Source organism: Nyctereutes procyonoides, unplaced genomic scaffold (genome assembly GCF_905146905.1).
Source record: "Nyctereutes procyonoides isolate TBG_1078 unplaced genomic scaffold, NYPRO_anot_genome, whole genome shotgun sequence".
Taxonomy (NCBI): domain Eukaryota; kingdom Metazoa; phylum Chordata; class Mammalia; order Carnivora; family Canidae; genus Nyctereutes; species Nyctereutes procyonoides.
In genome coordinates, this window is record NW_026575119.1 from 338210 (window position 1) to 472368 (window position 134159).

The 134159-nt window shown below is 37.7% G+C and overlaps 2 protein-coding genes, 1 non-coding gene and 1 pseudogene across 3 annotated transcripts; 3 read left to right on the plus strand and 1 right to left on the minus strand.

Annotated features, from left to right (window-relative positions):
* Nucleotides 1-18157: 18157 nt before the first annotated feature.
* On the minus strand, nt 18158-53450 carry LOC129515564 (phosphate carrier protein, mitochondrial-like). Its single transcript, XM_055334488.1, is given in 6 exon segments — nt 18158-18486; nt 18488-18997; nt 19398-19408; nt 22315-22398; nt 42379-42503; nt 53306-53450. Coding segments are annotated over 6 exon segments (1017 nt in total). The 3' UTR covers nt 18158-18344.
* On the plus strand, nt 41943-42011 carry LOC129515606 (U4 spliceosomal RNA; annotated as a pseudogene).
* Nucleotides 53445-98209, plus strand: KIF5B (kinesin family member 5B). Its single transcript, XM_055334520.1, has 26 exons — nt 53445-54034; nt 60578-60665; nt 68853-68926; nt 69841-69945; nt 70433-70481; nt 71257-71312; nt 71414-71501; nt 71664-71788; nt 72890-72994; nt 73402-73547; nt 74402-74550; nt 74982-75175; nt 76210-76278; nt 77971-78177; nt 80556-80699; nt 84899-85087; nt 85656-85773; nt 86294-86355; nt 86450-86559; nt 87282-87383; nt 88859-88919; nt 89032-89103; nt 89282-89386; nt 90282-90498; nt 91031-91181; nt 95374-98209. The coding sequence occupies exons 1-25, from the start codon at nt 53909-53911 to the stop codon at nt 91159-91161; spliced, it is 2892 nt and encodes a 963-aa protein (XP_055190495.1). The 5' UTR covers nt 53445-53908; the 3' UTR covers nt 91162-91181; nt 95374-98209.
* Nucleotides 98210-105538: 7329 nt separating this feature from the next.
* On the plus strand, nt 105539-105646 carry LOC129515610 (U6 spliceosomal RNA). The gene has a single exon (XR_008665608.1). It is a non-coding gene; the product is annotated as a U6 spliceosomal RNA (small nuclear RNA).
* The last annotated feature ends 28513 nt before the right edge of the window (nt 105647-134159 follow it).

Consider the following 134159-nt stretch of genomic DNA (forward strand, 5'->3'; position numbering starts at 1 on the left):
TGGTAAGGTGGGGCTGACCCTATGGATAGCACCCTTGAAGTCGAATCTTCACAATGTGAGTTGCATTCTTAATAAAGTATATTTACAAAAGCATGTAATAATTAAATCGACATAAGACAGATTAATAGGAGAAAAACAAATTTAATGTCATATGTATGGGAAACCCACAAAATTTCAAAACTCAGACGTGACCAAAGCAGGCAGCTTTTACACACTTAAACAAAGAAGTGACACATTTGTGAGGAATCAACCAGACAACGACGTTTGTGCTTGGGGAAGTGAATTCGTGAAAAACTAACAAGATTTGTTTACACAGCCTTCTTGGCCCTGAATTCCCTATCTCTGATGACAAGGATGCCTTCTATCCTCCTAGAACAGGGATGGGGCCTTTCACATGGAAGATTTATTTCCTGCTTTTGGGGGGGGGGGCAAATGGGGGTCAGAGTGTCCTTCTTGTACCAGTTGCTTCTTAAGCAGCTTTAACTCCAAATAATCGATATGCCCAAATGGTATATCATGGGGTAGCATATTCTCCTCTCCAGCAGCAAATAAAAGCAAATAGTCAAGGCCTTGGGAAATATAGGAGGTGAGGAATAAGAAGCCAGCATGTGGCCTTGATACAAAATAAAACCATGACAGATGTTGAAATATAAAATAGCTGAGAGGTGAGGATATAAAAGCACATTCTTAAATTCTTCAAGTTTGAGAACTAAGGGACATCACTGAGATTGTGTCTACTAGCAACACAGATTTGAAATGTTAAAAAAAAAATCACACAATTATTTTCTTTACTTGTGCAAATGCCTTGCTGCCTTTTCCACTAAATTGATGAATAGATCTTTGTCTCAAGTGTCTTTGAGTCACAGCCTTTGTCGAGAATCCCTGGGGAATGGAGAGGAGTAGAAGGGGGAAGGAGAGTAAAGTAGTTTAGAAGATAGAATAATTCTTTTTTTTTTTAATTAAGATTTTTTTACTTATTTATTTGAGAGAGCGGAGCAAGAGAGAAAACACAAGTGGGGGAGGGGCAGAAGGAGAGGGGGAAGCAGACTCCCCGCTGAGCAAGGAGCTGAACTTGGGCTCAATCCCAGGACCCTGAGATCATGACCTGAGCCCAAGGCACACTTAACTGACTGAGCCATCCAGATGCCCCAATGAGATTATTAATGAGAGAAAACAATGGTACTGGTTTAGTCGGGATTCTTCTGGTTGGAGTGATAGGTCCCCAACTTACACTAGCTAAAGCAAAAAGGTTATTCAAGGACACTAGGGTATCTTACTGAGTTCAAAAAGAGAAATGATGCTGGGACTCAGGAAGGAGAGATCCAGCCTATGAAAGGCAGCAAGCACCATCTTGCCCTAGTGCATATCTGGGTCCTTCCTTCCCTTACCCAGTCCCTGAATCCCACCTTAATCACAACCTGAATCTTTCAGATTTCTCTCCACTGCCAGCCTTGGCACCTACTAGGGGCTTAAGAAATATGTACCAGGTTAAGTCAAACTATAACATCTGACCCAGAAGTTCAATTCCTCACAAAGTGGACTGCCAAACCTCCCACCCAAATTACCATGACATTGACAAATTTAGGGGTTGCCACAAAGAGTTTTTGACCACATCATTATTTTAAATCAAACAAAGAAGGAGCTATGACTGTTTCCAGATCGTTGAGTGTGATGGTCAAGAAAGAATCCTTGAGAGGTGCCTGGCTGGCTTAGTGGCTAGAACACATGACTCTTGATCTTGTGATTCTAAATTCAAGCTCCACATTGGTATAGGTATTACTAAAAAAATAAATAAATAAAAGGAAGGAAAGGAAGGAAGGAAATTTTTGAGATGTCTTGTGATGCACCTTAGTAAGTTTATTTAAGCAGCACAGGGACTGGACCTGTGGGCAGAAAGGGCTGCCCCTTTGCTGCTTGAAACTGGTGGTTACATGCCTAGTGCTCATGGGGGAGGAGACATGCAGGAAGCATTAGATCATAAATGTCTTCTTCACATTTCTACTCATAAAACTACTTTTGCAAGATTTCTCTGGTATCTTTCAGTTCAATAATCAGTGAGGTATACAGACAGTCATGAGACCCTCTAAGAATGGAGCAACCAGCTCCTATTTGATCCTTATGAAAACTATGCAGGCTCTAAGTCAGCCTGCTGGGCTGAAGGTGAACATTTTTCTACCCCTCATCATAATGACATGAAAATCCATATTTCTAGATGGAAAAAGAAATAAAATGACATTGAGTAGACGCAGTAGTGTTTTGCCTTCTTCTCAAGGTTCTCCATGTTATATATCTAAGCATCAAGTTGTGCCCTTCACAGTTCCATACTGGTCCCCAGCTTGATGACTCCACAGTTTGATCCCAGCTTGATCAAGAGCCACCTCCCTCTTTGTCAGACTTCAAGAGTCTTTTTTTTTTTTTCCTGTCAGTGGGTTTTTAGTAAGAAACAATAAAGTGAGACAATGGACCTCCAGCCTTTGCCTTCAAAATCCCCTTATTATCTGTGCTTTTGAGTTGCTACAAACTTCTGTGTTCTGTCCTCGTCTCTCTCTCTCTGCAACTTTCCACATGCTCCTACCCAGAGAACAGCTTCCCAACAGGATCAGACCTGGCCCCCATAAACTTAAAAGATTAATGAACAAAGACAGTCCTATAGTCTCTCTTCTTCTGAGTCCTGCTCAAGGGCTCTCTGGGCGTGCTACGTTCTGCTTCGAGCTGCAATCACTATTGTTCCCTGTACTGAAGACTGTACTGCAAGCAGAGACCAGTCGTTCCCCACCCAACGCCATTGTACAGCAAGGGCTCCCTTCCCCCCACTCGGTATGCAAGGAGGCCTGTGCTTGGGTACTGCGGGAGTCCATGGCACTGAATGCCTTGCCTCTGTGAAGGTGAAGCCTTCGTGGTGGGAACTAAATTTACCTCTTTGCTCCTGACAACAAATGCCTTCAGCATTCTGTGTTGTTTTATGTCTAACAACTCAAGTTAGATTGCATTTTATCCCTTAAGACAGTACTTTCAATCTGAGGGCGCTCTGAAGGTAGTACACAAGCAGAATATAAACAAACCTGATGTGAAGGAACCTTTATGTTTTAATTTGGTGGAGTGTTGTTTTTTTTTCCAGATTGGTTGAATCACAGTCCTCAGCTATTTAGAAAAGAACAAAAAGGAGCAGTTTCCTGATCCACTTGATAACAAATTCTGGGCCTCCACTCTCTTTCATGGTCCATGGGACTGAATTTAAAAGCCAAAACACTAAATTTAAAAAGAAAAGAATGCATTGAAAAAAGGCAAAGTAAGATTCTATTTTTAAAAAACTGAAACGTGAAAACTTGATTTGAAAGAGATTCCATGTGTAAAGTTGCCTGAGGAAGTTTATCAAATTTTTGTCCTTTGTTTCAAAAAGCTTTGCGAAGAAGCAGTCCGGAATGTGAATTTTGACACCATCATTTTTTGGACTTTGTGTTCTCTTTCATCAACAAGCAATTTTGCTTTCTATGTAGTTATAACTTATTTATAAAGAGAAATTTTATAGAGACCTTTGCTTACCCAGCATAGCTCGAGAGTACTTCACCCTGTATTTCTGGAAACCTCTTGTTTTCTTTTTAAGACCTGCCTAAGAAATCTACATCCATGGATGGGAAAGACTCTAAGCTTAGTGGTGAAAAAAGACCACCGAGGACACAAAACAAGAAAAAGAACTTTCTATTGAAGTGATCATTTCACATCAAAATCATCTTAACTATTTCTAAGGGAATTGTAGTTTAAAAGACATAAAAAGTCACGAGTTGTCTTTATTAACATTTTACCATCTATAAATAGTAGTGAAGTCATTTGTCTATACCTGGTCCAACAATATCAACATAGATAATATTTGCCTTTGTTATCTTCCTAACATATTTTATAAACATTTTTCTCTGGTTGTCCAATTCTTCCAAGAAACCCCCCAACCTTGGTACTTCCTTGGACCTGCTCAAGGTGATCAGAGACTGTGACTTTTATGTTTATTTATGTGCTTCAAATTTGTTTTTTTTTTTTTTTAAGATTTTATTTAGTTATTCATGAGAGACAGAAAGAGAGAGGCAGAGACATAGGCAGAGGGAGAAGCGGGCTCCCAGCTTGGAGCCTGATGTAGGACTCAATCCCAGGATCCCGGGACCACGACCTGAGCCAAAGGCAGGTGCTCAACCACTGAGCTACTCAGGCATCCCTCAAATTTGTTTTATACTGACTTTTTATTTCATGATAAATATATGCTCATTAAAGAAAATATTAGAAAGTACAGACAAGCAAAATAAAAATCACTTGTAAACCCATCCTTTAGATGGGATGATGTGGTAGGCAAGCCTTCCGCTGCGACATGGCAAGGCTGGAAGAAGCAGTGTGGAAGAGGACAGGGTGGCAAGAGGGACTGTTCCATCTCCTCTGGTGGGTGTGGAAACAGCTGTGGATGTGTGCATGTGTGTGAGTGTATGTGTAGGGGGGATGCTTGGTTCCTAGTAAGTTGGGAAATCTGAACACTTGGAGATAGAAAGAACCCTCAAGAAACCGTTACTAGTCTGCCCAGAAGTGGAGTATGTTGGGGTTAAAGCAATCAACTATACAAATGTGACAAGATCATATTTGTGCCCCAAGGGAGAAACAATTATGGTATGTGTGATGGTGCTTGTATAAGTGTGTGTGATTTTTACTGAGGGCAGCACATTAATTGGTGTCCATTGCTGTAGTTCAGAGGACTTCAAGCATGAATGACAGAGCAAAGCAAAGAATATATATATTTTTTTGTAAAATGACTTTTCTGACCTATTTCTGAAGTTATCGAACTATTTTACTGATATGCCGGGGCCAATTCCATCTGTCTTGTAACTGGCTGGATAGAATGAGAAGAAAGGCCCATAAACAGATATGCTGGAGAATTACCAAGAAAAGGAACTCCTAGAGTCAGGTGAGTTCTAAATATTCCCAAAGACAAAAAGCCCCAAAGTCTTTCCAGCCCAACCCCCCACCCTCCACCATATGTCACCGGCCTGGCAGCAATGGCAGCCTCTCCTCAGCCAAAAGGCTTTGTGTTTAGTTTTTCATCTTTAAAAACATTTCAAATGAAAACTTCCAAAGATAAACAGAAGTAGAAAGAACAGTGTAATTAGCTGCCAAGTACTCAGGTCCAAGATTTGTCAGTATTTCATCTAGACCACCATCTGCTCTAAAAATTACTTTGAAACAAATTCCAGACATCACATCATTAGATAGATGGCAGATGGATGATAAATAAATTGATTGATTGATAGATAGATAAATAATAGATCTCAAAAACGAGGTAGTTAGTCTCCTCAGGCTGCCGTACAGGATGCCATGGAGTGGGTCATTTAAACAACAGAAATTATTTTCTCCTCATTCTGGAGGCTGAAAGCCCAAGATTAAGATGCTGGCAGGCTGGTTTTCCAGTGAGACTTTTCTTCCTGACTGGCCAGTAGCTGGCTCCTCACTGTGTACTCACATGACTTTTTCTCTGGTATGCTGCTATGTCTCTTCCTCTTCTTATATAGACACCAGTCCTATTGGGTTAGGACCCCACCCTGTGTCTCATTTCACCTTAATTAGCTCTTTAAATGCTCCATCTCCAGATACGGTCCCACAGAAATTAGGAGTTCAACATTTGGATTTGGTGGTGGAGGGGGGCATAATTCAATCCAAACACAGAGATTTCTTTTAACACAAATAAAGTTCCTGGGGCACCTGACTGGCACAGTCCGTTGAGCCTCCAACTCTTGGTTTTAACTCCAGTCATGATCTCATGGTCATGAGATAGAGCCTTGTGATGGGCTCTCGGCTCTGATCTGAGTCAGCTTGAGATTCTCTCCCTCTCCCCCCACCCCTCCTCTTCATGCTCTCTCTCTCAAAAAAAAAAAAATCTTAAAAAAATAACGTATGGGATGCCTGGGTGGCTCAGGGATTGAGCGTCTGCCTTTAGCTCAGATCATGATCCCAGGGTCCTGGGATCCAGTCTCACATTGGGCTTCCCACGGGGAGCCTGCTTCTTCCTCTGCCTACATCTCTGCCTCTCTCTGTGTGTCTCTCATGAAGAAATAAATAAAATCTTTTTAAAAATAACATAAATACTACCATTGGAGTGCCTAGGTGGCTCAGTCAGTTAAGCATCTGCCTTCGGCTCAGGTTATGATCCCAGGGGTCTGAGATTGAGCCCCAAGTTGGTCTCCCTGCTCAGCGGGGAGACTGCTTCTCCCTCTCCCTCTGCTCCTCCCCCTGCTCCTACTCTCTCTCTCTCTCAAATAAATAAAATATTTAAAACACATACATTCATACATACATACAATATCATTACACACCTAATGTGTAAAATAGTAACAATAATAATCTCTTAAAATAAAATATTCTGTCAAAGTTCAGTTTTTTCCAATTATTCTTATAAATGTTTTTTATAACAGCCCCAAGGTTTCATCTTATTGATGAAAGTTTGTGGGAACATACTGTTTTTAATCTTTAAAAATCCATCAATAAGCAATTTATTAAACACTTATTATGTATTCACCATTGAGAAGCTAAATGCCCATGTCAGGGAACAATAAGTAACGAGGTCAAGTAGTTACATGGGGCCAAACTACAAAATATATTGAAAAGCATTTAAAAAAAAAAAAGCATAACAAAGTTTAAACTCGATTCAGTTAAAAATCGATAACCTTTAAAGATTTTTGAGCTTTGAGGTGACAGGATGAACTTCAGTATTTCCAGTGAATGACTACATGACAGTGACAATTTCCTTTATCTCTCATAATAACTGCTTCCTAGATTGGTTGAAAGATCGAGTAAAATAATGAATGTTTTATACAAACCTAGCTTGTGATGATAAATGTATAAAGATTATATTTAGTTTGTAGAAATTTGTCATTATAGTCAATGATTAGAAAACAGATATTCTGCAAAGCAAGACTGTAAGTATATAACTATATTTTAATACTCAATCAAAGATTTTAATTAAAAGTTTTTAAATGATAAAATAACCATATGAATAATATAAACAAGATCATCCTTGATGGCCAAGAGACATAGAATGAAAGAAATTAAATTTAAAGATATAGAAAATAAAATTTTCTAGATATGCATTTAAATTTTTTCATTGTAGGGATCCCTGGGTGGCGCAGCGGTTTGGCGCCAGTCTTTGGCCCAGGGCACGATCCTGGAGACCCGGGATCGAATCCCACGTCAGGCTCCCAGTGCATGGAGCCTGCTTCTCCCTCTGCCTGTGTCTCTGCCTCTCTCTCTCTCTCTCTCTGTGACTGTCATAAAAAAAAAAAATTTTTTTTCATTGTATAAGTCTTAAACATTTTTGTAGGAGCTAAATTCATATACAGACAAATGCTATATAAAGGAAATTTAACTCTAGTTATTTTTAGCTAAATGCATTATAAAATAAACCTAAGACCTCATTATAGGCCACATTTTTGCAAAGATATAAAAACTGAGCTATGTTGGCAGAGATGCATGTGATAGAGTTTTGAAACACTTGTAATCTATGAGTCAGTACCCCTGGAATGTTGGAGGAGAAAGAATGGCAGTAATCAATCCAAGAGGACACAAAGGCATGTGCTCTATGAGCTGTTCCAAGTCTATTTTAGCAAGTGCACATGTTTCCAAAACGAAAGATACTCTCCAAATGGTCAAATGGCATCTGGATCATATAAGTGGTTTTTGTTGTTGTTGTTGTTGTTGTTTGTTTTTCTTTATTTTTCTTTCTTTCTCTTTCTTTTTTTTTCTTTTGTCTTTTAAAATCATTTCAAGTCCAACAAGATTCTCCAAAATATTTAGTAAAAGGAATAATTTTCAAAATTTAGGAAGGGCTTTAAGGAAAAGGCTCTACCGGGACCAGAGTTTATCATTAAAATATTATCATTATTTGTTTTTAGTATTGTTAAATGAAGATATCCCATAAAGGCACATAATTCTGTTACTAAAAAGCAGAAAAATAGCACATTTTGGGCTATTTTTGAACTTTGTGCAAGACTATGTTTTGTTTGCTGATTTGCTAAAATAATTCACAAAACTCAATGGCAGCTATACTTAGGGCTAAAATTTATGACAGCAAAGTATACTGAGCAAAAGCAGAAAAAAATGGATGTGCATCAGTGGAGTCCTGAGAGGTTCAATACAGGCTTTTGATGTCCTTAACCATCTAAGAGCATACAGGAGCACTTTCTCTGGCAGATTTATAGGTGGAATGTCTCTGTCTAGGGAAGTCCATTTGAGTGTCAGAATCCAAGGCCTCTACAGGGGCCAGTCCCATAGGTAAAATCTACTACACAACCAGCCATGGCAACCAAACTCAAAACTCTGACAACAAACACAGATGCACATCATCCCTCTTGAGATTTGGGAGAAACAACCTGATAAACCAGTACAGCATGGTCCATAGCTCCAAATGTATATTACAAAATTATCAATCATTAACATAAAAAAGATTCCAGGGACCACATTGCTAGGTGTTGGCCAAGGATCAATTACATCTTCTTTGGAGACATGGAATGAATAAGCATATAGACCTGCTGTAATAACTCTTTCATCAGTGGTTTTGGTATGAACCAAAGGAAGCAAGCTTGAAAGATAGTGTTACTTCTGAGAGCATGCCTTGTAGCCTCCACCACTCTTCATTTCCCAAAGTTTCTCCTCCAGAAAGACTATCTTCCATATCCTCTTCTGTCCTCATTTCCAAATCCCATATGCCCTTCAAACTCCCAAGGCATCGTTTGATTACCCAGTGACCCATGCCGAGCTGGTAGCCATCATCTGTGCAGTCAGGACCAGGTATGAAATCTGCAGGGCTTAGTGAAAAAATTAAAATACTGGGCCATTTTTTTTCAAAATTTATTTAAAATTTCAAGACGGTGACAGTAAAATTTTAAACCAAAAGAGAACCCTTGCACTGAGGGCCCTGTTGAACTATACAGATTACACATCCATGAAGCCAGTCCTGAGTGCAATGATTATGTTCTGGAGATGTATCTCTTCCAAGAGGCCAAATTACTGATCAAAAGATGACTTGATGATACCCTCTAGGTCCATCCATGTTGTCACAAATGGCAAGATCTCATTCCTTTTTGAGACAGAGAGAAAGGCAAATGTTATATGCTTTCACTTATATGTAGAATCTAAAAAACAAAGCAAGTGAAAACAACAACAACAACAAAAAAAAAAAAAAAAAACACAAACAGCTCATAAATACAGAGAACTGTTCATTGCCAAAGGGGAGGAGGTCAGAGGGATGGGCAAAATAGGTGCAGGAGATTAAGAGGTACATATCTCCAGTTAATAAAATAAATAAGTCACAGAGTTGAAAAGTACACCAGAGGGAAAACAGTCAATAATATAGTAATAATATTGTATGGTGATGGATGGGGAATACACTTATCATGGTGAGCACTGAGTAATCCATAGAATTGTCAAATCAACATGCTGTACACCTGAAACTAATATAATCTATGTCAACTACATTTCATAATTTTTAAAAAATGACTTGATGAACCTCAAGTCAGATGAAGGAAAGCAGCTGTTGCTGAGAAGGTCTTTGTGTCTCAGGAACTCAGCACAGCAGGTTTCCTACTGGTCTGGTGTGTGTGTGACAGCTAAGGGAAGTACACTCACCTTCAAGTCACATCATTCACTCTTGCCCCTCACTGGCAGTGTGACCTTGGAAAGTCACTTAGCCTTCTAGACTATTTCCTTCTCCATGACAATGACACTGAGTTTAAGGGGCAATTGTGAATGTTGAAAGAGATAACAGGGAAAAAGAAAAAGAAAAGAAAAGAAAAGAAAAGAGAGAGAGAGAGAGAGAGAGAGAGAGAGAGAGAGAGAATATCCAGAGAGGCACTTTGTAAACCAAAGTGCTATGCAAATGTTATTTGCCTTCTCTCTGAATAATGCCTTCTCTTCTAGATAAGGAATATTGGTTGTTATTTCCTATTCCCTGGATAGTACGCAAGACACATTGGCAAATACTTTATTTTCCAATCTTTTTTTCCCAGATACTAATGCTTCTTTTATGACAGCATTACAACATAACTTTATATCATGTTTTCCCAAGACATAAAATACAGTTACAGTGAGAGCTGATCTGCCAGGAGACACTGATACACTCATATCATCCAGGTTGAGTATCTTCTGTGAATGGCTAATTTTCTGCACTTTATGTTTTGTTCCAATTAACTTCAAATTCAGAAAGTGTCATTTTCAAAACTTGTCCTAAATTGTCAGTCTGTCAGACTGACCTGCAGCGGCCTATGCCCAGAGTACATTTTGTGCTTAAAAATCTCTCAGCTTCTTAATTACTGTTATGTATAGAGGAAGATCTTGAGACATATTTTGCTAAATGAATGGATTAATTACTAAATTAGGAATGAATGAAGGGAAGAGAAGCTCATGATCTGGAAATGTCAAAGGATTAAATGCTGAAACTTGTTTATGATCGCCAAACGTGATTTCTTTGACAACAGAAATAATTGTTTTCCTAGTTGCCACCTAAAGACTTTCAACACATGGAAATGTGTCCTAGATGGATATAGTACTTGATCCCAGGAAAGACAAGTCCTACTGCGAGCAGCTGCCTGGGCTGGTCTGGACTAGAATGAAGTGAGATGAGCCACAAAACAGCCTATGCACACCAGCCTTCCCTGGATGGGAACAAAGCTCCTGCCTTGGGGTTCTGTGTCTGTTTCAGAGTTGTCAAAGGAGTCATCGTAGAGCCAGATCTGAAGTCTGTGGTACTATTACTTCCTGATTTTCCTCTTTACTCTCCATCTCTGCACTCTTCTTCCCCTAGCATATAGCAAACACACAATCATGGCCATTGCTGATGTCTCTTAGGCCAGATTCAAACCATGAGTCATCTCCAGGACTGTCCCCGTTCCCACGGAACACAGGAGTTGAATTGGAAACTCTTACAAAGATAGCTTGGAACTAAGTCCTTGGCTCTGAAACATTAGACTAGTTTTTGGAAGTGGCTTAAAGGAAAGAAACAAATGACTTTCATTCCAAACTTCTATTTTTTATATGTCTTTGGGTGGGGTGTATGGTAAAAACTCAATTAATGGGCATTGTCAAACGGAGTAGCACTCCCACTCTGGTCAGTTCACACAAATGGAGAGCACAAGTGCAGAATGTGTGATCGCTCAGATAGGTTGCTTTGCCTGGGTATTTGAAGGCTACTCAAGAAATTTCAATAAAAGTAAATTGCTTGCTCTAAAAATGGAAGTGTTAAATTTTTAATGTTATGAAAGAAACAATTGAATGACTCAGAGCCTTCATTTTTAGGATGATTAAGAAACCCAAAATTGTTAAGAAACACTAGCCTTTAAATGAAGCAGAATCCTCTGAGCAAGTTAAAATCTTCGTTGCTTGTGCTCCCAGGCCCCCAAGAAAACAGAGTGAAAATAATTAAAGCACAGTTATTGCAACTTTGGCAGCCCTTATGATTTTGGAGATGATCTTCAGCTTCAGAGAGCTCAGAACGCTTCAGTTATGCACTGGTTTAATTAAATAGAATATTAAGTCAAAATGTGCCACTTTGGAGGGGCTACTGTTTCCTAGGGGTGTATTTAGTGAATAGAGTTTTTAGTAATTAGAATGAGATTTTCCTTCTGGCTGTAAGAAGTGGCTTTTCTCAGCCAGACGATGATGCAAGTTCCTACTATCAGAAAAGGAGAGTATAGTAACATGCTATGCTAAAATGGAAGAATCAGTATGAATTTAGGGTTTAAAAAAGACACATTTTCTAGCACTGACACTATTAACTCTGCTTCCACTGCAACAGCAACAGCAGCACATTTACTCATCACAACTTTTGGTCCCTTATTACTATTCTCTACCCAAAGGAGAAAGGACTCGTGCAGGGTGCCTGCTTCCACATCTTGAGACAAGAAAAATTGGGATGATTTTAGAACATCACATCTTGCCAAAAAGCAAGAATGCTTCTAAGGATTCCAGAAGCAGAGGGGAAAGGGCACGGCAATGTTCTTGAATGGTCTCCTGCTGTAAAATAGAGCTTCAGTGAATAAGAATTGTTATTGGGAATATAATTAGGACAAGTTGGATCTATGAAAGGCCATGAATTTACAATACCCCAAAAGAAATATTGACATAAATCATACAAAAGATAATCGTAGTACATAAACAGGTAGAAGAGGATATGGTTTATTTGTATCGATTTTAATAAATGAAAGCGTGTGTTTCATTTCATTAAATTTATGAATATTTATAAAGTATGGATATATACTTGCTTCTACGTGAGTGAAAACAGGGACGCCTGGGTGGCTCAGTGGTTGAGTGTCTGCCTTTGGCTTAGGTCATCATCCTGGAGTCCTGGGATCAAGTCCCACATTTGACTTCCCACAGGGAGACTGCTTGTCCCTCTGCCTGTGTCTCTGCCTTTCCGGGTCTCTCATGAATAAATAAATAAAATATTCAAAAAACGAAAAACAAACAGCAAAAAAAAAAAAAAAAAAAAAAAAAACCCAGTGAATACAAGCAACTGTGAAAAGTCCCAGAAATTGTGGAGCCTATACAAAGGACAGGAAGGATTACTCATTTATAGCAGTCACAGTAAAAACGGGGAAGAAAGTGGTTTAACATCGAATCATTACAGGTAGTCGTACATAAGATGGAATAAAAAGTTCAACTTTTTTAGTGATAAATGAGCCAAATGTCCTAAAGGAAAGGTAATTACGCCTCTAGGTATCTAAGCCTCTTGATGGTCCTAACTAGTTATAATGAAATACTAAAAAGGAATAAATATGGTTTTAATAATAGTACCAGACGAGTGGATATATCATCACAGAAAAACATGTTACTTAATACTAGCCAAGCAGGACTTTAAAAGTAAACCATTTTGAAGAAAGATACCGAGTTGTAAAACAAAACAAAACAAAAAAACTAAAACACATGCTAAAAATGATCTTGGAAAGTTTTACTAGCAAGTGGAGCTGATAAATGGATCTAGAGTGTCAGCAAGAACCTCTGCCCTGTTGCCCGGGGGCTCAGGTGTGACTCACATCAAGTCCCACGCTCAGACCAAGAATTAATTGACAAGCCTCATCTTATAAATGGTCTGGCCTGGGGAATATTCTTTTGGGTCTGCGAAGATCACTGCAAAATCCTGGGAAAGTGTCCAAATAATGAAATAAAAAACCCTAGAAGGATATTGAAATAAAAAATAGCTATAACCTGAAAACAGTATGAAACCAAGTAAAGGGAAAAAAATGAAGAAATAAGATAGGGCCATTTGTTGATGTCTCAGAAATAATTTCAGTGTGATAATGCATTTTATAATTGTGTGTATGTTTCATCAACTGTTTGAAGGATTCAAATGTTTTTTTAAATCAGCATTAGTAATACATACACCCTTAATTATAGTTTAAAATGTTTAAGAGAATTAATTAAATTGATTTTTTAAACAGATTTATTTATTTATTTTAGAAAGAGGGGGAGAGAGAGAGAGAGAGAGAATGAACAAGGGGAAGGCCCAAGGTAGAGGAAAAGAGAATCTCAAGCACACTCCATGCTGAGCAAGGAGCCTGATGTGGGGCTCCATCTCATAACCCTGAGATCCCGACCTGAGCCGAAACCAAGAGCTGGACATTTACCTGACTGTGCCACCCAGGCACCCCATTTTTAAATGCTCAAAAAATTTAGTTTTAAGTGATACTTAATTAGATATATAAGTTTTTAACAATCTGAGCATTAAGCAAAGTTTAAATAGTTATGAGTATTCCTTCCATGTCCCAAAGCTCCTGGGCATTAAAGAATATAAACATAATGAGAGGGACATGTGGCAGGAGTCACTTAGACTGATGACAATGCTCAGTGGGCAATGGGATGGGGAAGAGGACAAGAGGTCTTCCTTGTGCCACATTTATTACTTCAGCTGGGCTCATGGGTGAAGAGGTGTTTACAACATTATACTCCATACATTCTTCTGTGCTGAAATATTTCATAAAAAGCAAATTTGCAATTGTACTTGAAGGAAGAGAAACTCTCCCTGATAAGAAAGATGGTCTTAATCCAAAATGAATGACTAGAGTGATTCAAATTACACTGAAAAATGTTCACACCTTGTAATCCTAACTCCAAAGGCAGAATTTTACAAGTTCAAAGCTATTTTAAGATATTGTAATAGCTATGTACGGTGACAGATGGTAGCTCCACCTGTGGTGAACCCGGCATAATGTATAAACTTGTCAAGTCACTATGTTGAACACCTGAAACTAATGAAACTGTGTCAACCAGATGCCAAAAAAAAAAAAAAAAGCCATTTTAACAACTGGCCAAGTTGGATAACTACATTGCAATTAGCTATATCATTTGGTTCTAATGGCATTAACCATTACATATACGTTAACCTATTACACATCTTAGATTTTCATGAGTTTGTTTAATATAATTTCCAGAAATTAAGTCACAGTCCTCTGCAGACTCTCTGTGCTTCAAAAACTATATGTATCTGTGGGAAAACATTTGCTGTGCTAACAATGTTTCATTTGCTGGATTAAACAAGCAAGTTACCGATAAGTCATTTTTAACTTTTAAAATTCCAGTATTGTTAATTTCCAGTGTTCTATTAGTTTCAGGTGTACAATATAGTGATTCAACAATTCTACATATTACCCAGTGCTCACATCATGCTAAATGTACTCTTAATTTCTGTTTTCTATTTCACCTGTCCCTCCCGCTCCCTTGTGGCAACCACCAGTTTGTGCTCTATAGTGAAGAGTCTGGTTTTTTGTTTGTCTCCCTTTTTCTTTACGCATTTGTTTTGTTTTGTAAATACCACTATAGTATTTTGTCTTTCTCTGACTGACTTAATTTCACTTAGCATTATACTGTCTAGACCCATCCATGTTGTTGTAGATGGCAAGATTTCATTCTTTTTTATGGCTGAGTAATACTCTATACACCTATTGTTGGACACCTGGAGTGCTTTCATACCTTAGCTATTGTTAACAATGCTGCAATAAACACGGGTTGCTTAGATCTTTTCAAATTAGTGATTTTGCTTTCTTTGGGTAAATACCCAGTAGTGGAATTGCTGGATCCTATGGTAACTCTATTTTGAATTTTCTGAGGATCCTCCATACTGTTTTCCACAATGAATGCACTCACTTCCATTCCTACCAATAGTGCACAGTCCACATCCTCGCTGACACTTCTTGTTTCTTGTGTTTTTTATTCGGGCCATTCTGACAGGTGTGAGGTGCTATCTCATTGTGGTTTTGACTTGCATTTCCCTGATGATATAAGTTGTTTTTATATTAATTTTGGGATGCAATAGCCATCATAGAAAACAAAAATACAGCTACTTCACAGCAATATCCTATTAGTACAATATAATAGATTAACTTTACAAGAGAAGAAAAATATGAAAAATGTAGATCTAGTGACATTCCATACCTTTGCAATGGGCCAAAGCTATCATTTCATAGGCTCAAAATTGTGGTCCACCTGGGTCACTGAGTGGACTATTGTCAGCACCAGGAGTTTTGTTACTAAGAGCCACTTAAAATGGGTTCTTCTATAGTAGCCTTCAGAGGGAAACTCTGTCTAGAAGGCATTGTTGGGGCTCATGTCTGAAAGCACAGAGTCGGAGTCTTTCTTTACTTAAAAAAAAATAAGACTTTATAGAGTTGATATTTAGAGGGCACCTAGGTGACTCATTTGGTTAAATGGACAACTCTTGATTTTGGCTTAGGTCATGATCTCAGGGTCATGGGATGGAGCCTCGCATCTGTGCTCAGCAGGTAGTGTGCCTGAAGATTCTTTCTCTCCCTCTCAGTCTGCCCCTCCCCACCCTGCTCCCAGGCTTGTGCTCTCTCTATTTCTCTCTCTTTAAAATAAATAAATCTTTCTTTAAATTGTTGCTATTTGGTTTAGCATGGATTTCTTTGCATTAATTTTGATTTTTAAAATAGTGCACTAAAATGTATTATTATTTATTTGATTACTGAGTTTTTGTGAATCCCCCTCCATTTATGCCTGAGACAAGTGCCTCACTTTCTCACTCTGGTCTCAGCACTGGTTGCATTTGCTCTTTCTACAATTTGCGTCATTATCCAAAGGGGAATCCTGGGAATATTCCTAGATCCCTCATTCTGAACCACCTCTCACATCTAAACAATTTTCAAACTTCATAGATTCTACTCTCCCTCTCTCTCATTGCTCTTCTGTTCAGCATTCCCACAGTCCTGTTTTGTGTCTCCTCTCTTCCCTCTAAGATGACTGCAAAAGCATCTTAACTAGTCTATTCTAACTAGCCTACCTGTCTTCCTCCGAATCACTGCCAGTACTATCTTTCTAGAAGGCAAATCTGTTCACATCACTCTCCTGCTTCAAAGAGGGACTCCTGGGTAGCTCAGCAGCTGGGCATCTGCCTTTGGCTCAGGATGTGATCCTGGGGACCGGGATCAAGTCCCACATCAGGCTTCTTTTGGATACCCTGCTTCTCCCTCTTCCTGTGTCTCTACCTCTCTCTGTCTGTCTCTCATGAATAAATAAATAATCTTTTTTTTTTTTAAATTAAGCCTTCAAAGATTTCCTCCAGCTTTCAGAACATCCTGAGCTCATTTGCAGACCTTCATAGACTGGCCCCTGCCTTGTTCTGCAGCTCATTTCCTGCCCTAGACTACAAACACTCCCCATGCATCGTGCTGCTGCATGTCACCTGGCATACTGTTTGTACATACTGCTCCTTGTCTCTGGAATGCCCTTACCAACTCTTTATCCAGCTGACTTCCTATGTTTTGAAACTCACCTGAAGAATATTTCCTCTGTGCCTGGGTGGCTTAGTCAGGTAAGTGTCTGCCTGTGGCTCAGGCCATGACCCTGAGGTCCTGGGATTGAGCCCTGCATGGGGCTCCCTGCTCAGTGGGAAGCCTGCTTCTCCCTCTCCCTCTGCCTCTGCTGTTCCCCCTGCTTGTGCTCTCTTTCTCTTGCTCACTCTCTCTCACTCAAATAAATAAATAAAATCTTAAAAAAAGAGAGTATTTCCTCTGGAAAGAATTGGCTGCCAACGTCATTGAATTTATCTACCTAGTTTCTGCATTTCCAAAGTACTTCATATGTCCATTTACCATGTCTTTCATCATGTTATGCTGAATTCATTGATGTACTTGCTGTAATTAGACTGTTAGGTCCTTATGAACAGAAATCATGACTTTTTATCTTTGTTTCCCATCTACTAGCAGAGTGCTGGGTACTCAGGAAATATCTGTTTGAATGAGTAAAAGAATGATATAAAAGACATAATAATGTATGGTATACAGTAGTTAATCAAAGTATTGGTCTTCCTTTTTTTTTTTGTTTTTGTTTTTGTGCTCAACTACCCTAATAATAAGTTTAGAGTTATCATTCTCAATTACCAGATACTTTTCAAGAACTGACACTTAAGAATCTCAAGGCATTTGTTGATGTTATCACAATGGGTTGAAGGCTTTGTTTGAAGGTATTCAACTTAACTGAACAAACTGGGTAATGCAGTGTGCTGGTCCCTGCAAGCTAAAGGTTGGATAAAAAACTATTGCAGATCTCAAAGAGTTTTCAATCAAATATAACCACGTATGACAAATACTCACTTTATGCTACTATAAAGCATACTGCAGCAAAGTACCACAGGGTGCCATCCAGAAACTATGGGAGTCACATAACCTGTACTTGTAGAATCAGTGGAGTGAGATGCTGGGGGAGAGCACACCACACGGAGGGCACAGACATGCAGGCGGGAAGCCACTGAACATTTGCAAGCAGAAAGCAGGCCCAATGGGGGTACATATAAGAGTGGAGGGAGCAAAACCTACAAAAGTGGTTGGGAATATATTGCAGAGGGTCTGGGGTCTGAGGGTTGTTTTTTGTTTGTTTGTTTGTTTTGTTTTTTGTTTTTGTTTTTGTTTTTTGTTTTTTTCCCAGAGTCCACTTTATTGAGTGCTGTAGCATTTACACAGGTCAAGGGAGGCAGGCGATGGGCCATGGCTAAATAGACCCCCTCTCCAGGGTTTCTGCTTGAGAAGAATGAGGACTGGTTGGTTCAGGACGGTGCAAGCCACCCCTTCTCCTCCCCCAAGAGAGGCCCCCTCCCTCCCACAGAGCTACAGCAGCCTGGGCTTTTTTTTTTTTTTTTTTCATTAATAGTTGGGTTTATTTCACCAGTGGGTTTGAAACTCTTGCCTTAGGCAAGAATACTACGGTAATTATACCAGGAATAGACAATTTCCTACACTGTCAAATATATAAAAGTTCCTCTTGCACTTTTCTCAACAGTGATCAACAAGCAATTTCAGTCCACATTTGCTTTGATCAATCTACTGAGTTAACCCAAGCTTCTTCTTCAGAGACTCTGGCATTTCAGGTGGAGGTGGGCGAGGGAGCCTGAAGTAGACCTTCACAGAGTCATAGATGAACCACTGTAGGGCAGTCAGAGTGCCAATCATGATGATATGGGCAGAGTCCCTTCCATACACGTTTAAATCCGAGTCTCTGAAGGACTTGAGAAGCACTGCTACCTTTCTCTTTATTCAACACAGATACCACAGAATCAGCAGGATGAGAAACAATTGCACAGAAGATTCCAGCTATATAACCTGCTACAAATGTTACAACCAGTTGCTCTGCCTTTGAACATTCACTTCCAGGCTTGGGAACCACAAACTTATATAATGCTTCAACAGTACGTTCAAAGCAGGCAAATTTCATCATGGTGTATGGTATCTGTCTCATCCAGAGAGGAGCAACCCCCTTGTAGAATGCTTTTAAGCCTTCTTCCTTATACATTTTGGGAGCTGCATCCCTCAAGGTCTTGGCATAGCCTGGTTGGGTTTGAATTCTAACCTTAGCAGCTTCCATAGGAGCCAGGGCAATGTCAGCAAAGAATTCAGCACTGGCAGAGGCAGCCAAATATAGTGATGTGCACCAGAGATAGGCATTCTCGTCTCCATGTGAGGAATCTGTGCTTGACCTAAGGCAACAAGAAACCACAGAAGGTTTTTGAGCAAGGGAGTGTGATAACCAGAGATTTCCCTAAGACAGGTTGCTCTGGTGGTAGTACTATCATGGATGTTTACTATCTAAAAGGGGTCAAGCCATTGCAAATTACTTCAAAAAAAAAATCTTACAAATACACTGAAAACTGTTCCTCTCATCGAAAGACTAAGTTAATGTGAGAGCTCACACTTTTTTTAAAAAAGGAACTATATACTATACTAAAAGCTTTTAAATTTAGGAATATTTCTTGGGCAACATGTGAGTTTTCTTGAGTTAGAAGGAAAGGTTGATGGAAAACTGTTGCCTCTTGTCTATCGAGCTGGTGACTTTCCATTCCTCCTACCCAGGAACAGTCTGGGGTCTAGAGGCCTTACCAGTCATCCACCTAAATCCAACAGTCAACACAGAAACTGGCTAGAATTTGCCTCTCCTTTTCCGCTTCTACCAAGACCCTAAATGTGGCAATCTCTGGGAAGAGATATGAAGGTGAACCCATTCCTAGAACCCAGAGTCACCGTTTCTGTAGAGCGTGATGTGTTCAAAGTAAAGCACCAGTGCTGTGCACAATATGAAAATACGTGCATATGGGCTTCACCTTAGGAAAATCTGATGTAGAAAACTGTAGAAATCTGAAGACATAGTTAAATAAGGATGTGATTCTTCATCCTTGTTTACCTTTGCATTTAAGACAATTAGATAAATATACAGCTTGCATTTAAGACAATTAGATAAATATACAGCTTTTCTGTATGAACAAATGAGAATGAAAAACTTGGTTTTTCTGTACTTCAGCTGTCTTAAAAATCTCAGGTTACAAAGGATCAGGTGACACAGGGATAAGGAGACACAACAGTAAAAGGAAGAGAGAAAACTGGTCAGAAGCCTTTGAATTATTATTACTCCCAGGAAAAGAACTTCTGGAGCAACAGAGAAGCAGTGTTCAATGATTCTCAAACACCGCTGTAAGTTAGAATCATGAAGAAGTTCTGTGAGGGGCACTTGGCCGGCTCAGTCAGTAGAGGGTGCGACTCTTGGTCTCAACGTTGTGGGTTCGGGCCCCATATTGGGTATAAAGATTGTTTAAAAATAAAATCTTAAAAAAAAAAAAGAAGTTCTGATGAAGATTCCTAACTCTGGGAAGCGAACTGGGGGTGGTGAAAGGGGAGGAGGGCAGGGGATGGGGGTGACTGGGTGGCGGGCACTGAGGGGTCACTTGACGGGATGAGCACTGGGTGTTGTTCTGTATGTTGGCAAATTGAACACCAATAAAAAATAAATTTATTATTAAAAAAAAGAAGTTCTGTAAAAAGTGAGTATTCCTGGGCCCCATCTCTGGAGATTGTTTCCATAGATCTTGTGGAGTGGAGGAGAGGAACCAGTTATCTGCATTAAATACACACACATTGTTTTGATACCAACGTAGTATGGGAACTGCTAAAAAAAAAAAAAACTCATCTCCATGTTTCCCAAATCTCTAAGCACACAGCTGTCTTTTTATATTTGTCTTATTAAAAATATTTGTCTTTTTATATTTGTAGTATTTTCTAATGGGAGTGCTTGCTTCAAACTCTTTATGATTAGAGTAAAATTCTTCCAGATGGTTGAAACTCCAAAATCTTCACATTCTTTCCAATTTTATAATGGGCTGACATAGGCTCATGGAAAATTAAGAGAATAGAAATGAAAATGGAAATAGAAATGCCATTAGGAAGAGTGTCAGTCTAGATGTACTGAGCAGCAGATGCCAAGATGGGATGAAATGTGTGAGGTTTTTATTAAGGAAAATGATGTTGTATGGGAAAGTGGGGAGGGGGCTGAGGAAATCTTGGGATCACTCACTCACCAGACACACAAATCTGACCCTAAGCGAAGAAGAGAGAGAGAATGTTTCAACGAGGCATCTTACACCACTGTATAGTGCAAGGAAGCTTCTACAGAGCTGTCAAGGAGTTCTCAAGGCAAAATAGGTCTAAGTCATTTTAAAAGGATTTAGATTTTATTTATAGATCTTCCTGCCTGTGTGATACACAAAATCTTCCTAGACAAAGACCTTGAGAAATTAGTGGCTTTGAAGTTAATTATATTTCCTAAAGAAAATTTCCAATTAACACTGAGATCTTGCAGTATTTTTTTTAATTAATAATTAAAACCTCACCCCTGGAGAAGGGAGAATTATCATCATTCCATCAGAGATGCTATACCATTCATTCATTACATTAACAGAGCAAACAAGATTCTAGAAATGGCTCCTTAAATACACAATGTTGTGATGTTAAGCGCTTTCCACTCTTCTGGCTATCTAATATCTAGATATTCCTGGATATGTCACGGTTTTTGATTCTCAGATAAATCTAAAAAAGACAGGTAGCATCAATAACAATAATTACTGGTAGCAGTTCCATGGAGTAGATCTGTCTTGTTTCAATTGTTCCATGAGCACCCAGCAACATACTAGGATCTGCCTAAACACTGCCATTTTATAGCTTCTTTTCCTTATATGTCCTCTATTTATCCTCACTGACATGGTGCTTAATGTTTCAGTGTGACGTTTCCAAAGCACTCTATAAAGTGGCTAAATATAACTTGTGTCTAAGAGGAAGGCTTCCCCATAGTAGTCTCTACAAGCAGCCCCCACTTTGTGGTTCCCACGTGCATGAATTTCAGTTACCGTGGTTTAGGTAAGTAACACTAGTTCTCCAGCGACATAATTCAAATTGCAGTTACCATACTTTACAGTGTGGAGCAATCGCATGCAGTGACTACTACCAGGTGTTCAGTCCACAGATCTCTATGCACAAAGCAGATGTGTGATACAACTGGTGGTCATGACACCACTTTGTTCCGAGTCTATCAGTTATCAGTCCTCGCACATCTGTTGTTCAGTTCTTGCACAAACAGCAAAGTATGGAGTTGTGTAATCTTTTCATCTCCCAGCAATCAAACTCATATGTCATTTTACAAAAATGGGCAACAGAGGGGTGCCCGGGTGGCTCAGTCAGTAAGACCACCGACTCTTGATTTCACCTCAGGGTGGTGATCTCAGGGTCATGAGACTGAGGCCTGTGTGGGGCTCCACCCTCAGCGGAGAGTCTGCTTGAGATTCTCTCCCTCTCCCTCTGCACTCTTTCTCCCAGCACACTGCGCACTCTTTATCTCTGTGTCTCAAATAAATAAATAAATCCTTTAAAAAAATGAGTCCTAGAAGGAATTGGCCAACAAAGACGAAAGTGTAACAAAGAAGCAATAAGTGATAAAGCTAAAAGTGAAACTTGGGTCGAGTACATGAGTTACAGAAGAAGAGCTAGCAGCAGGAATGGTGACTGTGTTCTCACGGATGCCTCCAGAGATACAGCCAGAGGACTTCAGTGAGGACAACTAAATGGGGAAAGAGGTCGCGATGAAAAAGATAAAGAGGTCCCAGAGGAAGTGAGGCTAGCAAAAAATTCACAGTAAAGGAATTCACGGAGGCGCTACACCACATTAAAAGCACAAAGCATAAAATGTTACATATTGATTCTAGCTTAGGGATGTGGCAGTTCACCCAGGCTTGCAAGTTCATGACAAGAAGGCAAACACTATCCAAATTATTCTTGATAAATTTTCATAAAGAAATAAAACACTTTAATCTTTAATGTTTCTCATGTGCTAAATGTTAGTTTTACTATTCTTAAATTTTTGTATATTTATTTATTTTTTAAGCAGGCTCTATGCCCAGTGTGGGGCTTGGCCTCACAACCCTGAGATAGAGAGTTGCAGGTTCTACCCACTGAGCCAGCCAGTGCCCCAGTTTTACTGTTTTTTGTTTGTTTGTTTGTTTGTTTGCTATACACATTTTTTTGAAGATTTTATTTATTTATTTGACAGAGAGAGAGCACCAGCAGAGGGAAAGGCAGAGGGAGACAGAGAAGCCGACTCCCCACTGAGCAGGGAGCCCTATGTGTGAAGCTCTATCAGAGGACTCTGGGATCATGACTTGAGCCAAAGGCAGAGCTTAATCAACTGAGCCACCCAGGCACCCCCACCCGGTATACATTTAAAGTGTCAAAATATCAAGTAACAAAAATCACAGAATCTTGTATTCCATTAACGGTTTTCTCTAGTACTAAAACACACTACTTCATTCTATCAATTGCAAACTGTTATTTATTAAGTTTTTATTCAAAGAAGCAACTGTTTAAAAACGTTTCTTGAGAGCAAAATACATCACAAACCATGTTTGACAGAAAACCACAACTGTTTATAGACCCTCAGAAAAGTCACACTTGAATATGTTTACCACACACACCATTGTAAGAGTTACTGCATTATACCAAATTTCCAACTGCTTTTTCCCTAGTAAAGTTTAACATTTATGTTGAATACCACAAATCTGATGTAACCAGGAAGATATTTTCTTTTTCTTTTTTAGAGAGCGAGAGAGCACATGCATGTGTGTGTGTGGGGGGGGGACTAGGAGGGAGAGACAGAGGGAGAGGGAGAGAGAGCATCTCAGGCTGACTCCCCACAGTACAGAGCCCCATGTGGGGCTCAATCTCATGACCCTGAGATCATGATCCCAGTGGAAACCAGGGGTCAGTCATCTAACCTACTGAGCCACCCAGGCAACCAGGAGGATAGTTTCTTAATCAACTAGTTTGGAAGTAGCAACCTTCAAATCTCTGCTCTTTGCTCCATATATTTTCTGTCTTCTGCTGCACCTCCTCTGGAACCCAACTTCCCAAATTCCATTTCTAGCCATGGGTACTCACCGGACCAACATTACTATACCAGCTGTACTGAGGACACCACTGTCCTAGTGAGAGGTACATATCTTTTACATGTGCATACAGATAAACAAATGAATGAATGAAGCTATGAGAAGTTTTTTTTATGATAGAGAATATCCACCTTATTTTTTTTAAAGATTTTATTTATTTATTCATTAGACACACAGAGAGAGGCCGAGAAATAGGCAGAGGGAGAAACAGGCTCCATGGAGGGAGCCCGATGTGGGACTTGATCCCAGGACTCCAGGATCATGACCTGAGCCAAAGGCAGATGCTCATCTGCTGAGCCACCCAGGTGTCCCAAGCTATGAGAAGTTGATTAAGGATTGTGCTTCTGGACTTCAGGATGGGTGAATTAAAGAGTAAATCTTGAGGCTGAAGGTTGGAGGAAGGTGATCAAAAGGTAAGAAAAGGTGAAAGTTATGAGACAAACAAGCACTGGGGACGGAGTGTACGCCATGATACTGTAGCTAATACTGCTGTGTGACATGTAGGAAAGTTCTTAAGAGAGGTGATCCCAAGAATTCCATCACAAGGAGAAAATTTTCCTCCTTTATTCTCTTTATCTTTCTTTTCTTTTTATTATATCTATAGAAGATGGATGCTAGCTGAACCTATTATGGTAATCACTTCACAGTATATGTAAACTGAACCATCATGCTGTATGCCTTAAACTTATAAAGTGATATATACCAATTATTTCTCAATAAAACTTGAAAAAAAATAAAGAGAAAAGCTTTCGGCTGGGCATGACCCTTGTGCTGTCAAAGCGGCCAATCCTTGGCCAGGATGGAATTCCCATGAGGCATCTGGGACAGTGGCCCTGGGGTAAAACCAGAAAGGGGTGCCAGGAATGAGTCAAAGGGAAAACTGAGAATTTGTCTTTCCCAGTCCCTCCTCTAAAGCATGGAATTTTGAATGACATTCAGCAAGGTATGTTACCCAGGGTTGCCAGGGTGTGTGTGGCCATGAAAATGTGTAACCATGTCTATGTCACTGTCCTGATCTCCCACTGTGGACATCACCCACTCCTAGAAAGTGCCCCAAATCTTCCCTTCCTCCTACTTCCCACACAACTTCATACTCTTCTCTGTTCTGGAGGCAGACTGAGAAGTTAACACTTTCAAGGGAATAGTTGGTTACATTTCCATGGCTTGGCAAACTAGAAGAATGGTAATTCTATATACGGAAGTTCCTCTTCTTACAAAGAGATAAATAAAGCCATTTCTTAAGCAGTCCTAAGTGACAACGCACCACTGACTAGTGGCTGGGACAGGGCATAAGTGACATGTTTTCCCCATCAGTCATCTTTATTGGTTTCTAAGATGATTGAAGAGCTGCTGAAACATGGGACATTTGGAGAGACTGCTGGGAAGGGGAGTGAGGAATGTGGGCTGTGGCTTGAAGAGGAGTGAAAGATAAGACCACCAGAGGCTAAAATGTGCTCCTTCAAATTCACAAAGGAAGCCTCAACCCTCCTACCTTGGTATGTGACTGCATTGGAGATAGGGTCTCTAAAGAGGTGATTAAGTTCAAGCGAGGCCATTAGAGTGGTCTCTTAATACAATCTGACTGGTATCCTTATAAGAAGAGAACACTTGGACCCACAGAGAGACACCAGGCATGTGCACAACCAGAGCGAAGACCATGTGAAGATACATGGGGAAAGTGGCCATCTGCAAGCCAAGGAGAGAGGCCTTAGAAGAAACCAGTTCTGCTGACACATTAATCTAGAGCTTCTAATCTCCAGATCATAATAAAATAAATTTCTGTCGTTTAACCCACCCAGTCTATGGTATGTTGTTACAACAGCCCTAGCAAGCTAATACAGGTAGGATGGCGCTATTAAAGGCTTGGTAGACCCTAATTAAAATTAAGATGTACTTGACAATTTTTTTTAAGGGAAGAGCTGTCAAGGTCCCCTTCCAAAAAGGAAAGTCTGAGAGGAATTGTCACAGCCAATGGAAGCCTAAGGAATATAATAATTAGCTGTAAGGTAGTATTTAGACGAGATCCTAGAAAGAAAAAAAGATATTAGGTAGAAACTAAGAAGATCTAAAAAAAAAAAAAGAAAGAAAGAAAGAAAGAAAGAAAGAAAGAAAGAAAGAAAGAAAGAAACTAAGAAGATCTGAATAAAGTGTGGAATTTAGTTAGTAATAATGTATCAATATTGGTTTGTTAATTATAACCAATATACTATAGTAATGATAGACATTAGTAATAGGGAAAAATGGGGGATGGGAGCAGGATACACAAAAATACTTTGTATTAGCTTCACAATTTTTCTGTAAACCTAAAATTTTGAAGTTTAATTTTTGAAAAGGAGTGGGAAGAAATATATAAAATTCTAAGATACTATAATGACAGAAATCTCCATGGTTACCTAGAGGTGGGGATGGAGAGAGCAAATCACCTGCAAAGGAGCAGTTGGCGGGGGTGGGGGGGGTGGGAAGAAACCCTTGTGGTGGAGGTTACAGGATTGCCCACAATGACCAAAATTCATCAAACATTTTGAAAGTGTGAATGTCATTGTATGTAAATGATACCTTCATAAAAGAGAAGACGATAATGGGAAGATGTTGAAAGTCTCTTAAGTTGTTGTGTAAGTGGTTTTGGAAAATCATTTTAGCAGCAGGGTAGAGAATGGTTTGGAGATGAGATCAGCACAGAGACAATTGCAGAAGTCCAAGCAAGAACAGGCCAGAGTTTGAACAAAGAGCTAGTGGGTTGACAGGGGTGATTTCAAACTACACTGGAGAAAGACAATGACAATTTAAATAGCTAGTGCTCACACCCATCATCTCTTTTAATTCCTCCAATCTCTGAGAAGGAGAGGATATTATCCTTGCTTACAGAAAAGAATTGAGTTGGACAAGTTAAGAAAACTCTAGGAGGGGTGCCTGGGTGGTTCTGTCGGTTAAGCATCTGCCTTCGGCTCAGGTTATGATCTCAGGGTCCTGGGATTGAATCCCACATCAGGTTCTTGCTTAGTGGGGAGCCTGCTTCTCCCTCTCCCTCTACCCTCCCTCCCCTTTAACCCTGCCCCCTGCCTCATGCACTCTCTCACTCTCTCTTAAATAAGTATAATCAAGGGATCCCTGGGTGGCGCAGCGGTTTGGCGCCTGCCTTTGGCCCAGGGCTGATCCTGGAGACCCGGGATCGAGTCCCACTTCGGGCTCCCTGCATGGAGCCTGCTTCTCCCTCTGCCTGTGTCTCTTCCTCTCTCTCTCTCTGTGTGACTATCATAAATAAATAAATAAAAATAAAAAAATAAGTACAATCAAGAAAGAAAGAAAGACCATAGGAACCTGGAGAGATGTCACAAATGAGCTACTGGTGGGTACCCTTCTCTTCCTGTTAGAATTCATTCCAATTGGTTTTCATAATAACCATAGAAGTTATTTTGTTTTTAAAGAGTTATTTATTCATGAGAGAGAGAGAGAGAAAGAGAGAGAGAGAACATAGGAGTAGAGGGAGAGAATCTTCAAGCAAACCCCCTGCTGAGCATAGAACCCAGCACGGGGCTCAATCTCATGACCCGTGAGATTATGACCTGAACAGAAACCAAGAGATGGAAGCCCCACCGACAAAGCCTCCCAGGCACCCTGAAGTTATTTTTTTTTTAATAGATGCCACTGTAAGAATGAAACATCTCAAGGGAAGTGGAGTTTATTCTCATTCACATGTGTTGACAAATAAAATGTGTCTGTGCACACACACGATTGAAGTGACCACTTATTATATGGGATGCTTCCTTATCTAAGTATTTGTTTTAAAGCCTGCATCCCACATTAGAAGGTGAAATGTATGTGCTATTTACTATGGTTACTGACAAGTTTAGGAATCAACAAACAACCATTGATTAAAGGTGCTTGGTACTACCTAATGAGGCAGGCATTTTACATGTTATCTCATTGAACCCTCTCAATAGCCCAAAGGGTAAGAATCAGTCTCATTAGACAGAGGAGTAAATTGCAGAGCTTCAGTGACTTACTTGCTCAAGATTCTGCAGCAAGGAAGAGGCTACACCCCATAGGAATTTGAAACCAGAGGTACACGGTCTTGCAAACATGGGCTTTTCCCAGTGATTAAGAGTAGGGAACCACAAAGAACCACATGTGTACCTGGAAAAACCATTAAGCCCTTTGCTTTTGCTACCCTTTCCCTTTCGTCACTCCCCGCACCCCCCCCACACACACACTAAAAAAAAAGAAAGAGAGAAAGAAAGAAGACCCACATACATACTATTTTCAGCCTCCCACCAGATAATAATTATAATTTTACAGAATTTCTTTTAACTAATGAGTTATAAACCAGCAGGCTACCAACTGAGTCTGATTCTCCGATGTGTTTTATTTAGCAAATAATTTTTTAAAAATTGAATTTTTACAGTCTCCACCAGACCCTATGGTCCAAGATCTGGCTGTTTTGTTCATTTATGTTACCAACCTAGTCCCTTGCAAACATCCCTAGAGAGGTTAAATTAAAACTGAAGCCCAGTTAAAATGCTAATATTCCTGGCAGAGGCTAATACTTCCAACTGTCTAAAGTAGTTTGTACCTCATTGTGACTAAGTTTAAAAGCTCTCCTAAGGAGAGATTTTGAAATGGAAAGCTAGAGCATCTAAGTAAGGAAAGCAAAGGAGATATTGGGAGCTGGAAGAATGGGAAATCAGGGGTTTTCCATATTTTTCCCATAATCCTCTATCCACCTCTCAAAGCTTTCCTTTGTCCATTTGCTTGACCTCAAGTAGGAATCCCTAACCAATGATATTCTGCTAGTTAGCATTCACTATTTTGGAAAATTAAATAACCATAAACATTACCCAGGGCAATAATGCTCTGTAGTAATCTATAACTAAGATAGGTCTAATGTTTCAGGCTTGCAAGAGCTCACTTCTTTTTATATCAAAATATGAAGAGTCTGAGCTTCCATCCTGTATGGAAGGCCAGTATTTTTATTAATAATAATTAACTTTTATTGAGTACATTATTATATGCCAGGTACTTTGATTTTAAACAAGAACACATCTTGTTTATATACATCTGCATAAATAATCAATGATTTTCAAGGACAGAAGAAGCAAATCCATATTTAGGAAAGAGACATTATTCTAATGAAATAATAATTTTCAGGGTCATAACTCCCACAGTGAAGACAAGTGTTGGAAATATTAGTGAGAACAGGATTGCTCCTCATTTTCTTTGATCTTTTTTATTATAAAATAGCATCTTTAATAAAATGTCCATCAACCTATTTTTATAAAAGTAGGAGAATAAGAAAAATTGTCTGCTCTCAGAGATGTTTAAATTTTCTCCTCTGACAACATGAAGCTAAATCTTTGAAATTATAAGTATTCCACAGTTTTAAAGACCCAGGGCCCAGATAATTAGGGTGAAGTTATCTGAGCTCCCCTCCTTGGATTGGTCTAGAATTAAGACCCTAGGTTTGAGAGGGGCATAAGCTCCATTTACACTTGGCTAAGCAAGTCTTTGAGGTTCTATCTTTTTCATTTTTCATAGTTTTAATAGGAAATTACTTTAAATATCAAAATTCTTGGGATATACAATTGAGAAATTCAGTTGCAATAACAGTGAAACTATTTTTAAAGCATAGTGTTGTAGGGCAGCCCGGAGGCTTCAGCCCAGGGCCTGATCCTGGAGACCTGGGATTGAGTCCCATGTCAGGCTCCCTGCATGGAGCCTGCTTCTCCCTCTGCCTGTGTCTATGCCTCCCTCCCTCTCTCTCTCTCTCTCTCTCTCACTGTGTGTGTGTGCCTCAAGAATAAATAAATAAAATCTTTTAAAAAATAAAATAAAGCATAGTGTTGTACTTAGGTTTGTACTGATATCTGCAATTTAATTGGAAACATACCAAAAAGAAGATGGAACAATGGAGAGATAGAGTAATGGATATGGTGGATACATGACAAAAAAGTATAGTGAAATGTTAGTGAATGTAAAATCTAGATGATAGTTACACAGGTGTTTGCTACAAAATTTTGACTTTGCTCTAAGTTTAAAATTTTATTTGTATTTTTTAAAACTCTCTGTAAATTTAAAAGCTAAAGATGAAGGAATACACAAATAGGTCAATAGAATCCTTAACCATAGAAAGCCCAGAAACATACCTGTGAGTGTACCAGAATGACAGTAGTAATATACAGCAGGGGGGGAATAATTGATCATTTAATACATAGTACTGGGAAAAGAAGTTGTCCATAAAAAAAAATTTGATTCCTACCTCAGTAAATTCTATAATCTAGTCCTTTCTAGTGAATTAATCTAGTTCTGCTTCTTCTCTCTATTGTAACCCCAGGGCCTGGTTCTTACAGGGTGGTCAACAAATATTTGTTGCATGCATAATATAGGAATGAAGACCTCAGACCTGGAAGATATACTGCAGGTTGTGGGATTCCTGTAAGCTGTGCTGAACCTGGGGTTGGTAGCAGGAACCAGGGAGCTGAGTCCTGAGGCCTATTTGTCATAAGCTGGGCTAAAACACTATCATACTGACTCCTGATTGCAAAAAAGCAAGTTCAAGGATGAGTTCTGAGGTTGTCCTAGACTTCTTCAGTGACTGATAGAGCTCCCTGCAAGACTTGCGAGAACAGGGTACTAGAAGATGGCGGAGGAGTAGGGCTTCTCAACTCACCTGGTCCCACAAACTTACCAAGATAATTTTCAAAACATCCTGAACACCTACAAATTCAACCTGATATTTAAAGAGAAAACAGCCAGAAAAGCTACAGAGAGAAGGGTTTTCACTTCTAGCAAGAATCTTCTAGGGTGAAATTTACTTAGGTTGTTGTTGATATCCTTGACTCAGCCTGCTCATGCAGCCACTCTGCCCTGAGAAAACTGACAAGAAGGAAGAATTCACCACAAAAGAAAGAAACAGAAACAGTACTCTCTGCCAGAGTTACACAATATGGATTACAATTTTATGACACAAAGCCAATACAGAACCACTGGTAGCTGCTGGTGGCTCTGGAAAAAAAGCATAAAGGATTATAGAGGTTTCTTACTGTAGAATTTGGGTATAATCAGGCTGAAATTAAAAATCAATTAAATGATATGCAATCCAAACTGGAGGTCCTAACGACTAGGGTTAAGGAGGTGTAAGAAAGACTGAGCAATATAGAAGACAAGTTGATGGCAAGGAAGGAAGCTGAAGAAAAAAGACAAAAACAATGAAGAGACCACAAGGAAAGGTTACGGGAAATGAATGGTAGCCTCAGAAGGAAAAATTTACGTATAATTGGGGTTCCAGAATATGCCAAGAGGGAGAGAGGGTCAGAAAGTATATTTGAACAAATCATAGCTGAGAACTTTCCTAATTTGGGGGGAGAAACAGGCATTCAGATCCAGGAGATAGAGAGGTCCCCCCCTCAAATCAATAAAAACCATTCAACACCTTGACATTTAATACTGAAACTTGCAAATTTCAAAGATAAAAAGAAAATTCTTAAAGCAGCAAGAGACAAGAGATCCCTAACTTATATGGGGAGAAATATTAGATTAACAGCACACCTCTCCACAGAGACCTGCAGGCCAGAAAGGGCTGACAGGTTATAGTCAGGGTCCTCAATGAGAAGAACATGCACCCAAGAATACTTTATCCAGCAAGGCTCTCATTCAGAATAGAAGGAGAGATAAAGAGCTTCCAAGATAGCCAGAAACTGGAAAAATATGTGGCCAACAAACCAACTCTTGCAAGAAATATTAAGGGGGACCCTATAAAAGAAAGAGGAAGCCCAACAAAAGAATCCACCAAAACAAGGACTGAATAGGTATTACAATGACACTAAATTCATATCTTTCAATAGTTACTCTGAATGTGAATGGGCTAAATGATCCCATCAAAAGACACAGGGTATCAGACTGGATAAAAAAGCAAGACTCGTCTATTTTCTGTCTACAAGAGAGTCATTTTAGATCTAAAGACACCTTCAGCCTGAAAATGAAAGGGCAGAGAACAATTTACCATTCAAATGGTCCTCAAAAGAAAGTTGGGGTGGCAATCCTCATATCAGATAAGTTAAAGTTTATCCCAAAGACTGTAGTAAGAGATGAAGAGGGACACTATATCATACTTAAAGGGTCTATCCAATAAGAGGACCTAACAATCATGAATATTTATGTCCTTAATGTGGGAGCTGTCAAGTATATCAATTATAACCAAAGTAAAGACATACTTAGTAATACACTAATAGTAGGAGACTTCAACGTGGCACTTTCTGCAAATGACAGATATCCTAACACAACATCACCAAAGAAACAAGGGCTTTAAATTATACACTGGACCAGATGGATTTCGCAGATATATACAGAACTTTGCATCTGAACGCAGCTGAATCCACATACTTCTCAAGTGCACATGGACAAATCAGATCTCAGATGATACCAAAAGATTAGGGTTGTCCCCTGCATATTTTTAAACCACAATGCTTTGAAACTAGAAGTTAATCACAAGAAGAAATTTGGAAGAAACTCAAACACGTGGAGGTTAAAGAACATCCTACTAAAAGATGAATGGGTCAACCAGGAAATTACAGGTGAATTAAAAAGATTCATGGAAACTAGTGAAAACGAAGATACAACCATTCAAAATCTTTGGGATAAAAAAAGAAATCTTTGGGATACAGCAAAAGCAGTCCTGAGAGGGAAATATATCGCAATACAAGCATCCCTCAAAAAATTGGAAAAACCTCAAATACACAAGCTAACCTCGCACCTAAAGGAACTGGAGACAGAACAGCAAATAAAACCTGCATCAAGCAGAAGAAGAGAGCTAATAAAGATTTGAGCAGAACTCAATAAAATAGAAACCAGAAATGTAGAACAGATCAACAAAACCAGGAGTTGGTTCTCTGAAAGAATTAATAAGAAAGATAAACCATTAGCCAGCCTTATTAAAAAGACAAAAGACTCAAATTAATAAAATCATGAATGAAAGAGGAGGATCACAACCAATACAAAGGTAACACACATGATATTAAAAACATATTATGAGTAGCTATACGCCAATAAATTAGGCAAGCTAGAAGAAATGGATGCATTTCTGGAAAACTGCAAACTACCGAAACTGGAACAGGAAGAAATAGAAAACCTTAACAGGTCACCAACCAGCAAGGAAACTGAAGGAGTCATCAAAAACCTCCCAAGACACAAATGTCCAGGGTCAGATGTCTTCCCAGGGGATTTCTATCAAACATTTAAAGAAGAAACAACACTATTCAACGAAAGCTGTTCCAAAAGATAGAAAGGGATGGAATACCTGCAAACTCGTTCTATGAGGCCAGCATCACCTTAATTCCAAAACTAGACAAAGACCCCACCAAAAAGGAGAATTATAGACCAATATCCCTGATGTACGCAGATGCAAAAATTCTCAACAAGATACTGGCCAATAGGATCCAACAATTCATTAAGTAGATTATTCACCATGACCAGGTGGGATTTATCCCTGGGATGCAAGGCTGGTTCAACACTCATAAAATAATCAACGTGATAGATCATATGAACAAGAGAAAGAAACAAGAACCATATGATCTTCTAAATAGATGCAGAGAAAGCATTGGACAAAATCAGCATCCATTCCTGATCAAAACTCTTCAGAGTGTAGGGATAGAGGGAACATGCCTCAGCATCTTAAAAGCCATCTATGAAAAGCCCACAGCATATATAATTCTCAATGGGGAAACACTCAGAGCTTTCCCCTAAGATCAGGAACAAGACAGGGATGTCCACTCTCACCACTGCTATTCAACATAGCACTAGAAGTCCTAGCCTCCGCAATCAGACAACAAAAAGACATTAAAGGCATTCAAATTGGCAAAGAAGAAGTCACTCTCTCCATCTTAGCAGATGACATGATACTCTACATAGAAAACCCAAAAGCCTCCACCCCAAGATTGGTAGAACTCACACAGCAATTTGGTAGCGTGGCAGGATACAAAATCAATGCCCAGAAATCAGTGGCATTTCTATACACTAACAATGAGACTGAAGAAAGAGGAATTAAGGAATCAATACCATTTATAATTGTACCCAAAAGCATAAGATACTTGGGAATAAACCTAACCAAAGAGGTAAAGGATCTGTCCCCTAAAAACTACAGAACACTTCTGAAAGAAATTGAGGAAGACACAAAGAGATGGAAAAATATTCCATGCTCATGGATTGGAAGAGTTTATATTGTAAAATGTCAATGCTACTCAGGGCATATTACATGTCCAATGCAATCCCTATCAAAACACCATGGACTTTCTTCAAAGAGTTGGAATAAATCATGTTAAGATTTGTGTGGAATCAGAAAAGACCCTGAATCCCAGGGGAATACTGAAAAAGAAAACCATAGCTGGGCCATTACAAAGCCGGATTTCAGGTTGTACTATAAATCTGTGATCATCAAGACAGTGTGGTACTGGCACAAAAACAGACACATAGATCAATGGAACAGAATACAGAACCCAGAAATGGGCCCTCAACTCTATGGTCAACTAATATTTGACAAAGCAGGAAAGAATATCCACTGCAAAAAAGGACAGTCTCTTCATTAAATGCTGCTGGGAAAATTGGATGTGCAGAAGAAAGAGACTACACCATATACATGGATACACTCAAAATGGATGAAAGATCTAAATGTGAGACAAGAATCCATCAAAATCCTAGAGGAGAACACAGGCAACACCCTTTTTGAACTTGGCCACAGCAACTTCTTGCAAGATACATCTGTGAAGGCAAGGGAATGAAAAGCAAAATTGAACTATAGGGACTTAATCAAGATAAAAAGCTTCTGCACAGCAAAGGATACAGTCAACAGAACTAAAAAAATCTACAGAATGGGAGAAATTATTTGCAAATGGTATATCAGATAAACGGCTAGTATCCAAGATCTATAAAATACCTATCAAACTCAACACCCAATAAATAAACAATCCAATCATGAAATGGGCAAAAGACATGAAGAGAAATCTCACAGAGGAAGACATAGATAGACATGGCCAACAAGCACATGAGAAAATGTTCTGCATCACTTGCCATCAGGGAAATACAAATCAAAACCACAATGAGACACCACCTCACTTCAGTGAGAATAGTGATAATTAACAAGACGGGAAACAAATGTTGGAGAGGATGTGGAGAAAGGGGAGCCCTTTGCACTATTGGTGGGAATGCGAACTGGTGCAGCCACTCTGGAAAACTCTGTGGAGGTTCCTCAAGAAGTTAAAAATAGATCTGCCCTATGACCTAGCAATTGCACTGCTGGGGATTTACCCCAAATATACAGTTGCAGTGAAATGGCAAGACACCTGCACTCCAATGTTTAAGCAGCAATGTCTATAATAGCCAAACTGTGGAAGGAGCCTCGGTGTCCATCGAAAGATGAATGGATAAAGAAGATGTGGTTTATGCATACAATGGAATATTACTCAGCCATTAGAAACGACAAATACCCACCATTTGCTTCAACGTGGATGGAACTGGAGGGTATTATGCTGAGTGAAGTAAGTCAATTGGAGAAGGACAGTCATTATATGGTTTCACTAAATTGGGGAATATAAAAAATATTGAAAGGGATTAAAGGGAAAAGGAGAGAAAATGAGTGGCAAATATCAGTGAGGGTGACAGAACATGAGAGACTCCTAACTCTGGAAAACGAACCAGGGGTAGTGGAAGGGGAGGTGGGTGGAGGGTGGGGTGACTGGGTGACAGGTACTGAGGGAGGCACTTGGTGGGATGAGCACTGGATGTTATACTATATGTTGGCAAATCGAACTCCAATAAATATATATATATTTTTTATATATGTATTTATATATATTATATATATATATATATATATATATATATATATATATAAGACTTGGAAGAAAATAATTTGTCTCTATTTACTCCTCCTTAAGGCTATAGATAAGTGAGATAGGGGAGTAGGATTTGGGTTGAGGGGAGTGAGGATGAAATAATAATAATGTAGACATAAATGATGTAATATGAAAATTACAGATTACGTATACATAAATATGTATTACAGATATATGTATTACAGATGTACAGACATATGCTGTATTGTGTGTAAGCATGTATGTGTGTGTGTAAAGAGATAGTATTCTAAAAAAAAAAAAGAATTCTATTATGAACTTAGCCAGATCTTATATTTTCTTTATAGTCCCAAAAAAAGGAGAGCAAGTTATTTTACAGTGAGTCAAGTTTGGCAAAAGATACTTTAAACTACTTTCCTATATTGATTTGAAGATTTTTGTAGTCAGGATATGCATTGTACTCTGATGCTGGCAAATCATGTGCTCACTGTCAGCACACCAGTGATAAAATGGAAAAGCTGCATGTGAATTATAGATAAATACTTAGAGTTTCCACTTGACTTGCTAAATCAATCAAAGTGTAGTTTATTCCATTTTATCAAAAACATTAGTATTTACTTTTCAATACAGTCTGACATTTTTATAAGTCTACTAAATCTTAAAAATCAAAGAAATAACCCAAATAAAAGTACTCTAAAGAACTTCAGTTTTTCCCCAACATAACAACACATTTTCTTTCTAGTGATTTCCTCACCTATCAATAGAAAGCTCTTTATTTTCATAAGCCTTAGAACTACCAAAGGCAAATGTGCGGAGTACAAATCACTTTTAGAAACATCAAACAAACATATCCATTCTAGTGTTGTGAATGCGGTTTGGTGCCTAATAGGTTCATCTAGCAGAAAAGCTATTGTAACACTATTTTACTGCCAGCACTATTTAATTACTACCCATAAATGATATATTTACAGTTCCAGGGTCTTGAAAAAAAAAGGCCACAACTCTTATAAAGATTGCATTTACACAGCTTTGCCATAACTCAATTATGTTGTGTATTTGTACAGCTGAAACCTAAAGGTGATGATGCCATTGTCTTGATTAAAGTAGCATGCCCCTGCAGGCTTCCCTGGAAGAGACGTGTTATGACATGATTGGGATTAGGATGACAGAAACTCACCTTGACTGAAAGAGTCTTCCACTTTAATCCTGTCCTTAACTGAGATGTGTATGATAAAATATCAGATTATATCACTAACAATTATATTATCAACAATATTCCAGGTACTCCAAAGTAAGAGAAAATTTTTCATGACACTTTAAAAAAATATTTTATTTGTTTATTCATGAGAAGCACAGAGAGAGGCAGAGACACGGGCAGAGGGAGAAGCAGGCTCCCTGTGGGGGAGTCTGATGCAGGACTCAATCCCAGGACCTGAGCCAAAGGCAAACACTCAACTGCTGAGCCACCCAGGAGTCCCTTTCATGACATTTCTAAATAAGATTTGCCCTGACTTCAGATCTCATGGAGTGGTAGTAATGAAAAGAGCTGAAAGGCAGGTGGGCAGTAATGACACACATCAAGGTTCAAGCTTTCAATGTTTCTTTAATATTGAGAAACACATTTAGAAGGAATCTTTTATGCCTATCAGTTAGAAAAGCTGGAAATACCTGAACCCTGGGAAAGTATTCACTGAAAGTGAATTTTAAGTTGTCTGCTTTTCAATTCAGCTATTTAGACATTTGATTTTCATTTTGTTTTTGGTAGAGAAAACAGCAGTGGATGGAAGGACCTAGACTGACAGTTCCTACTATATTAAAAATCAAGTCTTTGAGGGGTCTGAGTGGCTCAATTAGTTAAGCATCTGCCTTTTGGCTCAGGTCATGAACTGGAAGTCCTGGGATAGAGCCCCACATTGGCCTCCCTGCTCAGTGGGGAGCCTGCTTCTCCCTCTCCCACTGCCTGCTGCTTCCCCTGTTTGTTCTTGCTCTCCCTCTCTGTCAAATAAATCTTTTTTTTTTTTGTCAAATAAATCTTTAAAAAAAATCAAGTCTTTGTAGAGACACACAATATAAAGACTTCTTAAATGCCCTGCAACATTGGTGTAGCGAATCTTGCGATGTGCCACCCAAAGCCTCAAATTCCCCATTTATGATGAAGTTTGGTGGTGACTCCCAGCCTCCCTGGGAACTGCCCTCCACAAAAGAGAGCTGCCTCACCTAGGATCATGACTCTTCATCAAGGATAACCAACATTCAATGACTAGACTTTTGTCTCAGTTAGAAGAACTCTCATGGGCCATCCCTCCTCCACAGCTTTCCCATAAAAATCATTTGAGGTTTTCGTTACAACTGCATCATGATTCAATTTCTCTGCTTAATGCACTTTGCTCCTTTTCTTGCAGGTGGCTTTCCCGAGAGTACACTCCAATTAACCTCCAAGCAAATTTCTGCCTTAAAGACTTTTCCCCATCAAACCCAACCTAAGACATACGGCAAAAATTTTTGGCAGATTTAAAAAGAACTATTTTTATGCCATTGTAGATTATTGCTCTATTAATTTGGTTTGAGCAGATGGACTGGCTGCAGTAAAATTCTTGTTGGTTTTCCTGTGGCCCAGGCTGCTTGTTCCTAGGGATGTAGACCTGGTTGCATATATGTTTATTTAAGAAGGAATCTGAAAAAATTAAAAAATTACAGAATATGGGATCCCTGGGTGGCTCAGCAGTTTAGTGCCTGCCTTTGGCCTAGGGCATGATCCTGGAGTCCCGGGATGAGTCCCGCGTCGGGCTCCCGACATGGAGCCTGCTTTTCCCTCTGTCTGTGTCTCTCTGCCTCTCTCTCTCTCTCTATCATGAATAAATAAATAAAATCTTTTTTTAAAATTGCAGAATATATACAAGCCTTTTTTTAAAAAAAAGAATTAACAAGCTTGTCAAATCACTGTAAATACATGAATATATGAGACCCTTCAATTATGTGCATTCTCCTTACAGTTGTTATAATTACGTTATAATAGATATTTAATACTAACATATTAATTTTATATATTTAATATATGTTAATATATATATTCAATACTTCACATGTTAAATATATATTATCACATATAATTGTTAATATTAGCTGAATAAGAATGAAACCTAGGGCATATACCTGGTCAAACCACAATACATCCGGGATCCCTGAGTGGCTCAGCGGTTTAGCGTCTGCTTTTGGCCCAGGGCATGATCCTGGAGTCCTAGGATCAAGTTCGGCATCAGGCTCCCTGCATGGAGCCTGCTTCTCCCTCTGCCTGTGTCCCTGCCTCTCTTTGTCTCTCTCTCTCTCTGTGTCTCATGAATAAATAAACATTTTTAAAACCCCACAGTATATCCACCCTAATGTTGTGTAGATGAGAGGCAGATTTTGGACAAGATCTTCACTGTCATCTGATTTCATTTTCAAAATATTGGGAAATTTCTCCAAAACATCCGTTCTTTGTGTTCTCATGGCACTGCTTTTACAGAATCTATACCTATGATTTGTATTTAATTTTAACTCCTCCACTAGACTAGGACTTCCTCAGTGAGAAATTATTCACATTTGTATCCCACCATCTCTTGAGCAGAGGACCATAATTAATAGTCACTCACTGAATTCCAATTTTAATCAGTATAGGATTTATTAGCACTTATGAGATTCTGAGCACTGAGCTAAACATTGTTAGAGAAAATGAGTCACACTTAACTGCTCTCAAGGAATTTATTATATTCTTGAGGTTAAATATACTTAAACATCTAGAGTGGCCAATTAAGTATGGCAAGTTGAATATTCACTTTTATCTTTGATCCCCTGATGCTCCACTAAAGTAACAGTAAAGAAATATAAAAGTCTCAACACCACAAGTGAATAAGAAAACTTGAAAGAAAATCATCAGTAAACAGGATTTCAACAAAATGTTGAAAATCTGTAATAGCCTGGGTGGCTCAGTCCGTTAAGCTTCTGCCTTCGTCTCAGGTCATGATCCCAGGGTCCTCAGATTGAGTCCCATGTCTTCGGGCTCCCTACTCAGCTGGAAGTTTGCATCTTCCTCTCCCTGTGCCCCCATACCTCCCCAACCCCTGCTCATGTTCTCTTTCTCTCACTCAAATAAATAAAATAAATAAATAAATAAAATAAATAAATAACTTAAATAAATAAAATCTAAAAAAAAAAAAAGAAGTATAACTTCCTAAATAGGCTGGAGAATGCTAAAACCTAAGCTTTCAGGGCAGAAAGCCAAAAAGTAAGTCAATTCTGCACACAGAATACAGAAAGCCTCAGGAATTGTAGACGCCAGGAGGCAGGGGTGCAGCATAGAGCTGAAAAATAGGAAGATTTAGTTGAAAGATTATATAGGAAGTGTTAAAATGCAACTACTGTTAAAATGCCCAGCACAACAGAAGGAAGAAAACTCACTTTCAGAAGAAATTGAGCCAGAGAGGCCATGGACTCAAAGACACCAGACACAGCTCATGTGGTAAGTGAGCTGTCTTGCTGAAAACAGGGAGATGAAAGTGTACAAACTGAAGGTTGCAATCACCCATTTCTATTCATTTCAAAGGAAACTGGCCACCAGACTTATGTTCACCTTGCAAGAAATTGGAGAATTCCTCTGTGGAGAAACTAACCAGTTCAAAAGGGTTGTCTATGTAAAATGGCATTCATCATTTCCCTGATGAAGTTGCTAGATCCTGCCCAATCACAGGGTGGTGAGACCCATTGATCTACAAACACAATCTGCATGCACAGAGCTTCAGTAAGTGTTTTAGATTCCTACTCAAAGATGTTAGAACACCAAGGGTCACACACATTTGAGAAAATGCTCTAACATGAGTGAGAGAGAGAGAAAAAAAACAGAAAATTTAGAAAATGGAAAAAGACTAAAGCAAAAACAAAATAGTTCCTCAGAATGATAAGAATATATTGCTCTATGAAGCAAGGACAAATTTAAATAAAAACATTTGTTTAGAAAATACAAATTTAGAGAATGTATATGTGTATATATGTATATGTGTGTATATGTATGTGTATATATGTATATATACATATACACATTTCAGTTTGGGATCAACATACCAAAAACATTAGGATATCAAAGAAATTTATGTTATTTGTGTACATATACACTCACATATATGTGTACACACACACACACACAAAAAAAAAAAAAACCTAAGAGTTAAAAAAAAGAGTTAAAAATAAACGTGAGAGAATCTTCCAAAAAGAACAAAAACCAGAGATGGCAAATAAGAAAGACAAGAGAAGTATAGATAAAAGGAAACTAAAAGCTGCTTGGAAGAAAAATGCAGATCACATACAGAAGATCAGGACCAGAAGGAATCAGACTTCTCAACAACAACAAAAGTAAGAAGACAGTTTAAAAAAAAAAGCTGTACAAGATAAACAATGTAATTATAATGCACAATTTAGCTAAGCTATGAATAAAAATTACTTAGAATGTAACAGTAGGGGTATCTGGTAGTCAGTTAAGTGACTGACTTGATTTCAGCTCAGTTCATGATCTTGGGGTCATGGGATGGAGACCCAAGTTGCACTCCATGCTTAGTGTGGAGTCTGCTTCATATTCTCTCCCTCTGCCCCTTCTCTCTCTCTCTCTCTCTCTCTCTCTCAAAATAAATAAATTAAATCTTCTAAAAGGTAAAAGAATGTAACTGTATGCTATTTAACTAAAAATGGTGATGGAAATATATTGGGAAGGTAAGGGAAGAAATTATGTGTATTGATTCAGATAAGGGGCAGTAAAAAGAGGTAAAATTTCATTTAATAAGAATAATAAATCAAAAAGCAGTAATAAAAGAATGCTATTTAGGACATGGAGGTAAATACCAGAAAAACTGCTATGAGAGTTAAAGTGATCACTCTGAAGAACAGAAATGAGGATTGGAGTGGATGGAGCAAGAAACTTCTGTTTTTTATTGTTGTAATTTTACTTTTAAACTATGGGCATGTGGGGCAGCCCAGGTGGCTCAGCGGTTTAGTGCCGCCTCTGGCCCAGGGTGTGATCCTGGAGACCAGGGATCGAGTCCCACATCAGGCTCCCTGCATGCAGCCTGTTTCTCCCTCTGTTTGTGTCTCTGCCTCTCTCTCTCTCTGTCTTTCATGAATAAATAAATAAAATCTTAAAAAACATAAAATAAACTATGGGCATGTGTTGTTTTGATCAAAACATTTTTAAAATATGTTCTAAAGAATTAAGATATGGCATCAAATAGAATGCTGGGTTTTTCTGTCTGATTTTTGAAAAAAATCTATTCTGAAAAAAACAATTGTAGAAGGTGGCACTTAGCTTTGCACAGTGGCAGTATTGTAGCCAATGAGGTTTATCTGAGGTGCGATTATTGCTAATTGCAGAAGGCGGCACTTGGAGAAGGATGAATAGGATTTGGGTAGGCATAAGGTAGAGAAATTCAGAGTGAAATTGCAGGACTTCGAAATTAGCAAAATATAAGAGGCAGTGAAAAGGCCAGTTGCCAGGAGTCAAAAAAGTAAGATATTGAACAGTGTGAAAATCCTATTTAAATAAGTGAAGTCAGATGATAGAAGGCTTTGGACACTTCTAAGCAGAAGAATTTGAACTTGATTAAGTAAGAAAAAAGAGAGTTGCTATAGGTTCTTAAATAATGAAATGATGTAATAAAAGCAAGGTTTTAGGAAATTTAATGTGAAAATTATTGTATGTGAAATAGTGGACATGGGAAGAAATTGTCTAGTCTCTTTTACCATTGTATCCTCGGCATGTATCTCAGTGTCTACCTCAAAGTACAAGTTCAATCCATAGTTACTGAATGATCCAATGGGAAAGAGCTGGGCACTGTCACGGTCATCCAGGCATGCAGGAGTAAAGCCTGAGAGTAAAAAAACATAATAGAAATGGAAAGGAACAAGTGTCTCTTGTGCACATTTTCCCCCTTTTTTCAGAGAGAGAGTGTGCATGCGTGTGTGAGCATGCACACATGAGCTAGAGAGAGAGGCAGGGGCAGAGGGAGAGAGAGAGAGAGAGAATCTCAAGCAGGCTTCTCACCCAGCATAGGCTGATGGGGGGGCTCGATGTCACCACCCTGAAATCATGACCTGAATGGAAATCAAGAGTCAGACACTTAACTGACTGAACCACCCAGGTGCCCCCTGCCCCCGCCCTGCCTCCTGTTGTGCACATTAAAAAAAAAAAAAAGAAATACAAAGAAATACTATAATTTCCCATTCTAAATGTCCATTTAAAAAGTCATTTCACATTAAATAAAAAACAAGTTTTCCTATAGTAATAGTGCTATAAACAATGGTTATATTCTTAGGTCCCCTCCAACTATAATTAATCTAAAATATAGTCTAATCTAAGTATGTATATATATATTATGCAAAAGTAATATTTTATAGAATCTTTTTCAGAAGATAAATTTTAAGTTCCAAGTTGTGAATTATTATGCCAGTTGTCTATTTTCTATGTAACAAAATTTTCAAAATTGAGTAATTATTTTTATGACATCTCATGATTTTATGGGAGGAATTTGGGCAGGCTGGGTGATTCTTATGTTCCAAGGATGTCAATTGAGATTACTCACTGATATTCATCTGCTGGATGTGCTGGTCAGGACAGTTCAAGGTGGCCTCCCTTACAAGTCTGGTGCCTATGTAGGGATAGTTGGAAGAGTGGGATCAGCTAGGACTATTGGTTAGAGTGCCTACATAAATATGGCCCGTCTAAAATGGTGTTCTCAGGATAGTTGGTCTTTTTTTATGTGGTGGTTCAGACCTCTCTGAAAGAGATATAAGTGGAAGTTACACTACTTCTTCTCACCTAGTCTCAGATAGCATGCAGTGTGTCTACAGTTCTGTCACATTATATGGTTATAAGTAAATCAAAGGGCCAGCTATCAAGAAGAGAGGCCTAAATCCAGTTATGCATGGTTTACTGGAGGACCTGTTTTGTGGCTATCTTCCACAATGGAGATTCAGTCTTCTAAATCTGTGCTTACTTAATTCCTAGTCTTCTCTAACTATTCCAAAAAACACAAGAGGAAGGAAAACTTCCAAATTCATTCTATGAACCCAGTATCACCCTGATGCCAAAACCAGTAAAGACACCACAAAAAAAAGAACTACAGGCCAATATCTCTCATGAATATAGATGGAAAAATCCTCAATAAAATACTAGCAAATTGAATCCAACAATACATTAAAAAATCATACACCACGATCAAGTGGGATTTATTCCCGGGATGCAAGATGGTTCAATATTCCCAAAACAATCAATGTGATACATCACATCAATACAAGAGAGGATAAAAACCATATGATCACTTCAATGGATGCAGAAAAATCATTTAACAAAGTTCAACATCCATCTTGATAAAAACCCTCTGCAAAGTAGGTCTAGAGGGAATGTACTTCAGCATAATAAAGGCCTTAAATGAAAAATCCATAGCAAACACCAAACTCAAACATCAAACTGAGAATTTCCCCTAAAGCCAGGAACAAGAAAGGATACCCACTCTAACCACTTTTTAAAAAAATATATTTGTTCACTTTAGAGAGAGAGAACATGTGACACATGTGGGGTTGGGTAGGGACAGAAGGAAAGGAAGTGGGAGAGAATCTCAAGCAGATTCCCTGATGAGCATGGAGCCCGACATCAGGCTTGGTCCCATGACCCTGAGGTGATGTCCTAAGCTGAAATCAAGAGTTGGAAGCTCAGCCAACCGAGCCACTAAGGCACTCCTCTCACTACTTTTATTCAACATAGTACTGGAAGTCCTAGCCACAACAATCACACACCAAAAAGAAATAAAAGGCATCTAAAATTGGTAAGGAAGAATCAAGCTCTCAATATTGGCAGATGACATAATACTATATAAAAAACCTGAAAGACTCTACCAAAAAACTACTAGAACTGATACATGAATTCAGTAAAGTCACAGGATACAAAACCAATGTACAGAAGAAATCTGTTGCATTCCTGGGCACCTGCCTGGTCAGTTGGAAGAGCATGTGACTCTTGGTCTTGGGGTTGTTAAAGCCCCATGCTGGGTGTAGAGATTACTTGAAAATAAAATCTTCAAAAAAAATCTTTTTGGCATTACATCAAAATAAAAAGTTTCTGCACAGTGAAGGAATCAATAAACAAAACTAAAAGGGAACTTTCTGAATTGAAGAAGATATTCGTAAATGGCATAGCTGATATAGGGTTAGTATCCAAAATATTTTTTAGATTTTATTTATTTATTTATTAGAGATATAGAAAGAGAGAGAGAAAGAGAGAAGGAGAGAGAGAGAGAAAGAGAGAGAGAGAGTGGCAGAGACACAGGCAGAGTGAGAAGCAGGCTCCATGAAGGGAGCCTGACATGGGACTCGATCCCGGTCTCCAGGGTCACACCCTGGGCTGAAGGTGGCGCCAAACCACTGAGCCACCTGGGCTGCCCCAAAATATTTTTTTTTTAAGATTTTATTTATTTATTTGATGGAGAGAGAGAGAAAGAGAGAGAGCAAGCATGAGCAGGGAGAGGGAGAAGTAGACTCCCTGATGAGCAGAGAGCCCAATGTGGGGCTCCATCTCAGGACCCTGAAATCATGACCTGAGGTGAATGTAGATGCTTAACCGACTGAGCCACCCAGGTCCCCAAGTATCCAAAATATTTAAAAAACTTATACAACTCAACACCCAAAAAGCAAACAATCGAATTAAAAAATGTGTCAAGGGACGCTGAGGTGGCTGAGTGGTTGAGCATCTGCCTTTGACTCAGGTTGTGATCCCAGGGTCCTGGGATCTAGTCCTGCCTTGGGTTCCCCGCAGGGAACCTGCTCCCCCTTCTGCCTGTGTCTCTGCCTCTCTCTATGTGTCTCTCATGAATAAATAAATAAATTTTTTTAAAAAAATTAAAAATGGGCAAAAAACAAGAACAGACATTTCTTCAAAGAAGACATATAGATGGCCAACAGACACATGAAAAGATGTTCAGCATCACTCATTATCAGGAAAATGCCAATCAAAACTACAATGAGATGTCACCTCATACCTGTCAGAATGGCTAAAACAAATATGTAAGAAATAACAAGTGTTGGGGAGGATCTGGAGAAAAAGGAACCCTCATGCTCTGTTGATGGGAATGCAAACTGGTGTAGCCACTGTGGAAAACAGGAGGTTTGTCAAAAAGTTAAAAGTAGAAGTATCCTGTGACCCAGTAATTGTACTACAGAGTATTTACCTCCAAAATATGGAAACACTAATCCTTTTTTTAAAAAAAAAGATTTATTCATTTATTTTAGAGAAAGAGTGTAAGGGCACGCATGCTCACGTCCACATCAGTAGTGGGGGGATTATGGGAGGGCAGAAGGAGAAGAGAGTCTTAAGCAGACTCCACCCTGAGCTTGGAGCCTGACCTAGGGTGATCTCATGATCCTGAAATCATGATCTGAGCTGAAACCAAGAGGTGGATGCCGCCCAGGTGCCCCAAAAACACTAATTCAAAGGGATATCCCCTATGTTTACTCCAGCATTATTTACTATAGCCAAACTATGGAAGCCCAGTGTCCACAGATAGATGACTGGATAAGGAAGATGTGAGATACATATGGAATATTATTCAGCCATAAAAAAGAATAAAATCTTGCTATTTTTAACAACATGGACAGAGTTAGAGACTATTATGCTAAGTGAAATAAGTCAGACAAAGACAAGGACCATATGATCTTACTCATATGTGGAATTTAAGAAACAAAAGAGCAAAGGGAGAAAAAAATGGGAGAGAGACAAACCAAGAAAAAGACTCTTAATTATAGAGAACAAACTGATGGCTATCAGAGGAGGGGATAGAGGGTGGGGGAATAGGGAATTAGGGGATGAGGATTAAAGAGTACATTTAATATGATTTTTTAAAAAAGAATGTCTCCGTCTCCATTGTGCCAACATTGGGGTTTTTCTTTTTTGAAAACTTAAGCATTAGTAAACAAAAAATTAAATCTCAATAAATAATCTGTGTCAGTACAAGTAACACTGACATTTTCATAAAAAAGAAGTTGGACTAATGAGTCTCAAACTATACACTCAAGGAAACCTGCTTCATTGCTAATGTTGAATAATGGCAATCTTTCCTATATTTGGAAGAAAAACTAGGATTAACCATTTTTTTGGTAATCAATCTTTTGTTTCACTATGAAAATAATTCTTTTTTTTTAAAATAATTCTTAAAGCCTGCTTGATATCACTATTCCCAATGTGACAGGAGAATTTTTAGAAATACTTTGTTTTTCACATAGCATTTTTCTCCTTCCTGGTCCTGTGCAGGGTCAGACTCTTTACCTTCCCTTGCCCAGAAAAAAAGTGTATATGTCAGATCTGAAAGCAGAAGGTTCTTGCAGACACTTCCTTTTCTGGATTTTGTTTTCATAAAGTCTGAGTTTCCAGAATCTGCTGTGCAGAAGGAAGGAAGAGGCAAGAGTTGCAACTGAAGTGCCTTGAATAGCAGATGTTTCCAGAACTTAAGTCCTTGGCCCTTCCATCAACCTCCTTTCCGTCACCATACCCATGAAATCTCCTGAGTCACCTTTTTGGAATGTCTACTCCATGGAGAAGAATTTGAAAATCACTGCTCCAGACCAATCATTCCCCAGATCTTCTGAGGTAAAAACACACGGGAACGGTGGAGTGGAAGTTGAGGAACGCCAGATACAGACTACCATATTTTTCTTCTTCATATATAGAGGATGAATAGTGGAGTTATAGGTGATTGGGACTTTTTAAATCTGGGAGTATGGAAGAATGCTGATACTGGTAATCAGCAGAGGGCTAAGACTGGAGGGCTGCGGACCGGGTGGCCCACCTGCCACAACTTCCTTCTTTGAGTGACAATTATTCTATTGTTCACTGAAAACTTTGTTCTCTAAAATTATAGACTGTAAGAATCACTGTTTGAAACTATATAAGTAGAAATAAAACATCCTACTCTTGCCTGGCAGATCTAAGACATAGAGAAGCAGGCTTGATTGACTTCCAAGCCAGGTGCAGAGCTTTGGGAGAGGGGTTTGCTGAAGACACCATTCCACATCTATCTTAACTTTGTAGTTCCCAAGGAAACAGGACCTTGGGTCCACTTGTAATCTAGACCTGATGTCAAAGATCTGCTTTGTTTGGAGCCTATTGAAGCACAACTTCATTAAAACTTTACCCCAACTCGAAATACATCGCAATACAAGCAGCCATCCAAAAACTGAAAAGAACTCAAATACAAAAGCTAACCTTACACCTAAAGGAGCTAGAGAAAAAACAGCAGCAGAAGAAGAGAGTTAATAAAGATTTGAGCAGAACTCAACGATATCGAGACCAGAAGAACTGCGGAACAGATCAACAAAACCAGGAGTTGGCTCTTTGAAAGAATTAATAAGATAGATAAACCATTAGCCAGCCTTATTCAAAAGAAGAGAGAGAAGACTCAAATTAATAAAATCATGAATGAGAAAGGAGAGATCACTACCAACACCAAGGAAATACAAACGATTTTAAAAACATATTATGAACAGCTATATGCCAATACATTAGGCAATCTAGAAGAAATGGATGCATTTCTGGAAAGCCACAAACTACCAAAACTGGAACAGGAAGAAATAGAAAAACTGAACAGGCCAATAACCAGGGAGGAAGTTGAAGCAGTCATCAAAAACCTCCCAAGACACAAAAGTCCAGGGCCAGATGGCTTCCCTGGGGAGTTCTATCAAACGTTTAAAGAAGAAACCATACCTATTCTACTAAAGCTGTTTGGAAAGATAGAAAGAGATGGAGTACTTCCAAATTCGTTCTATGAGGCCAGCATCACCTTAATTCCAAAACCAGACAAAGACCCCACCAAAAAGGAGAATTACAGACCAATATCCCTGATGAACATGGATGCAAAAATTCTCAACAAGATACTAGCCAATAGGATCCAACAGTACATTAAGAAAATTATTCACCAGGACCAAGTAGGATTTATCCCTGGGACACAAGGCTGGTTCAACACTCGTAAAACAATCAATGTGATTCATCATATCAGCAAGAGAAAAACCAAGAATCATGATCCTCTCAATAGATGCAGAGAAAGCATTTGACAAAATACAGCATCCATTCCTGATCAAAACTCTTCAGAGTGTAGGGATAGAGGGAAAATTCCTCAACATCTTAAAAGCCATCTACGAAAAGCCCACAGCAAATATCATTCTCAATGGGGAAGCACTGGGAGCCTTTCCCCTAAGATCAGGAACAAGACAGGGATGTCCACTCTCACCACTGCTATTCAACAGAGTACTGGAAGTCCTAGCCTCAGCAATCAGACAACAAAAAGACATTAAAGGCATTCACATTGGCAAAGAAGAAGTGAAACTCTCCCTCTTCGCCGATGACATGATACTCTACATAGAAAACCCAAAAGCCTCCACCCCAAGATTGCTAGAACTCATACAGCAATTCGGCAGTGTGGCAGGATACAAAATCAATGCCCAGAAGTCAGTGGCATTTCTACACACTCACAATGAGACTGAAGAAAGAGAAATTAAGGAGTCAATCCCATTTACAATTGCACCCAAAAGCATAAGATACCTAGGAATAAACCTAACCAAAGAGGTAAAGGATCTATACCCTAAAAACTATAGAACACTTCTGAAAGAAATTGAGGACACAAAGAGATGGAAAAATATTCCATGCTCATGGATTGGCATAATTAATATTGTGAAAATGTCAATGTTACCCAGGGCAATTTACACGTTTAATGCAATCCCTATCAAAATACCATGGACTTTCTTCAGAGAGTTGGAACAAATTATTTTAAGATTTGTGTGGAATCAGAAAAGACCCCGAATAACCAGGGGAATTTTAAAAAAGAAAACCATTCTGGGGGCATCACAGTGCCAGATTTCAGGTTGTACTACAAAGCTGTGTTCATCAAGACAGTGTGGTACTGGCACAAAAACAGACACATAGACCAATGGAACAGAATAGAGAACCCAGAAGTGGACCCTGAACTTTATGGTCAACTAATATTCGATAAAGGAGGAAAGACGATCCACTGGAAGAAAGACAGTCTCTTCAATAAATGGTGCTGGGAAAATTGGACATCCACATGCAGAAGAATGAAACTAGACCACTCTCTTGCACCATACACAAAGATAAACTCAAAATGGATGAAAGATCTAAATGTGAGACAAGATTCCATCAAAATCCTAGAGGAGAACACAGGCAACACCCTTTCTGAACTCGGCCACAGTAACTTCTTGCAAGATCCATCCAGGAAGGCAAAAGAAACAAAAGCAAAAATGAACTATTGGGACTTCATCAAGATAAAGAAGCTTTTGCACAGCAAAGGATACAGTCAACAAAACTAAAAGACAACCTACAGAATGGGAGAAGATATTTGCAAATGACATGTCAGATAAAGGGCTAGTTTCCAAGATCTATAAAGAACTTATTAAACTCCACAGCAAAGAAACAAACAATCCAATCATGAAATGGGCAAAAGACATGAAGAGAAATCTCACAGAGGAAGACATAGACATGGCCAACATGCACATGAGAAAATGCTCCGCATCACTTGCCATTAGGGAAATACAAATCAAAACCACAATGAGATACCACCTCCCACCAGTGAGAATGGGGAAAATTAACAAGGCAGGAAACAACAAATGTTGGAGAGGATGCGGAGAAAAGGGAACCCTCTTACACTGTTGGTGGGAATGTGAACTGGTGCAGCCACTCTGGAAAACTGTGTGGAGGTTCCTCAAAGAGTTAAAAATAGACCTGCCCTACGACCCAGCAATTGTACTGCTGGGGATTTACCCCAAAGATTCAGATGCAATGAAATGCCGGGACACCTGCACCCGGATGTTTCTAGCAGCCATGTCCACAATAGCCAAACTGTGGAAGGAGCCTCGGTGTCCATCGAAAGATGAATGGATAAAGAAGATGTGGTTTATGTATCCAATGGAATATTACTCAGCCATTAGAAACGACAAATACCCACCATTTGCTTCAACGTGGATGGAACTGGAGGGTATTATGCTGAGGGAAGTAAGTCAATCGGAGAAGGACAAACATTATATGGTCTCATTCATTTGGGGAATATAAATAATAGTAAAAGGAAATAGAGGGGAAGGGAGAAGAAATGGGTAGGAAATATCAGAGAGGGAGACAGAACATGAAGACTCCTAACTCTGGGAAATGAACTAGGGGTGGTGGAAGGGGAGGAGGGCGGAGGGTGGGGGTGACTGGGTGGCGGGCACTGAGGGGGGCACTTGATGGGATGAGCAGTGGGTGTTATTCTGTATGTTGGCAAATTGAACACCAATGAAAAATATATTTATTATTAAAAAAAAACTTTACCCCAACTCCACAGTCCCCCACCCCCCAAAGGTGTGTAACTCCATCTTCTCCTTTGTTTGGTGAGATGCCCCACAGTTCCTCAGTTGGGAGCTGTTGGTTGCAATGGATCAACAAATCTGTAACTGGTGGACTATGGATTAATTTCTGGAGGTATGTGGATAATTGGGTGAAGACAGAGAGCACTGTTTGTTTTTAGAATACATTCATTTTGCAAACTAAAATTGAGAACCAGATGAAGGGTTCCTGATTGTCCCTGCAGTTCTCCTTTCCCAGCACCTCAGAGTGACCTCCAGTTGAGAGTCATTATGGTATCCACCTTCCTAAAAAACCACTTCAACTGTGGAGTGGTTTTCCTGAGACATGTCATCCACAAATCGATCTGCCTTTTAAGACCATCTTAAACTCAGATCGGTCATTCCTTTGGGGTTGAGATGGATGAATCCCACACATTTATTACCAGGCAAGTGGCACCTCCCAGTGACAGGGGCCTTCCCCCAGCTCACCCTACTTTTCCACATTTGTTCAGTAATCTTCATTCCTTTTTTTTTTAAGATTTTATTTATTTATTCATGAGAGACACACAGAGGCAAAGGCACAGGCAGAGGGAGAAGCAGGCTCCATGCAGGGAGCCCGAAGTGGGACTCGATCCTGGGACCCTGGGATCACAACCTGAGCCAAAGGCAGACACTTTTCTCCCCATCCCCTTCAACATTTGTGGTTTCCTGCCTTGTTAATTTTCCCCATTCTCACTGGTGGGAGGTGGTATCTCATTGTGGTTTTGATTTGTATTTCCCTGATGGCAAGTGATGCGGAGCATTTTCTCATGTGCATGTTGGCCATGTCTGTGTCTTCCTCTGTGAGATTTCTCTTCATGTCTTTTGCCCATTTCATGATTGGATTGTTTGTTTCTTTGGTGTTGAGTTTAATAAGCTCCTTATAGATCTTGGTTACTCGCCCTTTATCTGATAGGTCATTTGCAAATATCTTCTCCCATTCTGTAGGTTGTCTTTCAGTTTTGTTGACTGTTTCTTTTGCTGTGCAGAAGCTTTTTATCTTAAGTCCCAATAGTTCATTTTTGCTTTTGTTTCACTTGCCTTCATAGATGTCTTGCAAAAAGCTGTTGTCGCCAAGTTCAAAAAGAGGAGCCCTGCGGCAGTCCGGACGGCTCAGCGGTTTAGCGCGGCCTTCAGCCCTGGGTGTGATCCTGGAGACCCTGGATCGGGTCCCACGTGGGGCTCCCTGCATGAAGCCTGCTTCTCCCTCTGCCTCTCTCCATATATATGTCTCTCATGAATAAATAAATAAAATCTTTAAAAAGGGGGAACCCTTTTGCAGTGTTGGTGGGAATGTGAACTGGTGCAGCCACTCTGGAAAACTGTGTGGAGGTTCCTCAAAGAGCTAAAAATAGATCTGCCCTATTCCCCGGCAATTGCACTGCTGGGGATTTACCCCAAAGATTCAGATGCAATGAAACGCCAGGACACCTGCACCCCGATGTTTCTAGCAGCAATGTCCACAATAGCCAAACTGTGGAAGGAGCCTCGGTGTCCATCGAAAGATGAATGGATAAAGAAGATGTGGTTTATGGATACAATGGAATATTCCTCAGCCATTAGAAATGACAAATACCCACCATTTGCTTCCACGTGGATGGAACTGGAGGGTATTATGCTGAGCGAAGTAAGTCAATTGGAGGACAATCATTATATGGTTTCACTAATTTGGGGAATATAAAATATAGTGAAAGGGATTAAAGGGGAAACGAGAGAAAATGATTGGGAAAAATTTGAGAGGATGACAAAACACGAGACTCCTAACTCTGGGAAACAAACAAGGGGTGGTGGAAGGGGAGGAGGGGGGGGTGACCAGCACTGAGGGGGGCACTTGGCGGGATCAGCACTGGGTGTTGTACTATACGTTGGCAAATTGAACTCCAATAAAGAATATGTATACAAAACAAAGGCAGACGCCCAACCGCTGAGCCACCCAGGCGCTCAATCTTCTTCATTCCTTAACAGAAACCTCCTTTATCTTTCTTGATCCCCTTCCCTCGCACTTGGAGTGACAGCTTCCACCGCAGAGCCATGCCTCGCCCTAGTTCAAATCTTCCCTTCTCTGGCAAAGCGCCCTAAAAACTAGGAACCAATTTCATCCGCAGACCAAACACTCCTTATTAGGAATACAGCACTGCATTTAAGTTGACTACAGCATAAGGTAGTTTTCACAAATCCCGTGACCCCTGTAGAAAGGAAAGCCAAGCGCGTGTGCCCTGGCTCCGCGACACCTCGCAGCCGGTGGAGCCCAAGTCACGTCCGTCAGCAGCCGCGGGTAAAACTCGGGTCGGCGGCTCAGGGCGGAGAGCGGCGGCAAGGCGGCTGCGCGGCAGACGGGCGCGGATTGGTCGGCACCGGCCCCGACCGTCGCGCGTGCGCCCTGCTCCTCGCGCACCGCCCATCCCGCCGCCGGGTCGCCGGTCTACGGCCTCAGGAGTGGTCGGGCAGCTGCCGGCGAGCCGGCGAGAGCACTGCCGGGCGGGCGAACGGCGTGCCCGGCCTGCCTTCTCCGAGGAAGGAGAGGGCGATTTCCCCGTGCTCTAGACTCCCTTCGAGCCACAGCAGCGGGCCCAGGCCGAGAGGGAAGGGCTGAGGAGCCGCCGACTCTCCCCGCCGCGCCGCCGCCGCCGCCGCCGCCGCCATAGCTGCCATGATGGATCGGAAGTGAGCCTCCGGGCGACGGCTCCCGGCGCCGGCGCTCCCAGTCCGGGCTCCCCGGCAGCTGCCGCCGGGCGAAGCACGACGCGGAGACCCCGGTCTCTCTCGGCCTCCGCGACCCTTCCCGTCAGCGCGGGCCCGCTCCCTTCCAGACTGAGCGGCGGGGAGTGGCTCCCGGCCTCCCGCCCCGGCAGTGAGGAAGATGGCGGACCCGGCCGAGTGCAACATCAAAGTGATGTGTCGCTTCAGACCGCTCAACGAGTCTGAGGTCAACCGCGGCGATAAGTACATCGCCAAGTTTCAGGGAGAAGACACGGTCATGATCGCGGTGAGTGCCCCCGGCCCGCCCCTCCGTCCAGCTCCTCTGGGCCTGGCCGGACGCGGGGTTCAAAGAGTGGGTGGCGGGGTGTGACACGGAGAGCGGACAGGGGTATCCGCAGCCCGCCCCCCCGGCAGCATTTGCCGGTTCAGAGGGCGGTGGGGAGGGAGGTGCCCCTGGATCGCCCCCACCCCGGCCCCAAGTGCCGGGAGAAGGGAGGCTCCCGGTCCCGGTCTGGACACTCCCCCACCTGGGGCGCTGCGGGAACCGTCCGCGGAGTGAGTGGAGTGCACGTTTGCCTGTGTTTGCGTGTGTGCGCGGTTACTGTTGCTGTTGCTCTGGACTACCTCCAAGTTTACTATTTGTAACACGTGCAAGATGGAAGTTCAGCTAGGAATGCTGAGCTTTAATGATCGGCTTTCCTGTACCTTGAATAGTAAAGATACTTAGTTGTATGGAAATGAAAGATCAGCTACTTATGGACTGTATTTGCCTCTCGGGAGGAGGAAAATTATCAAACAACTACAGATATGCATGAATATCCTGAGTTCACCCACCTGCCCTTTGAGTGATGAATGAACCTTCTGTGAAGTACTACAAGCGGCGAATCGAGGACTGTTAAAAGACCTGAGTTTTCTTGTGAAATGGGAGTGAGCAGTTTTGTTCAGGTTTCTAGCAGATCTAGCCAACTCAGATTGGGTCAAGTAAGTGCCCAGAATTATAATCTCTTAGTGGGTTTTATGGGGTAACAGTATAGCGAAGAGTGTTAACTTATTGTGTGTGTATCAAAGTATCATAAACCAGGCTTTTAAAAAAAATAAAATTTGATCAGTTAACTGGATTTCTTGTTTAGTATTCGATCCCTAGTTCTATCTTGAAGAGAAATTGATTTTGATAATCTCGAGGATGGAGAAATAGTGTCCTTTGGAGTATAAAACATAACCAGAGTTGGCTGATTGTTGTCAGGGAAACCCAGATGTAAGGTTTATTTTTTATTTTTATTGTTTTTTTTTTTTTTTTGAGGTTTGATATCTGGTATTGAAAGGTCTCTGAAAATATTTTGCATTCCTAGTTCAAGATTAAAATGGGTTGTAGGACACTGCCTACAGAATACTGAATTGTGACTAAAAATTAAATTTATATTTCTTGGTAATGCCATTGTGGCAGAGCTTTTTTCTACATGGCTATCCTGGTACAAAATCTAAATGTTAATTTTTTTTTTCTCCCATGGCATTCCATATTTAGCATATTGTTTGCACAGTTTAGTTTGGAAATAGGACAAAGAAGGTCACAGGAGAAGGGACTTTGATAATTAAAAGCATTGATCTATAAGACAAGACTGAAGTTCTTTAAAAGTTTTTATGTGACAGTTTGCAAAGTTCAGCTTTAGAAAAATGAATGTTACAGCTCTTTGTTGCTGGGTAGGCTTTTGGCAACAAGTCATTAAATTGCATACGAACAACTGCCAGCTACTGTGTGAAGACTGTGGGGCTGGTTTTTTGTTAACAAGTTCTTGGGAGAAACTATAAATGACGTGTTACCACTAAGAAGCACAGAAGTAGTCACCTTTTCTTTTAGAATGCTCTCTGACGTGGAATCAGGAAGCTTGCAAGGGCTGGGTTAGTTGGCAAACTGGATACTAGTTTCTCATAGAATTTTTGTGATTATTGAGCTATGGCAGTAATTGACACAAAACAATTTTCCTTTTAGACTTGTATTAAGAATGTATTATTTTTTGCAGATTTGCGTGGGTGTTCAAACAAATCTATAAGTATTATCAAGATTCATTTGTTGGAATGATAAGATTTAGGATTCACAAACTATGTTGAGAAAGCAACTTTCTGCCCAAATACGACATATGAGGAGTTAAAAGAAAAAAATTAATTACCACAGGAAGCACACTTGTATACTAGGTTATTTCCTTTGGATAAAGTTCTTAAAAGTTCCTTATTTAAGTTTCTTAACAATGTAAATAAATTTAAATGATAATAGAAATAAAGGATAGGTGATTGAATTGTGAATCTGTAATACACACTCGGCCTTTAGGTAAACTGGTAAGCGTTTTTAGTCTTTTTTTTTTCTTTTTTAAGTTTAAGCAGAAATACAACGAAGTCACATGGCCCTAAAGGGGCCATGTTTAGTTCATATTTTCAATAACTGGTCTTTTGATATACAAAGTCATTGATTACTCTGAGGCCTCAATTTTTTTAATGAAAAATTTTAAGGCTGTTTGAAAATTTATAAGGGATAGCTGGGAGAGTGAAATTTGAAAATCTTTAGGTAAAGTCATGTCTTGGTTTGTTTTGTTCATTTTACTAAATCCTGATTCAAAATCAACAGTTTTTAAGAAGGAATTGCTGCAATGCGGCATTTAAAACTAAATTATTTTAAACATGTTTTTAAAACACTTGTACACGATCTTCTGGTTAAATTAAAGGACAGCTATTTTAGCTTATAATGTTACTGAATAAGAGATATAATCTGTGCTCCTATAGAAAATAATTTTTAAGGATTCTTATTTTCATAACTAAGTTCAGTTTCCAGTATTTTGTCCAGGCTTTTTTTCCTGTTATGTCAGTGGTTTTAATATAATATGATCCCGTGGCAGACAAATCTTGTAATCCTATAGTGTTTCTCTGTGTGTACAGCCTTTTATAAAGATTTTTTGGGTAATAAAGTGCTTGTTGAAGAGGTATAAATATCATATATTGAATGAAATAAATGGATTATTAAAGGACTTGATAAAGATAGAATTTGCTTTAAATAAAATAATTTATCCACAGGAGGACAGGAGAAACACCTTATGTAGTTGAAATAAGCCTGCTGAAAACTCCAGAAAAAAATCAATAGAAAAAAATTACTTTTTTGCATCGTAAAAGTGAAACATGCCTTTTTGTATTGCTAAGTGTCTTAACTAATCATCCTTCCTTATATGGTATACTGTAGAAGCTGTCAGAACCCAAAACAGGCTGTTGTAGTTAATTGAAATTGGAGGAAAGTAAAATCTAATTAAATCATCTTGTCCAGTTCCTTGCCTACAGCTCAATACAATTTCTCTTTTCAAATGAATTATGATACAGTGTGTGATCCTGATTACCTTAAGAGTGAAAATTAAAAGAAGAAGCGAGGGTGCCTGGGTGGTTGTTTTTGGCTCAGGTCACGATCTCGTGGGTCTGGAGAGTGAGCCCTGCCTCAGGCTCAGTGGGAAGTCTGCTTGAAGATTCTCTCCCTATGACCCTTGCCCGCCCAGGTGAGCACCTTGCACACAAGCACGTGGGTGCTCTCTCTCTCTCTCTCTCTCAAATAAATATTTTAAAAAGAGAGAAGAAGCAGCTCTCCTATCTGTACAATTGTGGAATGTTAGCTAACAATCATAGTCAAACTAAGGAAAATCTGATGTGATCTGATGATCATTGTATTCAGTATTCCAGAGAAGGGTATATTCCTGCTAAGAGAGTGTCCTTTATAACCAGATTTGGTGTTTGGTCCAGTCTCTGCAGATATAAACAGGAACCATTTCACTTAAGAAATCTAATGGATGAATTGCCTGACTGGCTCAGTCAATGGAATGGATCCTGGGACTCGTGAACTTAGGGTTGTGAATTCCAGCCCTACATTGGGTACAGAGATTATTAAAAACAAAATCTTAAAGAAAAATTTAAGTTATAGTTGCAGTTCAAATATAAGCTTATTTGTATTTGGTTTTGTCTCCTTGAAGCCTGAGTCAGATGTGAATGCATCTTATGACTTGGAGTATCTTTGAAGTCTCATAGAAATAAGACTACATAATTTCAATACAGTAAGACTACAAAATTTCAAGGCCAAGAACCAGGTTTTTAAGATATGGACATCCAGATCATGAATTTTCCTTTGCTTATTTTATTTGGAAGATTTTTAAGTTAAGAGATGGCTCTTCATTGTAGACCATTAGAAGTAGTAGTTACGTTTCACGAGTCTTGTTTTTCATTCCAGGGAGTCATGATCAGTTAGTAACTTCATGGTTAGATCTCTAATTAAAACATTTACCTTACTTAACAGAATTAAAGTTTAGTTTTGGAATTAAAGTAAGATTTTTGTCAACTTAATGCTTAGCACTTAAGTTAAATTTTGATTTAGCAGTGATGTAACATCTAAAAAAAAAAATCTCTGAATCCAGCTTATTTTTTAGTTTGCATATTTGCCATAAGGAATGCTATAGTAAACAGCTGCATAAAGTACTTTTTAGGCAAGTTTTACTATTATCCACTGTTTTTGGTATATCTATTTCTAAATGGTTTATAACAAACTTTTTATTGATGACTTAAAAATGGCAGTGACTTCTATAAAGCTCAGTATTGCTTGTTCTTTTTATTTTAACAAAATTTTATTCTTTTGAGGGATGCAGTGGTCTTCATAATATTACCTATCTTCTATTGGTTACTTTGTTTCATGCAAGCAAAATTTGCATTAATCATTAATTTTTGTTTTCATAGTAATTTTATACATTTTTTATTAAATGTATATTTTAGCTACTTTCAGTCTGTTCTTGACTCTTTTACCAACTTAGGAGTTCCTTGATGCTAGAGATTGTCTCCATTTCAATTCAGTGAATATTACTTGACCATTTATATTAGATCCTAGCATACAGTTTTTAGTTTTGTTTCAAGATTCTACCCAGCCGTATTATCGGTTCTTTGAACCCTACAGTCTGTATAAATTAAATAACATTTTTAAAATTCTTTTTTTTTTTCATTTTTAAAATTCTTTTACTCATTTATAATATCTGATACCTTACAGATAATACATGTTTGCTGGATACATGAAGAGGAAAATTTACTTTGCATGTAGAAAAAATAGTGTGGTTTATCTTTGGCTGGTGATTGTTATTTGATTGTACTTGTGTTTTCAAAATTGTCACAAATACATCTTGTACAATCAGTAAAAGATTGTCTCTTTTTTAGTTGTACCTGTAAAATTGAATGTTAATGTCTTTGTAGAATCTTAGCAAAAGGACACTTTTATGTATCCCATAGTCAAAGAGTAATCAGACATTAAGATGCCTCCTTTTGGGCAGCCCCGGTGGCCCAGTGGTTTAGTGCTGCCTTCGGCCCAGTGTATGATCCTGGAGACCCAGGATTGAGTCCCACGTCTGGCTTCTTGAATGGAGCATGCTTCTCCCTCTGCCTGTGTCTCTGCCTCTCTCTCTCTCTCTCTGTGTCTCTCATGAGTAAATAAATAAAATCTTAAAAAAAAAAAGATGCCTCCTTTTAATTGATGCTGAAGTAAAGTTATAGTATATTCTTTAGGAATGCTTTCAGCTGCAGAGGGTAGACAATAGTGGTTTAAATAAATAAACAACAAAAAAAAAAACTCTTTAGACCCACAGCCACATTTCTGCTCTACTTTGTCATTGGATGTCTTTCAGTTTTGCCTTGACCTCACAGCTCAATGTGACACAATCACTCCCTCCTTGATAATTTTTCCTTGACTTGCATGGACACTGTACACTGATTTTTTTTTTTCATTCCATTCCTCTGGTTCATTCTTCAGACTATGTTATTTTTCTAAATGAGTCCTCAGGATCCCCCTGAAAAGGGAGTCCACAAGGTCAAAACTTTTCAAAATAACACTAAGATATTATTTATCTTTTCACTATGTTGTCATTTGCGTTGAATCTTTGCTCCTTTTACTTTCAACTTATTTTGCTTTCTTGCATCCTGCAGGTTCCTTTCTGTCTTAGGATCTTTAGGTGTCCAATACCTAAGCTACTTCCTGCACTCACCCTCCCATGACTAGTATTGAAGAGACAGGCAGTGAGTTAGGTGCTACTCTTTTTCACTTCTTAAACATCCCTTCTCCAGAGTGGTTCCCTTGCATTCTTCTGCCTTCTCCCAGATGCAGGTTCTTCTCTTATATGCTCCCATAGCACTCTGTTGTATGAGTCAGAATTCTAGTCATTTAATTATTTGATGTTTGCCCCACTATTACCTTCCACTAAAGCAGGGAGTATGTCTGTCTTGGTCATCATTCTAGCAAGATGTATATCTAGTATATCATACATTCCATAAATATTTGTTAAATGAATGAAATAATTGAAAAATTTGGTGTAAGATGGAAAGCTTAATGAGAATAGTCGAAGGAGCTCTGAACTGACAGGAGATTTGAATTTAAATTTTAATTTTGTCATTAACACCTTTTGTACCTCTCAGGAGTCTAGTTTTCTTATCTGCAAGATGATATTATTGAAATTTGAGTCTAAGTACTTGCCAGAGTAGACACTCATTAAATAAAAATTCATTCAGCAATATTTGAGTGCCTGTTGTAATAGTCCTAGGCCCTGGAAATATAACAAAGACTAAAACAGACATTTTTGATTTTGTGGAGTTTATTCTAGTGGATTTATATTTGGTGGTCCCTAGGGTCCTTTCCACAAGATTCTATGACATGAAGTAATGCATAGAAGGTACCCTATTTAGAAAGTTAAATATATGATGACATCTTTAAAGGAACTTTCAAGAAGTGTCCATTCACCTTTAATTTCTGTAGTTGAAACCCTTTATTTCTGTTTTTCAGTCCAAGCCTTATGCGTTTGACCGAGTGTTCCAGTCAAACACCTCTCAAGAGCAAGTGTATAATGACTGTGCAAAGAAGATTGTTAAAGGTAAGGATACTTAACCTGTTGTAGTCTCAACAATAAGTTTTGTTTGGGATCTTTGCCATTTGCACTTTTTTTTTTTTCATTTTAATGCCCCCTCTTTTTAGTTAATTGTAGAAGACAGTGTAAGTAATACAAAGATCAAATCTAATTAGTAAATACATTATTGCTCAGATTCCATGATCTAATTTATATATAGCACCTAGTGAAGGCTATTATAAGAATGTTAGTGTTACATATTTGTTCTTGGAAGATGCAGTTTTATTAGATATTCCCAGGAGAGTTTCTAAAGTTAGCAGTTCTGGAAATACACCAGCATGAGAATGAATACAAAACGGTTAGGCGGGTTTCTGAAAAGTAGTAGAAAATAGTAGCAGTCTATCATTCTTCCATTTCCATTGTTCTTCTCCAAAGACTCCTCTTGTGTTCAACAGTAAAACACTTGAGGAATTTACTAGAGGTTACCAAGAGTGAGAAAAGTGTGTACATTCCAGTTAATACTATTAATTTATATTAACATTTTTCTGGGTTTATATTTTCCAAAACCGTAGAACCCTAGAGCTGAGAGGGTATGAGTGATTTTCTGGACTTCGAGGTACTACAGAAATCCCTTTTGTCAAAAGGATCTTATAGTTAAATAGCAATTACTTTGTGATATAATTTACTCTACCTCTGGTCAGCTCTAATTGTTAAAAAGTACTTCTTAGATTGAGGCAAAAGCCTGTCTTCTTACAGCATTCACTAGGGTAGAGGGGATGGGATTCAGTATAAAGGTGGACAGGTTAGTGTTAAGTAGGAGCATAAACAGTTCATCCAGTAAGTGGAGAAAAGGTAGAGATTTTGAATGCACTAAATCTCTAAGTGTGATGGAAGAAAATGTAGATGTTCTCTTCATACTAATTTTGTTTTGTCTATGATACAGGGTGCAGAGTTACTCCAGCATGAGGATGGGATAGGGGGTTCTAGGAAAAGGAATGAAGTTGTCTGGCAGTAGAAGTGAGTGAATTAGGGAAATGTGGCAGTATTGCCTGGCAGCATTGCCAAGGATCCATTTTGAGGTTAGCTGCCAGAAGAGTCAAATTTACCTACTTGGGGTTTTGCTAGGCGGTTACAAAAGAGGGAGAGAAGGGCAAGACAATTGAGGATGGGTCAAGAGAATGATGGTACAAGTGAACCACAGAATCTAAGGTGAATGAGGGGAAGGAGAATATAGGTGGGAGGAATGGGTTTGAGGGACAGTAAAAAGAAGTAAGATTAGTGTGTTACAGTCTGAGTGGGGTCAAAGGTTTGTTGGATTCTGGGTACTAGAAGGAATAATAGGAGGTAGTACATAATTGACATTAGAGAGGCAGTGTCAGTAGTAATGAAAAGGTCTAGAGTATGATTATGGAGTTGGCATCTGAAAGAGTAAAGGACAAGATCATGGAGATAGCTGGGTCCAGGAACTGAGAGACCAGGGTATTTTAGTAGGATTGTCTACTACATGGACTTTGCAACCACCAAGAATTACAACATGAGTGGTATTAGTGAGAGACCGCGGACTGGATACTGAAATAGTCATGGAAGGTGATGGAAAATTAACTTGATTCTATAAATGATTGTAACAAAGAGGAACAGGGAGTGTCATCTTTTGTTTGTAGGCATCAAATAGTTTTCCAAGTGGATCTGTTCTAGAACGTAATTATATTCTTTGATTTTGGCATACTTTTTTCATCAGTTCAACCTAAGATTTTACATTAGTTTTTTAAATAATGTTAAGGTATTGATTCATGAGCTCATCGGCAATATAAGTGTACAGGTAGGTATTTTTCTCATCTGCTGTAGCCAGCATTAAACCCCATTCCACACTTAAATATTGGAGTTTTTAAATTTGACTATAAGCTTTTAAGCGTGGGTTCCATCTTATCCATTTTAGCTCTTGATTATATTTTGAGTTTTGTTTTTACAGTTATCTTAATAGATATGTATGTTGGCTATCAGCGTATTTGATACACCTAATATGGTGTCAAGGACTTTGAAATTCTGTTAAACTCTTTATTTATAGACGTTGTTATTTGAAAACTATTACTTCACATCATTTATAAAATGCTTAATGGGGTGGTCCTTAGCCTGGTCTTCTAAAAACTGAATAAGGTTTTTGGCTGTTAAGTCACACGAGGTTTTCAGCTGACTTCACATTCTCTTATGCAGTTACCTAGTTTTTAGTTTGTCAACATATGAACAAGGATATGATGGAAAACTTGGATCTTTTTATGAAGTCATGGTACACCAGGCTGGTGTTTCCCCTAAGTATTAGTTGGGTGACCCTATCCAAGCAGGAAACGAGGTTAGTTCAACCGTAGCTTTTTTTTTTTAGTGAAATTTTGGTGACCAAAAATTACCTTATCATTTTTCCTTTTTGAAAATGAGTATAACATTTACCAAGTTAGTCATTTTCTATTGTTTTTGTTCTCCATGGCTTTTAAAAATCAGCTGTGGTAGCTGTGAAATTTTTATCCATGGAGTGTGATTCTCTTGTGACTACAAACTTGAGCTCATTTAAAATTGTTCTTTTGCTCTTACCCACCTCAGTCTTAAAGTCTCTCTTGACAGTGGTTATTATGTTCCATTTTGAGGATAATATTGTAGACGGTGGTAATAAAATGATAATAGCTTTGTCTTATATTGTTTATTAACATTTTATTCTCTGGGCAGTGCAAGTCTAGTCAGACATTAGTCTTTTTCTGAATATTTTAAAAGCTCTTTTTAGGGGCTTAGTTTTGTTTTGTTTTGGTTAGACTTAATCTGGGCTTTCGTTTTTCTCATACTATTCTAGGGATTTTTATCTCACACATCCTTGGCCATATAGTGGGTTTTCTTTTTCTTTTCTTTTTTTTTTTTTTTTTAAGATTTTATTTATTTATTTATTTATTTATTTATTTATTTATTTATTTATTTATTTAAGAGAGAGAATGCATAAGCGGGGGGGGAGGGAGGGAGGGAGGGAATCTGAAGCAGACTGTGTGTGCTGAGTATAGAGCCTGATTGTGGGACCTGATCCCACAACCATGAAATCATCCTGAGCCAAAAACAGGAGTTGGTTGCTTAATTCACTGAACTTCCCAGGTGCCCCATAGGCTCTTGATAATAGTCTCACACCTGTCTTTCTCAGAACTCTTTGAAATCTATTGTCCTGAAGTGTTAAGGTACATGTTTCTATTACCTTCTGTTCTGTTTCATTACTGTTTACAGTTTTAAGATGACATCATTCTTTTAGTGAAATTTCCCTTCTCTTCTCAAAACTTAGGTCCCTTAGATTTCGCAGCAAATTCCTGCTTTACTGTTTGGAGCTGAATTCTGAATAGCAGTTCTATTATCTTCAGTGTGGATAAGAACGTGGGCTTTGAGTCAGACAAACCTAGATTGAAACTTAGACCCTGCCACTTTTAGCTGTGTGACTTTTAGCAAATTACCTAACCTTTCTACATCTGTTTCTTGTTTTGCAAAATAAAGGTGCTATGAAGATTTTAAAAGGTGATTCATGAAAAAGAACTTTCACCCAGGGCCTGGTATAGAGAAGCAAGCACACAACAGTTATCAATTGCTGTTTGTTTCCTCTCTTCTAAGAAAATTAATTTTTCTCTTGATTTAATCAACCATGTTGTGCTTGGGATAATTCATAGCCTATAGTATTTTCACTACAAAATTAGGCTTCAAGCAACTATTACAATGGGAAGTTCTATCAATGTGTCTTTCCAGCTTCTTTGCTAGATTTATAATTTATGTAAGAAAAGTATCACCTGGCTATGACTTACTCCTTTTATCTTTACCCAAATGCTCTCTACCCCTTTGGAGGAGACTAGATATAGTAGGTAATGAGAGTTGTCCTGGAGAAGATTATGAATGTGGAGGAGTTACCATTAAATACATAGATTTAAGGAAAGAGATGAGGTGGGGATAGGTCGTGGGTGCTTGGTGAGATAGGACAGAAAACCAATTAAATACATCACAGGGTATACTTGGGACAGTCACTGGCAAACATCCAGTGGAAGGCCATAGTTAGAAACTTCTGGTAGGCAACAATTAGCAAAATGATGGGTGAGTTGATATTTCTTCTGAAACAGATTTGAAGAGCAGGCTGCCAAGGATGACCTGAAGCAGCTAGTATTATCTGGGCTCCTCCTGACAGTTGGCTAAAGTACTGTTTCATTCATTCATTCATTTTTATTCATTCATTCATTCATTCATGAGAGACACAGAAAGAGGCAAAGACATAGGCAGAGGGAGAAGCAGATTCCCTCCCTGCAGGGAGTCCAATGTAGGACTCAATCCTGGGACTCCGGGACCATGCCCTGAGCCAAAGGCAGATGCTCAACTGCTGAGCCACCCAGGCAGGCATCCCTGTTTCATAAATTTCTATACAAGTGTGTGTGTGTGTGTGTGTATATATATATATATATATATATATATATATATAACTTGATTTTGTACAAAGCTATTTCCCCTTTCTGTAGATTCATTAGATAGGTTTTCTTTATTTTTTATTTTTTAGGTTTTCTTTATTTTGAACGAGGCTTACCCACTTGTATTCTCTAGTGAATTCCAAATCTGAGTGATGTCTTTTTTGCTATATGCTATGCATCATACCAGGCATTCATAGATTTCCTACCATAGCTTCCTGACCTGAACTGTCTGCCACTATATTAACTTACATTTTTTGCAGATGTGGCTTGCCATGTATTTATTTTAGTTTCTGTGTTTCATATAATACAGTGCAGTGGTTAAGAATATGTCTTTAGAACCAAGACTGTCTGGGTTTGCATCTCAGCTCCATCTTGCCAGCTGTGGAAGTAGAGGCAAATTAATCTCTTTGTTCTTAGTTTCAGTGTAGTGGGACTAAAAATAGTACCTTTCACAGGGTTTTTGTGAGGATTATATATTAGTATATGAAAAATTATTATAGCCTGGCACATTGTATACTCTCAAATGTTAGCAATAATAATTCCATATGAGGACTTTCAATTCTTGTAGCCTTCTTCTAAGCCTTCCCCTTTGCCAGTGAGGAACTGAAATTCAAAGAGATAAGTAAGTGACTTTTAGACAGTGTTATGCTATTGTCTTGCTTACTAAATAATGTTTTTCTTTTTTTACAAAGTATGAGAGAAGTGATACTTGTCCATAGTTGTTGTTCTCTGTTTCTCACAAGAACAGCAAATGTATGTTTTATAGAGGGAGGGAGGCTTTAGAAAAATGCTGTGTGTTAGTAATGGTAATAATCATTCAGTAGGGATCCCTGGGTGGCGCAGCGGTTTGGCGCCTGCCTTTGGCCCAGGGCGCGATCCTGGAGACCCGGGATCGAGTCCCACGTCGGGCTCCCGGTGCATGGAGCCTGCTTCTCCCTCTGCCTATGTCTCTGCCTCTCTCACTAGCTCTCTCTCTGTGTGACTATCGTAAATAAATAAAAATTAAAAAAAAATAATATTCAGTAAGCATTTGAGTTCTTACTAAGTGCCAGGCACTGTAAGGAGTTGAGCACAGTCCTGGCCTCAAGGAGTTTAAAAGTTGCTAAAGACGGCATATAAATCTATTGGCAGTTGCAATATGCAGTGATATGTATAATGTTTAAATGTAGATGTTACAAGAACACATAGGATGAGACTCCTGCAAATTTATTTGGGAGTAGTTATAGGTGGGTTTGAGAAAAAAAGTAAAGCCTAAGCTAGTCTTAAAAGATGCACAAAGAGTAGGAAGGAGGAGGGATCCCTTCCAGGCAGAGATGGTACATGTGCCAAGACATACCCACATGAGAAGAGTGTCACAATGTGGGGAACAACATACATTATGGTGTGACTGAAATTGAACCATCTGAAATTGTCAGATTTGATCATTTTGACTGACACAGAACAGCAGTATGAGAGGAAGGGTTGGTGGAAGGTAGAGCTGAGAAAAGCAAACAAGAGCCAGGTCGAAAAATGCCTAATTTTTTCTCATTACAGATGTATGCTTTCTAGGATTTTCAAATAGATGAGTGTTGCTTTTGTTTTTTTATTTTTTATTTTTATTTTATTTTATTTTAAAGATTTTATTTATTCATGAGAGGCACACACACAGAGAGAGAGAGAGAGAGGGAGAGACACAGGCAGAGGGAGAAGCAGGCTCCATGCATGGAGCCCAATGTGGGACTCAATCCCTGCTCTCCAGGATCATGCCCCGGGCCAAAGGCTGCACTAAACCACTGAGCCACTCGGGCTGCCCCTGCTTTAGTTTTTATAAATATCCATGCTTAAGATAAAGACATTTCATTGTATATAAATTTTAACTCAGGAATAAAACTAAAAAATGAATCCTAATTAACGATACATATATGGTGAAATATTTAGGTGAAAGTGTGTTGAAGTTTGCAGTCTACCTTGCAATGCATTAAAACAGATGTATGGATATATACATGATTAAACATTAAAATTCCAAAATGTTAAGATAGAATCTTGGTGATGGTTATAGGGTGTTCACTGTAAAATGTATTATCTTTATTTGTATGTTTAGATTTGTTGGGGATAAGTCACTATAGAAAGCAGAGGCAGGGCTGGATTTGAAGGTAGGCAAAATAACTTTCCTAATTGATAAAAACGTTTATTAAACTACTTCAGTGATAATGTGGCATGTCTAGAAAACACCTAATCAGTCATTGTTAATATCCCTTGCACCAGGTGCAGAGGATAGATCATAGCAGGTGCTCAGTAAATATTTGAATGTTGTATATTCCGTAATCTCTGTAATCATACGAAATTTTTAAAGTTACGTTTGAAGTCTCCAAAACAAATGTATTGCATATGTTTATTATCCTGGGTCCCCTCATGTTATAGTACCGTTTCACATAACCACAAATATTCTGTAATTCCCTATAGACATATGCTACTTAATGTGATCTTGGGAAAGTCATGTGTTAATTCACTTCAATATTTATAGGTATAGCAAACCTTGGATTTTATCCTTAGGTTTTACTTGACTGATTAAAAGATCTTAAGCAGAAGGTATGATATAGGTATACTCAGAACAATTATATGTAAAAGAAGTGAATTGGAAAAGATCCAGTACTTTTTTCTCAAGATGATTTCTTGTTCAGAAATACTGCAATGCCATCTATATTTTTGAAGGTGGTGAAGGGACAGTGGGAAAGATAGAATCTAAAGCCAATGTGGGGCTTGATCTCACGACTCAAGATCATGATTCTGAGCCTAAATCAAGAAGTTGAATGCTTAACCATCAGAGCCACCCAGGTGCCTCCAGTGCCATCTGTTTTAAATGTGATTTGAGAGCTCTTAAAATTTAAGTACCTTCTTTTTCCCATTCATAAAATGTTTCTGTAGGAAATCTGTTAATATCTAGTACCCAATGTTGGGATTGTTCTTATTCTTTTTTAAATAATCAATTTAAGAAAAAGAACCAGGATTGTCCTGCTTTCTCATTTACTTAGCTTCTACTATTTCCAATAGAGGCTTCTCTTTTTACTTTGGCTTCCTTCTAGAATAAATAGTAGAAAAAATGATAAATCTTGGAGTATACACAAAGCTAGAAAAAAGATTTATTTTTAATTTCACAGAGAATTTGAGAATTTATTTTTGAGGTACAACTGGGCTTATGCTTGTATAGGGAGGACTGTTCTTTGGATTTGTAAGCTTTAACCACCACTTAACCACTAATCACTAGTCCTGTTTATAAAAGTGAATTCATATCTGTATGTAAATTTGCAGAACAATTTTTTCTTTCAGGTCACATAAAGGTTTGGAATACAGGTGTAAAGGCATTTGAGATCTACACTTCCATAAGAGGTTATAAACAATGGAATTTAAAATTTGTGTTTTATTGACCACAGAAAGTAATCTGGGCTGGAGAGAAAATAATTGCTCGGGTGGATCATCACTAAGAAAATTACTACTGATGTATTCTTATTTTTTCTTCAGTATATTTATAATGTTTCATGAATTGAACTTCGACTTTGATGGAATCTTTCATATTAGTGTAAAAAAAGTCTATCTTCCTCACCATTCTTCCCACAGATATTTTGTTTTGCAGATTTGATTATGTCTGGATGAGGAACAGGGTTAATATATTAATTTTTTCAGAATGTTTTCTAACATTCTTAAGTAATTTCTTATATATCTCGCTTAAGGAAAAAAAATCCCCTGAGGTATAAAATTTCTTATTCTGTCATAGATGTACTTGAGGGATACAATGGAACAATATTTGCATATGGACAAACATCCTCTGGGAAGACACACACAATGGAGGTAACATTTCATAACTATACTTGCATGTGGTTTGCAAAATAGTATATTCAGTCATTATTTGGTAAATGATTTTACCATGCTTAAACATCTTTATTTACTCTTTATTACTTTCTCCAGTACAAATAATATACAGGTAACATCCCTATTGGAATTTAATCAGTTCTGGAGTTTGAATAATGAAGTTATATACTTGAAATCATATTTAGCTTTGTTTTATCAGCATAACCACAATATATAGCATTTTAGAATTAGCAGGGAATTTTCTACTACCTTATAGTAATGAGGAATTTGAAATTTTGAATGTTTTAATGTTTTCATTTCTATTCAGAGCAATTAATTCTCTTCAAATACCTACTACTCTTCTTTAATATGTCTCCACAGTTATCAGTGCTGCTGTTAATAAGATGTGAACCTGTCCAAACTTTGCATCTAGAAAACAGCGTATTTGTTATCTTATGCTGTTGCTACAAAACATCTTTTATCATTTATCTGAGCATTCTGTATAAATGCTTATTTTAGTGTAATAAATTCATATTACTCATTTCCATAAAGTTACAGAGAACAAAAACATTTCTTGTATTTACGTGGATTTGACCTGAAGGAACAATAAAGACTTACATGAGAAGAAACAAACCTTTCAAAAATATGTTCATTGCACAAGCATGGATAATCTAAATCTAGTGATTAAATAAAAGGCTAAGATTGGTTGATAACCCTTGTTGATCTGCAGTATTTATGTGTAACTTACTAATACATAATAGTTGAATTGGATTTTTTTAGATACCTTGTAGAGTTGTTTTCACCAAAAAATGGCAACAATTAAAATTACTATTCTCTATTGACTACAAATTATAGGTTGAAAGTTTTTACTTTTAATTCATACTTCTTAAAGTCTCATTTTGTTTTCTGTTTAGGGTAAACTTCATGATCCAGAAGGCATGGGGATTATTCCAAGAATAGTGCAAGATATTTTTAATTACATTTACTCCATGGATGAAAATTTGGAATTTCATATTAAGGTAGAATCCTTGGGGAAAGATTGTATTTTGTTTTATACCTAGAATAATTTTATTCCAAGAAATAATAAATGCTCTTCCTTTTTAAAAATTATTTTATGGAAATTATAGTAGAAAAATCATTAGAATTAGTAAACTGGGGTTCTTCTGCCCTTAGATGACCTTAAACAAGATCACAAACTCTCTTCTGTCTTAGCTTCCTTCTCTATAAAATGAAGGAGTTTATTACTGAACTCAAAGGTTCTTACTCTTCTCGTGAGTCTAATTCATTTTAGATGAGGATACGTAATGGAAATTGCTTTTAGTTACACGAGCAGTTTAGATAATTCAGATCATGCCTTTAGAACATAAGCTGTGACTGAGTTGTTGATAACTCTGCCTTCTTGTCTAGATCGTGTTTAGCCCTCATACTCCAATAAATTTAATGAACAAATGAATGAATTTAACATTTTAATTGATTTTTTTTTCCCTTTATTTCTTTGCCCTTCAGGTTTCATATTTTGAAATTTATTTGGATAAGATAAGGGACCTGTTAGATGGTAAGTTAATAAATTCTTTTATCATTTTAAAAAGCACATTACTTTTTTAATAACAGATGTAAGGCCATTTTTAAGTAACCAAATGAAATGGACTTAAATTATAAGAAACAGGTATATTTTAAAGTTAGTTGAATGCCTTTGACACGCTGAATAACTTCTTTAAAAAGCACATATTTGGGATCCCTGGGTGGCGCAGCTGTTTGGCGCCTGCCTTTGGCCCAGGGCGCGATCCTGGAAACCCGGGATCGAATCCCACGTCGGGCTCCCGGTGCATGGAGTCTGCTTCTCCCTCTGCCTGTGTCTCTGCCTCTCTCTCTCTCTCTCTCTGTGTGACTATCATAAATAAATAAAAATTAAAAAAAAAAATAAAGCTGTCAAAAAAAAAAAAAACACATATTTATGGTTGCTTGTGTTTAAGTAGTAAGTAGAGAATTGGATTATAATTAGAAGTCCTGAGTCCTCATCTTCTCTCAGCAGCTGTCAGTTAGATTCATTGCCCTGGGAAACTATTAAACTACTCTGGTATAATGTTATTTTCAAAATGTAGGTAATAGAGGTTACCCTGGACCTCAAATTTTATATTGCTGCTTTAGTTTCTGTTTAAATCTCCTACTGTTTCTACAGAGTCTTTTCTTTAATAGTGATGTGTCATTTTAAAAATTTACCTATTGTTATTAGGCCACTTGGGAAGGGAAATAATCAACAATTAGCTCTTTCATAACTAGTTTTAGAGTTTAGGAAAATGTTACTGATACTTTTTTTTTTTTTTTTTCAGTTTCAAAGACCAACCTTTCAGTTCATGAAGATAAAAATCGAGTTCCCTATGTAAAGGTACTTATAAAATAATACAGAATGCTTGTTTTGAAAAGCCCTGTAATAAATTGGCAGTTGTCAATATGGCTATTGACATACTTTAAAAAATTATTTTATAGGGGTGCACAGAGCGTTTTGTATGTAGTCCAGATGAAGTTATGGATACCATTGATGAAGGAAAATCCAACAGACATGTAGCAGTTACAAGTAAGTAAAATGTCTATTAACGCTAGTTAGGCACAAAACTGCCTTAAAATACCTTTATCAACTTGATTAATTATATTGGATTTTTATGTAAATAACGCTTTAGAAATTATTAGTAAGGGAAAGCCGTGTTTGTTTATAGTTGTTTGTGTAATTTCATTGCAGATATGAATGAACATAGCTCTAGGAGTCACAGTATATTTCTTATTAATGTAAAACAAGAGAACACGCAAACGGAACAAAAGCTGAGTGGAAAACTTTATCTGGTTGATTTAGCTGGTAGTGAAAAGGTAAAATCTTTATATTCTAGTAGATACTTAAGCATTTTTATAAACTTTAGTTTGAATTTGGACTTCAGCATTGTTGTTAACATGTTAGAAACTATTAAATCAGATTTGAGAGATTAAAAAAAAAGAAAAGCTTTGATGCCAGTGCTTACGATTACTTAAACTGAAAAACTGGTTCCAAATTACTGTTATTTGTGCCATAGTCCAGTTCAACCCCAATAGGTGTTATTACCTTTGACTTCAAGTGTGTTTTTATTGAGACTTTTGTTCAGTATATGTAGTTATAAATTTTATTAGGTACCATCTTCCTAATTTTTGATACCTATTTTACCATACTGACAGTGGGGCTCCCTGTGAAAACTGGTAACTATCCATTAGTCTTCTGGTTTGGTTGTACCTACTTCTTTTCCTTTCAGTGATTATTTAATTATCATAGACTATACAGTAAACTAATCTGATTCTAGTTTATGTGAAAATCAAAATAAGTTCAAATGTTTTAATGTTGATCTCTGTAACTATTTTTGCTGTTTTGCTAATTTTGTTTCTTCTGATTGAAGTAACATATCAATTCCCTTTTACTTAAGTCTTAAACACATCCTTCAAAGCCTGTCTTTAATTTTGTGAATCCTGAGAGGCTGTTTCTTCAGTCAACATTGCTAACATATTACTTTATCCTATTTTTAATACATATATTTCACATTTTTAAAAGAAGTGAATTTGCTTATGTATTTAAAATCAGTAACAGTTAAAATATCAAGATTAAGCTTTAGCAAATTTTAAAAGGTTCCTCTCTTAATGAAGCGCAGAGGAGGTTAACAAATAGTATATTGTAAATGTATACGTGAACTTATTATTTTCAGGAACATAAACTAAAAATAAAATTTGGTATCTCCTTAATCACATTCTTCTCATGCACCTAGTTACTTGACCAAGTTCTCAGACGATCAATACTTAAGAAATAGTGATAGCTTAGAGTAAATAATTGGCGAATAAAATCATGAAGCTTTTCATTTTATTTGCTGGTTATTGGTGACCTCTGAACTTTTTTAGAAAATCATTTAAACTTAAAATTCTGTTTCATTCTTTTGGAATCTTAATGTGTAGGTTAGTAAAACTGGAGCTGAAGGTGCTGTACTAGATGAAGCTAAGAACATCAACAAGTCACTTTCTGCTCTTGGCAATGTCATTTCTGCTTTGGCTGAGGGAAGTGTAAGTATACATGTCTTCTCTTTCCCTATTGTTATCTTATGGGGGATTATTTAAATATCAATATATGTGTATACATGGATGTTTGAGTGAAAGATTTGGTGTGTTTCAATCAGTATATGTGAATTAGTTGTCTTTTGGGAATTTATAGTATTTGTATGTAGATTTTAGTTCCCATTTTAATATTAATCAGTTAAAATAACCAAAATTCCTTTGTAACTTAAAGTCCAACATATTTATATAACAAATTTTTTATATATAAATTTATTTTTTTATTGGTGTTCAATTTGCCAACATATAGAATAACACCCAGTGCTCATCCCATCAAGTGCCCTCCTCAGTGCCTGTCACCTATATATAACAAATTTTATTGCATAGAAACCCATTGGTCTTTTTTCTTTTTTTCATAGACATATGTTCCATATCGAGATAGTAAGATGACGAGAATCCTTCAAGACTCATTAGGTGGAAACTGTAGAACCACTATTGTAATTTGCTGTTCTCCATCATCATACAATGAATCTGAAACAAAATCTACACTCCTGTTTGGTCAAAGGTTTGTTAAGAGAATACAAAGTCTAGGGGCACCAGGGTGGCTCAGGTCATGATCTCTGGATCCTGAGATTGAGCCCCAATTCAGGCTTCCTGCTCAGCGGGGAGTTTCCTTCTCTCTCTCTGTTTCTCTCTTTCTCAAATAAAATCTTTAAAAAAAAAAAAAAAAACAACAGTCTAAATGATAGATAGGTCTTTTGTTTATTAAGTCTAGGAAAAGTAGGTAGATATTCAAATCAGTGCATATTGTTAGTATGCCAGACACAACTTTTTAATTGAGAGATAATACAAACAAGGTCCATTTTTAAAGGTGCTTAGATTTGAATTATGAAAGTCAAATGTTAACTTTAGTCAAATTTATTTGAGAAGCTTTAATTTAGCATTAAAGAAAATAAACATTTGCATCAGATAATAAAAACTTGACAAATATAATTCTGTATTAGTCTGTTGACATATGTGACAGGTTCATATAATGAGATAACCATATATGAATTGGTTAACCTAGGAGAGTCAAAGATGATTTTATTTTTGACCTTCAACAGTAATTTTTTTATATTAATTTAGCCTTCCAAATGAATTGGGGGAAATATGGGCCCTTGTTCTTTATCCTTATCAGGTTGATTTTTAAATTTTAAGATATTCACCAATTTGTGACTGACCCAAATTTATTAAGCTTGTGAATAAGCACTAGAGTAATTATGGTTCTTTATTTAGTCATAGAGATAATTTAACAAGAATAGTCAAGTTAAATTACTTAGCCAAAAATGCCATATGTGTGTATATATAACAGATCTGTAGGTATCAATTGAAAATAATTAATTTTAGTCAAAAATTTTTTTCTGCAATTACTTCTCTTAGGGCTAAAACAATTAAGAACACAGTTTGTGTAAATGTAGAATTAACTGCAGAACAGTGGAAAAAGAAATATGAAAGAGAAAAGGAAAAAAATAAGACCCTGCGGAACACCATTCAGTGGCTTGAAAATGAACTCAACCGATGGCGTAATGGTAATAATTTATGAATGTGTCATTTTGAGTTTGTTGAGTATGAATATAAAGCTATTTTACAAACTTGAGACTCTGTTATGAATATAAATAAACTATATCCGTTTTTACTTTTTAAGCATTAAGGATCATCAATTAAAAATGATGAAAATCTTTTAAATTCTTATTTTACCTGACATAATAAATAGAGGCACAGAGGCCATCTTAGAAGCTATAAAAGTCAAGATGGAAAGGTTCCACAGTGGGGTGGAAGCAATAAAATTTACAAGATTTGGTGACTGGATTTAGAAGATAGGGATGAGTCAAAAGTAATTGTAGCTTCTCAAATCTCAGACTGAGCAGATAAAGTTGGCGAGAGCTCCTGAAATTGAATAAAATTATAATTTGTTTTAGACAGGTAGATGTTTATTAACTACGTTATTGCCTTATTTTAGGAGAGACAGTGCCTGTTGATGAACAGTTTGACAAAGAGAAAGCCAACTTGGAAGCTTTTGCAATAGATAAGGATGTTACTATTACCAATGATAAACCAGCAGCCACAATTGGAGTTACTGGAAACTTTACTGATGCTGAAAGAAGAAAGTGTGAAGAAGAAATTGCGAAATTGTACAAACAACTTGATGACAAGGTAGCTTGTTGTTCATGTTTTGTTTTGTTTTGGAATGTTATGACATAGGTATTTTTATTTTTAATTTTAATGTTATGGATCCAGGGAACCTATATATATCTACCTTAGTTTCTTTTGAAAATGATTGTTAGGTTGATCCTCAGATACACTGGTTTGAACTGCATGGGTGAATTTTTAAAACAAATATACTACAATAATATAAACATACTTTCCTTAGGATTTTAATAACATTTTTTTCTCTAGTTTACTGTACTTGTAAAAATGCCTTATGTAACACAGTAACGTAAAAATGTGTGCTAATATGTGTTAATTATCTTTATTGGTAAGTCTTCTATTCAACAGTAGGCTAGCAACAGTTAAGTTTTTGGGAAGTCAGAGGTTATATATATGTGGATCTTCAACTCCATGGTGGGGGCGGTTAGCACCCCTAACTCTCACATTGTTTTAAGGGTCATGGTATTAATAAAAAATACAAAATCACAGTTTCTGTTTCTGTGCAGGAACTGTGTATGAGACATAATTGTGTTTTGTTCTCTTTAAAAGAATTTTCGAAAGAGAATTAGACCTTGGGTCATTGGAGAATCTTACTGAAATGATTTCTCTAAGAATCAGGGATCTTAGACTCAATAATAAAGGTGATGCAGGAGATTAGGGAACAAAATAAAGTGGAAATAATGTTTTCCTGCTTTAATTATATCAGCTTTATTGTAAAAAATAACAAATTATGAATCAGGAAAGGGAAAAACGAGAGCAGTAAAGAGACTAGAAGTAAATAATTCTTGTTTTGTTTTTATTTGGTGGTGTTTTATGTGTATTTTAAGCAAATATGGCAGGTTTGAAGTAACTGCATTGCCATTATTTTCAATAATAAATTTAAACATGTTTATTATTTCTTAGCATTTAAACAAATGACTAGCCTTCAGCATTTTTTTAGGAGATTGAAATAAGCTATGTTTAATTTGGAGAAACAGTTTTGAAATATTTTGGTCAGGGATATAGTAATCTTAAAATGACTTGTTACTTTAAAATTCTAGGATGAAGAAATTAATCAACAGAGCCAATTGGTAGAGAAACTGAAGACACAAATGTTGGATCAAGAAGAGGTAAGGTGAATATTTTACATATTGCTGTCAGAAAAGCTTACAGTTTGTCATGACTATTTAAACATAAGAGATGGGAAAAAATAAACATAAAAGGTGAGCCAACAGAGAGCTCAGAATATCCTGGAGTACATTTGCAATATGGGAGTGCCTTTTAATATGCCCATGCTTCACTGTGGATGTGATACATCATATGAGTGAAGCAAAGATTGACTTCCTCTTAAGGTTTTTCTTTTTTTTAAGTTTGAGTTCTAACTGGAGAGGAGAGGATAACTTTTCAGTACTATTCTTTAATATAGTTCTACTATACTTTTTAACTGTCTTCTACTCTCCTTGCTTTATATATAGTGCTGTTTTATCTCCTTATTCTCCCCAAAACCTGTCTTACTAATCCTTGAGATGGACTTAAACTGTCTGGACTTAAACTTTTAAACTGTCAGTTCCTTTATGAAGAGTATTTCCACATGGAAATGAAGAAATGTAAAAAACAGTGTTTTATTGTTACTTGTTCACTTAAACACACAGAAACAGGTTTCAAGGGATGATTGAAGAAAAAAATAACTGAATTGCTTTGACCTATCTTTAATAATTATATAATTTGAGGTATGACCTACTGTGGGAATGAGGATGTCAGTGAATGAAATCTTTTTTTTACTCCTCTTTTACCATGTCTGCCCTCATCGAACCAGCTGGTTTTTGCCTTCTTTACTTTCATCTTAGTTCTTTCAAGTTCTCTAGTTTGTCACCTGGTTTAGGACCCTCAATTTATCTTACCTGGCAGAACAGAGGGGTAATTTAAAAATGATACTTCATTTAAGGTTTGGTTTGGATATGGAGGCAAAGGTTACACAGCTTCAATAAGGAAGAGATAGCCACCATCAGTCAACATGATCCTGGTCACATCACCTTTGTACTTTAATTATAGCATGTTTTCTCAAAGGGGGCACTAGTAACATTTACACAATTCTTCATTATATTATTCTGTGCTGTGTGTTACATACAGGACCTTTAGCATCCATGGCCCCTGCTTCTAGGTGTCATTAGCATTCTGCCCCATTAGAAATACTCCTACAAATTTCCAGATGCCCCTATTGACAGCCACTGACCCTCTTCTCCTAACTAGTCTGTTGGCTTCTCTGCAGTCAAATTATATATGTTGATACTAAGTTTTCCTGAGGCATAGGTCAGATGCCACCCTTTGTTGACCAAAGAAGAACTGAACTTTTAAGCACGTCTTCTAGACAGCTACTAATTTTTTTGTTCTGTACTCACTGTTCATGAACCTAGTATACATTTTGTTTTCTAATACATGAATTTGCACATAACTAAAAATCTGTCAATTCTAGCCTTCTTCATGAATAACTCTCTTGTTTTAAATATTACCAAGCACTTTGTCATGTCCTGTCCCTCCTTTTTGGCTCTTAGTTAACATTCCATCCTGTATTACATTTATTTATGTGTCTTTGTTTCTTCTACTAGAGTCCTCAAAGCAAAGTCTTTATTTTTTTATTATTTTTTTGCTGTCTTCCACAGTGCCCGCACATAGTAGATAAGTCTATTGAATGAATAAACATTCACACAGTTAATAGCATCCACATTTTATTCCCTTTTTGTTTAGCACATGGTGAAGCAAATAGATTTTTTAAGCCTGTATACCTTTTTAAAACCTCTGTATACTTCTATTCTTGTATGTAGCTTTTGGCATCTACCAGAAGGGATCAAGATAATATGCAAGCTGAACTGAATCGCCTGCAAGCAGAAAACGATGCCTCTAAAGAAGAAGTAAAAGAAGTTTTACAAGCCTTAGAGGAACTTGCTGTCAATTATGATCAGAAGTCTCAGGAAGTGGAAGATAAAACTAAGGAGTATGAATTGCTTAGTGATGAACTAAATCAGAAATCGGTAGGATATAATTCTGTTTTCTTAATACTTTAGTACAAATATTCTTCATTGAAATTAAGTAACTTCTTTTTATCTAAGCTCAATGCTGATAGTATCCATTCTTAAGTATTTCCAAGCCTCAAATTCAGTTTCTCCTTTATATAAATCCTTAGAGGTGAAGGAAGAAGGTTATCCTTTTAGGTCCTGATGGTCTGTTAAAAGGTAATTAAAATGCCATTTGAAGACTTGTTGGCTATTCTTAATATTCTAAAGTTAAAGAGAAAATAAGTTAGCTCCTAGTTACTCAATAAAATTATTAGATGATTGTTCAAACTGTAAATTAAGAAATGTGCACATAAAAATAAGAGGCTATATAAGCTCATATAATTTTTTAAAATATTTTATTTATTCATGAGAGACACAGAAAAAGAGAGAGAGAGGCAGAGGGAGAAGCAGGCTCCATGCAGGGAGCCCGATGTGGAACTTGATCCTGGGTCTCTAGAATCATGGCCTGAGCTGAAGGTGGTGTTAAACCGTTGAGCCACCCGGGCTGCCCTATAATTTGTTTTTTGTTTTCTGTTACATTCCTCGCTCCTGGAGCAAAGCCTACCTAGCACAATATAGAAGGCTCTTCTTGTAATTCTGCCATAGATAAGGATCTTTATTTGTTATTGCTATAAAGCAGGATTTGCCACCTTCCTAGAATGATGCCAAAGGTAGTATCTAACTGTGGGATTGTGATTGCTATACTTGCAGCATCACCACAGATAAGCTGTCTTATTATTAATGTTTTATTATTGTCAGTACCAACTTCTTGTCCAGAAATTGCATCTAGAGTTGGACTCAGGATCCGTGTTCACTACTATTTCCCTATCCATGTTCACCTATCTAAAGGAAAGCAGTCAAGAACTATTTTTAAAGGTTTCATGCCCCTGATGCGAAATTCATTTTCCCCTTTTAATCTCCAAAGGTACAGTTTAATAGCATGGAGATCAAGGTGCCTTTATAATTCTTACTATTAAGAATTATTGAGTTGTATTAGCAAACCTAATTGCTATTTGGAGAACAATAGGAGTTTTATTAGCAAACCTAATTGCTATTTGGAGAACAATAGGGGTTTTTTAAAACTCCACAAGCTGTAAGTTGGTCTTCAGTCACCGATTTCAGTCTTTAAGATATCACCGATTTTAGTCTTTAAGACAGTTGTGGGTGTGTCCCAGTTATGAAGCTGAGTCTGTCAACACTACATTGGTAATAGAAGTTGGGAAAACCTTACAGCATTCTGCATCTTTTTATATGTGTACAATATTGTTACTCACTTGTTAGAGAAAATACATAATGATTTAGACTTTAAAGCATGCTATCTCCTGGGACTTGAAAGATATCTGGTATTTTAGATTAAACTCGGTAAGCATACAACTAATATTCAGAAACTTAGGGAAATGACCAGAAGAAACAATAAACTGAAATGATATCTTTACAAAAAGCTCCTGTATTCTTAATACAACTTCCTGACTTTTAGTATCTGACTGTTATAATGGTAAGTTTTATTTTATTTATTTTTTTTTAAGTTTTTTTTTTTTTTAGATTTTATTCATGAGACACACACACACACACACAGAGAGAGAGAGAGAGAGAGAGAGAGAGAGAGGCAGAGACTCAGGCAGAGGGAGAAGCAGGCTCCATGCGGGGAGCCCAACATGGTACTTGATCCTGGGCTGAAGGCAGGTGCCAAACTGCTGAGCCACCCAGGCTGCCCTAATGGTAAGTTTTAATGTGGCCAAATTGGGTTGGACTTCTCAAAATTGTGGTGACTTTGTTGCTGGTCAATTAGCTAGCTATTATTATAAACTTAGAGTAGTTACACTCAATAACACTACTTCATCACTATCTCCTAAATAATTGCTTTTATATCATAGTATCAAAGTAGTAGTAATTATCAGGTAGACTATTTTCAATGACTATGTATATAGAAAGGAGATAAAACATACAAACCATCTAGAAAGTTCATTACTATTCTAACATTATTTTGTTTGGACTCCGTTTCAAAAGATAAGCCATACTATGGTAATGAAAGAAAATTCAGGCTAATTACCTTAGAAGTTTCTCCCTTCTAGGCAGGAAACATTACCCAGTCTCAAATATTAGGGAAATGGTACAAACGACGTGCTCTTCATAGAGCATAAAATAGCTACTTTACAGACTCTCTTAGATCTAAAATATTTTCTAAGTTTGAGCTAGGAGCTATCCTGGAACTCTGTAGATGAGATAGTTCAGAAACTGAAAGTAGAAAATAATGCATTTTTTTGAGTCCTAAGTGAACTGAAATACCTGTCAATATTCAAAGTAATCTTTCATTTAATAGGTTTAACTGTATCTTTTGTTTTGGATTCTATTAGGCAACTTTAGCAAGTATAGATGCTGAACTTCAGAAACTTAAGGAAATGACCAACCACCAGAAAAAACGAGCAGCTGAGATGATGGCATCTTTACTAAAAGACCTTGCAGAAATAGGAATTGCTGTAGGAAATAATGATGTAAAGGTAAATAAAATAGCCAAATGCTACGTATAATTATCAGTAGACAACTCATACTTCTGTTTACTGCTTACTTTTTACAAAGTTCTTTTCACATCCATTATCTCATTCACAACAGCAATGTGTTGTAAATGGTATTTAACTTCATTTTAAATCAGGGAGGAAAGAAGAAAAGAGGCACTCAAAAGGCATAATAAATATCATTTATCTGGATCCCATGTTTGGTTCTTTTCTCCATCATGTAAAGATTTTACATTTAGAGGTTATGTTAATAAATTACTGTACATGAAAGTGTATAACTGGGACAACAGCAGAGATTAGCTTAGGGAGTAAAATCATGAATGAATGAGTCTGGTTGCCTTTAAATGTTTGAAAAGATGAAAGATGAGCACTGCTTGTTAATGTTTTTTAAAGTTTTATTATGAAAAATTTCAGACATAAAACAGTACAATAATAGCATGAAAGAGTTAGTAGTCAATATTTTGCTATACCTGTTTTAACTGTGCCTGTTTTTCTTCTCAATCTTTTTTAGAATACTAACATTGGTTATTTTAACATTGGGCATGTGATAAAAAGAAAAGATAGTGACCTGGTAAATTAAATGAAAACTTAGACCACAAAAAGCAAACTAAGACTCTCAATTGCAAGCATATGTACGTAACATGAAGGATTGTATGTCAGAGTAGGTATTTGTGTGGACTTTATCTTCTTTATTTTTTTTTTTTTTGAGATTTTATTTATTCATGACACACAGAGAGAGAGAGAGAGGCAGAGACACAGGCAGAGGGAGAAGCAGGCTCTAAGCAAGGAGCCTGACATGGGACTCAATCCCAGGTCTCCAAGATCATACCCAGGCTGAAGGTGACCCTAAACTGCTGGGCCACCGGGGCTGCCCTATCTTCTTTATTAAAGCTTAGTTAGGTAATAATGAGAACAAACTTATACTAGGCTTTTTTTTTTAAAAAGATTTTATTTATTCATCAGAGACACACATACACAGAGGCAGAGACATAGGCAGAGGGAGAAGCAGGCTCCCTGCAGGAACCCTGATGGGGGACTCGATCCCAGGACCCCGGGATTACGACCTGAGCCAAAGGGAAATGCTCAGCCACTGAGCCACCCAGGTTGCCCCTATACTAGGGTTTATAGTTGACAGTCTACAAAGAATGAGAAGCCCAGTTTAACAAGATATGAAATCAAAGTTTTCAATACAGAGCATGCATTCCTTCTGTCACTTATTCAAAGCTGCTGTGTGTTGATGGCAGCAAGGATTCATTTTCCTCATACATCATTTCTTACTGTTGACTCATGCCATTGAGACAAAGGAAAAATGTTAAATACTGGGTGACTCAACCTGTTCTCTCTTCAGTCTCTTCTCTCTTCAGAATGTTCCATCTGTACATTCTGCCCTATTCTGTTGAGAGTAAACTAATATGATAGATCTGTGTGGGGTTTTCTTTGGGGGATGGAAAAGTAAATTTACTTCATAGCATTAAACACTAAAGAGGTGTTCAAAATTTACTTTGTAGATTTGTACTTTCTTTTTAGAAAAATCTTTTCCATTTTATGTTCAACTAGCCTTAATTTAAGTGAAAAAGTGGTAAAGATAGAGAAAAGAGTAGAAATGGCTTATGCTTATGTTCAGTGGCAAGAACCAGTGATAGAATGCAGGTTCCTTGACTCTTATTATTGCTTTTTTCACTTTACCGTTAGAGCGTTTTGAGAACAAATCGGCCTTACAAATAGGTTTAAAAAAAAAAAAAAAAAAAAAAAACCACCAAAACTGGATTCTTGATATTTTGTCATTTGTATGTAATTCTTTCCTCTTAACATCATCATTAAGCACTGCTTGAGTTTTATAACTTTGGTTTTTTTTACATTATGGTTCACTCTGTATTGTATGATTTCATGCATTTTGACAAATGCATTTATATAGATCCACCCTTACAGTATAGTTACATATCTAAAACAGTTTCACCTCTGTTTAAATAAATAAAATAAGATTTTATTTATTCATGAGGGACACAGAGAGAGAGAGAGAGAAAGAGAGAGAGGCAGAAACACAGGCAAAGGGAGCCCGATGCAGGACTCGATCCTGGGACTCCAGGATCACGCCCTGGGCTGAAGGAAGGCACCAAACTGCCGAGCCACCCAGAATCCCTAAAAAATGCTTCTTGCTTTTTGTTCTGTTCATCCCTCTCCCCTGAACAGCAGCCGTGGTCTTTTGAATATTTGTATAGTTTTGCCTTTTCCAAAATATCATATAGTTGGAATCATATAGTGTATGTCCTTTTCAAACTGGCTTCTTTTTCTTAGCAACATTTAAGTCATTTTGTGACTTGATTGCTCTCCCTCATCCCCCCACACCAAATACTCTACTGTATAGATGTACCAGTTTGTTTATCTGTTCATCTATCAAGGACCATCTTGGTTCCTTACAATCTTTGGCAATTATACATAAAGCCACTGTAAACATTCATGGGCGAATTTTCTTGTGGACATAACTTTTCAATTCAGTTAGTGGAAGGAAAAATACTTAGGAGCATGATTGCTAGATCATATGTTAAGAGTTAGCTTTGTAAGAAACCCCCCAAGGTGGCTATAGCACTTTGTATTCCAACAATCTAACGATGAATTCAAGAACCCTTGTTACTCCACATCCTCACAAGTATTTGATGTCATCAGTTTGGTTTGGTTTGAGTTGTATAGCATTGTCTCATTTTAATTTGCAGTGGGTTTTTCTTATCCAGAGTTTTAAAGAATTCTTCGTTTTAGGTAGCATCCTTTATCAGATACATGTTTTACAAATATTCCTCCCAATTTGTGGCCTATCTTATCATTCTCAACATTGTACTTGTACAGAGCAGAGGTCTTTAAATTTTAATGAAGTTCAACTTACAGATTTTTTCTCTCAGGATTGCGTTTTTGGCATTGTATCTAAAAACTCATGATCAAACACAAGGTCACCTAGATTTTCTCCTTTATTTTGGAGGTTGTTGGTTTTATATTTACATTTAGGTCTATGATTCATTTGAAGTTCATTTTTCTGCAAGGTAGAAGGTCTGTCAAGCTTCATTATTTTATTTGTGGATGGATAGTTTTTCTATTACAGCTTATTGAAAAAACTATCTTTATCCATTGAATTGCCTTTGCCCTCTTGTCAGAGGTCAGTTGTCTGTGTATGTGTCTGTACCTGGGCTTTCTGTTCTGTTCCAGTTACCTGTCTGTTCTTTTGCCAATATCACACCATCTTGATTACTGTAGCTTTAGAGAAAGTCTTGAAGTCTCTGACTTTGTTGTTGCTTAGTAGTGTTTGGCTATTTAAAGTCTTTTGCCTCTCCATTTAAACTTTAGAGTCAGTTTTGTTGATATCCATAAAATAAATTTCCAAGGATTTTAATTAAGATTATATTTAAATTTGTAGATCACGTTGGGAAGAACTGAGATCTTAATATAGAGTCTTTCTATTCATGCATGTAGAGTATCTCCCGTTTATTTAGTTCTTCATTGGTTTGTCATATTGATTTTTATCCCTATTTTATTACATTTATGCCTAAGTATTTCTTTTTTCTTTTCATTCTAATGTCCGTGCCATTGGGTTTTAAATTTCACTTTCCCTTGTTTGTTGCTGGGATATAGGACAGTTACTTTTTTATGTTAATCTTAAATTCTGCAGTGTTAACTTTGATGGCTTATTCTAGGAGTTTGTTTTCTTAAACAATCGTATCTTCTGCAAACAAAGACAGTCTTATTTCTTCTCAAGCTCCCCTTAATTTTGACACTGAATATTGTACTGGAATTTTGTAATGAAATCCATGAAACTTAAGGAATGTACAGTCACCATGATATTTTTCCTTGTCAAGCTTGAAAGTTGGCCTTTCCCTCTCCCTAAACATTATTTGTTAAGTTTAAACTGAGCTTGCATATGATTAGCTTGCATATGAAGAGAAAATCCAGAAATTGAAAGAGGCAGATGCCATCAGTTTTGCTTTTGTTTAGGCTGCATTTGTTTCCCTTGTAAGCATGTATTCAAGTTTTAGAAAATAAGAAAAGCAAAAATTAAGTTTTATTAAAAATAATGTTTAATGAAAGAATACTCCATACTTTTTATGAATATCAAGTAATATTTATTTGTTTAAAAGATGCCAGTAACCACAAACTGGACATTTTTGTTTTTAACTTTTTATTTTACTTTTTTTTTATAGCAACCTGAGGGAACTGGCATGATAGACGAAGAGTTCACTGTTGCAAGGCTCTACATTAGCAAAATGAAGTCAGAAGTAAAAACAATGGTAAAACGCTGCAAACAGTTAGAAAGCACACAAACTGAGAGCAACAAAAAAATGGAAGAAAATGAAAAGGAGTTAGCAGCATGCCAGCTTCGTATCTCTCAAGTATGTGTTACAGAACAAAGTTCCTTTGTTGTTTGAATAGCCATGTGTAAATTGTAAAAATTTTAAGGGAAATGACTTTTCTATGTTATTTTGGGTAACAATAAAAAGGTTAGTTGATCTAAAAAAGTTAATTTTCCTACTTTGTCCTATGAGATGAATGAATTTAACTGGGTTATATTTACTTAAAATGTTACATGTAGAAATTTACTTAGAAAGATGACTGATTTGGCTATTAAAAATCTAGATGAATTCTAGGGTAGACAACTGCAGGACCAGTTTTCTGGCTTTGGCAACTGAATGGATGAGGGCATTCACCAAGGTAGGAGTTGTAGTAGAGAAAGAAAGAAACAGAATAGTAAGAATACATCATACTTCAGCCTTCATTACCTTAGTTTTGCAAGTGTTACAAGCTATACAGTGGATTGTTTCATTAATCAAATACTTTATCATTGTAATATTATATATTTAAATATATAGAGAAAACTTGCTTACTTTCAAGTTATCCTTAACAATAAAATTTGTGCATGAGTTTTTTTTGTACTTCATATTAATATGTTTTTCCCAAAAGCATGAAGCCAAAATCAAATCATTGACTGAATACCTTCAAAATGTGGAACAAAAGAAAAGACAGCTAGAGGAATCTGTCGATTCCCTCAGTGAAGAGCTAGTCCAGCTTCGAGCACAAGGTATTAGTTTTTGAATTTTTGAGTTCTACCTATATTAATTCTTTTAGTATAATTGTAGTAAACTTATATTCACACTGATAGAGAATAAGAATATGGATAACTTAGAATGTAAACAAATAATGCATTTTAACGTTGGCTTTGAAACCCACTTTTGAAATTGTGTTTGAATATGGAAGTGGCCAATCTAGGAATTTCCCACAAAGTTATCAGGGGGTGTGTGCATGTGTGTATAAATCTTAACATAGGGGATGTAGAAAGCTATTTCAGTCCCTATCATGCCCTAACCCATCTGTTCCAGAATTAGGCAAAGAAAATAAAGGCAACCATAATAGCAATACAAAGGATATAGCTATATTATTAGTCAACATGAGCTGAGAGTAAGAATTACTATGTAGCATTTAAGTAATTTAAAGTCAAGTACTATTAAGAAACAGATCCCTCATAAAACCTATTTGCTCCTTGGTTTATTGGAAGAACGTTAAGGCTTATTTCTTCTGTTTTTTATTCTCTACCCAAACAGAGAAAGTGCATGAAATGGAAAAGGAGCACTTAAATAAGGTTCAGACTGCAAATGAAGTTAAGGCAAGTTTCATGTAACATTGGCTACTAATGACTTAAGCCCATTATTCTTAATCTTGGTTACTTGACTTAAATCCTTTCCCCCCAATAACTTTAGCAAGCGGTTGAACAGCAGATCCAAAGCCACAGAGAAACACATCAAAAACAAATCAGTAGTTTGAGAGATGAAGTTGAGGCAAAAGAAAAACTTATCACTGATCTTCAAGAGTAAGTATACTTTTTCTTCACTCTTAAGTTATTAGAAGCTAATTCAGAAAGATTGACTATTTAATAAGAAGAAATAATAGATTATTGATGGATAATATATTCTTATTAGACACATGCATTTTTTCATTGAAATTACTATTTTGACTTGAATGTAAAGAATCTTTTCATTTATTAGCAAAACCTCTAAGTTCCAGATGAAATTTTTAAAGTTAATTTCCTTTTTAGAAATTTCTTAACAGAGAAAAACATTACTAGAAATTATGGAGTTTAAAAGGTTGAGATTTTTTTTAAAAGCTTTTATTTTAATTCGAGAATTTTTTATTTTTTAATATTTGCCTTAGTTTTTCTGAAAGACTTTTGCAATTTCCATAACCATATGCATACATAGCCTAGAATTTATAGAAATTGGAGGTCTATAACTAATCATGATTTGAGTAGGAACCAGAGGAGAGTAACAAAAAATGATGACAAATTGTGGTATATGGGTCTTAATACCTTAATGATACAGAATGAGATTCATGGTTTCAAACCAAAGTATGAAAAACACTATATATGACCAGAAGTAGCCAGATCTTCTTCCTTTCTTTTATCCCCTTATGGGGACAGGATAACAAGTCGTCCTCAGTATTTCATAGTGAAATTACAGAATTTAAGGATCTGAAAAAATTTTAATGGTGCCATTCAGAAAATGACATTGATAATATTTTTTTTTCTTTTGTCAGCCAAAACCAGAAAATGATGTTAGAGCAGGAACGTCTGAGAGTAGAGCATGAGAAGTTGAAAGCTACAGATCAGGAAAAGAGCAGAAAACTACATGAACTTACGTGAGTAAATGTTTTAATTCAAGTTTAAAAATAAAAATTAAAGGTGCTTGGGTGGCTTCAGTCAGTTGAATATCTGCCTTCAGCTGAGGTCATGATTCCAGGGTCCTGGGATTGAGCCCCACATTAGGCTTCTTACTCAGCAGGGAGCCTGCTTCTCCCTCTCTCTGTCTCGTGCTGCTGCTTGTGCGTGCATGTGTGCGCACTGTCTCTCTCAAATAAAATCTAAAATAAAAGTAAAAACTGGGATGCCTGGGTGGCTCAGCGGTTTAGCGTCTGCCTTTGGCTCAGGGCGTGATCCTGGAGACCTGGGATCGAATCCCACGTCTGGCTCCCCGCATGGAGCCTGCTTCTCCCTCTGCCTGTGTCTCTGCCTGCCTCTCTCTCTCTCTCTCTCTCTCTCTCTCATATGAATAAATAAATTAAAATAAAAACTAGAGGATTGCAGGCATTGCTCTTGGTTGTATTCAGTAGACGTATTTTTAAGTTTGTATAGGCTGAAGTGTATTTTTCCTAAGTCTTCTGAGTTGATTTAATATATACCTTAAAATTTGCAATATATTGTACTTTAGCAAAAGCAGGATCCTGTATTTTTTACTGATGATTGAGATTCAGATTTCTGTGTATTAACCTGCTTGCTATTTCTGTGCCACCATAATATTTCAAGATTCACTATAAAAATATACTTTAAATGACACTAAGTTATTTAGAAGGTTTTGGGATCTGCCATACAGACTGACCTTTTTGTCACCTTTGATCTCTTGGATAAAAGAACATTATTGTTCCAGCCTTGTCTTTTGAACAGAAACTTTCAACCATTTTACTTTTCCTAACATACTGACAGTTTAGTCAGTACTCAGTTTTCTAGAATCTGAGCAGGTAGAAAACTCATGACTATAACTTTTCACATCGTGAATTTATGAGTTATGATTTAAAAAAAATTTTTTTTTAAGATTTTTAATTTATTCATGAGAGACACAGTCAGAGGGAGAAGCAGGCTCCCCATGGGGATCCTGATGCGGGACTCAGTCCTAGGACCATGGGATTATGCCCTGACCAGAAGACAGATGCTCAAACACTGAGCCACCCAGGGCATCCCATGAGATAGGATTTATAAATTAAACTGCTACTATTAGGATGGTCACATGTCAGGATCAGCTTATAGTTGATTTTATACAAACTCTGTTGAATCTGCTGAATACCAGAGTTCTATTTAGAATAATTTTAATTAAAATACATAAAGTGTTTTAGTCTTCAATAATTTATAATTCTCAGTTAATCAGAATTATTTTGGATAAATAGTAATGTAGTAATGTGTCCTGCTGTATGACATATTCTAAGAACCACTTCTTGTTCTTTGAATTTTGCTACATTTTATTCCATCTCATCCACTGCTATAATAGGAGTTTTTTTCCCTAATAAACTATAGATCTAGAATAAAATTATTAGAATTCAAAATAGATGTATATTCTGTTTAGGGTAATGCAAGATAGACGAGAACAAGCAAGACAAGACTTGAAGGGTTTGGAAGAGACGGTGGTAAGAAAACCTTGAAAATAAATAAGATAGTGGGATGTTGAATGGGTTTCCCCTTGGTTACATTAAATACTTTAAAGACAACGTTTCAAAAACATTGCTGTTCTTATTTAAGGCCAAAGAACTTCAAACTTTACACAACCTGCGGAAGCTCTTTGTTCAGGACCTGGCCACCAGAGTTAAAAAGGTAATAAAATAATACTGAAGGGGTTACTTACATAAATGGTGCTTACTATGTTTAATTGCTTATATCTGTAGTAGAAGTAATTTTACGTTGTCACAATGATTTTTGTGTAGTTAAGGTTAGATTTTTTTTTTTTAATCTTTAAATGTTTTCTTAGTATTTATTGACTTTCTTTTCTTAGAGTGCCGAGATTGATTCTGATGACACTGGAGGCAGTGCTGCTCAAAAGCAGAAGATCTCTTTTCTTGAAAATAACCTTGAACAACTCACTAAAGTGCACAAACAGGTAATAAAGAGTCTATTTTATGGTAGCTGCAACATTGTAAGACAAAAAATTGAGGAATAGCAAGTGTTTGAAGATTTCAGAGGCCTAAGGATTTTTCATACCCTGAGCCGTTCTATTAATTATATAAATAAATCACTAGCAGTTTTTAGGACAGTTAATATTTTAACAACCCTTTTATCAAGAAGTCAATGAAAATGGGTGTTATTATTTATTTCCTAGGATTTCCAATTTGTCAGTTTTTCTCATTTTTTATTCATGGTGATTTTTAAATCTTCAGTAGATAGGACTTTGCAGTTAAAGTACAATCTTTTTTCTTTTGTCATTCATTGCCCCAGAATGTGTATTTGTATGAAATGTATAAAATAATGAGGCAGTTTGTTTTTTTAAAAAATTGTGCTTACTGTGTGGATCTTTGTTTTTGTTGTTTTGCTTTTTTGTGGCTTGATATATGATTTGATTATTTGTAATGTTTCTCAGCATACTCAGTTGTACATCTTTTGTAATTGTAAATACGATGTTTGCACTAGAGTAAAGGGAATTTTAGGCCTTTTTGCTTTCTAGACTTATTTTAACACTTAAAATGATACTTACCAGATTAGTACCTTACTGAAAGAGATCTAACACTGTGTTATAGCTTATTGTCATTGCCTAATGGAGAGACCAAATAATCTTCCCCTAGACCCCCCAAAAATTGAGTGAAATTATATCTTTGTGAGAAACATATATGGATGTATGTACTCTTGCATGTTGCTGCCTAAGTTAAAGTCGTTAAATGGTAACTGTTAATATTAAACATAGTTTTACTTTTTTTACTAAAGAGAAATTATGAAATGTTCATATTTTTTCAAATCATCCTGTTAAAGCTAAAATCCTTATTGTCTTAATGTACCTTTAGTTGGTACGTGATAATGCAGATCTTCGCTGTGAACTTCCTAAGTTGGAAAAGCGACTTAGAGCTACAGCTGAAAGAGTGAAAGCTTTGGAGTCAGCACTGAAGGAAGCCAAAGAAAATGCATCTCGTGATCGCAAACGCTATCAGCAAGAAGTAGATCGTATAAAGGAAGCAGTCAGATCAAAGAATATGGCCAGAAGAGGACATTCTGCACAAATTGGTTAGTAGAATACCTTAAAACCATTTAAACTTTGCTTGGTTTGAATGTTTTTACTTACTTGAAAACAATCTAATTGGTTGATTATGTGTTGTCAAGGTGGTATTTGTCTGTCTTTATTTCTAACTTACCAAAGAGTGGCATTGTTGCGAATAAAGAGCAAAATGAGGAATAGCCACATTTACAGGACAAGAAGATAAGTAAAAACTAAACAAGCATGCAAGAGTGATCAGAAGAGGTGAAACTATAGAGAGAGTATTCTTAAAGACTGACTTGCAAGAAAATAAGTTGCCAGCAGTAATATGACATGCTTCAGAATAAATCATTCATACAGGAATAAGGTTTTTAAGAGAATAGGGATTATATAGGTCCTGGAGAAAAAGATACAACAGAAAAGAGAAGACTTAGTAACAGAAAGGCAAGAAAAACCACATTTGGGAATTCTTGTGTATCAAGAGAAGAGACGTCTCCTAAAATATCACTACAATCATGTGTTAAGATTTATCCTAAAGTCACTTTTTGTTCTTCATGTTAGCTAAACCTATTCGTCCCGGGCAACATCCAGCAGCTTCTCCAACTCATCCAAGTGCAATTCGTGGAGGAGGCGCATTTGTCCAGAATAGCCAGCCAGTAGCAGTTCGAGGTGGAGGAGGCAAACAGGTGTAATCTTTACACATTACCCACAGGTTTGTAGTTTATATCTGGCTTTTGAATCATAGTTCTACATGGAAATGTTCAGCCATTTGAACATTGTTAAATGTTGTTGTTGTTAAATACTACTTTTTTTTGGGATTCTCATATTAATTGGGTTCTTTTTTAATGTATGTGATTATTTAATTTCCATAGTTCTACATGGAAATGTTCAGCCATTTGAACATTGTTAAATGTTGTTGTTGTTAAATACTACTTTTTTTTGGGATTCTCATATTAATTGGGTTCTTTTTTAATGTATGTGATTATTTAATTTCCATAGTTCTACATGGAAATGTTCAGCCATTGGTTGTTAAATACTACTTTTTTTTTTTGGATTCTCATATTGGGTTCTTTTTTAATGTATATGATTATAAAAATAACGTGGCATGATTTCTTTTGGTCTTTTTTCATAGTTCAGATCATACTCTATTTTCAAATTTGTGTTAACATTTGTAAACCTACTGGATTATTTTTCAGAGCTCTTATAGTTAATCTAATAGATATACACCATGGATAATTATTCCCTTTTATTAGACATAGGATTAATGTCAATTTTTTCTCTACTTAATATAAAATGTCTCACATTTCAAATTTCATATATGGAAATTTCAGTTTGGAAAATTTCAAGTGTTCTTTGTGTCCCCTCACCTTTTAGGTTATTTTTAGATTCCCAGAAGTGAAATTACAAGAAAGCATGAACATTTCTAAGGCTCTTGATACATGTTAATACACTGCTCTCCAGAAAGACTAGGACAGATTGCCTCTTAGACTAGGATACTGTCCATTTTTATTGTATCATTGCCAGCAATTAATATTGATTGATAGTTCTTAAGCTTCTGTTTTAATGGTCCAAAATAAGTATCTCTTTGATTTATTAATAAGAACTTGATTTTTTTTTTTCAAATTTTAAGTGAAGATACGGTTACTTATTTTTTTTTAATTTTTATTTATTTATGATAGTCACACACAGAGAGAGAGAGAGAGGCAGAGAGAGAAGCAGGCTCCATGCACCGGGAGCCCGACGTGGGATTCGATCCCGGGTCTCCAGGATTGCGCCCTGTGCCAAAGGCAGGCACTAAACCGCTGCACCACCCAGGGATCCCTGAATTTTTTTTTTTTTTTTTTTTTTCAAAAAACTTACCACAAAGTATGAGATATATATCATCCAGAAATACCACCCAATATATTATGTGTATCTTTCAGGTGCTTTCTTTGCATATTATGATTTTTAAATTAATCTTAAATTATTGAATACTCTAATAATATACTATTTTAGTACATATGTTTCTTTGTAGCCTGCTTTTTAATTTTTATTTTTCTTAAAGATTTATTTATTCATGAGAGACACAGAGAAAGAGGCAGAGACATAGGCAGAGGGAGAAGCAGCAGCCTCCTCACAAGGAGCCCAATGCAGAACTCGATCTCAGATCCCAGGATCAGTCTTTAAGCCAAAAAGGCAGACTCTCAACCACTGAGCCACTCAGACGTCCCTAGCCTGCTTGTATGTTCTGAATATTTTCTTAAGCAGCACAACTAGTTAATTAATAAGCTGCCTAGTATTTCATCATAGAGCAGAAACTCTGGTTTTTGTGGTTTAGAAAAGTCCCAGATACTGTGCTTTGGATACTAAAAATACTAAAATAATTATGATGGTTAACTGTTTCAGACAGATACTAAAGCAAGATGCAAATAAACTGACTTTTTTTTACTTTGACATATTGAGTAAGATTGGCTCTAAGTCTGAGTAGAGAATTAAGCAATATTCTTAAGGAATCACATTTCCCAACAATCTCATGAAATTTTTTGTCCACACAGCATAGGGTTTTAAAAGAGAGTGACATTGTGAAAAGAATACAGACACTGGAGTTCCATCTAAGTTTGAATCCTAACTTTTCTCCCTCCAGCAAGTTACTTTTTTAGTATTTAATTTCTTTCTTGTTTTGACTCCTTTTAAATTAAGCGTGAAAACAAATTATCTATTTATGGTCTAAAACTAATAATTTCTATAAAACAACTTTTTTTCCATAACCACAATAACAGTATTGCACCTGATATTGTAATAATATTTTATCTAATTAGATAATTAGTATTATCTTAACAATACATACTCAGATTTCTCTAATTTTTCCCTCCCAGTCCTTAACAGCTGGTTTACCTAAAACCAGCGTATAATCTGCAACCACTGTTTACATTCTGTTAGATCTCCTAGGTCTCTTTTAATTTAGAAAAATTCCCCTTTTTAATGACATTGACTTACTGAAGAGACTAGGCCAGTTATCTTGAGCATGTGCTTCCTCTGGATGTGTGTTGTGTGGTAGCCTTGTTCCTCTGTTTCCCATATAAGGAAAGCATTTATTAGATGGAGCATATCATTTTTAACAAGACTATCAAAGTAATAGGTGTTTAATCTTGTGTTACATATAGTAGATAGTTTTCCTGCCAATTAGAGATGGCCTCTGTTTTTCCCCATTTGAAGTAATGGCTTGTTGAGCCCCTTTGTTTGTGAAATAAAAGTTACTCTTGAAAATTATACAAGCTAAAATGTTACCTAGGACAGAGCAGGTGTTCAGTAGAGGCAAGCTGTCTTTTCTGGAAGTGTAAGTGAGCAAAGGGATTTTTAAACATAAAAATAGATAAAAGTTTAAACATAAAACAGATAAAAGTTTATTCTTTTGGGGTATTGTCCTCACCTCACATTAGAATTCATGTGTGGGGGCACCTGGATGGCTCATTTGGCTAAGCATCCAATTCTTGATTTCAGCTCATTGTCATGATCTCAGGGTCATGAGATCAAGCCCCACATTAGGCTTCATGCTCAGTACAGAGTCAGATTGAAATTCTTTCTCTCCCTCTCCTACTCCCTCCACTTTACTTGTGTGTGCGCTCTCTCTTTCTCTCTCTCTCTCTCTGAAATAAAATCTAAAAAAGGGGGGGGGAATTCATGTGTAAACTTTGAACTCCTATCTCATTTGCAGAGAGGATAGATCAGGGCCTTTTGTTAAATATAACTAAGTTGTAGCATTTCACTGATCCCAGTGTAGTGACAGCTGTTCAGCACATGAGGGAGATAGCTAACCTAGCCAGACTAGGTTTTTAAGACTTGAAGTAATTAACTATAAAAGTATAATTAATTACAGGTTTGTTTCATTGCTGATCCAAAGGATAGTGGTTTTTAGTTTTTAAAGCCTTACATCAGTCAATCTTAAACCATGATTGAGGAGTATATAAGCCTCATTAGTTATAAGTTGTTGGAAAATTAAATAATATGTAGAGAAACTTTTAAATTATTTTTTAATTATCAAGCAAAACATTTTCAAAACACTGGGTTTGTTTCTGGGAAAGATGAAAATGTATGAATAATATTGATTCTTTTAGAACCCAGTTTTATATGACTGGTCTTCTGGCTTGCATAATACCTTGACAAGTTGAGTTTTCCTAAACACATAGCTAAATAGTTTAATACAAGGTTGCCCCTGGGTAACAAGGGCTGGAATTGTTTATTTCACTGTTACTTTTCTTACTACATGTACCTCTTATTTATACTATCCCTCTCCCCCTCCCCCACCCCGACTTTTGTTTTTTACAGCTATCAGGATATAACATTGCTAGATCATGGTCTTTGGCTTAAGAATGTCACTGACTGTTGACTTTCATTTTATTAACCGTCTTTTTTTTTTTTTTTTTTTAAACAAAATGTAGGGATGCCTGGGTGGCTGAGCAGTTGAGCGTCTGCCTTTGGCTCAGGCCGTGATCCTGGAGACTTGGGATGGAGTCCCATGTCGGGCTCCCTGCAGGGAGCCTGCTTCTCCCTCTGCCTGTGTCTCTGCCTCTCTCTCTCTCTCTCTCTCTCTCTGGGTCTCATAAATGAATAAAATCTTAAAAAGAAAAAAAAGAAAAGAAAAGAAAAATGTAATTCCTACATAGGCTCACTCATAACTCTCTTGGGGAGAATAAAAACAAAGGACTGACGTTTTAAGCATTATACTGTTCATAACTATACTCAGAAGCTAAATATAAGGAAAAGGGATCAAATCATTTAATATTGTCATCTTTTTAATTTGAGAGAAGTGGCTTAAGCTATTGGCTAAAATGTCTCTAAATATATTGGTATATTTGTTTCATTCTCATGATTATTTCAAACCAGTTTTGTATAAAAATATTTTCTCTGTTTCACCTATTTTTCAGGCGTTGAAAATAATTGAAGTATGAAGAGGATGTAATATCAAGCAGAGTCATTCAGTGACTATAACCTCTACCCCCTTGAGAATTGTAGAATTATAACTTTTTTTAAATGTATAAATTATACCTGGCCTGTACAGCCGTTTCCTACCCACTCTTCTTGTAAACTCTGCTGCTTCCAAACACAACTAGAGTGCAATTTTGGCGTCTTAGGAGGGGGGAAAATGACAGTTTACAACTGTGGTCCTATTTATTACACAGTTTGTCTTTCGTGTCTTAAATTTAGTCTTCACTGTGCCAAGCTAACTGTACCATATAGGATTGTGCTTTTTGTACTTTTTGTCTGTTTGTGTTTATTTTTTTTAATCTCAGTTTAAGTTACCTAGCTGCTACTGCATGTTTTTCTTTTCTTAGTAAAATGTCTTCCTTACTTTAGAGAAAATGGAACATTTAGATTAAATCTCTTAAATTTCACCACTTACAACACTACATGCCCACAAATATATCAGGTCAGTACTGTACTTTAAAAATCCCTTGAAATGATTTCAGAGTTAAAATTATTTGTATTGTGTCTAAAGTTTGCTTCTGAAAACTACTGTTTGAGCACTGAAACCTTAAAACTGCATAACGAGGCGTTTGAGACTGAGCACGGCTACTTAATTTTCTTCATGAAATGCCTGTTGCCGAATTATCTTGAATAGAAATATTTTATAATGTCACAAGCAAATCTGTCTAAGAAAGGGTTTGGAGAAGGACTTCCATTTCTCTTCCCAATTCTATAATCAAAATGGTGTGATGGAATGAAAATACTCTGCTTCATCCTGGTGAGCCTGTTAATTAATATAAGAGTTGGACAGATGTTTGTCATCTTAATATGGTGAAATGAATTAAGATACTACAGCATTAAACAGCATTTATATTGTTAGTACTGTATTGGTTGATTTAAATTGATAGCCTATGGAAATTGAGAAAAGTGTGCAAGAACTTAACAGTGAACTTAAGAATCTATAGGTGAATTTTGGTCTGAAATCCCTGAGGTGTTTTTAACCTGCTACACTAAGTCATACACTATAATTTATGCTTGTTTAGTCTAGAAATAGCAAATTGCAAGTCACTGATTAATTATCTTCAAAGAAATTTTGTTGGCTATACCCATAATTTTGTGATTCGTACTAGGTGTACCTGTTTTTGCCACTACTTCCTCAGCTGATTAAATGACGTCAAAAGTTTATTTTTGAAAGCTCTAAACGTAATAGGGAGATAGATTTCAATATTTGCTTTATCTGTGTGTGGGGTGACTGCACCTATATGAGCAGAAATTTGCAGAGAATGATGATTTAAGGTGATTCAGTAGAGAAAGTTGGAAAGTTCTGTGTTAGGATCTGGCTGGCAGAATTAACTTTTTGAAAAAGTTTTATACACAGATATTTGTATTAAATTTGGAGCCATAGTCAGAAGACTCAGATCATAATTGGCTTATTTTTCTATTTAACTATTGTAATTTCCACTTTTATAATAGTTTTGATTTAAAAGATAAATTTATTTATTTATTTTTTTAACAGTCAAAAATCCTTGCTGTTGCAGTCTGCGACCTTTAAAATGATTGTGTTGCTTTTAGGATTGGTCAAAAAGAAACACTCCAGAAATTGAGATGAAACCTTGGTATGCAGCAAGATTGAAGTAATACAGTTAACTTAAAAAAAATTAAAAAAGTGCTATAGCCTATTTATGGGGATAGTTTTCTAAATGGAGAAATACTGGGCTGCATTCACATAGACATTTATATTTTGTTTTCAAAAGAAAGCTTGCTTCTTTGGCAGTATTCTTAAATGAAGCAGAATTTTTTTTCTCTTATCTGAATATGGTAGTTTCATTGTTGTAAGATGTATCACGGGTATTGGTGCTGTGTAACAAACAAATGTAATTAGCATGTGGTTCAGAATACACATTGTTAGGGTTTTTTAAATATCAAAATGGTTCTTTTCTATTTATAATTTCAAACTTTCACAAGTGTACAGAGAATTTCATAAATTAGTTTTCAGTGGACTGCTCTTTTTGCTATGGTAGGTCATTAAACACAGCATTTACTCTTAGAAATGAAAATTTCTGATCATCTAGAACATTGATGCTTATTTCAATTTGCAGTCTTTTTTTTTTTTTGACTATTAACGTTCCTCTGAATGGTATTGATAAATGGTTCAGAAGAGAAACTCAGTGAAATAAAAGTAATATTTATTCATGGTGATCAATTAAATTATTTGCCTAACTTAAGCAAGCTACTGTTCATAACTTTTCCATTTGACATGATGTGACAGAAAAGAATCTGAGTATACCTGTGGAATATGTTGGTTTATTTCCAGTGCTTGAAGATACACTTAAAGCTAATTGGTTTGGGAAGACGCCATATAATTTTTAAGTTAACCTGCATGCTGTAAATGTGTTTCATGTTTAAATAAAGTGGAAAAATTTTTTGAAATGTAATAACTTTCTTAAAACTTATTTGATGAAGTATTAGGTTGATTTTATATGACTAAATGGCCTCTTGTCTTGCAGATAGTGACTTAATAAGTTGTTATATTCATGTGTATTTTGTTTCCTGATGTATTGCTTATTCTTTGGACAGTGGGTATTAAATATGTAGGCTGAAAATTAAGAGCCAGAAATGAATCCTCTGTCTCACCTACATTATTTTAGTGTAGCCTCCCTGCTACACGATTCTGTTCACCTGAGCTTGATTGTTACTCACCTTTATAAGAAGTGTTTGTTTTTCAATACTTACTCAGTGGTCCTGAATGGTCATTCAGGCCTAGCTGGAGAAAACTAAAGAAAGATTGTTCATGAATTCTAGTGGTGATTTGGCTTTTTGTTGGGGCAGGGCGGGAGGGTAATCTTAAATTCTTAATTATAGAAATGTTTAATCATATATAAAAGTATGTGGTAAAGTACCTACCACTCCATTTCAACAATTAATCAGCTCGTGGCTAATATTGTTTGATCTATAACCCCACTTATGTGTCCCCTTCCCCCATTATTTTGAAGCAATCCTATGCATTTTATTCATAAGTATTTCAGCATATATATTAAAATACATGGTCCTTAAAACATAACATTATAAAAAAAAAACGTACCATCGCACCAAAAAAATTCAACGTTTATAAACTGAATCAAGATCCAGTTAAAATCTATGTATTACAGTAGTGTCCCCTCCATTTCTTTCTCATTTTTTTCAAATGAGGAAAACAAGTTATTCAACCTGTAGAATCCCAATTTTTGCTGATTGCATTCCTTTGATATTAACTCCTCTGTCTCTTGTATTTCCTGTCAATTTGTTCTGAATCCAAATGCTTCATCAGATTCAGGTTTTTGCTTTGTTGGGAGGGGGCAGCATTAATTCATAGGTGATGGTATTCTTCCATCAGGTGGCACATAATGTTGAGTCTCTTACTGGATTATTAGCTGCCATTGATGATCAGTCCCTTTATCCATCAATTTATTAGGGGTTACAGAATAGCAATATTCTAATTTGATAATTCCTTCATTTGCTAGTTGGGATAGAGAACTTGGCCCTCATCTACTATTTGGTTACCCAGTGCTATAGTTTGTGTAGGAAAATCAGAATAAATGATTCTTTTCCTTTACTTGCAAGTTTCAAAATGTTCATTTCATTATCCTCTTCCAATGGTGACCAGTTGTGCATTTTTTCCTTGTTTTTGTATGTTATTTGGTTATTATCCTTAAGTGTGCTCCATGAGCCTCCAAGTCGTTTCTGCTCCCCCCACCACCACCCTTTTTTGGAGAGATTTAAGTGGAAACAGACACTGGACTCTGGTGCAGTCTCTCTTATCCAGGCCTCCAGTGTGCTAGCCACTTCTGTCTCATCTAACTCAATAAACTTAACAGTCAATGTGATGTTCTGTGGAGTGAGCAGACATTCAGAGCTCTTCAGACTTAGGACCAAGGGTAAGAGAGTTTACATGGCCCCGGAGCAAAGTTGTACATGCATGTTGTCTGCTACATGTAAATGTATGCTGTCCTTGGTCCTCTTGGAATCTGAAAGGAACACATTATATATTGATTTGGCTGGAAGTTGTGCTAAGGGAGGGCACAGTAGTTTCAAAGGCTTCTGTTTGGCCACTGGCATAGCCTGTATCCCACAGGCCAAAGTAGCATGGAGGGAGTCCTGCCACTAAGTATGTCAATTCTAGTTACACATGCAGGGACAGGGAAATGACTCATGAGTCTGCAGAACATATGCAATTTTTAAAAAACTATTTTATACATTGCTCATCATGATAAGTGTACTCTTAAATCCCCATCAACCCCTTTTCACCCACCTCCCCTCTGGTAACCATCAGTTCTCTATAGTTGAGTATTTCTTGGTTGGTCTCACTCATATTTCCTTGGTTCATTTTCTTAAGTAACACAGATAAGTGAAATCCTATGGTATTTGTCTTTTTCTGACTTTGCTTAACATTATACTCCCTAGCTCCATCCATGTTGCATATGACAACATTTCATTCTTTTCTATGAATAAGTAATATTCTATTTTTTATATATATGCATATGTACACACACACTACATCTTTACCCATTCATCTATCATTGGACGTGGGATGTTTTCATAGTTTGGCCATTGTAAATAGTGCTGCAGTAAACAGGGGTGCATGTGTCCCTTTGAATTAATGTGTTTGTATTTTGTGGGTAAATACTCATTTGTTAGTACAGTTACTGGGTCATAGGATAGTTCTATTTTTAATTTTTTGAGGAACCTCCGTACTTTCTTCTATAGTGGCTGCACCAGTTTGCATCCCTACCTATAGTTCAAGAGGGTTCCTTTTCTCCACACCCTGACCAGTACCTGTTTTCTTGTGTTGAATTTAGCCATTCTGATAGGTGTGAGGTGATCCTTCATTGTGGTTTTGATTTTTATTTCCCTGACAATGAGTGATGTTGAGCATCTTTTTATGTGTCTTTTGGCCATCTGTATGTCTTCTTTGGAGAATTGTCTTCTGCATATTTTTTAATTGGATTATTTTTTAAGTGTTGGGTTGTATCTTTTTTTTTAAGACTTATTTTTAGAAAGAAAATGGGCAAGTTAGGGGAGGGGCAGAGGGAAAGAATCTCAAGCAGATTCCCCAATGAGTGCAGAGTCTGATGCAGTGTTCTCACGAACCTGAGATCATCATCTGAGCTAAAATCAAGAGTCAGGCACTCAACTGAGGCACCCAGGTGCCCCATATCTGTTCTTTTTTTTTTTTCTTTATATTTTGGATGCTAACCCTTTATTAGATGTCACTTGTCTCCCCTTCATTGTGCTGTCTTTTAGTTTTGTTAACTGTTTCCTGTGCAGAAGTTTTTTATTTTGATGTACTGCCAAAAGTTTATTTTTTTCTTTTATTTCCCTTGCCTTAAAACACTTAATTAGAAAGATGTTACTGCCAATGTCAAAAGAAAAACTGGCTGCTCTCTTCTACAGTTTTTATGGTTTCATGTCTCACATTTAGGTCCTTAATCCATTATGAGTTTCTTTTTGTGTATGGTGAAAGAAAGTGTCTACTTTCATTTTTTGCATGTAGCTGTCCAGTTTTCCCAACACTATTTGTTGAAGAGACTTTTTCCCATTGCATATTCTTTCCTCCTCCTGGGTTTCCTGTTCCATTGATCTGTGTGTCTATTTTTGTACCAGTACCATACTGTTTGATTACTATAGCTTTGTAATATAATTTGAAGTCTGGAATTGTAGTATCTACAGTTCTGTTTTTCTTTTTCAAGATTGCTTTGGCTATTCAAGGTCTTTTGTGGTTCCATACAAATTTCAGGATTGTTCTAGCTCTGTGAATAATGCTTTTGGTATTTTGATAGGAATTCCATTACATTTGTACATTGCTTTGGGTAGCAGATGTTTTAACAATATTCTTCCAATCCATGAGCATATGCAGTTGTAATATGTGCACTTACATATACATTTATAACTTGGCCAGCACTTTTGTATTACTGTACCTATACATGCTCTCCTTCCCCCTGCACTCTTCCCTCCCATCATGATGCTTCAGATTTCTGGGTGTCAGTGTCAGCCCCAACCTCTGTCCAACAGCCCTCCCTCAAAACATTTGGGCATCCCTCTTTCTCCATTATACAGTGCTAAGTAGATGGCCTTAATTCCTTTTGGGGCCAGATAGGCAATTGTTTTAGTCTGTGCATGCTGTGGTGTTGCCAGGTCCTTCCTTCTGGATACTCAACCTCTTCATTGTGTGTTTTGAGTTGGAAAACTGGCTTGGCTAACTGGGGAAGGGATTGTGACGTTATTAGGGCAACTGGTCTCAGCTTCTTTGTTGTCTTCCATCATTAATATTCTGATGGTAAAAAAAAAAACTGAATACTATTTTTATTGGCTGCCCAGATATGTTGCCCCTAGACCTACTGTGTTCCATTAGTCCTATCCATAAGTTCTCTGTGAGTCCAGCTCCCTTGACTTCCAGGCCAGCCCTGCTGCACAGTATGATAATAGTATTCATCTGTCTTCTGGTAGTTAGGCACCACCGCCCGGCCTTTATATTGGCGAGGGTGGGGAGAATTTCATCCTTTCCACTATCATCAGTGAATCTAGTTCTATAACCGCCTTGTTTACCATCATGCATCAGGCCTGCCTTACAGAAGAGAGCTACCACTGAACTTTTTTACTTTAACAAAGTGCATGTGGGCATCTTGTATCCCTCATGTGAGAACACTTCACTGCCTTATTCTCCCACAAAACTCCTAACTCCAGAGAAATCAAATAGAGGACCACTGTACAAGATGCCTAAACAGTCCTCTTCCAAAGTGTCATGGTCATAAAAAACAAGGAAAGGCAAACTTAAGTCACCAGAGACCAAGATTTGACAACTAAATGCAGTGTGTGATATCCTAGATTGGATCCTGGAACAAAAAGACATCAGTGGTGAATAACATACCGGTTAATTACTTGGTTTTGATGCAGTGGTGATGGAAGATGTTAACATCAGGAGAAACTGGGTAAAGGGCATAAGGGAATTACCTTTATGACTTTGTAGTCTAAAATTATTCTGAGATAAAAGGTTTATTTAATAATTTATAAAGCCACAAGAAATGGAGGTGACAGCAATAACATCCTGGATTCTGGAAAGCAAAACTTAGCAGACCCCAGAAACCTGACTCCTAAGCCAACACTGAGGAATGCCAAGAAGCAAACCAATATTCCCCCATAGAACTGCCAAATGTTCATGAATATGACCTCAGGTACCAGCAGAAGGAGCCTGAATATAGGACTGACTGATTGCCAGATGGGGTCTTCAATACTACACAACTTGGCAATGCTTATCCAACATCCTTGTGTAAGCCTATGTGTCTCCTTAGAAGGAATAAAACAGAAGGTCTTTATGCTAATAAACACCAGGAAGAGTTGAAGGTAAGGTGACCTACTGAGGAGGAGTAAGAGCATGACAATTATCAACTTACTGCCTCTCATCCCCAAGTTCACTTTAATTGCTATTAGGAATTGAATTGTGCCCCCTTCTTCAATTCCTATATTAAAGTCCTAACCCCTAGTACCTTAGAATGTGACCTTAGTTAGACAATGGGGTCTTTTCAGAGGTAATAAAGGCCACCAGGATGGCTCTAGTCCAATATGTCTGCGGTCCTTATAAAAGATGAACTTGACACAAAGACAGGGAAGATGGTGTGAGGAGACACAAGAAGAACGCAGCCATCTACGACCCAAGGAGAGACCTGGCATGATCCCTCACCCCTCAGAAGGAATCAACTCTACCAACACCCTGATTTTGGATTTCCAGCCTTGTCAGTTGTGATACCTTAAATTTCTGTTAAGTAAGTTTGGCTGTGGTACTTGGGTATGGCAGCCCTAGCAAACTAATACAATTGCTACACTGCAATATTGAGCTGGAGCCTCTAAGCATATGTCCTTTTCTCCTTTCTTAGCTATCATACTTTCGTTTGCTTTTTCTTGTTAATACCATACCGTTGTCAGTGGTGTGTTTGTTGTGGTTTCCGGTGGAGACATCCAGTGGCTCTTAGCCTCAGGGTAGACAATCTTTATGTGACCTTGCAGCCCTGGCCCTGTGACCGCCTTGCTGGCCAGCAAATGGACTGACAAAGCCCTGACTTCCTCTGTGAGCCTGCCCTTCAGCCTGTGGAGAGGCATATCCTGCCCAACCATCTTGTATCCTAGTGACATGTATTCTTTCCAGTCCCAGTCATGGTTCCCTGCTTGCCAGCCTTGTCCTGACTGCAATCCAGGGAGATGGTTTCTACTTGCCTGGGAGCCCTAGCAAACTTCACCATCAGGTGAGCTGCACTCACACCTTCACCAATGAGATCTGAATCCCAGACATGGGGAGAGGGGTCCCCTTCCAAGTTTGTTCCTTTCTCAGGTACTCTGCTTTTAGCCCTAGAGTGTTCTTTATAGTTGTCTGTACCCATGTACACTTAGTGCCTTTGGGCTGTGACTGATACAGAAAGTAATACGAAAGTATATAATCAGAATATTTAGAACTTCAAGGCTGTCCCCCTCACTTGGCTACCTGAATGCTGGCAGCCAGGCTATGTTCCCCATCCAGGAGATAAGAAGATTACTCTGAAAAACTGGACAACTGTAATGGCGGTACCCAAGGAAAAGGTTTCAGAAATGTCAGTCAACAAATCCTATTTATACGAAACAGTTGCTTCCAGTCAGTTTCTTTGTGTCTCCTTAAATATATACAAACAACCAAGGATCATCAGGCATTTGAGGAAAGCCTTTAAAGTAAAAGGATCAAAACAAAAATGTTTTAAAGAATAATAGAAAAATAAGTCTACAAGGAGAGAAGAGAACACTTTAAAGAGCTATCACTAATTTCTCAGGTTTTGAAATGGTGGTGAAAAACTCAGTGGAAGGGTTAGAAGATGAAGTTGAAGAAATTGCTTACAAAATAGTACCCAAAAAAGTCGGAAAATAAGTTTGAAGACTAGAACAAAAGGACTCAGATGTGAATAATAAACATTCCACAAGGATGAAACAGAGATAATCAATGAAATCCTTGAAAATTGAAGAAAATTTAACTGAAGGCCATCAGTTTCTAATGCACAGCACAATGGGTACAAATAGACCCACCCTAAGGTACACATTGTGATATCCCAGTACAGAGAAGACCTTTAAAAAAAAAACAAAACCCCAAGATTTCACAACAAAGGATTGAGAATCTGAATGCATCAACACTGGAAATTACAATAAAATGTATTACTACCTTCAAAATTCTCAGGGAAAATTATCTTAATTTGTGTAAGGGTAAGTTTAAAAAAAAAAAAAAAAGGCTTCCAGGCACACAGTTCTCAAAATTTTACTTCTTAGTACCCTTTATTGGGAAACTATTGGTCAGCCAAAATGAGAGATTAGACTAAGAAGATGTGGGACATACAGAAGTGAATCATGAGGTGACAGATAAAGAGCAACCAGTCCAGATCGGAGCCAGTCAGAAAGGTACCAGAGATAAGTTTCCAAAACAAAACAGAATAACTAGTGTGTTTGAAGATTCGGAGAGGAAATTTATATAACTGAAGAGTAGTTTAGGGTTGACTAAATGATTGATACATAGAACATCGTGAAAATAAAATTACTGATTCAAAAAAGAATCCTGAGAAAGGAGAAGTCACCACAGTATATTACATAACTCAGCTGTGATTGGCATGTTTCATTGTCATAGTGATGTAAACATGGATTATTAACTAAATTCATGATAGGACCTTACTGAGAGGAAGAGGGGTTAGAGGGTGTGCCTGCGCTTAACCATGAATAATCAAGTAGGGATTTGGAGATGAAAAAAATGAAAGTGGCTACTTCTGGAGAGTGGGAAACAGGTAAGGTAGGGCAGGGGACCACTTTTTTGCTTTGTTTTATTTTGACTTGGGGGTTTTTGAAGCAAGTTTTCTAGAGCATGTTTGACTTTTCAGGACTCCACTTTATATTCTGTCTTCAGTGGCTTTCCTTTGAAGATGGCTTTGTATGCTAGCCCCAAGTTCTGGACCTAACAGAATTTAACTTGCTCATTTATAAAACAAAGAATTGTCATTTGAAAACCTCAAGGTGACTCTTCCATCTCTTGTCACTCTATCATTCTTTGATGCCAAGTTACCTTTTCTAGAGTTATAAATATAACATCTGGTGCCGCCTTCAGCAGCACATATACTAAAAATTGGAATGATACACAGAAGATTAACATGACCCCTGCACAGAGATGACAGGCAAATTCATGAAGCATTCCATATTTTTAAGTAAAATGTTTCTGAGTTCAAATATATTAAACAAATACAGATAAATATATCTGAATCTCACATCTAAAGAGTTTATTTTAAATTAAGCCTTCATAATCACTGACTACATATGAAAATAAATCCACAAGTTCTCTCAAATTAAACAATTATTGAAAGTACTTTTTTTTTTGAAAGTTCTTATTTATTAAAGAAATGCTTCCAAATATTGAAAATTAGAAGTTTTCTTACTGTGGCAAAACGCACATAAAATAAAATTTACCACTAATCACTTTTAGGTGTACAATTCAGTAGTGTTGGGGAAGAAGTGCTTTTTAAAGAAAATGTAAGCAGAAAGTAGCTCAGGGTTGGAACTATTTGTATCATGATCTATATCAATGTATTTACTTAATGTTCCTCATTTCATATTAGCTTGAAGAAATGATGTTAACATTATAAACCTTCAAATGTCTCCACTGTAGGTAAGATCGAAGCCTATGAAAACTATTTAAAATATTCGAGAAATTAACTCATTTTTTCACCCACTTAACAGTTGGGAGCCATTTGAAATAAAAAAAAATACAGTAGTGTAACTAAATCTAAGCAATCCAAAATAAATGCCCATTGTTTCTTGAGAGAGAGACAAGACATCACCAGTATGAGCTACAGAAAACACCCACATTAACATCTTGGATATATTATTTTCTTGCTGAATAAAAAGTTAGGCACACAGCTTTTCTATACAATAACTGGAATTGTGCACAGTCTCCCTCCACACTGCTCTGAAAATGAACTTTTGTTTTATGCAGATGTAGGCGAATTAGAATGAACAAAAGGCACACATGAAGGCTGAGAACGTTTAACTGAAAAGGAAAAACAGCTTTTTCTTCCATTATACAGGAGACCAGATGTAAATTGTTTACAGGCTATTTTGCAGTGGGCAGGTTAGAAGGTTCCAGCTGTCCTGTCTTTGAAAGTGGCTATCCCTGGCAAGTATTTTCTGACCGCTCCTGCCAAGGTTCCTAACACAGCCTTTCTGAAAGGATAAGCAGGAAGAACCCCCTTCTGGAATCCTCTGTTCCTGTATCAGTGTCGAGGACCAACTTATTCCCACACCCACTATTGCAATAGCTTGCTCATTTTAGGGTCTGAGTCACTTGCTAGAGGATGGGTCCACAGGTTGCTGATGGGGCTGGGAAACTCCTGCAGATCCTCTAACAGAGCTTTTATGGGAGAAGAAGGCTGCATGACCCTTCTTAAGAAGGCTGTTGGAGGGGCAGCGGGGTGACTCAGCAGTTGAGCGTCTGCCTTTGGCTCAGGTCGTGATCCTGGGGTCCTGGTTTCAAGTCCGGTGTTGGGCTCCCTGCATGGAGCCTGCTTCTCCCTCTGCCTGTGTCTCTGCCTCTCTCTGTGTCTCTAATGAATAAATAAATAAAAACTTTGAAAAAAGTAAAGATAACGTTTTTAAATCAACCATATTAGCTGCATGTTGCAAAGATAGGCAACCTGAAATTGTAAGATATTTTCTGCTTATCAGATAAGCAGGAATAAATAATAATTCAGCAAAGGTATAGAGAAATAGGCATTCACATATACTATTAGTGAGTTAATATTTGTAAAAACCTTAGAACAGTTGCCTAGCACATAGTATACTTTACCTAAGTGCTTGTTAAATAAATATTGGTAGGCATTTATTGGTAAAAACTTTGGGGAAGACAACTTACCAACAATGGATATTAAAATTTTGTATGTGTATTTTCTGATATCCACCACATTTGATTCTAAGACATTCCACCAAAATACTCAAAGATGTATTATGTAGAAAGATGTTCAGGGAATTACTGTAATCATGAAATTTGAAAACATCACTGCCATCTTCCATGGTGTGTTTCTCCTCAGGCGGGTAGGAGGGTGGCCACAGCAGTTCCAGGGAGCACATTCAGATCATCAACATCCAAGGGAAGAAGACAGTGTCTTCCTGGGGCTCACTCCTAGGACTAGAAAAACTCTTCCCAGGAGCTTCCCGGTAGACTTCCTCTCTGTTCTCACTGGACATTTCTGGGATCCATGAACACTCCCACAGCAATTTCCAGCAAAGGGAACGGCATTACTCTAGCCCAGTGGTTCTTTCTTTTTTTAATAATAAATTTATTTTTTATTGGTGTTCAATTTACCAACATACAGAATAACACCCAGCGCTCATCCTGTCAAGTGCCCCCCTCAGTGCCCGTCACCCATTCACCCCCACCCCCCGCCCTCCTCCCCTTCCATCACCCCTAGTTCGTTTCCCAGAGTTAGGAGTCTTTCTGTTCTGTCTCCCTTTCTGACATTTCCCACACACTTCTTCTCCCTTCCCCTCTATTCCCCTTCACTATTATTCATATTCCCCAAATAAGTGAGAACATACACTGTTTGTCCTTCTCCGATTGACTTACTTCACTCAGCATAATACCCTCCAGTTCCATCCACGTTGAAGAAAATGGTGGGTACTTGTCATTTCTAATGGCTGAGGAATATTCCATTGTACACATAGACCACATCTTCTTTATCCATTCATCTTTCGATGGACACCGAGGCTCCTTCCACAGTTTGGCTATTGTGGACATGGCTGCTAGAAACATCGGGGTGCACGTGTCCCGGCGTTTCATTGCATCTGAATCTCTGGGGTAAATCCCCAGCAGTGCAATTGCTGGGTCGTAGGGCAGGTCTATGTTTAACTCTTTGAGGAACCTCCACCCAGTTTTCCAGAGTGGCTGCACCAGTTCACATTCCCACCAACAGTGTAAGAGGGTTCCCTTTTCTCCGCATCCTCTCCAACATTTGTGGTTTCCTGCCTTGTTAATCTTCCCCATTCTCACTGGTGGGAGGTGGTATCTCATTGTGGTTTTGATTTGTATTTCCCTGATGGCAAGTGATGCAGAGCATTTTCTCATGTGCGTGTTGGCCATGTCTGTGTCTTCCTCTGTGAGACTTCTCTTCATGTCTTTTGCCCATTTCATGATTGGATTGTTTGTTTCTTTGCTGTTGATTTTGATAAGTTCTTTATAGATCTTGGAAACTAGCCCTTTATCTGATACGTCATTTGCAAATATCTTCTCCCATTCTGTAGGTTGTCTTTGAGTTTTGTTGACTGTATCCTTTGCTGTGCAAAAGCTTCTTATCTTGATGGAGTCCCAATAGTTCATTTTTGCTTTTGTTTCTTTTGCCTTCCTGGATGTATCTTGCAAGAAGTTACTGTTAGCCCAGTGGTTCTTAAACTTTTTTATTGAGACCAGTCCGGTGCTTAAAAATTAAGGATTCCAAAGGGCTTTTGTTAATATGAGTTATATTTATTATTAAAATGTATAAATAATTATTTATTTAAAAATAACAACAATAAACCCATTAAGGGCAGCCCTGGTTGCCCAGCAGTTTAACGCCAACTTCAGCCCAGGGCATGATCCTGAAGACTCGGGATCAAGACCCACGTCAGGCTCCCTGCGCTTCTCCCTCTGCCTGTGTCTCTGCCCCTCTCTCTCTCTCTCTCTCTCTCTCATGAATAAATAAATAAAATATTTTTTTAAATGATGTATTTTTTAAAAATAAATAAATAAAAATAAAAATGATTTATTTTAAAATAAATAAACCCATTAAATGTTAACGTAAGTTAACATAGCTATATTTTCCAAAGGAAAAGCATTTTTATTTTTATTTTTTAAAGATCTTATTCATGAGAGAGAGGCAGAGACACAGGCAGAGGGCGAAGCAGGCTTCCTGTGGGGAGCCCAATGCAGGACTTGATCCCAGACCCCAGGATCACAACCTGAGCCAAAGGCGGACGCTCAACCACTGCACCACCCAGGTGTCCTAAGGAAAAGTGTTTTTAAAATAAAAATTGGGTGTATTTAAGGTATATATGATGATTCGATATACATACAAGTGGTGAAATGATTATGACAAACAAGCTCAGAACATACCTGTCCTCACATAGTTACCATGTGTGTGTGATGAGAGCACCCGATATCTGTTCTACCAGCACATTTGCAGCATTCAATAGTTTTATTAACTGTAGTCATTTGCAAGTTAGATCTCTAGACTTACTTATCCTACATCCAACTGCAACTTTGCACCCTCTGACCAACATCTCCCCATTGCCCCCACTCTAGCCCCAGGAAACCACTTCCCTCCTCTCTGCTTCTATGTATTTGGCTTTTTTAGAGTCAAAATACAAGTGAGATCATGCAGTTTTGTTTTGTTTTTTTCTGTGTCTGGCTTATCTCACTTGGCATAATGTCCTCCCAGTTCATACGTGTTGTCACAAATGGAAGCATTTCCTTCTTTTTTAAGGCTAGAGAATATTCCATCATATGTACGTACCACAATTTCTTTATCACTTCATCCATCCACAAAAACCTAGGTTGTTTCCATGCCTTGGCTCTTGTGAATAACGCAGCAATGAACACGAGAGTGCATATGCTTTCATGGGCGGGGTGGGGGGCAGTTTATACCCAGAAGAGGGATTGCTGGATCATATGGAAGTTCTGTTGTTAGACATAGTGAAAGCATTTAATGAGAACAGTGGTCTTGTTTTCCATTTTTGCTTTACTTTACTATTTGGCTTAGTGTAAGACAGCTGGATTCTCATATATGCTTTTGCACTCATTCAATCTGTTATAATCTGTTGGTAGAAGTATTTTTTTAAAAAACTCTGGCCTCACTCAAATATGTAGCTGGAGAAGGGAGAAACTCAGAGACAGATGAAAAGGGTTTCAGGAAACCCCAGGGGCTCTGGCTGCATTTTAGAAGCCTCTGCCCTGGGACGCCTGGGTGGCTCAGCGGCTGAGCATCTATCTGCCTTCGGCCCAGGGCATGACCCCAGGGTCCTGGATTGAGTCCCACATCAGGCTCCCTGCAGGGGAGTCTCTGACTCTCTCTCTGTGTCTCTCATGAATAAATAAATAAAATATTTTTTAAAAAGAAGAAGAAGCCTCTGCCTTAGGCAAGGAGGCCCACCCCAGGGGAGGAGGTGGACCATTCTCTCCTATCATAGCTGTGAGGAGAGGGATTGGGTATGTGAGCCGTGTCATACTCTGCTAGGAAGGAGAGAGAAGAAAACAGATACCCTCAGAAAGAAGGGAGGATACTGATGGGACAACCAGCCATGCCCCTCTATAAACTTTTCTCTAGAACACATCTAGAATAAAGTTTGGATGTTTTTGTTTCTTGATTGTGGTGAAATACGCATAAGATAAAAACTTCCATTTTAACCATTTTTAAGTGTACAGTTCTGTGGCACCAAGTACACTTACACTGTTGTGCAACTGTACCATGACCCAGGACTCTGCATCTTGCCAAATTGGAACTCTGTCCTTCCATCCCCATCTCACCCGGCCCCTGGCAGCCACCATTCCACTTTCTGTCTCTAAGGCTTTGATGACTCTAAGGACCTCATACAAGTAGAACCACACAGCCTTTGTCCGTTTATAACTGGCTTATTTCACTTAGCATAATGTCCTTCAGGTACATCCATGCCATAGCAGTCCAGAATGGTGTTCCTTTTTAAAGCCGAAGAATATTCCAGTTATATGAGTACAATACTTAGTTTATCTATCCCGATGATGGACATTTGGGTTGTTTTCACCTTCTGGTTATTGTAAATAATGCTATTATGAACATGGGTGTACAAAGAGCTGTTCAAGTCCCTGCTTTCAATTTTGGAAGAATGCCTCCATTCCCTATAGAATTATAATTCTATTTTTAATTTTTTGAGGCACTGTCATATTGTGTTCCATAGTGTCTGCACCACTTTACATTCCCACCATCAGTGCAAAGGGTCTCAATTTCTCTACATTTTCACCAACACTTTATAATCAATATATATATGACAGTAGCCATCCTAGTAAATATGAGGTGGTCAGAGTAAGCTTTTTGAAACATAAATCAGATCATGTCATTTTCCTGGTAAAACTACAGTTTTACACAGCTACCTTGTAAAATTGAAGATCTTTATTATGAGGGCTGACCAGGCCCTGTTGATCTGGCCCAGCTTTCTTCTCTGACTTCATCTCTCTGACTCTCTCCCCTTATTCACAACCCTCCGGCACATGAACCTTACTGCCTTTCAAACATGCAAAGAGATTTCCATCTCTCAGCCTTTGCACAGCCTCTTCCCTCTGCCTGAAAACCCCTGGAAACCCCTACCCTTCCCAAGCTCTCTCCTCATTCAGGTCCCAGCTTAAATGCAGGGGTTTCCTTTTTTTTTTTTTTTTTATGATAGTCACAGAGAGAGAGAGAGAGGCAGAGACACAGGCAGAGGGAGAAGCAGGCTCCATGCACTGGGAGCCCGATGTGGGATTCGATCCCGGGTCTCCAGGATCGCGCCCTGGGCCAAAGGCAGGCGCCAAACCGCTGCGCCACCCAGGGATCCATGCAGGGGTTTCCTAAGTGCTGCTCCTAATCACTATCCTATCTTGTTCCAGAATTTTCACAAATGCTTCTTGAGCACCTAATATATTACAGGCCCTATTCTAACTGCTGGGGATATAATGGAGAACAAAACACATTAAAATCCTTACCCTTGGGGCACCTGGGTGGCTCAGTCAGTTAAGCATCCAACTGTTGGTTTCCACTCAGGTCATGACCTCAGGATCATGGGATCAAGCCCTGCATTGGGCTTGCACTCAGCTCAGAGTCTTCTTGACATTCTCTCTCACTCTCCCTTCCCCTCTGCTTCTGCTCCACTTCTGCTCACATGTACTCTCTCTCTCTCAAATAAATAAAGAAAATCCCCACTCCTACTAGGCTTATGTTCTGGTGATTATCTACAAAGCACTAATCCCTCCTGCAGTTATCTTGTTCGTTTTTTCCAATGTTTATTTCATTGGCTGGTCATTTCAGCATCATTTGTAAAGCAAAAGTTGGAAACACCCCAATTCCTGACAAGGGGAACTGGTTTTAAAAATTATCATTCATCTTTATAATATAATGCCATAAGTCCGTTTTGAAAAATGAGTAGGCCTACATGTACTGCCACTAAGAAATGACCAAGACATACGTGTATCAGACACACGGATATATGCCTTCCCAGTTCCCTTGGCACCAGCACCTGTCAGACCTTCAGCTTCTTGTTCCACCTCAGTGCATGGTTCTAACCATCTGAGCCCAACCTACACCTGGGCTAGGACAGCAAGGCTTTCTCCTGTTGCTGCCACTACATAAATAGGCCAACCACACGCCCAGAGTTTCCACCTGCTCCTGCTACTTCTGGACTCAGTTAAGACCACATGGCAGGGTATGGATTCTGACGTTCCAGATGGCCACACAAGAGGAGAGGTGATGCCACTTGGATGTGTGAGGGTTAACACCCCAAGGGAAATATTTGCCCTTACTATCTCAAAAAGCTTTTCTTTTTTCTTTTTTTTTTTAATTTTTATTTATTTATGATAGTCACAGAGAGAGAAAGAGAAAGAGGCAGAGACACAGGCAGAGGGAGAAGCAGGCTCCATGCACCGGGAGCCCGATGTGGGATTCGATCCCGGGTCTCCAGGATCGTGCCCTGGGCCAAAGGCAGGCGCCAAACCGCTGCGCCACCCAGGGATCCCTCAAAAAGCTTTTCTTAACATGGTTTACATCTATCCATATTTATCATATTCAAAATTAAAAATGAGAACACTTTAAAGTATTTGTTAATTTTAGACATCAATAAGAACTCATTATATGCAAACATAAATAGCATATTTTATATAAAAACAAATATATTTTCCAGGACAAAAAAAGTAAGCAGGAAGAGCGTATTGCTTTACACTTTTGCAGGTCTCTTTAAAGTCTGGTTTAACAGAAAGCTCAATTCTCAGAACTGCTTCTGCATTCAGTCTGTTATAGTATCTTGTTTTGGTTTAAGTTTGTGAAGAAAATCTGGCTTCATACAGATGTGTAGTTGGAAAAGGTAGACAGCATTTTCAGATAACTGGATATTCTTTTTTTATTTTTATTTATTTATGATAGTCACAGAGAGAGAGAGAGGCAGAGACACAGGCAGAGGGAGAAGCAGGCTCCATGCATCGGAAGCCCGATGTGGGATTCGATCCCGGGTCTCCAGGATCGCACCCTGGGCCAAAGGCAGGCACCAAACCGCTGCGCCACCCAGGGATCCCCGATAACTGGATATTCTTGATAGATACCAAACCTTGACAAGTATTAGTTTCTGAAAGTTCAACTGCAATGTGGAATCTGAAATCATATTGATGAACTTTTTGTCCTCCACTTTATTACAATCCATTGTTCATTTGTACTTTGGATGGATACTTCACCCATGTGTGATATTGATCTTGCAGACACCTGAAAGAGTCTTGGTGATTCTCAAAAGTTCATGGGCCACACTTTGAAAACTGATGACTTTCTACTTACTTTTACTTTTTATTTATTTACTTGTTTATAGTTTGCTCCTCTCAACTCTCCCCTCTAGAATGTAAGCTTCATAGGAGCAGGAACATTGTTCATCTTGTATCCCTTGCACTTGGAACAGTGTCTAGCTCACTGAAAGTACTCAATAATCACTAGTTCACTGAATGGACCTCAGTGATTCTGTAAGAGAGGTATCCCAGAAAGTTATCTTATCACTTCATGCAAGTGGTTCATGGTTCTATATAACCTTGAGACTACAATAGATTATTTTCTCAGGATTTAAAAAAAACTGATGTCATAAAGGTAATTTAAAACTAACTAGCTTTGTTTTCAAGTTTTTATTCAAACTCTAGTTAGGGGCAGCCCGGGTGGCTCAGCGATTTAGTGCTGCCTTCAGTCCATGTTGAGATCCTGGAGACCTGGAATTGAGTCCCATGTCAGGCTTCCTGCATGGAGCCTGCTTCTCCCTCTGCCTGTGTCTCTGCCTCTCTCTGCGTGTCTCTCATAAATAAATAAATAAAATCTTAAAAAAAAACTCTAGTTAGTTAACATACAGTGTAATTTTACTCTCAGGAGTAGAATTTAGTGATTCATCACTTACATACAACACCCAGTGCTCATCACAAGTGCCCTCCTTAATATCCATCACCCATCTAGCACATCGCCCACTCATCTCCCTCCATCAACCCTCAGTTTGTTCTCTATTGTTAATAGTCTCTTATGATTTGCTTCCCTCTTTTTTTCCCTTCTATGTACATCTGGCTTATTTTTTAAATTCCACATATAAGTGAAATTATTATGGTATTTGTCTCTCTAACTGACTTACTTTGCTTAGCATTATACTCTCTAGCCCCTACGTGTTGTTGCAAATGGCAAGATTTCATTCTTTTGGATGGTTGAGGAATATTTCACTGTGTGTGTGTGTGTGTGTGATATCTTCATCCATTCATCAATGGACATTTGGGCTCGTTCCATAATTTGACTATAATTAATAATGTTGCTAGAAACATCAGGGTGCACGTGTCCCTTCAAATCAGTATTTTTGTATCCTTTGGATAAATACCTACTAGTGTAATTGCTGTATCATAGGGTGATCCTATTGTTAACTTTTTGAAGAGCCTCAGTACTGTTTTCCAGAGTGGCCGCATCAGTTTGCATTCCCACCAACAATGTAAGAGGGTTCCCCTTTCTCCGCATCCTCTCCAACATCTCTTGTTCCCTGTGGAAAACTAGCCTTCAAGTTTATAAATGTTGCCCTTAAGAAACAATTTGTGACTTTCAATAATAAATATTTCCATATACATTAAATAAAATACACTATAATACAATGGCAACTACCCTTTATGAAATGTGTGGTACAAAATTCTACATGTAAGGGGGATAGGTCTACCTAACCAAAGTATATGAAGCAATTCTTCCTTCTTTAAGGGTATAATGGAGAAAGAAGAGTAAATGAGATTAGGCTCAAAGATTGTTGTCAGAAAAAAGATAGGGGCGCCTGGGTGGCTCAGTTATTAAGCGTCTGCCTTTGGCTCAGGTCATGATCCCAGGGTCCTGGAATTGAGGCCTCCACAAGGTTCCCTGGTCATGGGGAGCCTGCTTCTCCCTCTCCTCCCCGCTCATGCTCTCTCTCACTATCTTTCTGTCTCTCAAAAAATAAATAAAAAAAATTTTTTAAAAGATGAAACCAAAATAGTAATAAGAAAAAATTACGTCATCTTTCAAGAATACCCATAATATTCATGTATGCATGTATGTGTTTTCTGTCTACTTCCAAAACAATCCAAAGAATCTACATAATAAAATTTGGCTTCACGAGGTAGTTTAGACACTTGCTGCTTGAAGTGTGGGCTCATATCAGCAGCTCTTGTATTTCCTGGAAGTTAGAAATGAAGAGTTGCAGGTCCCACAGACCTACTGTACAGATGATATTTTCCAAATATAGCCACTACAATATGCTCCATTCCACATGTTGTGAAGTTGATTCTTCTCCTATAAAGTGATGGGGGCAAAGTCTCTTTGCCTTAAAATTGGGAAAAACTTTATGACTGCTTCAACCAATAGATTATGTAGAAATGACACTACAGACTTTGTAGTAAAAAAAGAAATGACTTCTATTTTTAAAAAATATAAATTTAGGGATCCCTGGGTGGCGCAGCGGTTTGGCGCCTGCCTTTGGCCCAGGGCGCGATCCTGGAGACCCAGGATCGAATCCCACGTCGGGCTCCCGGTGCATGGAGCCTGCTTCTCCCTCTGCCTGTGTTTCTGCCTCTCTCTTTCTCTCACTGTGTGCCTATCATAAATAAATAAAATAAAATATATATATATATAAATTTATTTTTTATTGGTGTTCAATTTGCCAACATACAGAATAACACCCAGTGCTCATCCCGTCCAGTGCCCACCTCAGTGCCCGCTACCCAGTCACCCCCACCCTCCGCCCTCCTCCCCTTCCACCACCCCTAGTTCGTTTCCCAGAGTTAGGAGTCTTCCATGTTCTGTCTCCCTTTCTGATATTTCCCACTCATTTTTTTCTCCTTTCCCCTTTATTCCCTTTCACTATTATTTATATTCCCCAAATGAATAAGAACATATAATGTTTGTCCTTCGCTGATTGACTGATTTCACTCAGCATAATACCCTCTAGTTCCATCCACGTTGAAGCAAATGGTGGGTATTTGTCGTTCCTAATGGCTGAATAATATTCCATTGGATACATAAACCACATCTTCTTTATTCATTCATCTTTCACAGTTTGGCTATTGTGGACATTGCTGCCAGAAACATCGGGGTGCAGGTGTCCCGGCGTTTCATTGCATCTGCATCTTTGGGGTAAATCCCCAGCAGTGCAATTGCTGGGTCGTAGGGCGGGTCTATTTTTAACTCTTTGAGGAACCTCCACACAGTTTTCCAGAGTGGCTGCACCAGTTCACATTCCCACCAACAGTGTAAGAGGGTTCCCCTTTCTCCACATCCTCTCCAACATTTGTGGTTTCCTGCCTTGTTAATTTTCCCCATTCTGACTGGTGTGAGGTGGTATCTCATCGTGGTTTTGATTTGTATTTCCCTGATGGCAAGTGATGCAGAGCATTCTCTCATGCGCTTGTTGGCCAGGTCTATGTCTTCCTCTGTGAGATTTCTCTTCATGTCTTTTGCCCATTTCATGATTGGATTGTTTGTTTCTTTGGTGTTGAGTTTAAGAAGTTCTTTATAGATCTTGGAAACTAGCCCTTTATCTGATACGTCATTTGCAAATATCTTCTCCCATTCTGTAGGTTGTCTTTGAGTTTTGTTGACTGTATCCTTTGCTGTGCAAAAGCTTCTTTATCTTGACGAAGTCCCAATAGTTCATTTTTGCTTTTGTTTCTTTTGCCTTCGTGGATGTATCTTGCAAGAAGTTACTGTGGCCGAGTTCAAAATGGGTGTTGCCTGTGTTCTCCTCTAGGATTTTGATGGATTCTTGTCTCACATTTAGATCTTTCATCCATTTTGAGTTTATCTTTGTGTCTGGTGCAAGAGAGTGGTCTAGTTTCATTCTTCTGCATGTGGATGTCCAATTTTCCCAGCACCATTTATTGAAGAGACTTTCTTCTAGTGGATCGTCTTTCCTCCTTTGTCGAATATTAGTTAAAGTTGAGGGTCCACTACTGGGTTCTCTATTCTGTTCCATTGATCTGTGTGTCTGTTTTTGTGCCAGTTCCACACTGTCCACTATGTGACTTCTGAGGCTATATCATAAAAATGCCATGCACTTTCACTTTGCTATGTTGGGACACTTCGTGAAACCCAGCCAGCATGCTGTAAGAAAGTCAAGCAACATTCTGGCTAATGTAAGCAAAAAAAAAAAAAAAAAAAAAAAGTTGTATAATAGGGGTTTATGAGCACACTAGGAGGAGGAGTTCCTGGCTTGGGAAAGGGCAAGGGTCAAAGAAATCTCAGCCCACCCACTTCCACATTCACCGTGCTACCACCACAGTAAGACTATCCTCCAAAAGACCAACCATTCTTGTGCTGCCTCCTTGGTCAGAGTCCTCCAGGCTCCCATAAGTGATGGTGGATGTGAGATGGGTAAACTAAAATTTGCCCTCCTGTCAAGATTCCTCAATGGGGGAGAAAGACTATTTCCCATAATAAAACAGGGATATTATAAGGAAGTAGGATGATGCTGCATGGGGCTATAAAAACTTGCCTAAGAAGACAGAGCCACCGATGGTCACTAATTAACCTGAGGGTCGCACAGCTAGCAGATGGCAGAAACAGCTTGTGAATCTACTGCTCAGGCTCTGATCTTAACTTCCTTCTTATGCCGAGATTGTTGGATAATCCATAAATATTTCCTTAGGATAATAAAAGAAGTGGAACTGAGGGAGTAAAGGCTTTTGATACATAGTGTCAGTAGCTCTCTTGAGAGCACCAATTTATACAGCCCCCAGAAAGAAGTTAAAGGGCCTATTTTCCCATACCCTTGGGTCATACATGAAGTTCTTACCTTTATCAGAGGACCTTTGCCAATTTATCTGGTGAAAAAAGATATACCTTGATTTTAGAAGTCCAATGTGCTATCCATTGCACTATGGAGCCAATACCTTGGTTTTTAAATTTGCATGTTTTGTATTATATTATAGTGCTAGCTATGTTTTATTATTTTTTACTATGTGTAGGTCAAATGCAACAGGGTAGACTCCTGTCATTTTGTTTGTTGCTCTATCCCTATCATTTTTTTGGGGGGGGGGGATAAGGAGGGAAACATCCGTGAAATAAATTTGATAACATGATTCACACTTCATTACAAATGATTTTCCGAAATTCACAACTTTCACATTTGGCTGAGCTAAAAAGAAGAAGAAAAAAAAAAAACCCAACAACACTAAAAAAGGAAATTTCAGTTGATGTAAGTAGGCCAGATCACATGATCTCCCCAAATGAGAATTTAAGTGAGTCATTTCTCTAGCTGGGAAAATATTTTCCTTAATTTAAAGAGTCTAAATAATTTACCTAATATGATGAACAAACCCTTGGGTCAGGTTCAGAAAGCCTTCTATCAACTGGTTTAATAAAAGTCACACACCTAGCACCTAACAGAGTGCCTGATACACAGTAGTCACTCAATAAAAATTTTTGAACTAAACAAATAAATAAATGAGTGAATGTTCCAGGCATTGAGTTCAGCACTTTATGTGGGTTATCTCCTTTAGATCTCACAAAACCCTATGCTTTAGCTGGTATTTAAACCATTAATACTTTGACTAGTATGTCTGACCCAATGGACACTGCCAAGGCCTTGCTTTGAAACTCCAGTTCAGGTGCTCTAAAGTAAGACTGCCCGACTCCCTTGGTTTTTTCCCCAAATGTATTCCTTGTATAATACATGAGCTATATTGTAAGTCAAATCACACCAAACTTGTTGAAAATGTGCCCATCCACTTTCCATGATATAGTAATAGAAGAAACTTAATTTTTGTAGGAGTCTTTTGATTTTTTATATTATTTAGAAAAGGTCCATTTTTAAATCTATCTTTCTGATTCTGTGCTTGTGCCTTCAACACTTTCGTAATGATTTTCTGCTCCTCAATACTCTTGATCCTGTTTTCTGCTCCTCAACACTCTTGATCCTGTTATGGACACATTTAGCAACCATGGAACCACCATAGTCCTGGATGACATGTTTTTTGGTTTTAGACAATCTCATAAGAACGTTAGATATCCTGGCATAAACCCTTTGAAGCTGACCTGAGCATGCCACATGTGGATTTTGTACTGCCCCACTCTTCTTGTTATAAAGGTAAACAGTTCTAATACCAGAGGCTCAGGGTAGCCTAGTTTTGTTGGACACTGTATTGTAGCCTATAGGGTATGTTAAATGCTGGATCATTTGAATGCCTCTTGACACTCTCACGAGAAGGGAAAAATCAGAACCTAATTTTATTTATAGAGGTTGGAAAGAACTCTCCATATATTAAAAACATTAGCTCTAATCCTTTGTCATATAGTTTGCAAATGCCTTCCATTATTTTTATTTGCCTTTTAGTTTTATTAAGGTATTTTTTGCTTGTAAATATGTTCCCCTTTTTAGCAAAATATATCAGTCTTCCCTTTTATGTTTTTTTCTTTGCTATTATACGTAAAAGTCTTTTCTACTTTAGGTAGGCTAATAATCATACATAATAAGCATTTCTTGATAGAATGATCTGGATGTAGAATAAAAACTGGCTTTCCAATGTAAAATCAAGGAGGTGGTGCACAGAATCTCTGTATTTCCATGTAATGGCACTGGATTAACTTTGCAACTGCTCCAAGGCAATCTACTGCACTCAAGGGTCTGGGGTGTCAAAGTTCTTGACTTTGGGAGAGAAGATGGAAGCATCAGTTCTGTTTCTTCTCCAGATTGGTAATGTGCTCTCTGAAAAGTATCTATCATTACAAATACTACTTCAGTTCCTTGGAGTCAATGACTTTGGGTGTGTTAAAAAAGAAATATCAGGATTCCAAAGTGGAGCCACTTGTGCTAAACCCTATATCAGCAAGCCAAGAGAGTTAATACTTAACCTAAGTGCAGTTTCAGATGCACTTTTTTCTTTTAGATTTTTGTTTATTTTAGAGAGAGAGTGAGAAAGCAAGTGTGTACATGTGAGAGGAGGGGCAGAGGGAGAGGAAGAGAGAGAATCTCAAGCAGATTCCACATTGAGTGTAGAGCCTGACATGGGGCTTCAGCACGTGACCCTGAGAACATGACCTCAGCTGAAATCAAGAGCCAGATTCTTAACTAACTGAGCCACCCAGGCAGCCCCGACTTTCCAAGGATGATAATCCTAACCAGTTGGTCTGGAGTGTCCTGATCGGCATTAGTGAGGTAATTCATCAGATGGATCCTTTTTGTATCCTAAAGGAAAGTGTGCCTGAAAGAATCCACTCTTTTCCCTCTTCTGCCTATAAAAGCTTTCCATTTTGTATAGCTCCTTGAAGGCCCTTTTGTATTTGCTAAATTGGATTCATGAATCATTGAATAAAGCCAATTAGATTTTAAAACTTAGTTGAATTTTGTTTTTAGCACTGTAGGCAATAAGAAGGTATGTCTGTATGAGCATGCAATTTTCTTCATAAAGCTCCAAAGGACTGAAGAGCAACAGTAAAACTTAAATAGCTTTAAAACAGTTCTCTACAAGAGTGTAATATTGTTATATAAAGAAGGAAAAAACCTCAACCAAATGAAATATATGTTAAAATGGAATTTTCTATGCACATGAATGAGAATTTCCTAGGATGAATGAATTTGTACCATACAATGAGTTAACTGGTAATGAGTAGTATGTTCCAACTATTCACTTAATTCCAATGAATTGCAAGTAAAGGGCCCTGCTTCCGGACCCTGAGAGAAAACCTGGAGCCTGAAGGTGGCAGCCAGTGAAGACCCCTGACCTCCTCTCATTCCAGACAGCAAAGCTACAGGTACATATACACTGAAAGAGAATGGAGACCTAGCTGAAAGAGAATGGAGACAGGTCTCTCCACAACGAGGGTTAAAAGGACCACACTGAGACAGATGGGAGAGGCAGAGGCACAATTTCACCAAAACCCCAGCCCTGTGCAGCGACCCATAGGAGGGGGGGAACCTCACAGGGCTGTACCCCTCCCTGAAGAGTAAGAGGCTCAGGCCCCATATCAAGCACCTCAATCCTTGGGATCTGCACCAGAGATGAGACCCCCAAAACATCTGACATTGGAAATCAAAGGGGCTTACACCTGGGGAGTCGTGGGGCTAGGTAGATCCACGATAGATATTCCTTGGAGGGGCTTATACGCAGACATAATCATCCCAGGAACCAGCACAAAGATAGCAGTTTGAGAGGTGACTGGATCACATGTGAAGGGCATCCATTTTCTAACCTTAAAGGATCTGCCAGAGGGGCAGGGATGAGTCAGGACATTCATTGGGGATGGAGGCACTGGCTAGCGCCATTTTTGCACTCTCCCTCTACCCTGCCAGTGCAGGCAGACATGTGTGGACACGGCCAAGGGACAAACTCCACACCCAGTGTTCCCACATCTCAAATCAGTGGACATGCCTGGCCTTCATCATTCTGGGAAGGCAGTAACACTGGGGTACTGCACAGATAGCAGACTGAAATGTACTGTTAGTGTGCATGAGAAAAAGGCCCATCTACTTGTCCTGGAGTTTCATTCATAAGGACAGCCTTCAAGTTTGCCCCACATTAGATGCTACAGATGCACTCTCGGGGAACATAAGCAGGAAAACACCACCTTTGAGCCCTCCCTTAGTCTCACCACAGGTCTCTGGCACCCCCCCAGGAAAAGAGTTCAAAGTAATAGTCATAAAGATATTCCCTGAACTCAGGAGAAGAAAGCATGAATGCAGTGAGAACTTCACAAAGAAACAGAAAATATAAGAAAGTAGTCACAGAGCTGAAGAATACAATAAACGAACTGAAAAATGAAAAATACACTAGAGAGGTTCAACAGCAGACTAGATGAAGCAGAACAAACATGCAACCTGGAAGATGGGTAGCATCACTCACCCAAAGAGAGCATCAAAAAGAAAAAAACCGTGAAGATAGCTTGAGGGACCTATAAGGCACATCAAGCAGAATAAGGTTTGCATTAGAGGGTCCCAGAAGGAGAAGAGAGAAAGAAAGGGGCAGTAAACCTATTCCAAGAAATAATGACTGAAATTTTTCCTAACCTAAGGAAGGAAACGGACATCCAGTCCGGGAAGCAAAGACAGTTCCAAATAAGATGAACCCAAAGAGACACACAGAGAGGCACATTATAATTAAAATATAAAAAGTTAAAGAGATAAAAAGAATCTTAAAAGCAGCAAGAAAAAAACCAACTTGTTACATATAAGAGAACCCCAAAAGACTGTTAGCTGATTTTTTAGCAGAAACTTTGCAGGCCAGAAGAAAGTGGCATAATATACTCAAAGTGCTGAAAAGAGTATATTTCCAACCAAAAATACTCTACCTGGCAATATTATCATTCAGAATTGAAGGATAGATAAAGAGTTTTCCAGACAAGCAAAAGCTAAAGGAGTTCATCACCACTAAACTGGCCCTACAAAAAATGTTAAGAAACGTCTTTTTTAAAAATATTTATTTATTTTAAAAAATATTTATTTATTTGAAGGAGGGGGCATGCATATGCAAGTGGAGGGAGGGGCAGAGCAAGAGGGAGAGAAAGAATCCTCAAGCAGACTCTTCTCTGATCATGGAGCCCAACACTGGGCTTGATCCCAAGACCCTGAGATATGACCTGAGCCAAAATCAAGAGTCAGCCACTTAACTGAATTAGCCACCCAGGCACCTTAAAGGGATTTCTTTAAGTTTTTAAAAGGCACTAACAGGAAAATACATGAAAGTAAAAATATCACTGGTAAAGAAGAATATACAGTAAAGATATTAGATTAACTCCTTATAAATCTAGTATGAAAGTTAAAAGAGAAAAGTAATAAAATTAACTACAGCAACAATTACTAGTTGAAGGATACACAAAATAAAAAGATGTAAAATATGCATAAAAATATAAAATGTGGGTTGGGGAAGCAAAAATGTAGAGTTTTCAGAATGCATTTAAATTTAAAATGCTATCAACTTAAAATAGAGTGTTATTTGTATAGGCTGTTATTTATTAACTTCATGGTAACTATAAAGCAAAAACTTACAGTAGATACACAGAAGTTAAAGAGAAAGGAATCTAAACATAACACTAAAGAAAAGAACCAAGCCACAAGCGAAAAAAGCAAAAGAAGAATAAGGGAATAGAGAGAAACTACAAAAAACAGCCAGAATGAACAAAATGACAATAAGTACATACTTATCAATAATTACTTTCTAAATGTAAATGGGCTAAATTTTTCAATCAAGACAGAGTGGCTGAATGGATAAAAATCAAGACTCATCTATATGTTGCATTCAGGAAACTCACTTCAGATCTAAGAACACACACAAACTGAAAATGAAGGGATGGAAAAAGATATTTCAAGCAAGAAAGCTGGTGTAGACAAAGTACATCTTAAAACAAAGACTGTAGAAGGTCATTACATGATAAAGGAGTCAATCTAGCAAGAGTATATAGCATTTGTAAATATATATGTACCTGATATAGGAATGCCTAAATATGGGATCCCTGGGTGGCGCAGCGGTTTAGCGCCTGCCTTTGGCCCAGGGTGCGATCCTGGAGATCCGGGATCGAATCCCACGTCGGGCTCCCGGTGAATGGAGCCTGCTTCTCCCTCTGCCTATGTCTCTGCCTCTCTCTCTCTCTCTCTCTCTCTCTCTCTCTGTATGACTATCATAAATAAATAAAATTTAAAAAAAAGGAATGCCTAAATATATAGAGCAAATATGAACAGACCTAAAGCAAGAAGATGACACCAATACAATAGTAGAGGATTTTATTTTTTAATTTTTAAAAATATTTTATTTATTTATTCATGAAAGACAAAAAGAGAGAGACAGGGACATAGGCAGAGGAAGAAGCAGAATCCTTGCAGGAAGCCTGATGTGGGACTCGATTCCAGGACCCCAAGTTCACAACCCAAGCCAAAGGTAGATACTCAATCTCTGAGCCACCCAGGTGACCAATAGTAGAGGATTTTAATACTTCACTCTCATTAATGAGATAGACTACTCAGACATAAAATCAGTAAAGAAACATCAGCCTTAAAGGACACATTAGACCAAATGGACTTAGTACATATAAATAGAACACTTTATACAAAAGCAGCAGAACATACATTCTTCTCACATGCATATAAAATATTCTCCAAAGGATGCTTGGGTGGCTTAGTGGTTGAGTGTCTGCCTTCGGCTCAAATCATGATCCTGGGGTCCTGGTATTGAGTCCCACACTGGGCTCCCTGTGGGGACCCTACTTCTCCCTCTGCCTAGGTCTCTGCCTCTCCCTCTGTGTCTCTATAAATAAATAAATAAAATCTTTTAAATATATATATTTAAATAAATAAATAAAATATAATATTTATATTATATAATATAATATAAATTATATAAATATAATATATTTAAATAAATAAATAAAATCTTTTAAATATATATATATATATTCTCCGAAATAGATCACATATTAGGCCATAAAACAAGTCTCAATACATTTAAGACTGACATCATATCAAGTATCTTCCTGACCACAATAGTGTGAAACTAAGAATCAGTTACAAGAAGAAAACTGGAAAATGTCACAAATATGTGGAGAATAAACAACGTGTTACTGGACAATGAATCAATGAAAAAATCAAATAGGAAATAAATTTTTAAAATGGAAATAAAATAATCCCAAATCTATGAGATAAAGCAAAATCAGTTCTAAGAGGAAAGTTCATAGTGTAACAGGCCTACCTCAGGAAAGAAGAAAAATTGTTCAATAAAGATATTCAAAGAAACAATTGAACTTTACACTCAAAGGAACTAGAAAAGGAACAAATGAAGCCCAATATTAGGAAAAAGAAGGAAATAACAAAGCTATGATCAGAAATAAATGAAATAGAGATTAAAAAAACAATAGAAAAGATCAATGAAACTAAGAGCTGGTTCTTTGAAAAGATAAACAAAATCGACAAACCTTAGCTAGATTCACCAAGAAAAAAATAAAATTAGAAATTAAAGAGAAGTAGCAACTGATACAGAAATACAAAGGATCTTAAGAAACTATTATGCACAATTACATGCCAACAAACTCAAAAACACAGAATAGATAAATTCTTAGAAACAGACAATATTCCAAGACTGAGTCATGAAGCCGAAAATCTGAATAGACTGATTACTAGCATGGAGATTGAATCAGTAATCAAAAACCCCCCAACAAACAGAAGTCCAGGACCAGATGGCTTCATGGGGTGAATTTTATTAAACATTCAAAGGAGATTTATACCTGTCCTTCTCAAACTCTACCAAAATTTGAAGAAGGAAGGCTTCCAAACTCATTGTATAAGGCCAGCATTACCTTGTTACCAAAACCAGACAAGGACATTATAAAAAAAAATTACAGGCCAATATCCCTGATAAGCACAGACGAAAAAACCTTCAATAAATTATTATTTAATTATTAATTAATTCAACAATACATTAAAAGGATTATACATGATGATCAAGTGAGATTTATTCCAGAGATGCAACTATTGATCAACACCCACAAATCATTCAACATGATATACCACATTAACAAAATGAAGGACAAGAATCATATGATCACCTCAATGGATACAGGAAAAGCATTTGACAAAATCAACATCCATTTATGATAAAGATTCTCAGCAAAGTGGGTACACAGGGAATGTACCTCAACATAATAAAGACCATATATGACAAGCCCACAACTGACATCATACTCAATGATAAAACACTGAAAGCTTTCCACTAAGACCAAGAATAAGACAAGGATGCTCACTTTTGCCACTTTTATTCAACACAGTATTGGAAGTCCTAGCTGTAGCAAGTAGGCAAGAAAAAGGGGGAAAGGGTACCCAAATTGGAAAATAAATAAAGTTTCAGGATGCAACATTAGTATACACAAATCTGTTGCATTTCTATATGATAATAATGAACTAGCAGGTGGAGAAATTGAGAAAACTGTCCCATCTATAATTGTGTCAAGAAGAGTTAAATGCCAGGGCACTTGGCTTGCTCAATTGGTGGAGCATGTGACTCTTGGTCTTGGGGGTCATAAGTTTGAGTGCCACCTTGAGCATAGAGATTACTTAATAAGATAGAGTTAAATACCTAGGAATAAATATAACCAAGGAAGTGAAAGACTCATACAGATGAAAACACTGATGAAAGAAATTGAAGAAGACAGTGTAATGATATTCCATGCTCATGGCTTGGAAGAATTAATATTATTAAAATGTCCACACTACCCAAAGTAATCTACAAATTCCATGAAACCTCTACTAAAATTCCAATAGCATTTTACACAAAACTAGAATAATTTGAAAATTTGTATGGGATCACAAATAACCCCAAATAACTAAAGCAATCTTCAGAAAGAAGAATAAAGCTGGAGGTATCATGCTCCCTGATTTCAAACTACACTACAAAGCTATAGTAACCAAAACAGTATTATATTGGTATAAAAACAGAAACATAGATCAACAGAACAGAGTAAAGGGCTGAAAATAAACCCACATATACATGGTAAATTAATTTACCACCAAGGAGCCAAGAATATACAATGGGAATAAGACAGTCAATAAATCATGTTAGGGAAATTGGACAGCCATATGCAAAAGAATGATATGCCACACACACAAATTAGCTCAAAATGGATCAAAGACTTAAATGTGAGACCTGGAACCATAAAACTGCTAGAAGAAAAAAATAGGCAGTAAGCTCTTTGACACTGGTATTGGCATTACGTTTTTGGATCTGACTCCAAAAGCAAAGACAATGAAAGCAAAAATAAACAACTGGGACTACATTAAATTAAAAAGCTTCTGCACAGCAAAGGAAACCATCAACAAAATGAAAAGGCAACCTACTGAGTGGAAGAAAATATTTGCAAATCATATATCCAATAAGTTAATATACAAAATATATAAAGAATTCAAACAATTCAATAGCAAAAAAAAAAAAAATCCAATTCAAACATGGACAGAGGATTTAGGCATTTTTCCAAAGAAGATCTACAGATGGTCAACAAGAACATAAAAAGATATTCAAGATCATTAATCATCAGGAAAATGTATATCAAAATGACAATGAGACACCACCTCACAACTGTTAGGATGGCTATTAACAAAAAGACATTAAATAACAAGTGATGGCAAGGATGTGGAGAAAAGGGAACCCTTGTACACTCTTGGAGGGAATGTAAATTTGTGCAGCCACTGTGGAAAACAGTACGGATGCTCCTCAAAAACTTAAAAATAGAACTACCACATGATCTACCTATTTCACTTCTGAGTACCTGAAGAAAATGAAAACACTAATTTGAAGAGACTCATGCACCCCTAAGTTCCATTGCAGCATTACTTGCAATAGCCAGTGGAAATAACTTAAATGTACATTAATGGGTGAACGGGTAAAGAAGATAATATATACTATATATACTATATATACAGTATATATTATATATGTTAAGTCACGTATGATATATGATTTTTAATATATACATACAGTAGTAGTCTACCGTGTGCATGCGTGTGTGTACACAATGGACTACTGTTCAAACATAAAAACAAAGGAAATCTTGCCATTTGCAACAACATGGCTGGACCTTGAGCACATTATGTTAAAAGAAATAAGCCAAAGAAAGACATGATTTCACTTATATGTGGAACCTCATGGTTATCTGAGAAGAGACGGGTGGGTGAAATGGGTGTAGGGGGTCAATTGTACGGTGACTAGATTTATTGTGGTGATCACTTTGTAGTGCATATAAATACTAAATCATTATGTTGTACACCCAAAACTAACATAACGGTATATACCAATTTTACTTCAATTTAAAAAAAAATATATAACCTGTAACCTATAAGAAGATGGGAGGCATATTTTAGGCTCACTTTGAGACACTGATCTCACAAAGTATATAATCAAATCAACTTTGTTTGGGATTCTACATTGAGCACCCTAATTATCTAGCTACAGATGTATCTTACAGAAATAATATCAAAGGTTGTGTTGTTCTGTGTGTTATATAATTATCAAATCACCTTCAGAAAATGTGTGGGAAATATCAGAAAGGGAGGCAGAACGTAAAGACTCCTAACTCTGGGAAATGAACTAGGGGTGGTGGAAGGGGAGGAGGGCGGGGGGTGGGGGTGAATGGGTAACGGGCACTGAGGGGGGCACTTGACGGGATGAGCACTGGGTGTTATTCTGTATGTTGGTAAATTGAACACCAATAAAAAATTAATTTATTAAAAAAATCACCTTCAGAACTTGTGGGGCCTCCATCTGTCATATTTGAAGAAATGAAGTTACAGCAGCAGTGTGGGAGTTGTGTGATGACAGGGTGGAATAGTAATTAGCTGCTAATTAGAATTTTCTGAAATATTAGGGCAATCATCACAGGAAAATACCACTCAACATTACATGTAAATTAAAAATGCCCCAGGGTAGCTATTAACTTCTGGAAATAGTAGCAGGTATAAGTACTTCAGCTGAAGGTAATCAACATTTCTATTACCAACTCAAGCTTTCAGAGGTTACAACTTGATAGTTTTTATTAGGCAACATCAGTTTGGTGTTTATACCCAAGTTTATAGATGTATACATTTTAATATCTTTTAGTTTCTTGTAAAACTGCTGCTAATGAAAATTGGCTTTCATAAACATCCTTTCCTAAATTTAAATTTACTTAGCTAACACGGTGCAATATTGGGTTCTGGAGTAGAATTCACTGATTTATCATTTACATACAACACCCAGTACTCATCCCAAGTGCCCTCCTTAATAACCATCACCCATCTAGCCCATCCCCACACATCTTCTTCCATTAATCCTCAGTTTGTTCTCTGTCATTAAGAATCTCTTATGGTTTGTTCCCCCACTTTTTGTCCCCCTTACCTTATAGTCACCTATTTTGTTTCCTAAATTCCACATATGAGTGGGATCATATGGCATTTGTCTTTTTCTGACTGACCTATTTCACTTAGCATAATACACTCTAGCTCCGTCCATGTCATTGCAAATGGCAAGATTTCTGTTTTTTGATGTCTGAGTAATATTCCACTGTATTTATGTATCATATCTTCTTTATCCATTCAACAGTTGACAGACGTTTGGGCTCTCTCCATAGTTAGGCTACTGTTTATAATACTGCTATAATCATTGGGGTGCAAGTACTCCTTTGAACTTGTATTTTTGTATACTTTGGGTAAATACCTAGTAGTGCAATTGCTGGATTATAGGGTAGCTGTATTTTTAACTTTTTGAGGAACCTCCAAACTGAATAAACATTCTTTTGATATTGGACTTAGTCCTCTTTTTTTTTTCACTTGGCGATTTCTTTTTAGGCATTTCATCAGGGAGAGGTACTTAGGTAACCTACAAACATGAAGACATAAACAGATCTCAAAGACAAATTCATGTTGACCTTCTATGGACCTTAATTTCACGGTGATTTATTTCAAATCTTTTAAACAATAAGTCAAAGAAAACGTGGCAAAATGATTCTTTTTAACCTCAGATGACAATTGAAACCTCATTTGAATGACTAAAAAAATAGAAAAACAGCAAAGAACATACCAAATAATGTACTTCTAGACTTTACCTACTTACAAAATGCTATAATTGCTGTATGTCTATTTAAGATTTAAATTTAATGGTGCCTGGTTGGCTCTGTAGATAAACCATGCATCTCTTGATTTTTAGGACTCTTAATCTCAGAATCATGAGTTTGAGCCCCACATTGGGTGTAGAAATTACTTAAAAGATAAATTTAATAAATTAGCTGTAATGTAGCTGCTATGTTTCCAGTCTGTTCATGGACAAAAATAATACCTGTTAGTTTCTTCTAGGGGCAGAAAGTTAGTTTTCTTCACATTCAACACAGACATTATTCAAATATGACAGAAATCACATTTGATATTTTAACAGATTTTTTTTGGCCTTATCCTATATGTACTTATCTATTTTTGGTCATTTGTAAATAAGACCATAAATATTTCCTTCTTGTACCAACCCCAGTATATTTTTTATCTATTGCTGTTTAACAATTGCCCTCAAACTTGGTGGCTTCTTTTTTTTTTTTTTTTTTAAAGATTTTATTTATTTATTCATGAGAGACAGAGACAGAGAGAGAGGCAGAGACACAGGCAGAGGGAGAAGCAGGCTCCCTGCAGGGAGCCCGACGTGGGATTCGATCCTGGATCTCCAGGATCGCGCCCTGGGCCAAAGGCAGGCGCCAAACTGCTGCGCCACCCAGGGATCCTAACTTGGTGGCTTCTAACAACAAAAATTTATGATCTCTCAGTTTCCATGGGTTCTGGATTTTCCATAGGTTCTCTCAGTTTCAGGATTCTGGGCACCACATAGCTGGGTGCCAGCTCCAGAGCTGGGTGCTCTGGCTCCAGGTCTCCCATGAGGTTGCAGTTGAGCTGTCAGCCAGGCCTGTTGTCTCATCTAAAGATCAGAGTGGAGAAGGAGCCACTTCCAAGCTCGTACACCTGGTTATTATCAAGAAAACCCACTTCCAAGCTCACTTACATAAGCCTTTCCACAGTACTGACTCAAAGCGGTGGCTGGCTTCCCGACAGGGTGAAAAATCCAAGAGAAAGCTAGAAAGAATCGGAACATCCAAGATAACCTGTAGTCTTTTATAACCAAATCTCAGAAGTGACATACCATCACTTCTATCATACTCTTTTTCCTTTAGAAGTGAGTCACTAAATCTAGCCTACTTTTGAGAGACAGGGGATTGCAAAAGTGCATGAATACCAGGAGGTGGGAATCATGGGAGTCAGGGTATCTTTAAGGATCCTATGATAACTGTAATCAGTTCAATGATGCTCTTTTAGAGAAGTGGGTAATTGTTCTCTCTCATTTTTTGTCTGCCTACCATCTTTTTGGGAAATGACTTCTTCCTCATTCTAAGTCTGTATGGCTCTGAGAGTCTGACTACTCCCCTTCAACCTAGCTTTTGTGGGAGGCATTGTGGTGCCCTGGCCTGACCAGTAAGAATACTTCAACCTGGCCACATTGACTGGTTCAAGGAAGGGCCATTTTGTTTCTCTTTTCAGGAACTGTTATGGGCGCTGGGAGATAAAGGGTTTTCTAAGATCACAGGTGCAGTAGAACATTGAAAACTGAAATTTCTTCCATCTCCCGTACTTATATACAGGCTACCTTTGCTCCATGTGGAAATATTCTTAGAATGAAATCACACGGAAGAAAACAGAGCTGAGAGGTGGAAAGTGAGTGAGCTTCCCCAAGTTCTCATAACATGGCCTGCCTCTCTAAACCCAGCTATCCCTAAAGCCAGGCTTACTCTTTTGTTTTGTTTTAATTAGTTATTATTTGGATTTTTGTCACTTCCAATAAAAATAGTCTTACTATCCTAATATATCCAGATGTTATGGATGTAGTGCCAAATATTCTGTTACCTTAACAATACCAACACAGCAATGCCTTTTATGGAATTATCTAAATATTGAGAATATTTACATTTTTCAACTTTGTCAGCTGAACTTAGAAACCTAAGCTCCATGTGTATCCTATCACGTGAACTACTTCCTTTATTCACCTTAAATGTACTTCTCCCAAGATTCAGGAAGAATCCTATGATTGTATTTAAGTTCTCTAAAAGCAAGGAGAAATGCCTTTTTAATTATCAATTTTCTCCCCAAATTGTAGCAAAACATCTAGCCACATGACCGATCCTCAATAGCCATTTAATGAATGAATGAGTACATAAGTCTTCTCAGTATACTTTAGATTATTTTGGTTTAAGTTCAATACTTTATTTTTGCTCATTCAATTCAATATTTTCAGCCTATTCATATAGCCTCATACTAACTTCAGGTTATCCCCAAATACTTGAGCTTTTCATACTCAGAACTTTGAGTCATTATGTCTTCCCTCCTCCAAATAACTAATAAAAAAAATAAACAAAGCAAGTTTGAGAGCCATGTTTACACTTCTTCCTCCAAGGAGTGCCCTTTTATCCTAAACCATTGTTTCTTGTCTCTAAGCAACTTCCCTGTGCGTTACGCCAGTCTCCATCATACTGTGATGACTCATTTTTTAAAATAGCCTTTTGTGTGGAACTTTGTGAAAGGCTTTTTGAAAGTCTACATAGACGCTATTCATGAGCTTTGTCCATATGCATTTGTGCCTCCTAAAAAGAATTTTAATAAACTGATGAGCCTCATTTCCTCTTATGGAAACCATATGTTTTTCTACAGATCCTTCCTTGCCTCCTCCAGTCATATTGCCATACAATTGTCTTTCTGGGGGAAAAGATCTTTTCTGTTGATCTGCTCTGATTGGGTCTTTAATCTTTATTATGTATTGTAGAATAATGTAGAGCTAAGCTAGCCCAAATCAAACTATCCTAAGAGATTCATAACTATTATTAAGTTAGCACACTGAGGTGAGAAACAGGGAAATATGGACTCATATGTGGTAAATATGGGCAGATAAAAGGAAGTAAGCTTAGAAATGTAGGAAGCCAAGGGTCAGGAATGTCTTTGGTCCTTCAGGAAATGGACAATGTTACCAATGTCTCTTTTCTCTAGTCTCCCTTCCTTTAATTTTCTCAAAATCATGCTCTCACCCTAAATGGGTAAACATTCTTTCTCAGAGGCTTTCCCTGGATGCTCTTTTTGTCTTTTTAAATATGGTGGTTTTCCAGATTCCATCACTGGTTTTGTATTCCTCTCTATATATTCTCCATTCTTGGTTTCATTTAATCTCATGGATTTAGGTAAACTCTTATGGATTTAGGTACTCTATTCTGTAGAATCAAAATGTAAATTTGGGGCACATACTGCTTCTCTGAGCTTCAGATAAATCTATTCCCCTACAATTGATATTTCCACATTGATATTCCATAGACACTCCAACCATGCATCCACAAATCATTGGATACATTTTAACATGTCCAAAATCAAATGCATCATCTCTATATAATTTAAGACCTTTTTTCATTATATGTGACAAAAACTTATACCTTGTGGAATCTAAGATGAAGCTGAACAAATAAGGATACAACTTAGCTCAGAAACAACAGGACCTGGATCTGGAAAACTTGATGATTTATCTTCCCAGATTATACTTCTACGTTCCTCTATATGCCTCTTTTTTTCCCTTGTTACAGACTAACTTCTGTTTTTCAGACTACCTGGTGAGAAACAATGGAGATTTCTATGTTCTTACTTCACAGAATGAGACTGGCTTGATTCTCTTTGGGTTCTAAATTCAAAATTCCAAGGAAGAAAGTCCTTAGCTCAGCCATGGTCAAGGTGTCCACCCATAAACCAATCAACCTTGGTCTCAGGTACAGTTATAATGTATGCAGCTTGAAATTGTCCCATAGCTCACTGATGCTCTGGTCATTTTGCTTTCAACTGTTTTTCTCTGGGTGTTTCATTCTAGATAGTTTCTATTGCTATGCATCCAACTTAACTACTCTTTTTCTGTTGTGTCTAATCTGATATTAACACCAGCCAGTATATTTTT

Coding starts and splice junctions, on each gene's coding strand:
- KIF5B (XM_055334520.1), top strand. CDS start 53,909: ATGGCGGACCCGGCCGAGTGCAACATCAAAGTGATGTGTCGCTTCAGA. Junction 87,384..88,858: donor AGAAAACTACATGAACTTAC/GTGAGTAAATGT, acceptor TATTCTGTTTAG/GGTAATGCAAGATAGACGAG. Junction 88,920..89,031: donor AGGGTTTGGAAGAGACGGTG/GTAAGAAAACCT, acceptor TTCTTATTTAAG/GCCAAAGAACTTCAAACTTT.